Source organism: Nyctibius grandis, chromosome 4 (assembly GCF_013368605.1).
Source record: "Nyctibius grandis isolate bNycGra1 chromosome 4, bNycGra1.pri, whole genome shotgun sequence".
Lineage (NCBI taxonomy): Eukaryota > Metazoa > Chordata > Aves > Nyctibiiformes > Nyctibiidae > Nyctibius > Nyctibius grandis.
The window spans coordinates 89,321,471-89,461,067 of NC_090661.1; the positions used below are offsets into that span (position 1 = coordinate 89,321,471).

The 139,597-nt window shown below is 54.2% G+C and overlaps 4 protein-coding genes across 4 annotated transcripts in view; 2 read left to right on the top strand and 2 right to left on the bottom strand.

Annotated features, from left to right (window-relative positions):
- The first annotated feature begins 12,242 nt into the window (after window positions 1-12,242).
- Window positions 12,243-26,867, top strand: ARHGAP19 (Rho GTPase activating protein 19). The gene is made up of 13 exons (XM_068397446.1): window positions 12,243-12,304; window positions 13,085-13,350; window positions 17,734-17,814; window positions 18,162-18,371; window positions 18,965-19,191; window positions 19,733-19,819; window positions 20,774-20,839; window positions 21,572-21,760; window positions 22,481-22,579; window positions 23,162-23,254; window positions 23,746-23,814; window positions 26,262-26,343; window positions 26,851-26,867. The coding sequence occupies exons 1-13, from the start codon at window positions 12,243-12,245 to the stop codon at window positions 26,865-26,867; spliced, it is 1,548 nt and encodes a 515-aa protein (XP_068253547.1).
- Window positions 26,868-34,848: 7,981 nt separating this feature from the next.
- Window positions 34,849-98,344, top strand: SLIT1 (slit guidance ligand 1). The gene is given in 40 exon segments (XM_068397479.1): window positions 34,849-35,054; window positions 47,837-47,908; window positions 48,223-48,294; window positions 48,944-49,015; window positions 80,770-80,841; window positions 80,978-81,049; window positions 81,476-81,547; window positions 81,870-81,939; window positions 81,941-82,038; window positions 82,437-82,580; window positions 83,081-83,152; window positions 83,430-83,501; window positions 83,613-83,684; window positions 83,809-83,952; window positions 84,068-84,231; window positions 84,324-84,347; window positions 84,796-84,940; window positions 85,080-85,154; window positions 85,363-85,506; window positions 85,804-85,947; window positions 86,070-86,236; window positions 87,302-87,324; window positions 87,327-87,377; window positions 87,379-87,437; window positions 88,501-88,569; window positions 88,955-89,026; window positions 89,223-89,294; window positions 89,579-89,650; window positions 91,230-91,393; window positions 91,708-91,832; window positions 92,029-92,126; window positions 92,882-93,021; window positions 93,384-93,477; window positions 93,659-93,796; window positions 94,149-94,386; window positions 94,477-94,607; window positions 94,698-94,852; window positions 94,927-95,215; window positions 95,960-96,171; window positions 96,249-98,344. Coding segments are annotated over 40 exon segments (4,620 nt in total). The 3' UTR covers window positions 96,494-98,344.
- An 8,263-nt stretch (window positions 98,345-106,607) lies between these two features.
- Window positions 106,608-113,007, bottom strand: LOC137661817 (uro-adherence factor A-like). Its single transcript, XM_068397447.1, has 2 exons — window positions 112,796-113,007; window positions 106,608-111,631 (listed from the first exon to the last, which is right to left on the bottom strand). Exons 1-2 carry the CDS (start codon window positions 113,005-113,007, stop codon window positions 107,128-107,130), a joined length of 4,716 nt encoding a protein of 1,571 aa, XP_068253548.1. The 3' UTR covers window positions 106,608-107,127.
- A 21,911-nt stretch (window positions 113,008-134,918) lies between these two features.
- LOC137662945 (ligand-dependent corepressor) overlaps window positions 134,919-139,597 on the bottom strand; it is a 23,721-nt gene continuing 19,042 nt past the window's right edge. The window contains exons 6-7 of the mRNA XM_068399707.1: window positions 138,702-138,795; window positions 134,919-135,944 (exon numbers count right to left, since the gene is read on the bottom strand). Of these exons, the coding sequence (XP_068255808.1) occupies window positions 134,975-135,944; window positions 138,702-138,795 (1,064 nt within the window). The 3' untranslated portion in view covers window positions 134,919-134,974. The remainder of the gene's footprint in view (window positions 135,945-138,701; window positions 138,796-139,597) is intronic.

A 139,597-nucleotide genomic window follows, 5' to 3' on the forward strand; every position in this document is an offset into this window, starting at 1 on the left:
GTGGTGCGGCGGGCCAATGGGGAGGCGGGGCGGCAGGTATGAGATGGCGGCGGGAGCGCCGGCGCCCGGTGGCAGGTAGGAGCGGTCCCCCCCACCGGTGACCGGCACCACTTCGCCCCCTCCCCGGGGTGGCGGGGCGCCCTCGCCGCGTTACGGGGTGCGGCTCGGCCCGCTGCGGGCACCCTGCACCGGTCCGTAGCGCGCTGCTGGCGGGCAGGCGCCGGCCGGCGCACCTCAGCCCCGGCCCGCCCATTGCGGCGCTTCCCCTGCGAGCCGGGCTCTCGCCGTCCCTGCTGCGGCGGGCAGCCGCTCCCCGGCCGGCGTCCCCGACACGCAGGCAGTCCCCGGCGCTCGGCCGGGCGGCCCCGCTCGCCCCGCGGGACGGCCGGCCGGCGGGAGGTGGAGGTGGCGCCCTGCCGTCCCCCCGCGTCCCCGTGGGTTCAGCTTCCGCGGCTGGGGAGCGCTCCCTGCAGCGTCCCCGTGCTGCATTGCAGGGGCGATACCGCCCGCTCCTCCCGCACCTCCCTTCCTCCCGCTCTTAAGCCGCCTGCCCTCGGGCGGGGGGGCTGCTCCCGAGGGAAGAGTGTCCCTGCACTCGAGTTAGCAGAGAGAAGCGCCCGCCTGGCAGCTCTGCCCCTGCTCTGGCGCAGCCGCCCGCTGCCCGCAGCGGTGCGGGCCGTGCTGTGCCTGGGCTGGCTCCTTTCCTGCAGCCGCAGAGACCCAATACCGAGCCCTCGGCAGTTGCAGGGTTTGGTAGGGTGATGGCACTATATAGACTTGCTTTGCATCCAACCCTTTCTCCCTTGTTTTGTCCACTCTACATGCGTTATTCTGGCTTTCTAAATATGCGTACGCTCTAAGTGTCGCATAATTAATCTTTAGCGCGTACTTTTATATGCATAACCGTTCTGTGACTGCTGCCAATAAAATAGCGGAGACTGTACGAGCACCTCCCTGGAACAGTGTTTTGGATTACTGCTAAAAAGCTGTAATATCTCTTCTTTTTCCTTTTTTTCCCCCCTGCATGTGTGGTGTGGAGCTGCAGACTGAGTATCCTTTGAGTGGTGATTCTTGGGGACTTGCAAAATAAATACAGTTGAGGGCTGATGCCTCATACCCAGCCTGATTCACAGTGGTGCTGTCCGTTCTCTGCTGAGTGGGACCCGTCCTGATGGCACTTGCTGTGCTTATCTGGGGGAACTGCTGTGGTGCCTGGCTTGGGGTAGAGCATTGCTCTGGAAGGAGGGAAGACGAGATGGTGCTTAGTGTGGCACGTTTGAGCAGGGAGTGCCTAAAATGCAGGACCTGGTAAAGTGATGAGTATGCTCTGTGCAGCTGATACTTAAAACACTCTTGGATAAAGCATTTTAAACGTGGCCTGGATCAGTCCAAATGACTGAATTTATTTGTCAGTTGTCCTTAGGATGTAATGTCCCAGCGCTTTACCCTCCCCCTGCCCCCAAATGATTGTGTTAAAGCAAAGCCTGGGGTGTAAGTTTTACTCCAACACTTTCTGTCATCCACAGGTAGAGCTAGCAAATCAATCTCTTGCTTTGCAGGTCTATCACCACAAAGACTACAAAGCTTGCTTTTTTTTTTTTTTTTTTTTAAAGTATACTGCATGACTGTGCTTTTGCCCCTATTTCCTCTCATCTGGAGAGAACTGCAAATTAGCTAGCAAAGCTTGCATGTTGCGCGTGTGGTCTTACTTATAGCATGGTGACTTAAAGATTGGAAATGAAAGCTGGTTGTCTTAACCTCCTTACCAAATGTTACTGAACATGACAAAAGATGATTTGTGTGGGTCTCTCTTCTGTTTGTGGGCTCTCTAACCTCTGCCTGGCTCTTCATAACTGAGAATGATGATTGCAGTGTGCCCGAGTGCTCAATTTCAAAAGAGAAACATCTGTCTGTTTAATGAATGCATTTAATGTTTGATTCAAGCAGCATGTAAACGCTTTGCCAGGCACTCAGTGTTCACGTTGACCATTTGATATGGCAGGGGTGGGATGAGTGGAAGGGACAAAGCCATGGGCCTGGAAGGCAGGATGTGCTGCAAAAAAGCATAAGGCATCTTGCTAAAATGTCTTGATAAAGTGTCACTGCACAACTGGACATCATGTCATAAACAGGCGAGGAGAGGAGACACAATTGCTGTCTATGTTTTACTGCAAATAGGAAAATGTTCACTGTAAACATGAGTTAGTGGCAAAAAGTCAAAGTGACTTGCTGAGGGTCATGCAGAAAAAATGGTTGATTTCGGAGTTAAAGCCAAGCCTGAACACATGGCTACTTTTCTCTGAAGATAGCCTGGAGCAGGGGACAATCTTATTCAAACATTCCCTTCCCTTCTCCACAGCTCTCACTAAAATCTTTGAGACCTACACTTGTGTTTAACCCCCTACTCAGTCTGAGCCCTGCCAGGCGCACATCCGGACCCGAACTCAAGGCTGTGTTGCATTTGCAGTATTTTTGTATGTTTGCACGGTAACACTCTGTCCTGTTCTCATCCAGGGCCTGGGATGGACAACATCCCATACTTGGACAACAGGATCCTTGTTCTGCTACGCTTCAGTTTATTGTCTGTTTGCATGAAGGGGGAGCATTGCTTGCCCACATAGCCCAAAGCAGCGTCTGGGTCTCCTTGCCAGCCTAGTCATTGCCTTGTTGCTGTGTGCACATTTACATGCATATGAAAATGTCACCGGGCTTTGTTAGTGCTCCTTTAAAGGTGCCTGGGCACTCGGTTCAATCTGAAATTGAAGCGCTGAGTGCTGGACGCCGTGCTGGGAAATCAGATTCCTTGTCCTAAAGGTTAACAGTCTTTAGTGTGTGTTGGTTTAATAAGTGGCATGAACAGATGGGAAGGAGGCAGGGCAGCATGGAAATGTTGGCTAATATCTAATGGTTGCACTGAAGTCAAGTTCCTCTTGGAAATACTGTCCCTCTGTAAGCTCGATTAGGCTCCTGGTCACAGCTGAGGCGTTGTATTTTCCACTTGTTTCAGAGTTGGCTCTTTTTGTAGGATCTCCTTGTCACTTGTTCCCCAGCTGGAGGCAACAACAGGGAGCTGAGACCCTTTCTTTAGCCTGTGCTCTGCTGGGTCCAGGCAGGGTCCTGCGGTGCTGCTTTTGTGCAGAAGTAGCAGGCTCTCACCAAACCTGTGCCGTGATCCTGGGGACTGGCCCTCTGGGTTCCTGCGGTCCCAAGTCACAGGGCTCTTGGAGCCAGCTTGGGGAGAGAAATGGGAGGAACTGTGGCGTGGCCCCATGGTGTGATAAATTTGGCTGACTCTTTGTTTCAGAGCTTCACAGGTCTGGCGTGTTCCTGGCCTCCCATCCCGGTAATGCATTACACTTACCGTTGTGTCTGACCAGAGCACTGAGCCCTTTTCTCTGAAGTGCAACAGCCTTGCTCCCTGGCTCTTGGCCTTCCTCACCTCTACACTAGGTAATTGCTATTAAGCTGTCTAGAGTTTCCTCATAAATTTTTTCAGAAAATGTAGATAGTGGGGAATGTGATAAGCTGCTTAAATAATTGCCTGCCAGCTGGCTTACGAGAACTTTTAATGTGTTTGCTTTTGGCCTATAAAGCTCTAATAATTTGGAGTCCAGCCAAAACATCCTTTCTTCTTGAGTGGTAACGTGGCAGCTCTGATTTTCAGAGGCAGGCAGTTCTCGGGGGAGCTGGCATTAGTTTCCCTTTTTGTTTTGCTGGAGTTCAGACTGAATGTTGAAATGTAGCTTTATGGTTTGGGAGTCCCATATGGGCATTCCTACAGCCCTGCTTGCGAGCTGTCATAGAGCAGGAGACAAGTGTGCTACGGCTGGCCGTGCCTTGGAGGGTGGGAAGCCTTTTAGGGAATATCCTTCACAAGCTCTCAGGGGTGCCTGGAGCTCTCCTCTCAAGTACGTGCCACTCCGCATCCCCCTGAGCGGCCCTGGGAGCAGCACGTAAAAGTCTCGCTGCTCCCTGGGCTCTGCAGAGAAACCAGGTGAATCCAGACAGAGATGATCTGTCGGGCACTATGGGAAGGGAAGCAGTTTCTGATCAGTATGGAAGAGTTGCATAAAGTGACAGTATGGGTTATTGTCATATGAATTCTGGTATCTGCACACAATATTCCAGTTTTTGACATCCCAGCTTGCCCAAATCCCCTTCAAAAGCAGTAAGCCCCTATTCTGTTCAATTTGGTGAGTTAATTGAGCTGCTTTGTGCATCTCCGTCTCTCTGGTGCTGCATGCTGTGCTGCTCTGTGGCTGGCCTAGCCTGTTTATCTGTGTGCCTTGGCAGCCCTGACCAGATGTCACCAGCTTATTTAAATGCTGGCGTGCTTCCAGGTGTGCCTCATCGCAATTCCAGCTTGTGAGAGTTTACACATCTGGAACATGGGATGTGGCCTCTGACATACTCAGTGGTGCCTGCAGAGGATTGCTGATGAGAAGGGATTTGATGTTCTCTCATCGTTTGCAGACACCACCGTGATACAAAATGCAGATGGAAGCACATGGCTTGCCCGCTGCACCTCCAGAGCTAAGAAGCGTTGTGGAGTTACAAAAGTGTAACGAACAAAAACAAGAGCTGTGACTTCCCGAGTACCTTTGTTATCTTTATTTGCCAGGCTGCAACGACAAAATCTCACCCAATAGCACTGTTGGGAGCTGACTGTGAGTCCTGACACAGGTCTCGGTATCCCCTTGGTCCAGAAAAACCAGCGGCAGTCAAGTGAACCTGTGAGTGCTACAGCACACTCTACTCAAATTGTGATACTTTGCTCGAGCGCTGACAGTTGATGGTGGGATGGGATCCCCACATGTTGGTGCTACCAATTTTTGGTGATTATCATCATGTGGTAGGACTGGAGGAAAACATCATTCCTTCATTGCTGGGTTGCTCTGAGTTCCCAGACTAGTTGCTACAATAGCTTGTTAATTTTGCTGTACTGTTTTTGTGTGATTGCTTGATTTTTTCATGTCAGAAGTAAACCTGATTGTTGTCTGGTTTAAGAAGGGGCTCCTCTTCATAAATGGCAATTCTGCTCTGACCTGAACACTGGCTTCGAGCTACTGGACTGAGAAGCATCTACATGGTGTATCTTTGCTAGTCTCTGGATTGCATTTTTCCCTGCCTCTGAAGGATGTCCTAGGGCTCTTATCTTCAAGTGTAAGGGTAACAATCAGAGGTGCATGCAGGAATTTCTGAGTGCCAGAGGCCAAGGAGGTAAAGGCAGGACTGGGCCATGCCTCTTATTGACTTTCAGTACACTCAAAATAGAGAAGTAAAGAAGTTAAAGACATTTTAAAATGAGGAGATCAAGGGAATGCTATCATTGCTGGCAACTGGAAAGTACCCATGCACACTTTGAGGATACAATGGACACACGTGGACCTTGCAGTCCACCCAGATAAGGACCAAACAGACAAAAGGGGGAAGAAATGTCCTGCCTGGGATATGAACGAAGTTGAAGAGCAGTCATTTGGCGTGAGTCCATGGACAGACGTTCAGTAAAGAGTTTTAGATTACACAGGAAAGGTGTTAGGGTTCATGAAGAGGAGATGTCCTTGCAGTTTGTTAGTTTGACTTGTAGTCAAAGGTTGTGGTGGGTAATTCTGCAAGGCATGGGGAGAAAAGGCCCAAAATCCCTGTCTTAGACATGAGACGCAGCATTTAGGGCAGATAACCTGGCCCCACAGGGTATCTCAGATCTATGGTACATTATTCACAAAGCAAATGGCTTAAATGAGTAAAATAAAGCAAAAAGACACCTTGTTTTGTCATGACTAAACCTATATGACTGGGGCAGGGAAAACTACATCAATACAGTTTCTACACAGACTAGCCCCAGGCCCTGGTGACCTTCTCCCAAGGGAGGCAGCATGCCTGCCCAGCATGTTCTGGGTGGTGGGAAGTGGCTGCAGGGCTCCCTCAGGCTGTGACCCTCCCACCCTGCTGCGGGGGTCTGGATGTGGCCACGCAGTGCCCTGCGGTGCTGCCTGGCTGCTCCGGCTCCCCGGTGCTACTGGCCTCTTGTCTCTGCCCTGCCAGCAGTTCCTGGCCAGTGCCTGGAGCTCAGCTCTTGCCTCCTCAGCCCCAAGTCTCAGCCATCTCTGCCTGATAGCTTTCAAACCAGCTCCTTTGTACTCAGTCCCATGTCGCACCTCGCAGAGAAGCTGGATTTCTTCTAAATGTCTGCAGTGTGACCTGATTATTTTCCCTGTCCTTCCTCACTCTCCTTTTTAACAGTGTCTACAGAAAAGCTGGCAGAGTTCAGTTATATCAGTCATACTGACTGATATTGCTGCTTCTTTTCTTGGGATTCCTCCTCTTTTCTGTCCCTCCAGCATTCATTTCAGATTTAGCTATCAGCCCTCTAAAGACAGGGTATTGCCTTTGTTCTGTGTTTGTACAGCATGGAGCACAGTGGAGTCCCCAGCTGTGACCACTGTTCCCAATGCCACAGTGATAAAAATGAATAGATCAGTAATGAGAAGAGGCAGCTGCTGCCATCTGAAAAGATTCAGTTTTGGTGCTGGTTTCAGTGAAATCAGGATTGGATGTAAGGCTTCTCATCTATTGCTGCTCCCTGTAGGGGTTTACATTAAAATAAAGACATAAACTTTATACTGCATTGAAAGTCATGAAAATCAGAGCAGCATTGCTATTTAATGCTGTTAGACTGTGTTACTCTGATGTTAAGGCAGACATATGAGCTTGCAGATCTTTAATGTAGAATTACTGTGTTTCTGGCATTAGCTGTGTTTCTGCATTTTTTACAGAGCCTTGGGTAGGAGGCTGAGGCGTCGCACAGGGTGGGATCATCCAGAGCTGAGGTGGTGGCGCTGGGAAGGAGACTGAGTGAGGAGCACCGCAGTGAACATGCGGTTCCTCTCTAAGATGCCTCTTAGTTCTTTTCCTCCTTCTAGCACTAGAAGGCATGTGGATACTCTGATGATTGAAGTACTGCTTTGTTGACTTTAAAATATTCCAGTGGCTATTATTAAAGATATCACAAAAGAATTCACTAAGGTCAAACTTGAGAAATTTCATGCTGAAATGCAAATTTCTTGATGTTTCATACGTATCAAGCTGTCTTGATACTGCAGTTTTCTTTGACACTGGTAATACGTTGCATTTTCAGTTTCTTCCAAAGCACACTTCCCTCCCCTGGCCCCTTCCAACCCTCTTATCTTCCCACATAGGTCCGTCTCCAGGTTCACATCTCAGATGTGTAGCTGATGTTGCTGAGGTCTGCTTTGAGTCCTTTACTGAGACAGAATTTGAATTCATAGACTGTAGCAGTGACTTGGATATTCAATTTACCCGATGTCCAAAAGGTGGCCAGGTGTTACACTAGTTCCAGATTGTCCAGCACAGGCTGCCGTCACATAATAGCAGCTTTCTTCCCCAGCTCCTTGCTGTTTAAATTGTATATTATTACTTGGTTCCCATAGCCAAAAGGCTGAATCACTCCATGTTAGCAGTTTAAATGTGAAGAAAACAGCAAAAATTAAAAAGGCAGCGTTTTCTAGTATGGGTTACTTGTGTTAAGTCTAGAGACACTGGTCAAGGATCGGCACCCACTGTGCTATGCACTATGTACTCGTCACAAAAGGACTCTGCCCCTAAAGACCTTATGAGTATAACCCCAGGCAAAAATTGCTGCATGTTTTTCTTGACATTTTTCAGAGGCAAGTCAGTCATCCTACGAAGAGTTACTGTGCCAAATCTGAGGCCTGAATGTGGTCTTTGTTACGCCGTCTTACAAGAATGTCAGTCTGAAGTACAGTCCTCAAAGCAACCTTAACTGCGAAGTCACTTCTAATGTTTCTACAGTCCATTCCCATTAGAATTCTGTTAAATCCCCTTTTTTTTTAATCTAGGAAATAATTTGTCTTCTAGTCCTTTTGTACTTAAAATGATCCCACATAATTCCACTATGGTTCTTTCATCTCTTTGCAAAAGCTGGGATGGCTCCTATCTGGCTCTGGAAATACTGTCTTCAGACATCCTCATTAATTGATTCCTTACTCTGGCACAACATAGGAAACGATGCTGCTTCTCTCTCCCTGGGGAAATGTGAGCCTGTGCACATCTGTCCCGTCTCCCTTTGTGCTTAGCCAGGCAAAGAATCGCTCACGTTTTGTGTTCTTTAGCACTGCCTGCTTATCGCCCTGCTCTTGGTATTTGGTAGTAGCCTGGCTGTTTCTCACAGTCTAAAGAGTTTGTTATTATAGAGGGACATTTTCTTCCATTATCTGCCTTGTTTTCAAAACCTCTTTAATCCTTTTACTCCTGTACGGTAAGACTCATCTACTGTGGTGTGTCTGAAGTGTTTGCTCTTTAGTGACAACATACAAAGTGCGCAAAATGGCATCAGGGATGGATTTTGCCCACTGAATTATATACGGGCTCCTCTGAAATCTGCAGCTTCCAGCTTTTTCACTTTCCCAGCTTGACAAACACAGCTAATGCCTTGCCCCAAAGGTACCTCTTCCATCTCTTTCTTGGCTTACTGCTGTTCTCCTTATGCTCTATTTCATGTTGCTTGAAACTGTTTCTGCCTTCACATGGATGGAGGTCAGAACAATATAAAATCTGTAAAAGCCACTAAAATAGTTAGGTCTCACCGACCTGAATGCAAGCTTGCTGCCACATGAGCTAATCTGCCTGCTTGCACAGCTCTTGCACCACAGGTTCAATCACCAGCTTTTGCCAGTTAAAGTCTCATTTTTGCCCTCGTTTCCAAGGCATTTCCCTGGCCTGGATCTAGTTACCTTAGGGATTAATTGATCCATCATGATTTTGACCTCCTGCACCATCCACTCCCCATGAAATGATGGGGCTGTCATGCCTGAAGCAAGAACGTTGTGTGTGACAGACAGCTTTCTTTGTGACTTGGCTGGGATCACAGGCTTCGCTCCTAAAAGATACTAGAATGGCAAGAATCTCAGCACAATATAAGACCCATTTTTTTAAAATCTGCTGTCTTAATCACAATCCTATTAGTACAAGGTTTTATTATTCATTGGGATTTGATTTTATTCATGGGATTGGAGAGGAAGCTATTTATTCCTTTATTTTATCGTCTTCTGATGTGCCGTAAAGCAATCTGAGATCACAGCATATAGAAAATATAACTCTGTAATTGCAAGCAAAGCAAAAAAGAAAAGCAATAAACTCCCTGAATGCATGTTTGTCTCCCCTTTGCTGCTGTTACATAAGCTGTGAGCGTAGGTAGAGTACATCCATCTTCCTTTTTTAACATGAAAACAGCAGATGGGGCACATGGCTTTTTCTGAAGGTTATAGTGTGTGCAGCAGTGAGGACTGGCAGGGTTATTGTGTGTAAAGCCAGTGGGGGCTTTATCTTTGCTCAGAAATAGGGGTTTGCTTCACATTTCCATTTTGATTAGCAATAATGATACAAAGGCAAATTTTCTGTGCGAGGAAGAGCTGCTAATAAAGTGACCTTTCAAAATTAAGTAGCTCATTGAAGTGCCATACCACAATAAGGGTATACAAGGCTGGTCCCAGCTGCGGCTCACAGGGAAACTGGATGGGAATCCAGAGAAACGTGGAACGGGAAACCTGAAGTGGATGAATGGCACACGGTGGCACAGTATTGGTAGCAAAGAGCAACGTCCAGGTGCCGTTTCCAGCTCTGAGGAGGCTGATCTGTGTGCTTTGTCTTTGAAAGGATCTAAAAGTGTGAAAGGCAGGGGCAGAGAGTGTTTCTAGCAAGGTTTCTGGGCACGGGGTTGTGCAGTTAAGGGACTCGGTTATTGTCCTGCCAGCGCTGTAACATCGGTCGTGCTTGGATGCTGTTGGGAATGTGGTTGCATGGCTTTACTCATGGTAAACACAGGGCAGATTTGGGGCTATTTTGTGGATTCCTCTTGGATGCAGGTGGAGAGCACTTAATACCACGCTGGTCCTAATTCAAAACCCTGGTTTCTATGTAGGAATTATTTGCTGTTAAACTCCAGCTACGCAGCCTTTGGCAAGAGACATGATTCAATTTGTCCAGCTTTTCTTTTCTGTTTTGTCTCTGTGTGAAGGCTGATGCCCAGTGTGTGCCAAGGGGGCCTTTCAGACCCAATAATGCGCCCTTGTGTCTCATAGCATGCGTGGAATTTGCATAGGCTGTGCTGGGACAGGCAGGTTTCTTTTGTTGCTGGAAACAAGGAGCAAGTTCTTTTCCCTGTCTCTGCTTCCTAATGCCTCTCCAAAAGCTCTCAGCACTCATGTAAGAAATTTACTTTTTTCTATTTATTTTTGCATTAAATGTTGTTAAACTTTGTGCAACTTGTGACGCCGGCCGTGTGGAGAAGTTGTGTCAGTCAGTTCTAGTTGACAAAATTGTTTAATTTTCTTTCTCTGAATCTAGATATCTAATTGTCAGAGGGAGCAGATAATCTGTGATGCTTGATGTAACTGCTGCAAAGTATTTGCATATCTTCTCTGTAGGGAAACAAAACTGCTGGTGAGTGAATAACAGTGCACGGATCATTGCAGGCAGGGTCACTGGGCCTATACACTGGCTATTAACCCTTCTCAGGATCTGTATTGCCACAGAATGAGTTGTCATGGGTTTCAGGCAAAGGGCTTGCTCCACATTATGGGCAGAGCTGGCACTTGTTTGTGCATTGTAGCCCAGTGTGATGAAATGGGAATATGATCAGATCGATTGGCAGTTGCTTTTTGGCAGCTGATACCAAGTTGTTGCGTTTTGGTCTGGATTTATTGCAGATAACGAACTGCTGAAAAACGGACTGGGAGGTACTCAGAAAAATATGGCCCCCATTTGGAGTTGGCAGCATGCTTCCTAGGCCACTCTGAGACGTGCAGCTGGAGCCTTTAAGAGCTTTCTAAAATTTTAGATGACCTGGCAGATTGCCTTGCAGTCTGCCTTGCAGACCTTCCTCCTCTCCGTCCTCTTGAAGGAGTCTTTGACATCTGTGGAGAGCAGTGGCAAGGGGAGAGGGTTTCGTGTGGATTCTCACGATGCAAGTGCTGCTGAGAGCCTTGTTTCCTCTGATTTCAGCAAGTATCTTTCTCCTTGTGTAGCCTGAGTCCCAGCTTTTATTCTCTTACTCTGATCATGCATCCTGGAAATCACGCCAAGATGGTCTTTCAGGTCAAAGATGTACAGCAGTAGCTCAGATAACTGTTGGCTTCACAGATACTGCGTGGAGGCGGGCTGGAGTTAGGTGACTTGCCAGCATGTGCTTTGATGTCCTCCCCTTTGCTAGCTACTGTCGATTTACATCAGAACAATAAGTTGCTGAGATCTCTGGACTAGTATCTGAAGTGCGCTGTTGCTTGGACCAACGGATATAAGGTCCAAGGCATCGCAAACGCCCTCCCTTTCGGTGGCAGGCATGCTGAGCAGTGAGCACAGAGGCCCAGCGTGGTCCGAACACAGTGACGTGGCCTCCACCCCTCAGCAGGGAGGAGAGGAAGGTCAAGGTGCTCTGGTCTTCTGTGGGAAAGCCTGCTTTGGAGGGAAAGCCTTTGGTGGCCCCGGGGGTGATCGGCAGAGCACACGTTTCCCCCCAGGTGCCACACCACACCGGAGGGACTGACGTGATCCCTGATGCATGAACACAGCATTCCTGTTACCTGTGCACTTGGCAGCTGCTGTTGGACAATGGTGCTCGGTGGGAGCTCACAGCTGAGGAGGGATGTTGAAACAGTGGAAAGTATTATGTGAGAGCCCAAGAATGATTAAAGGATTGGGGAATGTCATGCAGTGAAAGCACGCAGTGTGTGCAAGTTGGGTGGGTAGGCAGCCTCCACCCAGAGCCCTGGAAGAACTGGCAAACCAACTCGCAGGGCCAGACCAGCACTTTATAGCAGAGTATGACATCGAGCAGTAGCTTGTGACTGGAGAATAATGACACTAATCCTCACATTTAAGTAAAAGAGGAGCAGGAGAAGCAAGCTAGGCAACTGTAGCCTGTGGGCTTGACTTCAGAAGTGTGCAAGTGTTTAAAACAGTGGTGGGAAGATGGTAATGGAAGACCTAGAGGTAGATGGAAATTGGGATGAGCTTTAAGTGCGAGCATTAAGAGTGCTGATTAACCTGAGACTCTCTCTTGATAACTCCTTTATTTTGATTTTAAACATGGTAAATGTAGCTTACCTAACCTCTGGTGAGACTAAGTATCTGTTACAGATAACCCTTAACAGAGCAGTGTCTCAGATGCATCCCTTTTCCCATGCCACATGAGAAGCTAGGAAATGGAGAAAGTAGGCGTCAGTAGAGAAGAGGGAGATTGGATGAAGGACAGCCTGAAGAAGAGGCAAGAACTGGATGAGCCAAAAAGATATGTACTAGGAGGAAGGTTACTAAAGGTTCCTCAAGGACTGATCTTCCGTAGCTTGTGCTAATAGTGATGAGTTCCCACTCGCTCCAGTCTTGGAGTGCATAATTGGGCAGTTGTCGTAGCTGGCAGAGAGCAGTAACCAGGAGTTGGCAGCTTGTTACCTGGGAGCATTTGACTGCATCCTTAGCAGAACTGCGGGTCGGTGTTGTTGCATGCTTATGATCTTAAAAACAAAGTCCCAGGGCATGGGACTTTCTGTTTCTTGATAGGAAGGCAGTGATGATGGCACAGCAATGGGAACCAACGAGTATAAGCTGGCCATGAAAAAAGATTGGGATTTAGACTTTCAGGCCACGAGGAGTGAATTTCTGGGGAGGAAAGGAGACAGAACCAAGCTTATTTATGACTGAGAGTGGTAAGTTAATGTACAATATCGGATGTCATGGTTGCCTAGGCTAGTAGGATGTAGATACAGTGAAAGTTTTAGTTGGGTGTTGTCATGTGTTGCATATGTTATCATCACGTTATGGAGTGCTAGTCTGGGGCTGTGTGGTACAAACAGGCCAGAAGTGTTTTCACCTCAAAGGGAAATGTAACCGCACTGTGCTGAACGCTCACCGAAGACAGACAGTGCTGATGGTGTAGACTGGTAGCTCCTGTGTCATCAGATGTCTTCTTCAGGGCAGACCAGCTGGCTGTAAAAAAACAAAGCAATGAGGAGTTACTGTGTTTTTTTTCTCTTCCCCTTTTTTCCAGTGATGCCATCTGCAATTTTGTCATTTGCAATGACTCTTCCCTCCGCAGCCAGCCCATCATCTTCAATCCTGACTTCTTTGTGGAAAAGCTGCGCCATGAAAAACCAGAAGTGTTCACAGAGCTCGTAGTCAGCAACATTACCAGGCTCATTGACTTGCCTGGGGCAGAGCTGGCCCAGCTCATGGGAGAGGAGGACCCAAAGCTGCCAGGGGCAAACAGTACAGCCTCTGGATTTTTTCGTTCTCTGATGTCTCTGAAGCGCAAGGGTGAGTATGGCATGATGTCTGGTGCCCACCTCTACAGTGGTGCTGACCGTCATCATCTGTTAGACGTAGTTTACAAAACTTTCAGCGTAGGCCTGTTTTGAGCTTGTGCGGATTGCTTAATACTGTGGGTTTGTAATCTCTGGGGATTACTTTAGAAAGGAGCAAAACAGAGGCCAGGAGGTTCATCCTGGAAATGCCCTGCCACTTCTAGAGCACCCTTCTTCTGGGGATTATTGCTGCGCTTTATGTCAGGTTGGCCTCGGTGGGTCAGCTGCTCACTGTGCTCAGTGCAGCACAAACTGCAGAGATGCTGCATCGGTCCCCAGGTGTGTCTCGTCTGGCCCTGTGGATAGCGCTGAGCTGGAGAGGGGTGCCTGAACAAGCTGTGGGTTCTCCCAATACACACCAAGGTGTCCTTGTCTCTCTGCTTGTTTGTGTCCATGGTAGTCCATGCTCTGTTTTCCTTAGCTCATTAGATTTCCTGATTAGTGATGGAATATCAGTAAAGGCTGAGAGCATCAGGTTCCATAAAGAACAATAATGCCCAGGTTTTCCAGGCCACTGACTTCACTGAGGGCCCAGTGTCTCCTTCGGTTGCTGTCCCAGCTCTCTGGAAGGTCTTGTCTGCGCAGCTCAGAAATCTGTAAGCATCTCCCGTCGAAATGCCAGTGCTGCTCTGAGCCACATCCCAATCCAGTGAGTCAGTGACAAAGCTCTGCAGACTGACTCTGCTCAAGCGCAGATTCAACCCCAGGAGATGACATATTTCTCTTTCTCTCTGAGACAAGCAATCAGCTGGAGTTTTCTTCTGGTAAACTGACTATTCTTATCTTCTCTTTCAAGTTCATCTGTCTTGGTTATAAAACATTAGCCCCAGGCCCCTTCTCAGAAGTCTGAGATTGGCTTTTGAGCACAGTTGTGTTCAGATCCCGTCTTCTTCACTGCTTGGCATTTACCACTCTTTTATTGTAACTAAAAGGGTGTTCTAGGTGTGTTTGTGCCTTCTCCCACCTCTGCCCACACTCAAGGGGAGCCTGGTTCTCCTGATAAGTTCAGTTAAACCTTCTCACTCATCTAGACAGAGACTGCCTCCATCTGGGTACCTCTCACATCCTTCAGCAGCTCTGGTTTCCTAGCTAGACTGACTATGTGCTGGCAGAGAAGCTGTGGGTAGCTGCCTTCAGATGTTGGCAGCCTGAGGTTGAACACTTCTAATTAGCTTTCCCCTTCCTTTGAGCAATTTTGCTATTGTGAGTACCTCTGAGAAGGGAGCTATCACTATGTCTGAGTATGGCTTTTTTTTTTCTGTCAACCTTCTCTAAGTGTTTTTCATTCTACCAAGCCTATTCCTTCATTGTGTTTCATAAGGACAAGCCTTGCAGCCCTACTGCTCAGGCTGAATTTTCTGGTACTGGCTTCAGCCAGCGGGAACCCTGGTAGATGCACTCACCCTGGGCTGGACAGCACTGCAGGGGAAAACCAAGTACTGCAAATCAAATCCTTTAGCATCCTTAGGTGAGAATTATTCAATATTGCTATGACTTACCTTGCTGCTCCATAATAACAGGTCTTCACACTGCCCCCAAACTGCAGTTAGACTGTGCTCGTTCCTGTCATTGCTCCTGCCTCTGTTCCGGGAGAGTAGCAGGACACCTTAAATTCAGACACTTGCCATTTAACAAACAGAAGCAAGTGAGTAACCAAGCTGAAAGTGTTTTCTTAGCATGTATAGAAACTTCCCTGTTCTTGTCAAAACTTTCTAGCAGGGGTTTGTGAGCCCTCTCTAGCTCGTTTTTTAAATTATCTGTACTCTGCTGGAGCACTGTGCTTATCAGACCTGACATCTCCCGCTAGCTCTCTTCCCCAAGAGCTCCTCCTTCCCCCCTTCAGACGTCTCCATGGCCATGTGTCTCACTACAACTACAGCTAGCAGATGTTTCCGAGTCTGCTGGCTGCACTCCCGGGCTGCAATGGCAGTGTCTCCCTGCATTGACAGGCACTGTCTGTGAACTCCTTGGCCAAACCCTGAGAAAAAGTAGTTTGTGCCTACAGAGAAAATGAGTTTCGTGTACTGCATGTTTCATCTTGGAGCCATCATTTGTTTTTCTTCATGTTATAGACCAGCTAAAACAAACAGATTTTATTTCTTCAAAGCCAGAGGCCAAGGACCATAGAGCTCAGAGCTGATCAAACTGCAAATACTTGCAACTCCTTTGAGCGTTAGGAAACTCAATCTCATGCTGCTTCTTAGTTTCAGAAGCAATCGTACAATAAGATTCAAGCCTTCGTAACTCGGCATCCATTCTCCAGACACTTGGATTTCAAGTTTCTTTGAGAATCAAATTCTCATTCAGATATCAACTTGTGACTTCAGAAGTAAATCAAATTTGTCAGGCCCTGCATGTCTCTAGAAGATGTATTTTCCTCTTCCCTTCCTGGCCGCTATTGATTCTATCTGTTGAATGTCTAATGAGTTTAGTTTTCTTCAAGGACAAGAATCTTTTGCCAACTGTTCTCTCCCTTTGCACTCGAGCCTTTCAGATCTCACATGCGGATCAAGAGGTCACATTGCCCACCTTTCTCCTGAAAGGCTGAAGCATGCGCTTCATCAGAGGGAGGTCAGAAAGTTCTTAATTTAAGGGGAGGCTGGAGTTCCTGGTGGCTTACCATGTATTTCAGAAGTCCTGGAAGAAAGTGAAACATTCTTCAGGCAGAATATATTTGGTTGCACAGGAAGGCTGCTAGAGAAGTGCACTGGGTTAACCAGGTCTTTCCCACATGCTGTGAACATCAACACCACAGAACAGTAAGATCTGTAAGTACAACAGACCAAAAGCTAGTAAAATCAAAATGCGCTATGAGGGAAAAAAAAAAAAGAAAAAGCAAGAGAAAGCTGGTGGGGGAGATAACTTTTATCAGACCAACCAATGCACTGCTTGGATTGCTGGGCTATCAGCTGTAACAGGAAGGAGGGAAATCTTCAGCCACAGACAGCTGGAGTGCAAATGCCTTCCTTCCCCTCAGAAGTGGCCCATGCTCACAGCAGTCTGGTCATGGAGAAGGGAGGAATATTCTGTTCTTAAGTCTGTTGGCTCTTTGAAGCCTAAGGGCAAGGGTGGGACAAACCAGCTCTGTACCTGCTTCCAGTTCTTAGTCCCAGTCAGCATGTTGCAATATGGTCTATCCAGCATCTTGTCTCTAGCTGCAGTCAAAACCTACATGCATCTGAGGGAAGAAGTGGTGCTCAGGGCTCTGATTGCTGCCAGTGAAGTTCCTGGGAGTTGCCTTAGCTTTCTGAGGGACAGAGCTTGCTGGCTGTGCATGTCTGATGGAAAAAGCCACTCACTAGCAAGACTCCGTTTATTAGAAAATACTGTCCTGCTGGATAACCATTCTCTTACCTGGGAAGTCCCTCTCTGGACAAGAACAAGCTTTCTGCACTGGTTCAACAAGTTCCTTTCAGTTAAATGGCTTCTCATCTAATGTTTCCTTCCATGCAAGGATCTCCTTCCTTTCAGCTCAGGTGCTTCTGTCTTCTTTTGGGACTGTAGCCTGTGTTGAATGGAGTTCTGGAGCTGGCAACTCATGCCTGATCTGTAACAGCCCCATGAGATGAAAGCAAACTCCATGAGTGAGAGGAGCTGTCATATGGAGAAGGGCCCAGCTCATTGCTTCCCTACTCTCCTTTTTTTCTGGCTCTTCCTTGTTCAGCTTTGTGATACTTCATACTATACTGTATCCGGGCCAAGGCAGCTCACATGGAAGAGATTCACTGGAATTGGGGACTTCCAGGGATTACCCATCCCTGAAAAGGAGGCCAGCATGAGCCAATTGGATCATGTCTGCTCTCCCCACTAGTGCTTGTTTCCCTCTCTCATAGTCTCATAGCTGCACCTCTTCTTTCTGCTCCACTCCATGTCAAGCCACAGTGAGGATTAACCTGGACATTCCTTCCCAGGTGTGGAGTGTGCAAATGTGGCAGGCACCTGAGCGGTCCAGGCTGTCACATCTGCCCTTCCCACTTTGCTGTTTCCATAAGGTCCAGGCTTGCAGATGATATCAACCCTTTAAAACTGAAGCATCTGTTCTGGTTTTGTTTTCTTTTCAGGAGCTAGAGAATGTTTAGTTTAGCTGATAAAAACTGTAATTAAGGTGAGATAAGAAGCAGGATGATGAAGCCCTTGTAAGTACAGCATGGTGAGATGAAGTGACTTCTTTGGGAGTGCTTGTGATATCTCACATCTGTGGGGGTCCTTGTGACCTTCACTCTTAGCATTTTGGGGCCTTGGTCTTTGCATGCTGAGATCCTGTTCTTTGGGGACCACTCATCTCTGTGGCTGTTGGGGTCTGAGCTGCCTGAACACATTATCTTCTGTTCTGCAGAGAAAGGGGTGGTGTTTGGCTCACCGCTGACAGAAGAAGGCATTGCACAGGTCTCCCAGCTAATCGAGTATCTGCACAAAAGTAAGTGACTCTGTGTTGCTGTCTTTCTATCCCAAGGGGTATCTGTCTGGCCCACCTCAGGTCTCTGGTGCAGACAGAATGAAAAGCTCTGAGGTTTCCAGCAGCAGGAGTTTGGGGCTGGACTTAGACGACTGTTCCCCAGAATTGCCTAGCCAGATATGTTAATCTCTTTCCTTCTGTGCATAGGCTTTTTCTACTGATGGGAGACAGCTTGACGTCATGTCTCTGAATGCAGCTCACTGAGGTCTGCTGTCAAGCTCTGGAAAGGGGAAGGACCTGCTTTAGTAAGAAGATGGGAATCAGCCTCTGATTAATTAGTGGCCTTTTTTCTCCCCTCTGCTGAGCAGATCTGAGAGCAGAAGGTTTGTTTCGGGTGCCAGGCAACAGCATCAGGCAACAGATCCTAAAGGATGCTCTGAACAGTGGTACAGATATTGACCTGGACTCTGGGGAGTTTCATTCCAACGATGTGGCCACCCTGCTTAAGATGTTCCTGGGTGAATTACCAGAGCCGCTGCTGACACACAAGCACTTCCATGCCCATCTCAAAATTGCAGGTGAGTAAGCAACAAGAGGCAGTGATGAGCAGAGGGAATGGAGCCAGCCTTCTAGAAAGCTGGTAATGCTGCAGACCTGCACACTAGGCTGTGGAAGTGTAATCCTTAAAGGCAGGGTAAGAAGGAATCTTCCTGTCATCTCAGCCTAACGGTGGAAAGACTGGAAGTGAAAATCCTAAGGAATCAGATCAAGTCTGTCTAGCCCGGTCTTCTCTCTCCAGCAATAAAAAGATACCTGCAGGAGTAGAGCCCACATTGGTAACCTGGGTGTCGATCTGTTTTAAATCTAGGGGTCTCCTGAGTGAGGTGTGGTTTCTGTGTACTTAATAACTGTTATTGAAATACCGTGTATGAACTTCCTCCATCTTGCCTTCAACCCATCACACCTCTTAGCCACTGTGTTGTCCTGTGGGAGGAGTACCACAGATTAACGCATCAGGTGGGGAGCTGGGGGGAGAGAGACGGAGGGCCAAGAACTGTGCAGGAGTTTGGAGGAGATCTGCATGGAAAGAGGAAAGGGTAACTGGTTGCAATAAGCCTGCTATTAGGGAAGGTAAGGTATGTCCTTCATGTTGTGCCTTGTGATTTGGCAGACTTGACGCTGTTTGATGAGAAGGGCAATAAGACCAGCACTCCAGACAAAGAGCGCCAAATTGAAGCCCTCCAGCTGCTGTTTTTGATCCTTCCTGCACCCAACCGCAGTCTGCTCAAACTACTGCTGGACTTGCTCTACCAGACCGCCAAGAAGCAGGACAAGAACAAGATGTCTGCCCACAATCTTGCCCTCATGTTTGCGCCCCACATCCTATGGCCCAGAAATGTGAGCAGTGCCTTGGCGTCTGTGGGTGGGATATTGCAAGGTAGAAAGCAGAGGTTTGGCAGGCCTACAGGGGAAGAACCAAGATGGGAAGATTAAGTATTGATACAGCAATGTGAGGGTTGGAGGCTGGGATGGTGAGGTGGAGCTTCCTGGCAGGACTCAGTCCTAGAGTTCAGTCCAGACCTGCCGTAGGTCTCATTTGCAACTGATGCTTCATCTTTTTCAGTAAAACTGAAAGCACAGCACAGTCCTGCTTTTTAAGAATGAGAAATCCAGACAAACCTTGCAGATCTCTCTGCAAGGTTTCTTGTGCTGCTGGTGAACTGTGTGGCTCCAGAGTTGTCTAGTTCTCCTCTCAGAGCAGCGTTGTCTCTGTGAGTTCTGCTTGTTGGTGTGCTGTGAGCCCTGCCTGCCTATCTCCTCAGAGCAGGTCTCCTGCTGAGGCACTGTGTGTGTCTGTATCCCAGAGACAGCAAGGGCAGCAGAGACCCTTCCTCCTCCCCTTCTAACTGCTGCGCCTTTGGCTGTGTCCCCTTGCCAGGTGACAGCAAATGACCTTCAGGAGAATATAACGAAGCTAAACAATGGAGTGACCTTCATGATCAAACACTCTCAGAAACTCTTCAAGGTAAGTGTGCTTTGGGGTCTTGCTCTCCCTGGCCCTTCAGCAAGAGACTGAATGCCCTTTGCCCAGACAGATCCCAGGTGTCACGTGTATATTCTGAGTGCTCTCTTCTGCAATAGGAGAAGGAGGATTTCTACAAGAAACTGTTCCTTTAGTGACTAGGGAGGAGATGTTTGCTGGGCAGGCAGCCCAGGAGGAGGACAGTCCCGGAGGTGGCTTTGCCTGGGCAGGTCAGAAGCACGGTGCAGTGTACTACCACCCTCTGCTGGGCACCCAGCACCCGCTGCCCAGCTGGGAAACCTGGCTCTTGGGGGCAGGTAGTGACCAGCCTCCCCTCAGGTTCTGGCACAGTAAGGAAACTGAAGGGGCTTGTCCTGGGTGAGTACTGCCAAGAGCCGAATCCCGAATACAGTCGGTCATTTTGTTGTGAACTTCTCTGCAAGTGGTAGTCAACCCGCTGCTGTTAAAAGCACAGCCTGCAGTCTTGGGCCTCTGTCTAGCTCAGAGCGAAGTGCTGTCAGGATTGTGGGGCTGTCTGCAGGTTCCCCCAAGGAAGTGTTTCTGCAACAGGCAGTCTCTTGACTTCTCAGGATCTTCCTGGTCACTGTAGGCATCTGCTCTCTGCAAAGAGTCCTCCCACAGAAAGTTCCCCTTCTGCCCTCTTAGTCAGGCCACTGTTTTGCCAGCTCAGAGCTGGGGGAATTGCTTGGAAAAAGTTCCTGTGGAGCCCTGCTCTTACTGTGTTCCACTTGTGCTGGCTGCCTGTATGAAAAGGGAACTGTGAACAGGGACTGCACTGGGGATGTGAAATCCCATTGCTTTGTCTGCCTGAATCTGAATCTTGATGGAAGTGTCTTGTGTGGTATGATTGAAAAACAACTCTTGCTGGGGCAACTCTTGCCCCAGGGCCAAACATACTAAACATATGTTTGGCCTTTTCTCTGCTCATTGTCACAGGCCCCAGCATACATCCGGGAGTGTGCCAGGCTGCACTATCTGGGATCCAGAGCCCACACATCGAAGGTAAGGCCAGCAAATGCAGTGCCTGCCCTCCATGAAAGGGCAGAGGCTCTGATACTATGCAAGGATCCTTGTGAGTGAAAGAAGCTGAAAGCAAACTAAGTTACGAAAGAGGATCTGTCAGAGAGCAGGAGTGAGGGAACCATATGGTGTGGTGGTGCAGGTGACTGCATTAGGGAAATTGGGCAGAGTTGAAGCATCTGTTAATCAAAAGCTCAGGGAAAGCTACCAGCCCCTGTTTAGCAGCAAACCTGCTCCCTGTGCCCAGTACATGCAGCACCTGCTCCTTCATGGGGTTGTGCCTTCCAAGCAGATAGACGCACCTGCTGCTGCGGCCAGGCTGCTTGGAAGAGGGGCTGGGATAAAAGCTACTTGCTGCCACTGGGACAAGATTGGTCTGTGTCTTGCCAGCAAATGCTTCCCTGCCTCATATAGCTGCAGAAGGGAGAAGATGCATTGCAAGGAGCTTCACTGACCCTTCTCAAGCCTGGAAGGGCTTCTGCAGCTGGCATCCGGGAGGGGAGGGAAGAAGCAGTGGGGTCACCTTTGTATTGCTGTCACCTCTTCCTGGCACAGGGCCTGCTGGTGCAGTGCTGCTGCAAAGGGGTAGGGAAAACACAGCCCTGTGCATTCACTGGGGTTGCGGCAGCTCATGAGGCTCTTCCCAGCCTGGCTAAGATGGGTGGCTCGTTTGGATTAAAGCATGGCAAGCGACTGCTGTCTCCGCTTTCCCAGGACGACCTGGATTTGCTGACGTCTCCTGGCTCCAAGGAGCTGCAACCCCTCAAGTCTCAGAAGCGAAGCCGGCTGGACACTTGCCATCAGGAGGAGACCCAGCAGCGCACAGAGGAGGCACTAAAGGAGCTCTTCCGCCACGTCCACAATATGCCTGACTCTGCAAAGAAGAAAAAGCTCATCCGACAGGTAGTGTGGGGAGGAAAGGTATCTTCGGGGTGTGCTTGTCAGCACAATCCTGGGCACACGGCTAAAGGCAGGGCCTGCTTGAGAGCTGTTCCTAGTCCTGGGCAGGCTGGGGAGAGTGGGCTTTGGGCTGTGTAAGGGGCAGAGTTGTAAGAAGGCAGTGGAGGAGGAGGCCTATCCTGGATGTGGCTGATGGTGGAGCTTGCTGCACCAAGCTGTGCTTCGAGCTCTCTGTTTCCCAAGCCAGGGACTTGCTATTCAGCAGTTCCCCAAGTCCTGATCATGGCCTTGTTGAGCTTCCTCCCTCAGAAAGGGAAAAGTCCTGTTCCCTCCTGCCTGCGGGAGTGGACAAACTGGTCTCCTCTCAGTCTGGCGAGCATTCCCAGCCAACCAGCTGCTCCAGAGAGACTGGTCGATATGGTCAGCACCAGTCCTGGCTGCCAGCTTCCAGCTCCTGCCCAAACCCCTTTCTGCTCTAACAGCTGCTGCTTTTGGCTAACCCAGTAGCCAGCACAAAGCAGCCTCACGCCCAAGCTCCCTGTAATCCTGAGTGGGAGTGGCCTTCCTCTGCTTTCTTATCCCTTCAGCTCTGAGCTGCTTTTCCATTTAGCGGTGTGAAAGAGCCAAACTGAGATATAGACAAAGGGCAGCAGGTAGAGCAGCACGCAGCAGCAAGGGACTGGAGTAACTGTGCTAACATACTGCCCTCATGTTTCCTCCTAGTTTAATAAGCATCCTACAGCTCTCACTCCTGGTTCTGATGTACCTGCATCCCCAGCACCGCGACGCACCCGCTCACGCTCCTTCAGTGGCCTCATTAAGGTAAAGGCAGCCTCTGACCCATGCTCTCTGCTGTGAGTTTCTGACGTTGCTCTCTGCTTCTGCCTTGCCCTGGCTTGAATGAGGCCCTCAAAGGTAGGTCCTATTCAAAGTATTGGCTGCTAAAGCACACAGATCCACTGGGGACAGAAAAAGCAGCACAGTGAGAATAAGCCTTGTTAGTATAAAGTGTAATTATCTATGAAAGGCGTGTCTGTAGGATCTATGCATCTTTCTGAAGGACTGGTTGCTTCCCGAGATGAGAAGAGGACTGACAGGGAGCTGGTCATGTAGTCCAGCCTGTTAGACAGGTGTTAGCACACTGTAGGCTGCCCTACACCTGCTTCTGACAGGCTGGGCTCCTGGACAGGCCTCAGGTCAGCTCCCAAACCCTTTACCATCAGGCAGGCTCAGCCTAGTGACGTGGTGTTTCAGGTGGTTCTGCTTTGCAATCTTTTTCCCAGCTTGGCTTCCCTTTTTCTTTCCCAGCATCCAACTGCTTACCAGCAATGCATCCTGCTCCTTCCCTTTCTTTTTCACTTTGCACTCTAAGCACTAGCCAACAGCCCTCTCTTCTTACGGCAGCGGAAAGTTTTGGGAACTCCGGTCATCCTGGAGAGGAAGAGCAGGGATGCCACACCGGAGCCCGAGCGAGTCAGCAAAGAGAACGTCCACCTGGTAAGAGCTGCTCCCAGCACTGCTGAAGCTGCTGATGGGGGAGCATGTGAGGGGAGTTTGAGTGCAACTTGGGCATTCATTTCAGTGATCCTTGGGGGGCTGCTTGCTGTCTCTTCCCAAGAGAAGGTTTCCAAGTTTCTTCTGTGTGATCAAATAAGGTCTTAGGAAGCTGCTGTGAGGAGAGCAGAGCAGATGGCAAGGGCATCATCGTGACAGGGGTGACAGCGCTGGGCCTCCACTCCAGTCTAGTTCCTCTGGCTGTGTTCCTGCCCTGGGGCATTGGCTTGTACCCCCTTTTCTCTCTCCCATCATCCTCCACAAGTTGTACAGAGCCTGCTGCCTGTGGGTAGTCAGGCTGTCCTGTGGCCCAGACAAACCAGGAGTGGATTTGGGTGGTAGCTGCTCTCTGGTGGTACAGGCTGCTCCCAGGGAAGGCTGTGGATGCCACTTCATCCCCCAGCTCTCTATTCCTATTCCCCTCTCTTGTCCAGTTACAGAAATGTGGATCTCCAGCTCACATGTCCCAAGCAAAGCTGAAATCTTTGGAGGGCCAGAAAGAGGTGAGACACACACATGCCCATTCTCCTTCCTGTGGGGAACCTGCCCTGCTGGGCTCTGACACCTGCAGAGGTGATGACATGCACACAAGGCTCTGTGACAGCTGTGGTCCCCTGGCTTGTAACAGTCTGCTCCATGCCGAGCTGCAGGCAATTGGCATGCTGGAAACCCCAGGCCTTGAAGGGCTTCACCCAAGCAGGTGTGTCCAGCCCTTCTACCTGTGAGCTGGCAGGCTGGCTGTCACAGGAAGCAGAGGGAAGCTGGCAGCACAGGGTAGTGCTAACAGCCTGTCAGGGTGGCAGTGGAACAAGAGGTTGGTACAGCCCAAGACCAATTGCTGTGTTTGTCCCTGTCTGCTCAGTGCCGCTTGTCTAGTGCTCTGCTTTGATAAAAGGTGGGGGGACAGACTCCAGGGGGTAGTCCTTGCAGGGAGAGGACAGCACATCAACCTTTTCTCGCGTGGCATTCTGTGTCTCAAGCATTCAGTTACTCTAATTCTCTGCTCCAGGAATCCTGTAGACGCATGCGAACCCGCCTGCTTTCCAAGGATTCATCATCCCTCTGAATCGCCTTGCACCATCACACGGGTGGGGAGTGCCCAGCCTCTCAAGCTGTGAATAATGTGCTGCACTGAAAGGGGAGTGCTGCAGGCTCACGGCAACTCTCACCAACATGGCAGCGCTTTTGAAACTGGACCTTTGCAAAGACTGCGGGGACTTGTTTCTTTCTGTACATAAATTATATTTCATTCTACTATGGGGCAAACCACTATCTAACCAAACGTGTGCAGCATGTCTGACCTTCTGGCTCTGGGAAGAGCTGGAGCACTTGCTTACAAGGAGAGCCTTGTGCATTGTGGGGCCATTTGGACTCCCAGCTTTCTCTGCAATGTTGCTAGGCTGCGTTCTTTGGCTTTTCTGCTCTGAGGTTTTCACACATTGGCTTGTTTTTCCTCCCTCCCCTCTGTTAGCAGTGAGAACAGTGGACTCCAACCTTCACCCTCATCCTGACAGCTAACCTTACCTCCAGGCCTCCTCTGGAGCCATGCCTTCCTCTGCTCCCTCTGGGCTCTGTTTTGCCCTGCTGTCCCCAAAGGGCTGGAGTGCGCAAACAGTACGGAGCACAGGATGGGCCTGGGAGAAGAGGAGAGGTTTTGGGTGCCATCATTTCAAGTGGGGCCAGGGGAAAGCAGCTTCCCCAATAAACTCATCACTCTTGTTTCAGCTTGAGCTGGAGGCAGCCCTTGCTCACTGCTTTCATGTTTCCATGGCATGGCTCTGCCTGGTGAGCAAGGAGTGTGTCTCTGCTTTGTGTTTGCTCAGGGAGGCTAAGCTGAGCAGGGCAGGAGGCTGCCAAAGGCTGTCTGGGGTAGGACAGACCAGTCTTTGGAAGCTGGGGTGTATGGGGCAGGCAGAGCCTGGCGGCTGTGTGTACAGCATAGGAACAGCATCAGCAGTGTGAAAGGTGAGGGAGGGCTCTGGCCATTTGTGATCCACTGCAAATGGTGCCAAAGGCTTTGGCTCGAGATATCTGGATCGCTGGTCAGGCAACCGGCTGATTAGTCATTAAACTGGCGGAAAGGGCTGAAGCTGGGTTCAGCTCTTTGGCCTGAGCTGCAGAAATGAGATGAAACTGTCTAGATACGGGATAAACCCCCATCACAGACGGCCAGTGTCAGCTGCCTTGTTAAGCTAAAGTGCTCCAATAAGCCAATCTTGCCAAGTACCTGTCTGCAAGCACTCTGGGGTAGGAAACACACAGGGTCACTACTGTGAAATAAAGATTTAATCAGCTAGGGAACCATCTAAACACTTCTCAGCCCTTCTCGGTGAAGCAAATAATCTCTGGAATCCAATTATAATTGTCTTCTAATCTTTAAGAACCAGCAGCCGGCAGGAGTTAGAGCTCTGTCCTTGACAGTTTTCTGAAACGACTTGTGGCAGGAGGTGTGAATATCGGGATGCGAGCAGGGAGTTCAGTCCAACCGGCTAGAGCTGTCAAAACAGGGCATCAGAGCCCTGTGCAGCTTAGCTGGAATTTGTCACTTCTTTTTACTGTGATTTTTTTTTTTTAAGATACAAAGCTATGTGCCTCGTGCTGCTCTGTCTAAAGGGATGTTCCTGGTACTTTACTGGGGGTGCCTGTCCCCAGTCTGACCCCCAATTGGAGGAGGTGCCTTGAAAATGTGGGGGGTAGTGGGACTGTAGATGTGGGAGTTGGGAGTTGCTGGTGTTAGGAGCCTCTGTCACAGCAAAGAAAGAGCTCTGGTTCTTCAGGGACCAGTCAGGCGAGGATGCTGTGAGGAAGGGCAGAGGCTGTTTGCTGTGGTGGTAGTATGTGCTTTTGGATGTGTCTGTAATTGTTGCCTCCGGAGGCTGAAGCTGTCTGTGCTCTTCGAAGAAGAGCACAGACATGTTCTGCTGACCGCACTTCTACCCTGCCCCTGCAGTCCACTGTTAGCAGAGACCTGGGGATCTCGGCTTTGCCTCTAAACAGAGATGAGGCAGAGCTGAAGGTGGAGTGGCAGCAAAGTGAGAGCTGGGTCTGGTCCTGCTACCTCTACTCTTACTTGCATTGGAGGCAGTTGCTGGGTGAAGCATTTGTTCATCCCATCCCTCCTCTCCCCATTGCCCCTTGCTTACTTGGGCATATATCTCTGTATGGGTGTCTGCTTGGCAAGGCAGTTTTGTTCCTAAGACTAAATACACTGCTCCCTTATAAATGAGAGGAACGTAACTCTTCTCTCCACTGTCCCCCCTAACTGATGGCTCTAGCTCAGGGACTCTGTCTGGCTTCTGGCACAGCTGCGATTTGCTTAGCTCTAAGAAAAGTTATCTATGGGGCATCAGCCTGGTGTCCTGCATGTCTCAGATGCCTTCCCTGCCAAAGTGGTGGGTGCAGTCTCCAGGCAGGGCAGTCCCGGGAGGGGTTTGGTGCCCTGGGCTGTCCTCCCTATGCAGAGGATGGTGGTAGCTAACGGATTTGGCCTCTAGGACCCTTGGCTGTTGCAGTCCCAATGTGTTCACGCTGTCTCACAGGCGAGGGGGAGTTTTAGTCATGCTTGGATGTGTCTCATTTGTCTGCCCTGTGCAATGACTCACAAGGATGCTTCCTTCCAGAGCAGCCACTAACTGTTCCCAGAGTCTGTCGTTTCCAAAGTATTTTTAATTTTTGTCCTTATTTATATATGCCATGTATGTACTGTTGCAGACTGTTGCCTTTCTGTGTGTTCATGTGAAAACCTCATATTAAATGCTTTTATTTTTAGTGTTTTTGCTCAGTGACTTAAGCAGTTTCATTGGGACAGCGAGGACTTGGTGGAGCATCCACCTTCAAAAGGAAGGAAACGTCTGCTCAGAACCCCAGAGCTCCTGCCCTTAAGTGCAGGGCTGCTTGGTGAGGCACTGCCCGCCTGCGAGGATGGCACTGGCCTCCCATGGCACTGGGGTTTGTTCCCTCTCTGGGGTCCTGGTGTGATGCAGTGTCCACAGACGGACTGTCATTCCCTCAGGGGTATGACGTTGAACCTCTTTTTTTCCTGTCTTCCCCCTGCTGTCAGACAGGGTGATGGGAAATCAGGTTTACAAAGAGCACTTTATATAAATAATGGATCAAATGAATACATTTTGCTCAGTAGAACCATTCTTCTCTTGCAGCTCTTGGCTGCCGAGGGAGGATGGTTTCTGCTCGCATTTTCTTTTCCTCCTTCTTAATAATGGCGTCTCAGATTTTATGCAGATTATTTCTCTGTGAAGTTCTTCCACGTTTGAAATGCCTTGGGCTTGCCTGCCGTGGCTCAGACACTCATTAACATCCTCTCCATGCAGTTGAAAAACAAGCAGGAGATGCAAGCGGTGTGGTACGTTTGAAACCAGCGCTGCCTTCCTGCAGGGTGAGCTTCAAGCGGGCCCCATTCTCCTCCAGGGCTGCAGTAAGGTGTCATGGGACTGGTGCGCCCCATCTCCCGGGAGGGGATGGGCCTCTGTGCACTTGAAAGTGGGCATGGGAATCCAGAGAGATATTTCTGTTCTTGAAAATGCTGAACAAAGTAATGCAAAAACTCACAATAGCTATTTTGAATACTGCAAACCCAAATATCGCCTCCCTGATAAGCTGTGATTCAAAGTGACAGCTTTCTATGGCTTACATAATTTAAAAAATGAATAGTTTTTAGCCCCTGAAGCAACAACCCAAGCACTTCTGCTTGGCTGCAAGTGAAACGGCAGCAGTCGTTGGGACAAAACACCGGGTGAAGGTACGTATTTACAGGGGGATCGCTCAGCTTTCAGTGTGTTTGCTTTGGCCTGTTGGTATTCCTGCACAGCAGTGGCGTTACAAAGCAAACAAGCAGTGCGCATCCTTCATTTCATTAAACATTTTTTATCTCAAATCACACAGCACAGCCTTGCAAATAAGTTCTGCGGAGTGTCACTACTATCTAAATCAATTTTTGCAAGTTGTCTTGATTTTTTTTTTTTTTTTAAACTATTCTGCCCTTGTTCGGAGTTGAAATAAGATATTTTTTCTCAAATTGTCATGTGTGGCTGGGAGCTGTCATGCTGCTGCTGCATCTCACCACCTAGGGCAACAGTGTAGACAAAAAACATGAGTACTGCTAGGGATAGATGTTGGCACCAGCCAGACCAGTTATCAGGCTTTACAATCTCATTGGCTTGGATTAACTAATATTTTTTCATGGACTGAATAAATTACCATGCTTAGTTCCATTTGCTTATCCCCCCAGCAAGGGTTTCGTGCTGAAGCACATAAATTGTGCAGGTACGTAGATGCCAAGATCTCTATGCTGAGTCCCACACTGGCCTTCTGCTTGTGCTGTGGACCAGGGTGGGATCTCCGCTGGCACCAGCTCTCCAGCCCCATCCTGCTCCAGCCCAGCTTTGCTCCTGGGAAGTGCCCATGCATGAGGAATGTGATGGGGTTGTTTCTGGGCTCTTGTGCCTTGATGCAAGGAGAAGCTGGTCTTTTTGCACCAGAGAGGAGAACTGGGTCTTACTTCATCCTCTCTGCTTCTGGCTGAAGCTCCTGTGCTGCTGGGGCTGAGAAATAGGGATGAATGGAGGTGCAAACCCGCCTTGGCCATCGTGGCTGTGTGTTACTGGGTGCATGCACAGGTCTATGACATGGAGGTGTCTGCGTTGGGCTGAGGTTGTTTTAGAGTTTGTTTCTTCCGATCTTTTCGCTTACAAAGCCTGAGTCTTGCTCCCTTGGGGTGAGAGGACAGGCAGGCAGCCGGGCCGTCCTCCTGCCCCAAGGGAGCAGGATCTCAGCAACCTCTTGCACAAAAGCCTCTGGTTCCATTGTGCCTCGCCAAGGCCGTTCTGCAGCAGCAGCGCAAGAGGGGGCTGGCAGCACATGCCGTGGGATGGGACCCCCTGCCTGCCCCGAAGCACTGGGGGTCCCAGGGCCAGGCTTGGAGATGTCTGGTTCTTCCTCCCTGGCTGCATCTGTGGGATGGAGAGGGTAGGAAGCTGGAGGCTATAAATAAGGCAAACAAGAACATAAAGAACACAGAGAAGGCTGGGGTGGGATGCCCTCTTACAAAGTACAAAAATCAGCTCTGCAGATAGCCCCTAGCATGGTCCTCCAGCTCCAGTGAGAGTCCCTGCCTGCACCTGGGGCTGAGCAGAGCTGTCCCAAGGCAAGCTAAACCTTTTAAGTTATTTTTGGCTACTGGCATCCTCTTGCCATCCTTCAGAGCCCAGACCCTGGTAGCTGGTCAATCAGACTCGTGCCTCTGGGGCTGCTGCTCCTTCCTGCAGCACCTGCATCCTGAAAGTGCCTCTACAGTGTGGGAATTGGGGTGATGGAGGAAAAGTGGGGCTGGCACCAGCTCCCCCGTCCCATGTTGTGCAGGATCTGACTTTCTTCCAGCCTCTAGTAGCTTGTAACTCTGTAAGGGCGGGGGGAGGAGGAGCGAGGATGCAGAGACACATGCTCACAACTGTGGGAGAAGAAAGGCCGCCCACGACTGTGGAAGCACAATGAGCCCAAGCAGACGCGCAGCTTATTGATTACATCCCAGCGTGGGACTGGCTGCCAGCTAGCCATAAATATAGAGCAGAGGCAAGCTCGTCTGCACCCAGGGCATCTTCATTAATAAAATCCAGGACAGAGCCGCTGCCTCCCTCATCCATCAGGCTGAGACACTCTTTATTTCTCAGGTTAGATGGTTTCCCAGCTCAGGGATGTCAGTCCAATGGGGATGGCAATAAGGGGTCAGTGGGAACAAGCCCTGTCCCTCCAAAAACAAAGCCTAGTGTCTCTGCTCACCCCATGGCCAAGGTCATCAGCTGAATCCTGGAAACCCACCTGCTCCTACTGGGAGGCAGGATTTTATGGCAGAGGAGCTGCAGTTTACGGCACCATGGAGAAATATGTTGGATGCACTTGGCAACAGCAAATGGAAAGTTAGTCTATTAAACAGTAAATTATCCCTCCAATGCATCTTCATTGAGAAGGGTTAACGAGTGGCTCCAGGCAGAGCGAGCAGGGAAGAGTGTGTGTGTACACATTGTGTGGATGGGGAACGATCACTACATCTGGGGACTCCTGAGTCCCCAGTCCCATGCTGAACCAACAATAGCGTTTCCATGTGTGAGGCGCTTCACAAACACCTCCTCGCGTGTGGTTTATTCAAACCAGCTTGCGCTGCACCACAGAGCTCCCAGGGAGTTGGTGTGTCCAGCCGCACTGGGAACAGCATCTCCCCATCTGCGTCTGGGCTGCTCAGCTCAAATGTTCTCCTTGTGGGCTAGAGCTGGTTTTGGGAACCCAGGGTGCGGGGCTCGGCCCCCCTGCTCAGCTGTGCCACGAAGCAGGGATGCAGTATCTTGCAGACTGTTCCCCTCCTGCTGCTCTGCTATTGCTCAAGGCAGCAGGGCCGACTGGGCTCCCCCCACTTGGATAGTCCCTATTGTGTGAGGCTGGGGCCAAATCTGCCTGCTTGGGAGCCTCGGCATCTCCCATATCATCCTAGAGGACATGATGGATGCTGTTTCCCTCACTCAGTCCCAGTGGCGAGGTCCCCAGGCAGTGGAGCTGCCCCCCTCTCCTGCAGTCAGAGGGGCCACATTTGCAGAGTGATGCTGGCCGTGTTTGCAGGGTGGTGCTGGCACAGGATGGTGCTGGCCATCTTCACAGGGCAATGCTGGCAGCATTTGCAGGGTGATGCTGGCGGTGCTCACCAGCAAGATAGGGTTTGTCCCTGGAGAGGCGCCAGACAGAGCAGCTTCTCAGCACATCCCAGCCTTGCTTGCCGCTGCTGCTACCCAGGCGAGATTTACTGTGATCCCAGCAGCCCCTGGCCACCTGCACCGCTCCATAATAGACCCATCAAGGGCATTGTCGCACTGCACAAGCCCAACAGGTGCCCTAACAGGGCTGACACGCCGGTCCACTCCCGCACAATGCCTCACCCTCTGAAGCCGAGCATGTCCAGCAGGACAAAGGCAGCCTGGCCTCCCAGCACGAGCCGAGCCAACCAGGCATGACAGATGTGGCCCTGGCCGATGGAGGAGCAGCCCAGCAGCCTGCCCTGTGCAGGGTCTCTGGGGGACACCAGGCAGCTGGAGGTCGTGGCCACTCTGCTCCCAGCACGTCTCCAGCTGGGTCTTGCAGCCACCACTGCCAAACCAGGTGTGTTTTAGCAGTGCTGCTGGTCGGAGGAAGGGTTGGAGGCACAGCCCTGGTGCAAGAGGAGCTGGATCCTGCCTCTGGCAATGCCTCCTTGCCAATGGAGTTGGAGCAGGCACCGTACGTGCACTCTATTTCCTGCGTTTTAAACGCTTCTGCTCTGCACCAGTGCCTGGTCCTGGTCCCTGAGAAGGGCTGAGTGCTGCTGTGGACTAGTGACAGCTGTGGCACTGTTCAGAAGTGCAGCATAAATGCCATAGCAAGCACCGGCCGGGACATGCCGCCTTCTCCCTTGTGTGCCGAGGCATGGGGTGCAGCGGTGCAGAGCGGCTGCTCAAAGCCCAGGTGTGCTGGAGGGTGATAATGGCCACCAATGGCTCCAGCGGTGACCCAGCACCAGGCCAGACGGCAGGACAGCTAACGGGGGCAGGCTGCAGCCCGTCTGGGGTGGGTGGAAATGCCTGGATGCTGCCCCGGGGGGCTTGGCGTAGAACTGGCAGCGATTTTTGTTTGAAGCTTTGTAGCTGCTTCGCATCTCTTTGCACGACAGGTCTGGCGCATACCCTGGAATCCTTCCCCAGATCTTCCCATGAAAACTCCTCTCCTGCAAAAAAAGCTTCTGCTTCATTTTAAGCAAACCCAGAGCCCATCAGACGATCCAGATGGTCTCTCTCTCTGTCAAGCAGTTTGGCCCAAATCCCGGTAGCAGACGGCAGGACCAGGCCTCCCCCGAGAAAGAAAAGTTTGGGGTTTATTTTTCTCCCTGCTCCTCATCCATATTCAGAGGCACCGTGGGCCTCTCCGGGGCAGCTGTTGCTCTCCAAGGCCCGCATCACCCCATGCAGCGTGCCTGGGCAATTTGGGATTGCCCAAATGCAGGGCTGAGGTGTGGGAGCGGGGTCTCGGCTCACAGCCCATCCCTCTGCCCTGCTGTCCTGCCTCCCCGGGCTCACTCGGCCCTCGCTGGGTTGGCAGCCCTGGAAGGGGGTTGCTTTTGCAGCCAGAGCCACTGCGGAGTGGTCGGCCACAGCCGGCAGCCCAGCTCCGTGGGATGCTCCGTGGTGCTGGCCGTGCGGCAGGCGGTGGCAAGAAGCTCCCACAGGAGAGCAGGAGTCGAGCTACCCACAGGAGAAAATGTGGATGTTGGCCTGAAATGGGGTTTTCAGCCCCCAGCCCTGTACTCCTGCTGGAGCTGGGGCAGGCGATGGTGGCCTCTGGGCAGGCCCCTGCCAGCTGCTCCCTCTGCACAGACCACAGCCCGGCTGTAAAGCGACTGGGTGTTGCTGCAGCGGGACACAGACACGGAGGGAGCCTATTTATTCTGCAGGTCACGAGGATTTGCCTGGGGCAAGTGCCTGCAAAAGGGAGGAAACAAGATCCCTCCTCCTGCTCCTGCCTTCCCACCAGCATCAGAGGTAAAGGGCAGGTTAGGAAGACCCGGATCTGCTCTGCCGGCCAAGGGGTGAGGGGGAGTTTGGAAGGGAGGGAAGGGGGTCACCAGCATCACACCGGTAGTGGCCAGCTTTGGGCAACGCCGAGATGCTAGGAAACAACCTTCACCCCCAGAAATCCAGCCGAGGTCTTCAACACAGGGCCCCTTAGGGTGCTCCGTGGTGGTGGTGCCACTGCCACCAGGGTCCCCCTGGGAGCCCCAGGGCGGGCTGTGGGGCCACCTCTGCTGAAGCCATGCCAGCGAGGGGTCGGCTCCCAGAGTCCTGGGAAGCTGCTCATCTTCCTCGCTGTCAGGGCTGCTGGGTAGCAACGAGGAACAAACCCTTTTCATCCATCCCAGGCACAGCTTCCTCCTGGGATTGGGGCCAGAGGAAGGAGATGTCACGAAAATGCAGACAGATGATGGGAGCCTGCATTTGGGATGGGAAAGGGCTCCTGATCTGGGCCAAGCTGGTGCAACCCTGTGTGTGTGTGAGGTGGCCCTCACCGCAGCAAGACTCTGTGCAGACACCTCCCTCTCGCCCTGATTAAGGAGCTTGTGGAGCCCCTTACACAGAGGGCATTGATTTAAGAGGCACTCCTGCCCCCAGGACCTGCCGCTATCCCTGCAAATACCCTGCTGGCTGGGGGAACAAGTGTGTGGTGGGGTGTCCATGCTCACACACCTCTCCTCCCGCTGACGGAGAGATGCGACAGGCTCCCACCTCCCCTCCTTCCATGGGTTTCCTCTCTGAGGAGGACATTTGCAGCAGTTGCTGCCAGCAGCCAGGGCTCTGCTGGGCATCTCAACATGCCTATTGTTTTTCTTAAGGACTCAGCTCTTGGAGCCACGGGGTTACAAGTGTTTCAGGTGTTATAAATAAAAGAGGTGACCAGCTCTCCTGGTTACACCCTCCTGCTTTGCATTTGAAGACCTTGGGGAAGAAAATGGAAGGTAATAAAATGAACGTAATGCTCACATTTCTGAGATGTCGACAGTTTGGGTTGACTTCCTGCTCACAGGATTTCTTGGCTTCACTTCTTTTTGCATTGAAATAGGTATATTTTGCCTCATTCTTCCCGGTGGATTAGCCACAACGACATTTTGGTGTCTTTGACATTAAGATGTTCCCCTGGAGTGGGAGAGGACATAGCTCATGCCACAGCCAGGACTTTAGGACTTGCTGGCTGTGTGTGGGGCAAAGAGCAAAGTGGAGATGCATCCCTGAGTGTCCCTTGGTGCTGGGGTGCTTGGCCGCAGGGTTCCCACGAGCAGACGGGTACCATCCTGGCTGACCAGTGCCCGCCTGCTGTGTGGTCCCCGCGGGCTGCTGCGTCCCCACGCCTCGCCTGGGCTCTGGGTGAAGGGGATGGGGCTCCGGGCTGCCGGGTGGCAGACAGGCCAGGGGTGCCTGGAGCGAACTGGGGGATGCGGAACCTTTTGGCACCCGGTGAGGAGCTGTGGGAGCGCTCTGCCTGCCGCCGCTCGCGTCTCAGGCTGTTTCTCCGGTCTCTGCCAGTCCCCGGGGTGCCTCTGCCCACTCGCCTTGCTGCACCCCGACATCCCGCAGCCATCTCACGGCGTGGGGGGTGTCGGCTGCCCCGCAGGCCAATCCTACTGTCCCGGGTCGGGGGGACCGAGCCGGAGCCCACCTTGCTGCAGTTGCTCCGGGTGCCGGTGCCCTGCCCAGCCGGGACCGCTCCTACCCCCGCAGCCGCCGGTGCCAGGGGCGGGGGGAGGGGCGCCGGTGGCGGCGGCGGGGAGGCCCGTCGGGGCGGGCAGGGCGGGAGGGAGGAGCCAGCGCGGAGGCTGTGCCGGGGCTGCGGGACGGGGCGGCAGTGCGGGCGGGCGGGTGTGCGCCGGCGGGGCTCTCGCCCCGGAGCCAAGCCGTACCGAGCCCAGCCGCGCTCTCCGGTGATGCGCAGCGGTCCCGCCGCCTAACCCCGCTGCCATGGCGGTCCCGACCCCCGGGGGGGCGGCGGCGGGGGTCCCGGCGGGGCTGCGGGCCGTCGCCTGGCTGCTGGTGTGCGCCGCGCTGTGCCGGGGCCGCGCCGCCGCCTGCCCGCCGCTCTGCGCCTGCAGCGGCACCACGGTGGACTGTCACGGCACGGCCCTGCGCGCCGTGCCCAGGAGCATCCCCCGCGGCACCGAGCGCCTGTGAGTACCGGCGGGCTTTGTCCGGCCCGGCGGGGCTGGGAGCGGCGGGGGCGGGTGTGCCAGGGGTGTGCGAGGCAGGGTGCTGGGGCGAGGGCTTGTCCTGGGGCGTGCGTGTGCAAGAGCCCAGCCGGGGGGCACATGTTTAAGGGCCTGTCCGGAGTGTGGGCAGGAGCCCCTCGGGGGATGCATGTGCAAGGGTCTGCCCGTGGGGTGTGCGTGCGACAGCCTGTCTGGGTGTGCAAGTGCCCACCCAAGGGGGATGCATACGGCCGTTCAGGGGGGTACTTGTGCAAATGTCGGGGGGGGGCACATGCAAAAGCCTGCCCAAAAGGCGTGTGTGCAAGAACCTGGCGGGGTGGGCGCGGGTGCAGCGTCCCGTTCAGCGGGGGGGGGGGGTTGTGTGTGTGTGTGTAAAAGTGCCTGACCAGGGGATGCGTGTGCAAGAGCCCGTCGGGTGAGTGCATGTGCACCATCCCCTCCGTGAGGGGTGTGCAATAGCCCCTTGGGGTGGGGAACGGTGTGTGTGCAAGAGCCGCTGGGGCAGGGTGTGTGTGCACCCCTTCGTGTGTGGAAGGGATGTGCAAGGGGTCCTGCATGTGCAAGGGCCCGTGTGTGCCAGTGTGTGTGCAAGCACGGGGAGCAGGGTTGGGATTAGAGCTGTGCCTGGGGGGTGGGTCGCTCCGGGGGAGCATTTGCACTGAGGCAGCCTGGAAGTGGGCTGCATGTGTGGGGCTGCACGCCCCGTGGCACCCACACGCAGGTGTGTGGCCGCTCCTGCTGTGACTTGTCACGGGGCACCCACACAGCCGGAGCGGTTGCCTGCAGGTCCCCGCCACCCCAAGTCGCTACTCGTGCTGGGACCCCTTTGTCCCTGGGGAGCCCTCCTGGGGACGTTGTGCTGGGGATCAGGCCTCATTCCCCTGATCTCCCCTTGGGACCCTGCAGTGTGACCAGCCTACAGCCGCGCCACAGCTCACCCAGTCAGTCCCCTGTGCCCACATCTCCCTGCTCATCAAAGCCCCTGCCACATCCCCGGGGTTCCAGGGACAGTCCCTGGGTCTCCCGGGTGGATCCCATAAGGAAAGCTTTCCTCCCAGGGAGCATAGTCATGGTCCAGCTGGCTGCGGGGGTCCTGCAGCGCCCGCTGAGCTCCCTGGGCAGGGTGTCCCTTTGCCACTGCACCTGGCTGGGCAGGTCTCTGTGCTCGGGGGCCCTGCGGCTGCAGCGGGTCCCTGATCCGGGGAGAGGGGCATGAGCTGAATATATCCAACCCGCTGCTGGTGGCAGGTTCCCAGCATGCAGGTGGCCCCAATCTCAGCAGGAGATCAGGGCTGTCCCCAACCTCTCCCCTCCACTCAGGGACAGCGGGTGCCCTATCCCAGGGGCTTGCGGTGGAGCTTGGTGGCACAGTATCCCCCCTTCAGCTCCAGCTGTGGGGCCAGGCTGCCCCAACATCCCACTTGCAGCACAGGGACACGTCGGGCTGCTACCTCCTCAGGGCAGGATGCGTCCCGGGACAGCCTGTCCCTGTGCTGCGCTGCCTCCGGTTACCAGAGTGTGAATGTGCCCTTTGCCTGCAGCTGGGGAGAGACCCCGCAGGCAGGGACTGCAGGCAGCCGCTGCCAGGGCTGCAGCCGGCGTGCAGCGCTGGGAGCTCTGCGGGACACTGCTTTACTGGAGTTTTCTCTTCTCCTGCCATAATTACCCCATGCAAATGATCATTACCCAGCACAGCAACCAGGCTGCTGCGAGCTGCAGTCCCATAGAGCTGGTTTGTGAGCTCCGAGACAGGATCCCCCTTTCCTCTGTGCCCAGGGCTGGGGGAAAGGTTTGTGCACAGATGCTCTTGCCTGCACCAGCCCTTTCCACCCCTCAGGGAGCTCGGTGGGCTCCGCAGCATCTGCTCTCCACACAGCTGGGTGCAGGGTGCTGAGGGAACGTGGGTGGTGAGCCCCCGCCTCTGCCTGCTGGGCAGGTGCTCAGCACTGCTCAGATGGGACAATGCTGGAGTGGGTCGATGGAGGATGCCCTTGGGTGGGTGTCTTGCTCCTGCCCCGCAGGGCATCTCTACCCCTCTGGCAGTGGGTCCTGCTTGCTGCCTCCTGTTCTGCCTCCACTGACCCGGTCCTCCGTGGCCGTCAGTGCTTGGTGACATTGGGTTTTCTGTATACTCGTGCAGCTGCTGCTGTGGGATCTGCTGGCTGGGTTGAGCTAGACATGCTGCACTCTCGCGGGTGTTGTCTGCTGGATAACTACTTCCTGCTATGTTGCACGCCCTTGCAGGTGCTCGAGGGTGTCTGTGCAGAGCAGGTCTATCTCCGAGCAGTGAATTCCTGCTATAACAGATCGGAAGTGAGTTTGAGTTCCCTGTAAAGAGGCTGCAACCTTGCAGACTCCAGCTTCTCACCACTTGATGGAGTGGGGTCAGCTAGCAACTGCAGGGGAGCCTGTGGCAGGGTCTGTGCTTGGGACTCCCTGTCTCCAGGGGCTGGTTTTCTTTGGGAAGCCAGCAACCCCTTACCAGTGCCCTCCGCTGCCTGCCTCTTTTCCCAAGCCCCGGGATGCGCAGCATGAGCAGTGCCAACCTCGTCAGGCGTCCCACAGTGCCCGTAGGCAGTGGTGTCCCCGCTGCCGTGTTGCCTGCCTGTTGCATGCCCACAGCCTTGCACGGCAGCCTGACGTGGTGTTTGGAGGCTCCAGGCTTTCTCCAGCCTCCCAGCTGGCTAAGCCCCATGGTGGCATGGGTCAAACCCCTGGACAGGGCAGTGCTGCCACTGCAGCCTTGTGTGCTGGCACAGCCAAAGCCATCACGGGGACTGAGACAGCAGCGTCCTGTGGTGAGGTCTGAGCTCCATCGCTTTTGAAACACACCCTTTTCCTTTGAAGAAGAGGGAATTATTTGCCTTGCAGAGTCACTGCAACTTTGGGGAGTCACAGGCTGGGGAGAAATTGTCTTGTCTGCTGCTTGAAGGTTTCCCATGATGTCTGCCCGGTGGCAGTGCCATGCTGTTGGTGCAGGGTAAGGGCTGGAGACGTGTCCAGGAAGGAGCATGAGTGGTGGCTGTGTGGGGGGACAGGGGACCCCTCTTTCCTTGCACCAGGGCAGAGCACATTGCTCCCTAAGTGCCTTCTAGTCTGCAACCTGACGTAACTGCCAAGTGGTGCCTTCCCCCACCCCGCCTGGATCAGGCACCAAGTAAGAGACTTATGCTGCAGCAAGGGGGAAAGCAGCAAAATCTCTGGGCGCTTCACACGGCTGCCTCTGCTCCTGCCTACGCCTCTGGCAAGCACGATAGAGCAGGTCCTGGGGGCACTGTAGGCAGGACGGGATGATAATCCTCCAGCCCTACCGTGTTATCTACTCCCAGGAGTCCATCGGGTCTGAGCTGTGGGAGAAGGGCACAGTTCCCTTCCCCATTTGCTTGCTTTTCTTTCTTTCTTTCATTGAAAGCACCTCTGAAGAGCAGGCTGCCCTGTTGGGGAGCTGGGTCACTCTCCCCGTGCCAGCAGGATCAGTGCAAATTCGCCACCGTCAAATGGCTGCTTCCAGCCCAGCTCTTTGCTTGTGGGGGTTGAATTGAGCCTCGCGGCGTTGCGCTCTCTCCGGCTTTTGAAGTTTTCAGCTGACAGCTGAGAATTGCCCCACTCACCCCTTTTGCCTCCTCTCTGCTGGGCTGAACACTCCCCATCTCACTGTTGGCTGTGCCGTGCCCCTTTCCCCCCCTCATGGAGGGCAGCAGAGCTGGGTTTGGGGGTCCCCATCACTGCATCCCCCTTGGCTCCCTCTTCTCCCTCCCGGGGTCCCTGGCCTCAGCATTGCATGGGGCTCCCATTTGCCTCGTTCCCCCAACTTGGGATTTGCCTGTGCTGAAATGGGACCCATCCAGACTGCAGCCAGCTCTGCTGTCTCCCCTGTCTGCCTGCTCTTCCACCCAGCTCGCTGGCGGAGGGGAAGGGTGCTGAGCTCCAGCCCTTGGCTACGGGACCTCAGTGCCCAGGCGGCCACACCCGAGGCACGCTCGTGCGCTGCCTAACCGTCCCCTGCCGAAATTACAGCAGCGAGCTCTCGTTCAGCGTGTGTTTAATCCATGCACACACGTCTCCCTCTAGCCGGTTAATAAAAATGTCTTGCGGTGGCAAGGCCGGCGTATCTCAGCAGCGCTCGTGTGTTCGACACCAGCCGTTGCGCGGTGTCTCCTCGGGGTGCTTTGGGGAACGTTAATTCTTAGGAAGCACCTTGTGGGGGGTCAACCTCTCCCTTTCCTGGGGTGCCTGGACAAGTGTTTGGTGTTGCAGCTGAGCAGGCTGGTTACAGGAGCGCGCAGCTCTGCAGAGCTCTGGGGCGGGATGCAGGACTGATTTCCATCCAGGGCAGTGCTCGGCCGGCCCCGCTGCCCTCGGCTCTCGGCAGAGCCAGTGCTGGGCACTGGGAGGTCGCGGGCTGGCTGGGGAAGGCAGCCTGCTCAGCCCGCTGCGCTGGCTTCTTTGGGAGCCTTCCCGGACAGAGGAAATTTGCAATTCTATTCCAATTTCTCCCTTCAGCTACGTCCAAGGCAGATGCTGTCTATATATCGCCATGGTAACGCTGCGTTCTCGCTCTCCATGGAATTGCATGCTGGAAAAATATTAGTTTAAAAAACTATGTCATGTTTGTATTGACTGGAGCTGAGGCTGATAGCGGAGGATCTATTGTCCCCTGGTTGGGAGAAGTCACCGGTAACAGGCAATAAAGCCAGGCGGATTGGCCTCTGGTGACCACTTTTCACCCCGCACAGCAATTGCTTCCCTATAAACCCTTCCCTGGCTCTGTTTTATTGCATGCTTTAAAATAGATATTTTTGCCTTAAATGTGCTGCCACTTTGCTTCTCCGGGGTGATGCATTGTGCCGCTGGCAATTCCTCACCGCCGAGATGGGAGGGAAGAGGGGGAATTGTTCCTGGCTTTAATTGTGGGTCTCTCGTGTGCACCTGCAAACGCTGTCACTGCTGCTGCTGTGTGCTGGGCATGGTGGCAGCAGTGCCGAGGCAGGATAGCACCCTGTGCACACGCATGCACAGAAACCATCCAGCTGGCTCATTACGGGATGTGCATTTGCTTTGAGTTTCATGCTCCCCAACTTCATTGTTTCCTACCAAACCTCTGGCCACCAGAAGAGTGAGGCAGCTATAAAATGCAAAGGATGCTCGAGAGACCCCTGTGAGGGAGCAGAGCCCACAGCCCGGGGGAAGAGAGGGGACTCGGGGTGCCACCGAGGTGCTGCTGGCAGGGAAAGGGTGTCCCATCTGGGGAAAGGTGCATGAGCCCGTGACCCCGCGTTGAGAGGGGCTTTTCCTCCATCCTTGCTCTGGTTTGCTGCCCAGGGAGCCAGCGCGGGTAGGCGAGGCGGGAGCTGGAGCAGGATGTGTGCATGCACAGGAAGGTGAGGTGGGCAACCAAGGAGCCTGTCTTTGTCTCACATCTGAGTCCTTCATGGTTCCCTGCCCGCTCCAGAGGTACTTAGCGCTGCGGACGCATCTCCTGTATCTTTATTGCTAGCGAAATAACCTTTCATAAAAGCTGAAAGGCAAAGTGATGTTTCTGTGCGTGTTTTTCTGAAATGCAATAAAAACCAGTTGTGCGTTAGCGAATGGCCCCATCCCGGGGGATGTCAGACCCAGATCTCTGCTCCTCGGCAGGCTCCAGCACGAGTAGCTCCATGGCCAGCTCCGGTAGCTGGCCCCTGTCCTGTGTCCCCGCTCAGGGGACAGCCAGGGACGGCTGTAGTGGCAGCAGCAGCAAGTGGAGGTTTCCCTGCTGTCCAGCACCAGGCTGCAATTAGCAATGTGGGCAGCAAGAGGGGATGATTTGCAGCCTGGTCATTAGGGTTGTGGCGCTGCTGGAAGCAGGAGGGGAATGAGGTGCGATGGAGGGAACCTCTCTGTGGTGTTGGTGCAGGGTCGGTCCCAGGCTGTCCCCTCCAGGACTGTCTCAGGTCCACATACAGGCTCTGAAACTGTGCTGAGTGTCTGCGTTCCTGGCATGCATTTTGGATGCACTCGCTACTCAAAATAGCAGAGGCAAGTGTCCTATGGGGAAGAGAGGCTGCTAGAAGAGGAAGATCAGAAAAAAGAGAAGATTAATTTTTCAAGCGATGCAGCCGAGGAGCAGCCCTGGGCACCAAGAGTGGAGAGAGGCAAGCTCCTGGCCCTGGATATTTCTTGGCAGGAGGAAGCCTCAGCTCCAAAATGGGATGCTCCAGGAGACCCAGCTGGTGTGGGGTTGGGCAGGCACCCATAACTGAGCAGTTCAGGCGCACTTGTTCTCCTGTCCCTGCTGTGAGCTGCTGCAGGAGGGGTGAGCAAAGGGGGGTTTGCTGAGGAAGATGCAGGGTGGATTGGAGCTTGATCTGCTGGGTGGCAGGACGAAGCCTGAGGGCTGAGCTGCCTGCCCTGCCCTGGGAAGCAGTGGAGCCACAGGAGCAGCGATACTCCTTGCCAGGCTAGTCAGCACAGCACAAAAAGCTCAATTTTGAGCGTATCCAGATAAATCTGAGCCTCAGTTTCCCCGTTTATGAAACAGAAACAACCTGCTGCCTTTTCTCTCTCGCACCGGGGTTGAGCGAGGTTATTTATTTATTTTTAACCTGAAGGTGACGTACCACGATGCTGTGTGAGTGTAAAGCACTCCCTGACTGCGAGTGGCTAATGGCTGTGGCATGAAAACCCCAGAGAGAAGTTAGGAAGAGCAGAAAGCATTTGGGATCCTCACTGTTACTTGCACAACCGGTGCTGTTTGTAACACTTAAAAATTTATTGTGATGCTGACCTGCTTTAGTACCTCCTAAAGCATCCTGGGCTCTGGGGTCCAATGCTGTGCTTGGGGCTGGGTTCCCCTTGGGCTGAGGGCAGTTATTCTGAGATGAGCCCAAATAGCACATAGCTCCTTTTGGAGCTCTCCTCTTCGGACACATCACCCTGCAGGCATCTGGTGGGGTGCATGCTGGCAAGGTGTTTGCCCTGGGATGTATGGCACCCTCAGAAGGATTTTGATGAACCCTGTGGGCACCCTCGCTCTTCCTTGAGCGGTCTGATCAGGGCAGGGATGGGAAGGAAAAGGAGCAGAAGGTGCTGAGCCCCTTGTGCAGCTGTGTCAGCCCAGAGCATAGGTGCCCAGTGCCCCCTCCCTGAGCAGCGGGCAGCAGCACCCTGTACCCCCCATGCACCGTGGAGACGATGGGGTTAGCACCCAGCCATGCCCCCATGGGCTGCAGGGAGCTGGTGGATGCAGTGACATCCCTCTGTGCTGGCGCTGGAGGGGACCAGCTCTTCTGGGAAGGGCTCTGCCCTTCATTTCACTGTTTGGGCAGCTCAGCGAGCCTGTGTTGGGACTCGGTTACATACAAGCAGCTGGGTGAAATCTCGAGAAGACTTGAAAAATGCAATAAAAGTATGGGATGAAAGGATGCAGCTGCTCTGTCCCCCAGTGCTGTGCGCAGGGGTCAGTCCAGGGTCTGAGCCTGGTTCGTGTTTACATTAGCAGTCTGCGTGATGGGACATGAGCTACTTATGACATTTGAAGATGCCACCAAGTTGGGAGAGATGCAGGCGGGCTGGAGGGCAGGCTGAGATTTCAGAGTGGGCTTGGCAAACAGGAGGAATGGACTGAAAAAAAGGATGCTGCTGCCTGGGGACCTGAGGAAGGTGTTTGGTGGGAAGGAATCACCAACCGCACAGACGTGGGCTGGGAGCACGAGCTGAGCATGTCCTGCCCCTGCAAGGCAGAGAAGCCCTGAGGGAGGGTTGCACCCCTGGGGCTGGGGGCTTGTTGGGGGGAACAGGACTGGAAGAGGGGACCAGCGTGGGCAAGGGAGCAGCCTTGTCTCTGCACCGTGGTGGCTGGGACAGGCAAGGATGGGGTTCGTCGAGAGGGGTTCAGGTCAGAGTTTTGGAAATGGTCCTTCAGGCAGGAGCAGTGACTTGCTGGAATAGGGCACAGGGGAGTGTCGGTCCCCATCCCTGAAGGAGCTGCATACGTGTCTGTCAGGATTGATGGAGGGCTGCAGAGATACTGCTGTGGGGTGTGTGACCTTGCAGCCTTCATCTCTGTGCTTCCCCGATTGTTATCTGTCACTGCTGGCTCCAGCTGGGGTCAGGGCTCTGGGATGAGGGCTGTGGAGCTGCTGGGAGGGGAGCCGTGCCCCTGAGGGCCCGTGCTCTAAGACAAGGGCAGGAGCAGCAGGGCGATGGGGACCACAGAGGGAGGGATGCATTGCACGAACGATGCAGCTGCCGGCCTCGCCGGGCACCGGCACAGCGTCGGCCCTCAGAGAAGGGACCGTGGGAGCAGAGCTGGCTGCAGGCGTTGCTGGCACGGACCCTTCTCTGCCAGCCCCTGCAGCCAGTGCTCGGGCGCTGTGCACACCCCCTCTGCGCTGGCGGTGATGGGGCCGGGACGCAATTTTTCACTTGTGGGCACAAATGCAGGGTTTCATGTCGCAGACTTTCCCTGTGCCTTCTGAAAAGCAGGAGTCCGGGGAGCACAGCGGTTAGGATTTCTGCCTCAGTGGGAGAGCAGTGCTGAGCTGAGCACAAGGACAGGCGGCACGTGCGTGCCAAAAGCTGATGCTTTGCAACGGAGTACGGATAGTGGGATTGCGCTGTCTGCTCCATCCCCTTCCTGCTCCTGATAAGTCAGTGCCCAGGGAAATATCACTCATGTTGGCTGTATTTAATAAATTACCCCTCAGCATTTGCACTCTCTGCAGTTGTTACTGAGTTAGCGTAGCTCCAAACCCTGCAAAGGGAAAAGACGCGTCAGACCCCTTGGGAGTGGAATGAGCCATCCAAAGCTAGAAACCAAATATAAACCCAGACTATGCAAATCCAGTCTAACAAACCCTGCTGCAACGCAGACATCCCATCTGGGAGCGGGATGATCCACAAGCAACGTAGCAAAGGGACTGCTTGTTTTAATGATTTTCCTCTTCCCAGGGAGAAATGGGAGGGGGGTTCTGAAACTTGAAGGTTGGAAATGAAAATTCGCTGCCTTTACAGCGGCAATGTGAGATTTGGGGTGCTGGGGGGCGGAGGAGGGCAGCCTGGATGAGCGTGAGGATGCTTTCTGGCGTTAAACCCTATGGATTTGTGGGGAAAGAGCACGGCCTGCATCTCTGGTTTCAAATCACAGTCCAGAAATGCAGCCAATCTGCCAGGCAGCTTCCCAGACACATCAGTCCTTATCGAAGCTCTGCTGCGCGGGGCAGGGCAGGGTGTTTCGCTTCACTAGGAAAGGGCACGGAGGCAGCGGGTGAGCAGCTGAGCAGCGGGGATCTGGCTTTCTGGGCACAGCAGACTGTAATTTATCTCCGAGGAACTGAAGGGGATTTAGAGGGGAAAATATGGCATGAAGTTAAATAGCAGTGTTGCCTCGGCATCCTTACAAATAAGCTTACCTGCTGTTCGTTCCCATCTTGGTTGCAAAGGCCATCATTTACCCGAACAAAAGCAAGGGGGGATGCTGAGAGCAGTTGTCAGGGAGCATGCAGGGCCAGTCCCTGAGGGAGCGGAGCTGCGAAGGGGCCCTGGGGCACTGCGCCGCTCGGTGACCACCATGAGCTCGGGTCCCGGAGCACCCTGAGGATGCTCAGCGAGCACGCAGGGAGCGGAGGCTGGTGTGGGCTGGGTGGGCAGCACAGTTGCCCCCAGGGTGGCATGTTCTGGGGCACTGCCCCACATCAGTGCATCCTGCCTGTGCCTCCTTGTGCTGAAAAGACTTAGGGTTCAGGCTGCACTGTCCCAGAAGGTGCCTGGGAGAGAGGGCAGAGCCTGGCTTTGGCGTGTGGAGGGACTGGCCGTGTCCACTCCGTGGCTGTTTTGGTGTTTCTGCATGTGCCTGCTCTGCTTTGCCTATGCTCTGCCTCTGGCTGAGGCTCTGGGGTGCCAGTGCTTGGAGGACCCCAGAGGTGTCCAAGCCCCCCCTGGGCTTTGCAGGCTGGGGTGTAAGTCCTGGCTTTCAGACTGAGCAGATTTTAAATCAAGCCTCTCTGCTCTGTCTGCAGTACTGGAGATTTCCCAACTTCCACTTACACATTGCAGCCGGTGTAATGTTATGTACGTTTAAAAGAAGGTGACATGGGAGTCCTGCTAGGGACCCTCCCTCGCCAGGAGCTCGGACGGGCGCCGTTACCTCCAGCTCAGCCTCCAGCCCGGCCCTGGGGAGCTTCCCAGGCAACCTGCTTTGGCAAGGACCCTTTGGGACATTTGGAGAAAATCACTCCTGAAGCCAGGGTTTCTCCCTGCCCTGAGCTGGCCCCAAAGCTGTGGTCCATCAGGAGGCGGGTACACACATCTGGATGTACCGAGCCAACCCTTCTGCGGTCACAGATGTCCCTAAAACGCACAGAATCACAGAATCACAGAATGTTAGGGATTGGAAGGGACCTCGAAAGATCATCTAGTCCAATCCCCCTGCTGGAGCAAGATTACCTAGACCATATCACACAGGAACGCGTCCAGGAGGGTTTTGAACGTCTCCAGAGAAGGAGACTCCACAACCTCTCTGGGCAGCCTGTTCCAGTGTTCGGTCACCCTCACCGTAAAGAAGTTTTTCCTCATATTTATGCGGAACCTCCTGTGTTCCGGCTTGCACCCATTGCCCCTTGTCCTGTCAAGGGATGTCACTGAGAAGAGCCTGGCTCCATCCTCATGACACTTGCCCTTTACATATTTATAAACATTAATGAGGTCACCCCTCAGTCTCCTCTTCTCTAAGCTAAAGAGACCCAGCTCCCTCAGCCTCTCCTCATAAGGGAGATGTTCCACCCCCTTAGCACAACCCACCCCAGCGCCTCGTGCCTGGGACTTACAGTCTGGCCGTGGGTTTTGCTCGCCGGGAGAGGGGCAGGGCTGAGCCCCATAGGGTGCAACCTTGGAGCCCCATCTCCGGGATCCAGACGTGCAGGCTGTGCGCTGGCTGTATGGGGAGCCAGGCGAGCCGGGGGGCTGCAGAGTCTGAGTGTGGGTTTCAGTTTAATCGCTGGGGCTGGGAACCTCTATTCATTCCCTCTTGCATTCATCTGTGTCCTAGTAACGTGCTCTCCCAGCTCCTTCCCAACACAGGCACACACGGCAGGATAATGGCAGGAGCCGGGCAATCTCGGGCGCTGAATAGCGGTGTAATTACGGGGCTGTAATGGCGAGCTGGAACTCATTAGCCATTATCTGCCGTTTCAGCAGGACAATGGCAGCACCCCGGGGTGCGCGGCTGCGCTGGCTGTATCCGGCAGCCCTACACGCTGCTCCGTGGCTCCAAGGGCAGCCACTGCTGACCTTGGCCCCTCGCATGGCCGCAGAGCCCGCTGGAGGGAGGCTTTGGCTCTGGATGGAAACGATGGGCTTTGCGTTCAGCCCCTTGTGTGATGTGGGGCATCCCTGCTCCCCAGTCCCGCTGCCGGGGCTGGGGGGTTGTAGAGCCCTGGGTGCTGGGGTCCTGCCCGGGCACCGCAACCTGCCCCAGGCTGGCACCCTCCTGCCTCTCTCCTGCGCTGGCTCCAGCAGCTCATCCTTCCCTTGACTGCCTCCACCTCCTGCAGGTTATTTGTTTCCTCTTGATTTCTGCGTCTGCATTCAATGCAGGCAGCTGGGTCTCCAGGGTGGGAGCCCTCCCCGGGCAGTGCGTTTGCGTGGGCATCCTTCATCCCCAGCACATACCGTGGGCAGGTGGGGCTCGTGGTGAGGGGTGCATGCTGCTGTGGGGTGCTGCACAGGGACCGCCAGCTCTGCAGGCTGTAAGTCTGTGGGCTGACCATCCCTGTCTGTCCCTGCAGTGCTCACAGCCCCTAATGCAGAAAGGCACTGCAAAGCTGAGGCTGTGAGGTGAAAATCTCTGCAGTTCCCGGCTCGATATGTTTTAAAGCAGGATAATCCTAGCAGGGACACGCTGGAGAGCGTGGCGGGGGGAGGCGGGGAGGCGTAGCCAATCAGGCTGGGAAGCAGAGCCCCTGCCACCTGTGGGTCCGGCAGCAGGGCACACCTTGCCCTGGTGCTGAGCAGAGCATGGGCTGGACAGGAGCCATGGGGTGGGTGTACGCACAGCACGGGCAACCCCCCCACCTTATTTCCACCAGCAGGGCGAGCAAGCTGGGACGGCACCTCCCTTCTGGCTGAGGTGCCTGTCCCTGTGCACGCCCAGGGCTTTCGCATGTGGAAGCAAAGCCAGGAGAAACAGACGGTCCCGTGCAAGAGTCTCTTGAATTGTGGCTTGTTCTCCAGGCAGATGTTTCAGAGGTGGCACAGGGCAGAGGAAGGTGTGAGGTGTTGAGGACTGAATCAGTCGTTATCCCTGTGGGTGACCTGCAGCTGGGTCCTACTTTTCTGGGGGACAGTTGTTCCCTTTCTCATTACCCCTGCCCTCTGTAAGCGGCTCTGTGTGTTTGGGATGACCCTGCTGCATTTCCAGAGTGGAGCAATGTGCATCCAGACAGGTGGCTGCTGGTGTCACTGGGCTGCATATTGCATTGCTGAAGGCTCTGGGGCTTCTGTCCCAAGGGGGACATGAAAGATGCCAGCTTACACACTCCTGGCCAGGCAGACTTCTGCGTGCCCAGCGCTGCTGGCCATGAGGATGAGGATCCTCTTTGGAGCCAGCGGCCAGCTCTGCCGTTCCCAGCAAGGGGCACAGAAACACAGTAGCCACTGCTGTCCTTTGGGCCCTGTCTGCCCTTTTTGGGGAGCTACTGGGGAGCCCCAGTGCCTGGCTACCTCCTGAATGCTTCCTTGCTGATCTCAGCCTCTTCTCTCCGCAGGGAGCTCAATGGCAACAACATCACACGGATCAACAAGAATGACTTCACCGGGCTGAAGCAGCTCCGCGTCCTGTGAGTTTGCAGCAAGGGGCCAGCTGCCCCAACCTTGGCGGGCGCCATGCTTGGCTTGTGGCCCCTCCTGGGACTGGTAGAGATGATGCTGAGCCCTTTGCTGGGCATCTGCTGGCGGGTCTGGAGGGCAACCGCGTTGAGCTGAGGATGGTGGGCTTCCAGCCGAGAGGGAGCGGGGAGAAAGAGGCTGGGTTGTGTTGAGGGGCTGGTGTGGGCGTGGTGGCCCTGGGTCTGGAGGAGCATCAGGGACCCTGCCAGTGATATGGGGGCACTGGGGACCACCTTTCCGGAAAGCTGACCCATTCTCTCCACAGGCAGCTGATGGAAAACCAGATCAGCACGGTGGAGCGTGGGGCGTTTGATGACATGAAGGAGCTGGAGCGGCTGTGAGTGCCTGGGCGTGGAGGCGGGTCGGTGAGGGGCTGCCAGATTTAGTTGCAGAGAGCGTCCTTTCCTTTTTGCCTTAAACCATAATGTATCGGTGCCGCCTGACTTCAAACAGCTTCTCTGCTGCGCGGCAGCAGTATGTTACGGTGTGGGAAGCAAACCTATTTCTGTTTCTATAGATCTTAAAGTCCTTTCTGATGCTTTTGAGGTGAGGGGCAGGTTAAACACAAATCACTCGCACTGTTATCAGCTGTGTCCCATATGTTAGTGAGGGAGCCATAAGTTCCAGTCCAGTACTCAGTAAAATAGCTCAGCAGTTTAAAAATCCCGAGCTGCTCGAGCAAATAGGAGGAGCTGAGTGAGCAGCAGGTTACCAGTGCAGTTAAGCAGCAATCAGCAGTTAGCAGCTTGGAGTCCTGTCTGCTTGTAATTACAATATTGTGTGTAAGTCCATTAATGCCCCGTTGGTTGCCCTTGCCTAGGAGAGCCTCGAGCGGGACAGGGGTGTCCTCACCAGGTGGGATGCTCTGCTCTAATGGCCCCTCTGAGTGAGCCAGCACCCCAGCTGTGCCCAGAGCTGCCAGCTGGGTTGCAGGCAGAGTGATTTCTTTGCCCCCAAAACCCTGACCCTTTTCTCCTTCCCTGCAGACGGCTGAACCGCAATCAGCTGCACACTCTGCCTGAGCTCCTCTTCCAGAACAACCAGGCGCTGTCACGGCTGTAAGTACCCTCTGTGCCGGTGGGGCTCACTTGTGGGGCTGCTTGCGACTGCCATGGGGTTTGGAGGGGCACTGACATCCTGCTAGGGTGCTGCTTCTGGGAGGTTGTGCTGGTGGTTACTGGTGTCTTGTCCCAGTGAGGGCCTGGCATGCGCCTGGCACCCTGTTTCTGAGCAACCTGAGCATGCAGCGTGGCAGGGAATCAGCTTTGCCTTGCAGAAGACCTGAGACCAGTGCTGTTAAAGACTGTGTTAAATGTCCTTGCAGTGCATGGGGATGGAGAAGGAGGTGCTGGCAGTTTGGGCTGGGGCTAGTGTCGCTGAGCTGGGCTGTGCCTGCACAGTGCCAGCTGCAGAGGTGCTACGTGCCCTGCTGCCTCCTCTCTGGGTGTGGGTCACAGGCTGTGGAGCGGGGTGCCCTTATGCCCTAGACCAGCTTGTTGTGACGGGAGGATGAAAGAGGATGTCCTCAAGGGGGTCACGTCCTGCCCAGAGACCTCTGTGGGGGCTCAGAGAGACCCACGGCCCTGCTCAAGAGCCACCTTTCTGCTGGTGTCTGGAGCAGCCTGGGGAAGGAGGGGAAAGCCCTGCCCAGGGCAGATCCAGCCCCGCGTGCCTGCTGCCCCATCCCTGCATAGCCCTGCCTGCCCCTGTCCCTGCCTGTCTCTCTGCACCCACCGAAACAACCCCAGGGACTGTCTCTTGTCATGCAAGCCCCAGCTCTGCAGACCCCTCTGCTCCTTCTCCCTGCGTGCAGCAGCAGGCTGCCTGGGGAGGGCTGCTGGGGTTTGGATAAATATTCTCTTTTCCATGTTGGCTTTCCCTTGACTGGGGCTGCTTTGCTCGGGCAATGGTGCTGTTGGTGGTGCCAGCATTGTTCAAACTTCAGGAAATCCTCTTAACAAAGCATTTACGAGCTCTCAGCTATGTCAGGCACCATGAACATTGGGAAGGGGGCTGTGAGGAGGAGAGGGTGCATGCCAAACTGGGCCTGGATGCTCTCCATCGCTCAGAGAAGATCCTTACACCCTGTGGCTGATTTGCAGTGCGCAAGAGCAGGGCAGTTGTGGCTGGGACATGAGCTCTCTGCTTACTGCACCTTGTATCTCCATTTCTCATCTGTGAAATGAGGATGCCACGTCCCTGCTGGGGCAGGGGAGGAGTGGATGAAATAACTGAATGGGCTGAGATGTTGCCAGGACAAGCATGGCCATGTCGGGGCCAGGCAGCCCTGCCCGTGCAGGCAGGCTGTGGCTGAGCTGTTTTGCTCAGCGGCGATGCCTGTTTCTCCCAGCACGGCCAGGGAGTCAGTCCCAGAGTCCAGCCACAGGCGGTGTAATGAAGGGTTAAAATGCTGTGTGGGTTGCCAGCGTGGGTTGTGTGAAATGGTGGACCGGTGCCAAAGATGGGCCTAGGTAATGGCAGCTGATAGCACAGGCGTTCAATTAATTATCAAATGGCATTTGTTGAGCTCAGCTGTTCTGTGTTGTGGTGCCAGCAAGGGCCCATCCTCCTCCAGCCGCCCATTGCATAACAAAAACACGGTTGAGAGAATTATTTTACAAACATTAATGTTTCCCTTTTAATCTTCTCCAGAAGATTTTTAATAACAGGCTCTCTCAAAAAAGCAAACCCCAACAATTCACTGGGGAGGTGCAGAGGGGCAGCCTCCCGTGTGGGCTGTGCGGTGTGCCCTGCCACGGCCCCTGGGCTCACGTGGAGCTGGGCCTGTGCCACAGCGTGCCCGGGGCTGTACGTACCTTCGCACGATGTGCACGGGGCTGTACATACTGCCGTGGGTGAGGAGGGATGTGCAAGATGCTCCTCGCAGCCATGCTGTGTGCAGGTGCATTTCAGCCTCTGCCCGTTGCTTTACTGTTGCTTCCCACGACGTGGTGGTTGCTTCAAACCTGTTCCCTCCCGCCCTGCCTTGAAGCTGTTTTCTGACCGTCTCTGCTGTGACAAGCACCGCCTGGACACCAGCACCCAGAGCTTTTCTTGTGCAATCTGGGGCTGTGTGAGCAGGCTTAGATTTTTGCAGCCCCTCAGCTATAGGTGGTGCCATGTCTGGGAGAGCTTTGATGCACGTCTGGAGCAGAGGGTCCCTGTGCCGTGCTGTGGGATCGGGGAGGGAGGGGACATGTGGAGCCGCCTGCCGTCCTTCTCTGCAGCATGTTACCCCCCACGCTGGCTGTGTTGGTGAGGGCAGGGATGCAGTGCTGAGGTCTGCCCGGGGAGCGCATCAGAGCCGCTGCCCTGCAAGAGCCTTGGGTGCTGCATTTGGGCAGCAAAGCCCCGCATGCTGCAGGACCTGCCACTCCCTTTCCTTGTGGCTGCCCATTGCTGAGACGCCCAAGGATGGTTTGGGGGAACAGCAGAACAGGGGGTGCCCAGGCAGAGCTTGCCTAGACACACCGTCATGCTGGCTTAGCAGGAGGTAGGATATGGACTGGTGCTAGTCCAGCCAGTGCGGGAGGTCATAAGGACTCTTAAATTGCTGCAAATCTGGCTCAGGCTACAGGGATATGAGTCAGTGGGAAGCAGGTTTGGTCTAAATTGAAATCAGATCGCCTTGAACTGAAATCGGAGCCTCTCTGCCAGGATTTGTGCTTATTTAACTGCTGAAATGGATCTGGGGTGGCCCCGAGGCTCGGTGACCCCTCCCTGCCCTGGAGGCAGGCTGGGACCTGTGCTGGTCAGGATGGGATGGGACAGGACAGGAAGAGAGGGCTCTTACCAGCACCATGCTCTTGCAGATCCTGGTCTTCAGACTATTTCCAGCAAGCAGTGCCTGCAAAGGCTTGCTTCCCCATGCCCTGCCCACTGCGGCCACCCACGACGTGCTCCTCGACCTCCCAGGGTACCTGCTAGGTCCTCATGTCCTCGAACCTTGATACTGGGAGGTCTTGAATTAGCAGAAACTGGCTGAACGAGTTGGGCTGAGATCTGTTTAGCTGGGAAAGGAGGCTGCCAGGTCTGCTGGGTGGGTGGCAGCTGAGGCAGAAAGCTGGGGTGGATGCAGGAACCAGTGGGGGTTGCTTAGATGGGTACCTGGGTGCTGGCTTGGATTGTCCAACCTCTTCTAGCCTTCGTCTTGATGCATCTTCAGCAGCACATCAGTAACACGGCAGCAGGTTAAAGCAAGTCTGTTGAATGTGGGGTATGTGATACCCATAGAGCAGTTTTCCACTGTACCTCGAGCCTCATGGAAATACCTCACAAGCGCAGAGAGGAGGACCTCGGGCTCGGGTCGGGATGGAGAGCTGCTTGTCTGCCTCCTGGGTCTGAGTGTCAAAGCCTGATCCACGTTGGTGGTGCTTTGTGGTCTCCCAGCCCGGCTCAAGCTGCAATTAGTTACTTGGAGCTGGGCTATAAAGAGCATTTGTGCATTGGGATAATGGAAGGGGTTGGAGTTAAACCTGATCCGTCGGGGGCTTAAATAAACTGGGGAATAGCAGGAAAGGGCCAGCGGAAAGCAAAGCTCAAATGAGGGCGTGGGGGAGGTGAGATGCCTGGAGAGGAACGTTTTCCCCTCGGTATTTGGGAATATTGAGCTGACGCCTGCCTGGAGCACGTCTTGGTTTGAGATGGTGGGGTGGGGGGGCTGGCAGCAGGACTGGAAGGCAGGAGGACTCTCCGCATGGCCTCCCTTATTTCTATCCGCTGCAACAAGCAGATAACTCATTAAGCAGTCCCGGTGGCTGGAAATGGTGCTGATCTAAGGTTTCGCTGGAGAGCGCCTGACCCTGGCGACCCCATCTCAAACCGGGTTTAATTAAACTGTCAGCACTGGACGGAAGAATAAAGCATCATTGGCTTGGGGGGGAGCCAGAGTCCCTCCGGCAGCTCGCTGGGGAAGAGCACGTCTCCTGTGAGGTGGAGAGCTGATAAAAAATGGATCTTTCCTTCCATTGAGGATTACCCAGGCAAGAAGGTGATCTCTGCTATTGCACTGCCCAGCGCTGGTTCCCAGTGCCTCACAGCCGTGCGCATCTTGGCTCAGCACCGGTGCCATGGTGCAGCCCTGAGGCACACCAGGAGCCAGGGTGCTGCTGGCAAACCTCGCTTCAGCATCTGTCCCGAGCTGGCAGGAGTTGTGTTTTTCCTTGGGAGGGGGGACCCAAGCCCTTGAGTTTCTCTCTGCTCCCTTGGGGGGGAAGGGAGAGGAGTTTAGTAGCCCTGTCTCTCCTTTCTCCTCACCTTCCTTTAAAACCTCCTTCTGAAGCCATTTATAAGCCCCTTTGGGAGTGCTGGGTGGGGGATGCGAGGAGGCAAGAGGAGGCTGGGATGGCCGCAGCAGCAGGGTGAGAACAGAAACACTGCAGGCGCATCTTCAGGGAGGCAAAGACGTGGGCTGTCGAAATGTGCTAAAGGCAGCCCGGACAGCTATAAATAAATGGTTTTCTCCAAGGGAAAGCCGAGCTGGTGCGAGGGAAGAGAGGAGCGGTGGGTGCTCGGCTGTGGGGAGCTCTGGGGAGATGCTCCCACAGGGGAGAAGTGGTCCTGGCTGGATGTATCCCCCCGGGAGCGGCTGCCTAGGGGTTTTCCTCACCGAAAGCTGCAGCAGCCGCTCTGTGCTTGGCAGAGTGGGAGCCGAGAGAGGATGAGCAGAGAGTAGGGGAAAATTGTCCTGTCTCCAGAAGGAGGAAGATTTAGGACATGGGCCACGACCCGTTGGTTCCTGTCGGACCTGTGCCAGCAAAAATGGTGGAGGAGTCGATGCGTGTTGGAGCTGGCAGCCAAGCCCAGGGGGAAGGGCAGGTGATGCTGTTCTCCCCTCTGTAAGGGCAGGGGCTCCCTGGAAACAGCATTAACATCTCAATCAGGACAGTTGGCTTTCTGAGACAGAGCCTGGGACACAGGAGATGCTGTAAGGGCTGGGGGGAATTGTCATGCTCTTATGAGACGCTCCTGTAGCTGAAGCCTGCAGAGGAGTAGTGATGCTCTACACTTATTTGTGTCTGGGAGCTGAGACAGCGTCCAGGGGCTGATCCAGACCCCTCTGGACCAGAGGTGTTTAAAGATCTGGGTGACGAGGGAGTTTGAGCTGAATCTCAGAGAGCACTGCAGCTGGGTGTGCTGCTTGGGCAGGAGAGGTTATGTTATGGCAAGCCTGGGACAGGTTCCTTGCACTGTCCCTGCATCTGGCTAAACTCAGCCCTAACCGCCTTTAGAAAAGCGGGCAGAGAAAAATGGAGCGCTGCGAGATAACTTGAGAAAATGCGAATGACATCCTTCAAGAAGGAGAGGACCACAGCCACGCAGGAGGAAGCTGTGAGCTGAGTAGTAGCAAAACAGGGTGACAAGTGAAAAAGGAACTGTCGGAGAAAGGAATAACAGAAGGGGCCCCGCTCGGATGGGGCTGGCTGCGCGTGGGAGGTGTTGCTTGCGAGACTGTACCAGTGACCGTTCCTCTTGGCGCTGCACCGGGAAACCCCCCGGATAGGAAAGGGAGAGATGGGGAAACGTTGGGACAGAAACGTGTGCTTGGTGGCTGTGGAGCGGTCCCGTGGCCATGCTGGTGCCAGGTGGGAGGTGTGGGTGCAGGGGGGATGCTTGCAGGGGGATGCGGGTGCCACATGCTGGGAGGACTCGCCTGCCTGAGCCCCAGTTTTGATCTGTCGGGGGATTTTCGGTGCCTGCCTGTGTGTTGGCTCCCTGGAAATCCTGCCGTGGTGGTGGGCTGGCTCTGGCTGTGTGCCGGCTCTCCTGTGCCAGACACCCGCCCCGTCCTCTCACGGCCGCTCCTGTTGGGGTTTGGCTGGGGCTCACTGCCTCCAGCGAGGTTTTGTGCTCGTTCTGCAGCCGGCGAGGTCGGCGTGCGCCCGGGAGGCCGCAGCCGCTGCGTGGGAAGGGGCCTGCAGGCACAGTGTGGTGTTTTCATCTTTCCGTGCTGGAGCAGGCTGGCTTCGGCTCCCCGGGCGCGTGCCACTTTGCTCTTCGCACAGATGAGTATGTGCTGGTGTCCCTGCGCAGAGGTCCGCGGTCCAAGAGCAGAGTGCCAAGGTCAGAGCAGAGAGCAACTCCCCCCGGAGCAAACCCCCCTGCTTCCCCTTCCCCAGCATCCTGCATTTCTGTCCCAGCTCCCCTCTCTGGCAGCATCCCCCGCCCTTGCCAGGCCAAGTGTCCTCACTGTCACCATGCCCACGTTTCGGCCATTGTCCCCTCGACTCCGAGTGCCGTACCCCCTCGTGCTCCCCAACAAAGCCCCTTCTGTCAGGGACAGAGCAGGGCTGGGGGGGCCGGGCTGGGATGTGTCCCCCCGAATACCAATCAGGAGGGGGGAGTGTGTTTACCCCGGTAGCTGGTGGGGGGACTGCAGGGTCTGCATGCTGCAAGACCCCCCCCCACCAGCTGGGGAGGGACGGGGAGGGGGAAGGGAGGCCTTGCCACAGCCCTGGGAACAAAGAGTCAGTGTGGCTGGTGACAGCTCTAAGGAAACGGGGGGAAACAAATGTGGCACTAATAGGTGGGGAGGTTACCTAGGAAAAGATGCTGCCAGGCAGGCGGGCAGCCAGCCCCCTCCCCGCCGGGCTGGGAGGCAGCGAGGGGCTGGGGTTGGCACCCCCAGGCTTGGGGGGGCTCGGGGGGCTGCAGTGGGGCCAAGCCGAGGCAGGTTTACATGCCCTCGTGCTGCCGTCCCCTTGGGGACAGAATCCTTATGGGCACAGTAAGGACATTTCTGGGCGTTTGTGCTGGGTGTCCCCACTGGGAAGTGGCACCGTTGTGCAGGGAGCTGCTCACTGCCTGCTTGCTCTCCCCCTTGTTCCTCCATTGCTAACGTGCCACAGACCTCAGCTTTTTTTGGAGGGCCCAAAAAGACTCCCTGCGGGATCCTGAGTACAGCCAAGCCTCAAAGCCGCACAAATTAAACACTTGTTTAAGACCTTTTTATATTTAAGCGCTTCCATAAGCTTTTTGGGACCTGACTCGCAGCCTCCGGAGGCACAGGAGGGCCAGAGTGAGGGTTGCTGCTGTGCCCCAACCTGCTGCCGAGCAGCCTCCCGCTTCACTGCCCACCAGCCCGTGTCCCCTCCCGCCAGGGTGACAGTGCAGACCCTGCGCGGGGATGCCCCGGCCCCCAGCTCTCTTCTGCGCTGTTATCCCGCCGGGGATGCCAGGAGCGGGCATTGCCAGCTGGCTGCCCGGAGATAATCTGTCCCCTCCCTCCGTGCGCTCCGTTGTGCTCCTGACCCGTGGACGGCTCCAGCTTTCGGGGTGTTGAGCCGCTTCCAAGGTTTCCCTGGCAATGCATGGGATTGAGCCCCACTCCCGGGGCTCCCTCCTCAATCTGCTGGCTCTGGCAGGTGCACCCTTGGTCTTGCTTTGGGTGCAGGCTTGGATTTGGCTTTCTTAACGTTATTTAAAGCAAACGGCTCTGCGTCTGTAGTGAAGTGCAGCTTCCAGCCCCCTGCCCCTTTTGGCAAAGCGACCCCCCCTCCACATGACATCGCCTGTGTGGAGCATCCCTGCCCACCTCTCTGGTGATCCCTACCGCGCTGGCAAATGAGAATTTGCAACCAGCAGGAAAAAATGATGGAAAATCAAATCTTCTTAATGCTGGGCAGCAGTGCTAATTACACAGCTATTAAAACACAGGGGAATTATTTATTCCCTCCCCTTGTCGCAGCTGATCACCTGCATTGTGTCCCATTCACCCCTCGGCCACCTTTGGTCCCCCAAATGAGTTAAAAGAGCGCTCGGAGGAGCTGATCCCTTTGTCTATACATTTTGCGAGCGGAATAAAGGCATTTCCTTCCTCAGCAGAAAGGTTCAAAGTAATTTTAAGGAATCATGAGCAGAATTAGCCTTTGGTAATTTGACTTTCAGGATGTGGAAGCAAAAAGTCTTCTGCAGTGATTTTAGGGTAAGTTATAATTTGGTACCCCTGCACGTGTATCCCACAGACGTGTTAGTGTGCAGAGCCAGATAAGTAAACCTGCTTTTGCTGATTGATTCTCCCAGGGGTGGGTGCTGGAGCCCCTTGTCTCTCCTGCTGGGACTGCCATGAAAACAAGCCATCAGCAGCTTCCAGCACTGCTTCTGACAGCTGCTGGCAAGGGTGCCCGTGCCGCGTCCCTTCTCTGCTGCTCCCGTGGTGCTGTGGGCATCCGTGCTGGGACACACAGCCTGCAGCCCCGACACCAGCAGCTCAGTTTGGTGGGCACTGGCAGTGCCTTCTTGCCCAAGTAAGCCACTTGGGTGATCAGCCACCCAAGTCTGGGGCACCAGGATGCTTTACCCACTGCAGTAGGTGGGTAATTTTCCCCGTGCTAAAGTGCCATAAGGACCACATATGTGAGTGTGAGTGGGGAAGATGCTCCTTCTCATGCAAAGGGGGTTTTGTGGTGTGGCAGGGCTTGCAGGCATTGCTAAGGGGAAGCTGTCCCCTGCCCGTGGGGATGGGCTGGGGGCATCTCAGTTTGGAGAGCCCGTTTCCCAGTGCGTGCCGGTCGGCATCTGGGCACAAGCGCAGGGCAGCTGCCTGCGCAAAGAAACCCATCCGGCAGTGTGTTGGGGGTGGGTTTGGGGAGATGGGGATTCCTCTGCCAGATTCTCATCATCTGTGTTAAATTCATTATCATCCCAGGCTTATCTTCACTTAACCAGCAAGACGCAGATGTCTGTGGTTGAGACCCCCACCGCCCTGCCAGAGCTAAGCAGCATATAGATTAAGGGGTCTTACCAGCTGCCTCCCCCAGCCCCTCTGTGGTCCTTGCACCCCTTTTTGTCCCCAGAATCTTTGGTCCCCATTTGTGTCTGTATTTCCCTTCAGGACAGGAAAAGCTGGATTAATTTTTACTGCTCCTGAGGGAGCTGTTGGTAACCAAAGACGTCTCACTGTCTTGTTTTCTGTAAACAGGGAGGCAGGAAACAGCAGGGATAGTTTAAAACAGTTTCCTCGCCCCCCTCTTCTCCCTGTCTGGCCCTCGCCACCCCTCTGATGGGGGATGGCGTTCGGGGCAGAGCTGCTTGGAGAGAAAAAGTCTCTCAGACTTTTTCCAGGCCCTGGGGCTGGAGGAGAGAGGTTTTTCTGGAAGGTGCAGGTGGGAAAAGCTTGAGTGTTGAGTGTTTGGGAAACGATAATTTTGGGATCCTACGGAGGAGGAGTGGGGGGCATTAGCCCCATTGCAGGGACAGAGTATGAAATGTGGAAAGCACAGGAAAAGCTCCCCAAAAGTGCCTCTCACCCTGGAGCTGCGAAGTCCTCCATTCCCAGACCCCTCCTATGGCAGAACTGCGAAGGGGACCCGGGAGTCCTGGCCCTGCATCCCCACCACCTTCCCATCCCTGGTGCAGTGCACAAAGGGGTTTTTGTCCAACTCTGAGCCCCACAGGTGGGTGGGTGCTTCCTCCCCCCCGCCTTTACCCCTGGGCTGGGATGCTTTTTCCCAGGGGCCACTGTTGGTCCATTGCGGGCTTGCAGGTTGGCTTGGCAACAAGGGCCTGGGGATGTGGGTTTGGGGTTGAACCCATCACAGGACCCTTTTTGGGATATTTGCCTGGGGGCTGGTGATCCTGCTTGCCGCGGGCTGGCACGTACCCAGCAAAACGCATGGCCGTGCGTTTTGCTGGGTATGTGCCAGGCCGTGGCAAGCGTGATGGAAGTGCAAAGTCACTGCATGCCATGTGGGTGCACCAATGGCACAGGGTGTAGGGTCAGGGTTCAGGTACCTGGCTTCGGGGTTTCACCCCAGGGATGCTCCATTGCAGCTCCTCTCCGTTGCACAGCCAGGCAATTACCGCTGGTGCTATTAATTACTAATCATGGGGACGAAGTCGGGGCAGTGTAGCAGGGGGGAGTCTGTGCTTTGGGGGGTAAATGAGAGTGAGTAAGCAGGGGGGCTGGCTGCATTCCCGGGGCTCGGTGGTATTTCCAGCTCCTGCTCTCCAACTGGAGGCATTTCCACCTCCCAGCGTTGCCGTCCCGCTTGTTCTCTTCCCTATGGGCGCAGCATGTTGCTCATTCCTGCATCCTACGATTTCACAGCATCCCCGCGGCCGGGTGTTAATGAGATTAGACCCAGGCTTTAAGATGTCTCTCTCTATCCTTTGCCATCCAATTACACAGCCCGCATGGTATCTGATTGCCTGCGAGAGGGGAGGACTGGGGCTGGCTGGGATGGGAGGATGCAGCTGGTCTTTCTGGGTATCAGCCCTGCCGTGCCGAGTGGTTTTCTTTCTTTTCTTCCCCCCCTTGGCTTTGAGCTACTTCGTTTGGCTTTTTCATCGCTTCTCGACGTGGCGGCTGGGCAGAATTTGTTTAAATTAACTGCTTGAATGGCAGTGTTTGTGTGTGTTGGTAGGGGGGAGCTCACACAGTACCAGAATGGATGAGGGGGATTAAAGGAACCTAATTTGTTCCAGATGGGCATCCTGGACTGGGAAACACCCCCACAACCCCAACCCCAGCTGGGGGCCACTGGCAAGGAGCTTGAGGCTGGGATGCTACAGCGGGTGGCTGCCTGGTTTTCCTGCAGCAGGGTGGCTGCTCCGAGTGTGTGCCGTGGGACTGGGGTGCCCTGCATCTCCCAGGGTGCTGGCTGGCTCTGTGCCACCCGGCCGTGCCCAGGGCCAGCAGGCAGATGCACCTTCCCTGGCTGGCATGGAGCGTGGGGTGCAGCAGCCTCCGCTCTCTCCGCTCCAAGCGCCGCGGGCTCTGGGGACACAGGGCTGGGGACAACTGCTGCATGTGAGTTTGGCTTTCGGAGGTGCCTCAGCTCCGGCGTTAGCCGACAGCGCAAACACAGCCTGCCGCGGCAGCACTGCTGGAGCAGCGGTTTCTGCTCAGCAGTCTTGGTTGCAATGTGAGGAATGATAATATTTAGTCTTTGACGCCCTCCCCCTGGGCTCTAGGGTACCTCGCGGCGCTCGATCAGTCCGACATCCCCGCTGCTGCAGACATCAGCATATTTTTTTCTTATTTACAGATGGAAAACTGAGTCCCAGAGACAGGAGCTAAATTGCCTGCATGGCCCTGCCAGTTGCATTTCCCAGACCTGTAGGGATTAGAGACCTGGTGACAACCCTGCCTGCTCTCTCGTGGCTGTGCCTCCCACCAATGGCCAGATTTCTCCTCCAGACCTGCTACATGGTGCCAGGGCTGCGTGTTCGCAGCCCATCCGGTGGCAGTGCCTAGACTGGAAGCGTGTCAGTCCCAAGTGAGATGAAGTGTGCAGGAGCAAAGGGCTGCTGGGGAGGGGTGTTGCTGGTGGGGACTCATTGCTTTTGAGTTTTATTAATGGCTGAGAGCGGGACATAAGCTGCGAGCCAGCCAGCTGCTGGCAATATCACCCGTGCTGTAGGACAGCTCGTTGTTTCACAGGGGATTTAAGCTTCTTAGGGGAATGGGCTGCAGAAGAGCCCATCAGGTTTAATGGGAGCAAGTGTCGAGTGGTACCTTTTGCTACTGAAAGCTGGAAAAGCCCTGTTCTTGGCAGGAATGAGCCCACTCACCCTGCAATGGCCTTTTTGTGAAGGCAGTGGTTTGCTCTGGCCTGTCTGGCTGCACCCAAGCAGATGGCCGAGCCGGGGAACGAGGCAAGGCACAGGAGAGGAGGCCCACGGCAGCCGATTCAGAAGGGCTGCGGTGGGAGGTGGGGGCTGAGGAGGGTCCAGGCAGGGTTGTGGGAGGTGTGTGGGGCAATTGGGAAGTGCTGGCTGGCCTCCCTCACCCCCTGACCCTCGGCCAAGGCTCTGTCTGCCAGCCCTCCTGGGCCATCCTTGGCCCCACATCCCCCCCAGCTCTCGTTTGCTTCCACAAGTATTGAGAAAATAAACAGCGTGGCCGAAAGGGGATGTCCCTGTGTCCCTCCACACACAACCGCCTCCCCAGGGAGCCACGCAGGTGGTGACCCTGCATTCCTCAGCCCGAGGGTTAACCAGAGGGAAAGCAAATATTGGCTTCTCTGGGGGCTGCACATGGCCAGGGCTGCCTCTTGCCCAAGGAAAGGGGCTCACAGGACAGGCAGGTCCTCATCCCTGGCAGGGGTCGTTGCACAAACCCAGCTCTTCTCCCAGGTAGCACAAGGTCCCCACTGTGGTCTGACTCCACTCCCCGGGGCAGGATCTGACCCCAGGGGAGTCCAGCACTGCACATCCTCCCTCTCCCCCATCCTTCTTCACACCCTCCATCCCAATCTTGTCTCTTAGGAACTGCCCCTGGCCAAGACCTGAGCTTCATAGGGAGGGATGTGGCACTTTCTATGCATCAGTCCCTTTGCCACCTCGAGAGTGATGGCGAGGTTGTTAACCCCCACGGCACTGGTTGGGCCGAGGCACGGCGAGCAATGATAGAGCATCCCTGCAATGCCTCCACCCCGGTAGCAGCCGGCTGCTCTGCCTCCAGCTTGACACCGATCCCCACTACAATAATGATACGGGCGGCAATCAGGGAGGAATTAAAGGATAATTAATGCCAATCCACATGGAAAATTGCTCTCGTCAAACAAACCTGATATCATTTTTTTTGATGAGCTGACAAATTGGGTTGATAAGTAGTGGCTGTGCTGACATGATATACTGAGACTTCTGCAAGTTGTTTTACTCTTGCCTGGAGGATATTGCGATGAAAACATTAATATTCTGCAAAAATTAGTGTAGCATTTCTGACAATGTGCTTCACTGGGAGGTTTCCCCGGGGAATTGCAGCGGTCACCTTTCTGGCAGGGTGCAGCAGGGGTCTAATGATGATGAACTGATGTTCTCTGCAGAGCCACGGTGGTCTTGGCACCTTCAGTGGCAATATTGACTTTTGCCAACCACACCCAAGTCTCCCGGCCTCTCGTTGCCTCCTCCTTCTGCCCTGCGCCAGCTGAGGGTGTGCAGTGCGCTGGGTGGTGTAAGTGATGTAGCTGGGGACAAAACCACCTGCACCATCATGGAGCTTGGTTTGGGAGGAAACAAGAATCAATAGGTGAAAGGAGCGGGGCTGGTGCTGCCGGTGGGATGCTGGTCCAGCAGGATGTTCCTCCTGAAACACCTGCGCTAGGAAACATCCTCCTGCAAGGTCACACAACGGGGGGGAAAAAAAAAATGTAGGTCACAGCTATAAGACATAGAACAGCGTCTGGGGACACAGTTACACTGAAAAGGACTTAGCAGCCGTCGCAGCAACACGCTTTGGGAAGCAGGCTTCCAGCGCTGCAGCTCGAGGATGAGGGATGAGCAGAGCAGCTCTGGGTACCAGGGACTGGGGGGCAGTCACCGTTTTGGGGGGCAACAGGGAGGCCTCCGCTGAGCATCGTTTCTGCTTCAGGGCCCACGGTTTAGAGAGATGTTGGGAAATTAGAAAGTGCGCAGAGAGGAGGTGCAGGATAATTGGAGGTCTGGAAAACCTGCCTTCCAGTGGAGAGAATTAAAAAGCTCAGCCTATTTAGCGTATGCAAGGGGAGGTTAGGAGGGGATTTGATCCCCGTCTCTGCATATCTGCATGGGGAGAAGCCTGATTGTAGGCACCTCATTAATTCTGTAAAGAAAGAAAAAGAGAAAAAGCATAAAATCATTCAATAGCTGGAGGCTGAAACCAGACAAATTCAGACTAGAAATAAATTTTGTTTTTTCACCATGAAGAGCAGTTAACCATTGAACGCTCAGCTGGGAAGAGGTGGATTGAATGTCCTTTGAAGTTGTGAAGGAGATCATACTTCTCTCCCTGATGGTGCAAACGGGAAGGGACAGGGTGGGAGCAGGAATCCCAGGGAGGGCTCTGTGTGTGCGCAGGGGCATCCCAGTGATAAAGTGTCCCGTTCTGGGTGATGGATGACACCCCATCCGCTGTCCCTCTCTGTGCACCGGGGACATCAATCCAGCACCTCCGTCCCAGGCCAGGACCTTAGTTGCTTTCAAACTCCCCGAGCATCCCTGCACTGCGAGGCTGGCTGAGCAAAGCTGGCTGTGGAGGCTCCTCTCCATCCGGGATGATGTGAGGCGATGTCTGAGCGGGCACATCTGCTGGTGGGGATGGGGCTGCCGCAGCCGGGGGGGGGGTCCCAGGCTGCCCCCGATGCTCTCAGCTGGGGTGGGGGGGATCGGCTGGCGCCGGTCTTCCCATGCTTTCCCTGGGGGATGCTCAGCCATGGCCTTCCCGACCCCTGCACTGCAATCCTGTCTGAGCATCTTAGGCAGAGTTATGTTTTACTAGCGTGGTAAAAGGGAAAGACGGCTTCACTTTAATTTTATGAGCTACAAAGTACCTTGCCTGGTTAGGTGCTGGCTGAGCTTTGCAAGGGCTCTGGCTCGGAGTTCATGGGGCAAATGGCGGTGGTTGAAGATGCTGTCTCTCCCCTATGCTGCTCCCTTGCCCATCACAACTGCTCTTCCTCCAGCGCCCCTATCTCCGCAGAGCTGGGCAGGAGCTGCTCCTCTTGTGGTCCCATCCCTTTGCAGAGAGATGCCAGCAGTGACCATGACAGTGAGGCCAAAACGGAGCGCTCCCGGGTTGTCCGGCTGCAGGGTTTTCCTGGCTGCTGGTCCCTGAAAATTGTGCCTGGGATGGTGAGAAGGTGAAAGGTGGCTATAGCTGGGGACGTGGCTCTGGGAAAGCCCCACCCTGGCTGCACGTCTGGGGACAATGCGTGCAGGGCGGCGGGATGCTGCGGGGAGCCATCGGTGCCCCCCGTGAGCGGGGCGGCGTGTGCGAACTCCCACGTGTCCTCGCAGCCTGCCGACCCCTGATCCCCTGGTTGTAGGAATGCCTTTACATGCTCTGGGAATCTTTGTGCTCCTGTCCTCGCAGCCTGCCGCTGCCGGGCCTGGGTTTTGTGCTTTGGCTTCTTTTTTCTTTCCCTCTTTTTTTCTTTTTTTTTTTTTTCCAGCCTCTTTCACAAAGACACCTATTCTCCCCGCCGCGCCCCGGGGATTTACACAGAAAGCTCACCCTCAACACAGCCAAAGAAAGGCCGGGGCGGCTGGGGAGAGGAAGCTCACACAAAATGCGGTGTGTGGCTCTTTGTGTCCCCTTTGTAATTCCCTGCACAATGAACTGCCCTGGCCACCCACAAGCCCTGGGATACCCCCAGGTGCCCCATCCACCCTGCCACCCCAACGCGGCAGCGGGCAGAGCTGGGGATGCTCCTTGCCAGGTGGCCGAGAGCGCAGCCTTTGTGCTCGGGAAAAGGGGAAATTTGGGCAGGATGGAGATCGCCATGTTCCTGCAGCAGCAAAAAGCTCCCTCATATCCCTGCTGGCCCCGGGCAGAGCACTGGGGGCGTCCCTCGGGCAGAGCCCTTCCATCAGCCCCACTCTGACAGCTTTTAACATGCTAATTACCCTCTCAAGGGCAGGAGCAGCTCGGTGTAAAACCCATGTTCAGCCCTCGGTCATGGACATTTGCTTGGAGAAGCAGTGTTAAATATTTATCCTCCCCGCCTCTCCCCTGACTCTGCAGGCATTAACAATAGCGATCCAACCTGCCCCTTCCCCCTTACCGGGGACATGTGGCTCCCGGGCCATGACAGCGAACGTTATCGTTTGTACCTGTGAATTATTGATAAGGTATAAGGTAGTTCTTGCGGTGAAAAAATAATGAGGGACAGAGGCTGTTTGCAGCCTGGCAAGGCAGACGCTGCTGCTTCAAACCCTCTTCTCCAGGGGCAAAAGGGGCGGTGGGACCCCGTTCCTGCCGGGCCCCGTCCACCAGCTGACCATGCCAGCCCTTAGCAGCGTGCGGCCAGCACCGGGCTGCCTCTGTGCACGGCAGCGCCTCTTGGCATGGGTCTGGCTGGCGCCTGTCCCCTCCCGGCTGCCCGCTGCCTTCCCCAGGGGAGGTGGGCAGCTGCCCTCCCTCCCCAGCCCCACGCTGCCTGCAGCTCCCACGAGCTGGGGGATGCTCGCTCAGGCAGCTGCCTGCGGGTCGCGGAGGTGAGCGGCGATGTCCCTGCTCTGCAGGTTGGCTGCCCACCCCGCGGTGCTGTGGCAGGGAAGGGGCAGGTATCGCCTGGCCCCGCAGACGCCGTGGCTCCAGCGAGCAGATGGGGTTTAGCCGGGGAGAGCCTTTCAGCTGACAGGGCTGGGGGGCTCGGGAGGTCTCCAGGGGCTGGAGGAGGGAGAGCCGTCTTTGGTCTCTGGTTTTGTAGCCACTGATGCCCTAATCTGTCCCTGGAAAAAGGGGGATGAAGCTGCTGAGTCCATGGAAAGCAGGTGGCAGCCCTGGAAGGGGGTCTGTTCCCAGCTTAGGGCTGTCCTTTGGCTGGGAGCTGAACTCAGCGCATCCATCCCCTGAGCTATGGAGGCAAGAGACTGTCCCAGAGAGCCTCTGGGTCCTCCAGCTCTGGCAGGTCTGGGCTTCGGCCGCACTTTGCGAGGCTCCGGGATACCAGGCAGGAGGGTCAGATGGCTCGGGGGGATCTTGTCATTGATGGTGTGAGCAGTCCGATTAAAATCAGGGTGCCTCTTTAAGCCGGTTCAAAGCCTGGCTTTGATGTACTTAGACCCTCAACCCCGCTGTGCTTTGTGGGGTGAGCATTAGTAGGAGAGCCAGGGCATTAACGTGCGGAGCCTGGCCCAACCTGGAGTTGCACATCTGCGTCCCTGGGCTGGGCAATGGGGTGCCAGGGTGCTGCACCTGCCCCAGGAACAGCGGGAGGAGCTGGGATGAGCCACCCTCCTCCCTTGCACAGAGCCCCCCACCATGCTTTGGCAGCATCACCCCTGCCTGAGAAGGGGCTGCCCAGACCTGCTGTGCCCCGACATCAGGTGTTTCTTTCCTAAAAATGTGTCTGAACCCGGCGTCCCGGACTCCAGGGATGTAGGATGTGCTGTTATTTCTGAAGATGCAGGAGTGCCCGGGAGGCAGAGCAGCCCCTGCCCATCCCCTGCCACAGCTGGGGGCCACCTGGGCAGCACTGCTCCCCACCTCCTGCCCCACTTGTGGCTCCCAGTAGTGGCTGTGGGGCTGAGAGGATTCCCATGAGCTGCCCGCCTCCATGCCTCCCTCGCTGGGTCTCCTGGGGGAAGGTGGAAGCGTGGGGTGCTTGTGAGCAGTGCGGGGGGAGGTGGATGTCTTGTGTTGTTCCTCGGCATTGGCACTGCCCGTGCCCCTTTCGGCCTGGCCTGAATGGTTTGGGTGCTGATTTTAATTGCATACTGTAGTAGCAGAGTTGCTCACAGCCTTCGGTTTCTGTCTTTCTCTGTGCCTAACCTCCCCAGAGTGCTCCCTGGGTTGTGTGCCTGAGGAAGCATTTCTGGGTGAGGAGCATTGCACTGGTCTTTCCACCAGCCTCAAAAGATGGGCTGGACTCCTGGCGGGGCCGTGTCCCCCCTCTCTGCTGCTCCCCAGGGCTCTGCTTTTCCAGGTGTGCTGGTGCTAGGGTGGATGAAGAATGACACTGCTGGGGCAAAGGCTTGAAAGTGAGAATTGAGGAGCGATTAAGAGAGCGCGCATGTGTGCAGTGTGTCTGCACGCTGGTGGGTGTGTGGATGTGATGTGGTGGGCGATGGGTTGCAGCACGTGTGCTGCAGTGTGTCTGGGCGCAATGGGAGATGCTCCCAGGCAGTGTGTGGAGGGCCCCTGGTCCGAGGGTGCTCCAGCATCAGGCAGCATTACCGCCGGAGTACAAGCTGCAGCATGGGAGCTGTAGTGATGCAGGGGCCGAGTACAGCTCCTCGCTCCGGCTGCAGCAGAGCATCCCTGAGTGGGTGATTGATTCCAGCATTAAAGGCTCTGGGAGTGTGAGCCCTCGTCTCCCCGCTCACCCTCCTGCTGCCTGACTTGCCTCCAGTCGTGCAGCACACACAGGCCAGGCCACTTGGATATCAACTTTGAAGTGTGAATTTCAAACACTCCCTCTGTCCTCATCCCCTCTCCTGTGTCTGATGGGAGGTGCGGGGAGCCACAGGAGCACCAGGCACATGAAACAGCCCCGTTCAAAGCCTGGCATTGCGGCTCCCACTTGCAAGCCGATTTAAGTTTGCAGGCAATTACCTGGTGGTGTTCCCTGCCTTCGCTCCCGGCCTTTTCCCTTGCAAACCACCTGCTCCCTGCTTTGCTTTTAGGGGAAGAGCCTGGCACCAGGGCAGGTACGAGGTGCATTGGGCTGGGCTCCTGCCTGCAAGTCACGGTGAGGGATGCTGCAGCCCTCCTGTGCCCCATCCCGTGGTCCCCGTGGCTCTACCTCAGCGCTGCCTTGCTTTGGCCCCATTCAGAGCTGACACATAAGGGTGAGACCAAACCCAAGCCCTTTTCCCTCCAGCTGCTTTCTGGTTAGTGGGGTGCAATGGGGATGGCTCGTCCCGCACTGGATCCTGGGGTGCAATGGAGATGGCTCGTCCCGCGCTGTATCCCAGGGCACTGTGGGATGCTCTAGTGCTTGGCTGGAGCTGGGGCTGTGTGCGTGCGGGGAGGACCCGGCCCCTTCCCCGTGCGAGGTAAAGGTGAGACTGTGCGTGTGAACTTGATTTCACAAGACATCAGTTACGCTGCAGTCATGTGGAAATTGGCTCTCGGAGCTCCTTCCTTCTGGCACCGAGCAGCTCCCTGCGCCTACTCCCCCCTTGGCAAGTGGATGGGCTGATAATATGAGGAAGCACCTGCTCCCCTCCAAGCCGTGTCTGGGATCTCATCTCCAGGCTCGCTGACAATTTGCATTAATGTGCACTTAACTAACCAGGAGCCCTCTTACATCCCGACTGCCTTTGCTGGGGGGCTGGCATGGCTTGTGAGGATGGTGGGACCGGCAGAGGCGTTTCTGGGCTGCTTCCTTTGTGCTCTGGAAATCTCCAACCCTCAGAAAAAAAAACCCTCTTTGCTGGAAGAATGGGTCCTTCTCCCAAAGTACTTGAAAAGATGTCCCGGATTTCTGCCCAGCCAGGACCCTGCATTGTTCCTGGGCAGGATTTTAGTGGGGCAGCCAGCTAATTTGCGGTATTTTACATATCTAATACGTTGTCAGAAATGCTTTTAAATCCCTATAATATTTAATTAGGAGGCAGCTTTTGGCGTATTAGGCAGGAATGGGGCTGTCTGATTAGTTATTGGCGATTTCATACCCGTGAAGGTAACTAAATTAAGTAAAAGCTGGAGGCAAGTTCCCATGCACGCATCCGCCCTGTTTTGGAGCTGCTGTGGGACACAGCAGGGTCGATGCTGGTTGTCTGGCCTTGGAGCAGCATGTACCCATCCAGGGCTGCTCCTGGGCTTTCCCCCTCTGTGGGGCGAGGGACAGACGTTCCCCATGGCAGGGACCATCCCAGCCTGTGGTACCAGCTGGAGCAGGACATCTTCCACCACGGTCGGGGCTCCAGCCACCTCCCGCGGGACTCTGACACCTTCCTGGGCCCGTGATGTGCTTGTCTCCCAAACCTGGTATTTTTAATCTCAAAACTGAGCTGGGATCTGACAAAATATGAATCATCCAAGAGATGTAAGAGCAGGCAGAGTCCCTGGCAGACTGGGCTGTATTTTTAGCCTGCACGTGTTGGAATTTGACTGTTTCTTAGGAAAAAAAAAAGAGGTTTTCAGATCTGAGTGCCTAGCTCTGGCCAGGCTGGGAGCCCTGCTACTGGCTCCGCGTTGCATTGCCTGCCTTGAACATAAAGGTTTATGGCAGTGTGGGAAGGAGGACGAGGTCCAGGCTGTGCTGCACAGCCCCTGCTCGGCTCTCCCATTGCAGAGGACCACGCTGGGGGTCTGAGCCCTGCCGTGCGCCCATTGCCAGGAGCTCAGTGGTGCGGGCATGGGCACATGCATGTGACCAGGGGTTGTCTGCTCACCCTTCTGCTGGCCCAGGCCAGCAGCCGTGGCTCGGAGTAGCCACACCTGGAGCTGGTCACAGATGAGGCACTCCCAGGAGTGTGGGTGTCTCTGGGGGCACCAGCACCCAAAGTTGCCCAGCCATGCTGCCATGTCCTTGCACACATGCCAGTGATGGACGGCACGTATTCCTCCCCAGGCTGCCCTGAGGTGGCTCCCGCTGCATCCCGTGGTGGGGTCCCAGCCCACAATGCCCTCGCTGTGAGATGGGGCTCCATGGCCACCCCACTCCCTCCAAGGGGGCTGATATCTGCCCGGCTGCGCTGGTGTGAGTCTCTCCCCCTCTGCGGGATTTGCAGACAGGACCGCACTGTTCGGGAGATTTCATCCCCCCTTTAATCTTGGTGGCTGGAAGCCAGGGAGCCGATAATGATGAAGGAGTGTAAATGTCAGCAGGAAACCAGCTTCAATCAGAACTGTTAAAAATAAACCTGCCAGGCTTGCTCTGGGAGGGGGAATCAGCCCCGGCGGCTCCTCTCCCCAGGTCCTAGAGCACGAGTCGCGCCTGTGCCGAGCAATGCCAGCCCACCCGAGCAGCTGCGCTGGAGGGTGGCTGCAACCTTGGCAGATCCAGCCCTGGCCAGCAGCTCCCTTGGAGTTGGGAGGAGCAACGCCCCGGAGCCAGCTGGGGTGCAGGGTCCCATCCCCTCTCCCCAGATGCACCCTGGCTCTCCCCTTAGTGGGAATCCCCACTGTAATCCTGGCTGGGCTTGAGCTAAGTTTTAAATGGCAGAGTGTAGCGTTGGAGAGGGGCGTGGAGGTGAGCTGCTTCTGGCATGTGTTTTTTCTTGGGGATCCCTACGAGCTGCGTGCTCTGGCGTAGCGTGTGTGATGGCGGTGAGGTGCTCAACCTTTGTGAAAACACCCGTGACTGTAGTTACCTCCTGGGAAACGCACAGCTCAGTCGGTCTGTGGCAAGGATGGGGACACGAAGGTAACACTGCACCCGGCTATTCAGGCACATCCGCAGGGCAGTCTGCTGCGGGCTCCTGGGGTCACAGAGCCGGTGTCCCCACCTGAAGCGAGATGCGCTTGGAGCAGAGACAGGAGGTGCGTTGTTAACCTCAAAGATGATTAACCTCAGGGCAGCTGGCAAAGGGACGTGGGGCTGCTCCATCGCTGCAGCTTTAATATGGAGGCTGAAGGTCTGTGCGAGACCCCCAGGAGCCCGTGGGCTCGGGGCCGGGGCGCCCTGGTCTGTGCCTTGCAGTCAGGCGCTGCTGCCAGGCTCGCTGCTCCTCTGAGGCTCCACGCATGCGTGGGCTGGGGAAAGGCAGGAGGAGCACCAAGATGTGCCTCCGGCCACCCATTTCTGCCTCCCCAAAACAAGGTGGAGCTGTTGATCCCCAGCACAGGTGGGTCCGTGGGCCGCGGGGTTTTACAGGGCTGCAGCTGTACTAACTGCCTGCAGGCACAGGCTTCCCCAGCCTCACGGTGTGGTTTTGTGCCGGGGGCTCTTCAAAGAGCTGCTCTATGGAGGGATGCCCCCGTGGGCTGGGGTGCAGCTCCCTGTCCCCCCTGGCATGGCTGTGACTGGGTGCTGCTCTCCCAAACCCTCTTGGGAGCAACGTTACTGGGGCAAGGGCAGCCTCAGCTCAGGCCCAGCCCTGTGGCAAGGCTTTGCTGCCCTGCCAGCAGTTTTTATCCTGGCTTTGATGTGTGCAACACAGGATGGAGTCTCTTTATCTGCCTGTTGGGTTTCCCCTGCCGTGCGCCCCTGCGCTCGGTTCCCATGCTCGGGCGCTCTTGCAGCCTCGCGCTCGACCTGCCCCCTTTCCCACCCTCTTTTCCCATCGGACCCTTCTCTTGTCAGGGCTGTTTCCTCCCAGCCCTGTGTAAAATCACATCTCTTTTTCCAACTGATGGGCTGGATTTAAGATGTCTCGCTGGCTCCACCCTGACTGCCAACGGGGGCTGATGCTTTTCACCCCATCATGCATCTCCCACCTTGCATCCCACTGCTGGCTCTGTGGTCGCTCCCAGGTGCTTTCAGGGAGCCAGGCTATGAGATGCAGCTGCTGCTGGGACAAGAGTTTTGCCTGTCTTAGTGCTAGAGCTGAGCATGAGGAGCCTGAAGGACCCTTGGTCGTGCCAGGGCATCTCTCCAAGTAACTGCAGCTGGGTCTTGCAAGGTTCAGCATCGGTTTCAGAGCATCCTCCAGGCCAGAAGGAGTTTGCTTTAGCCCTTCCCAAAGCTGGGACCAGGGTTTAGAGTTGCTATCCCAGGACTTGCTAAGCTGAGGAGCAGCATCATTCCTTGGCTCGCCAGCCTGCACCAGATCTGGGACAGCCGGGACACAATTCTCAGCTTGGCTCAGCCTCATTCACACCTCGGAGGAATCCAAGAGGGCTGGCAGGGCTGGCTTCACACTTATTAGCAATTAAAAGCCTCGAGCCTGGGAGTCAATTAGCTCTGAGCTCAGCAGTGCCGCAAACCCAGGGGATGAGCCTGCTAATGAGAGCTACAGCCAGCTCCCCACAGGGCTCGGGGCTGGCTCGCCAGAAGAGCTGTTTGCTTTTTCATTTACACCTTGGATGAGTGTTGCTGCATGGAGTTCGGGGTGTCTTCTTGGACACAAGCTGCAGGGCAGGGAGCACACGCTGGAGCCTGGCACCTCTCCCAGCATGGTACAGCACAGTCACCCAGCAGGGCCCAGCATGGGGTCATGGTGGGGTGAGGGGGCACTGACCTTGTCCTAACCATCACGGGGCTGCGCCGGAGGGTCTCGCTGTGGCACGCTGCCGTCTGATGGAGGTAGAGCCGCGTGGGGTCTAGCAAATCCCCACTGCTACCCCCCAACTCGCTCTGTCCCAAGCTCTGGAGCTGCTGGGCTGCAGTACCCTGATTTGCTGGGCAGCCTGGGACGTGCTGGGTCCGTGAGCACTGGGATGATGCTCTGCCATGGGCAATGGTTTCCCTCTGCAACAGGAGAGCGGTGGGGCGGTGAGCTGAGGGCAGGTTCGGGGGGAGGCTGGTGGGGCCGTGCAGCCCCAGGGAAGGGGACGGCTCTGCGCCTTTGATTTGCAGCGTGTTGGGCGATGCAAACGTGTAGCAGGTAGGCGTGCAGGCTGGAGGGCAGCGTGGGAGCTGGAAAGAAAACACACTTCGGTGGAGGGTTTCGCAGGGATTTCCCACTACCAGAGGGCAAGACAGAAGCAAAAACATGAGAGGAGGGAGGAAAACAAGCTTGCTGAATGCCAGGGCGGAGGTGGTGAAAAGCAGGGATGGAGAGAAGCAGGAGGCCATGCAGTGATGGGGCCACCGGCTGGGTGCCCCGGCTCCCGGTGGCAGTGGGACATGGAGGCTGTGAGCCAGGCAGGTGCAGTTTTAACACCCAGTGTCCAGCCAGACACTTGATGGATGGGACGAGCCCTCATCCAGCGGTCAGTGGGAGCAGGGGGAGACGTGTCAGCCACACAGCAGGTCCCTTTGCAGACCGTGGTGGGTTGGCTGCTCCCGTGTGTGTGCTGCAGGGCACCCCCCTGCCCACCCCGGCCTCTGCCAGACCGCGGGGCGCTGGGCACAGCAGATGCTGTGGCTCTCTTGAGGCACTTCGGGATGCTGGGGAGCTAGTGACGATGCCTTAGCCCGGCGTTGGCTCCCCTTCCCGCAGATAACGAGGCTGCAGGAACAAAGGGACAGTGCAGGGAGGGGGCGGTGACAGGCACGCAGGGTTTGCAGCTTGTTATTTCACTTGTGTTTCCATTAAAGCTGCTGCTTTTAACTTGTTTCAATCTCTGAAGAGGCTCTAGGGTGGGTGGCAGATGCTTTATTCCCCCTCCCTCCCGCCCTCCCCTCTTTTCCTCGGCCAGCTGCCCCTGCTCCCACAGCACCCCACTTCCCGCAGAGGCCGAGTCCCGCGGCTCTGGCTGTGCAGCGCAGCCCACGCGGGAGCCGCTCCCTGCCGGAGCTGGACCGGAGCCACCGCATGGGCACTGCCCTGCACAGGGAGCTGCTCAGCAAAGCCCCGCTCACACAAATGCCAGCCCTGTGCGCATCATCCCGCTCATGACAGATGTTGCGTGTCCCCGACTTCCCCCATGCCCCGACCCGGGGCTGCTGGTGCACCCATGCAGCTTGCCATCCCCTGTGCACACCCTCAGCATACGCAGGCACCGTGGTGACACCACCAGGTGATATCAGCTGGTGTCAGTCGCTGGTGCCCCGATAAGGACAGCAGCCTGGGTCATGGCGTGGGTCAGCAGCGTTCCTTTGAAGCCGCTGAGATTTACGCATGCCCTGAAATGTTTTGCTAAACCAGCAGCACTGTGCTGGGGCTGGAACTCTTCTCACTAACTGTTGCCATGAGCATATGTTGCATCTTACACATGCTCTGCTTGGCTGTCCAAGCAACAGCCCTCTCCAGCTTTAATATTTTGGGAAGCATCTGCATCTCCCAGGAGGGAAGGGGCCGGGGCTGGAGCCTGGGGTCAGCACGGCACTTTGGGAAGCCTTTCCCGGCTGGGGAGCGGCGTGAAGCATCACTCCCCGGTCTGGCAGCGTTCACCTTTACTCTTTGCTGTGTGTACGTGGTGGAGAGGTGGAATTTGTTGATCAGGTTCATGTCACTGTGGTCTGAGATGCTCAGCATGACCTCGTGATGACTAGCAGTGTGTTGTCTTGCTCTGGCAAAGGATTGTTTTGCCCTTATGTATATGGGCCTGGCAAGGATGAGCTCTGATTCATCGCTTTCGCTGGTGCTGAGGTAACAAGAAATATTACTGCAAAAAACCTCACGTGGTGATGGCGGCAGCTCTCCTAAGGGAAGTGGTTATTTATTGCTTCTTGGACCTTGATGGACGTGACCTGGTATGTCATCCTGCTTGCCAAGAGGTGCTGAGGACCCTGGTCCCTTCAGGAGGACCATCCCATGGCTAGGAATCACATAACCCCCCCGACGGGTGCTGTGTGAGCAGGTGATGGGCATGACAGGTATGTGGCCCTTGCACAGGGGAGGGTACCCCCAGGGCCGGGCAGGCCCTGTGACTCAGAGCACAGGGACCCCCCCAACTCGCAGGTGGGGACATGAGCCCCGCTTTCCAGCTGGGCTGGGGTAGAGGCACGCATGAAAGTGCATATAGAGGCCAAACTCCCCATGCCACCCAGGAGTGATGAGCCCTGCACAGGGCAGCAGAGGCCAGCGGTGGCTTTCAGGCTGCTGTGGTGGCTAGAAAAAGGATGCCTTGCCCTGATCATCTCTGGGGCCCCTGTAGGGACACCTCTCTGCCTTTGCACAGCACTTCACTGTGCCACAGAGATGTCTCCTGTGCTGAATACAGGTTGCTGCTTGCCATCCTTGTCCCTCTGGCTGTACCGTCCCTGCTCTGTGCGCCCTGTCCCCAGTGCCCATCAAGGCTGTCTGGGTCAGGAGGCAGTTTCTGTGGCCGCAGGTTGCGGTCTCCGCCAGCCTGCTGTGGGCTGCAGCACCAGGAGCCAGGAGGATAATGAGATCTTAATAGTCCAATTATATCCCATCGATTTACTCAGCACATAACTGTTGGCGGCTGGGGCTGCCTGATGAAGCGCTTGCTCCTGCTGCCAGCGGGAAGGGCTGTGCCGCGCCGCCCAGCCTGGGATGCTCCTCGCAGCAACCAGCTGTTCCTGCTTGAACTGTGTCAGGAGCAGCCCCCCCCGACCCATTGTCCCCCCACAGAAGGCAGACACTGGAGTGGGGGGGACCCTGACACCCTGCCCTGGCTGTGCAGGGGGTGCCAGCATCAGGCTGACCCCAGGCTGACATCCCTCACGCCGCTCTGGGGAGCGGAAGGGTTGTACATCTCCGCCTCCCACTAAAACAGGCTGACAGAAGAGGTGACTCCTGCTGTGTGACAGTCCCTGCTGGGTGACAGTCCCTGCCGGCTGAGCCATCGGCTGTGCCTGGCAGCCTGCACCGGGCAGTGTGGTGGCTACCAGAGGTGTGTCCAGGTGGTCTCCTGGCAGCAGAAGCCAGCTCCTGAGCACCCACCTGCAGGCGCTCCTTGCCGCAGCACGGCGTTGCAGGTGCATCCCTGCGCTTTGCTGCTGTTCATTTCCCTTTTGAGCTGGTTGTGGCCGGGAGTCTCACGGACTAACAATGCCTAATTTGGAGGAGTCACCCTTAGCTGTGATTTTAGGCCTGCCTTTGTCATTGTGCTGGTCACCCCTCATTCTGGTGTTGTGAAAAGCAGGGAATAATGTTCCCTTTCCCCCTTGCCATGCTGCTTTGGACCCTGTCCCATCCCCTCCCCTTTCCCTTTGCCAAGGTGACATTTCCAGAGACCCCACAATCTCTTTTCTGAGTGGCAGGGGCTCACGCTGAGCCCACCATGCTGCTCCCTGACTTGTTTGCACCCATGTGTCAGGCTCTGCCAGCCCACCTCGTCCTGCGCAGACACCATCAGCCCCAGGGGCCAGGGTCGCAGTGGGTTGCAGGCAGCAGCAGACAACGCACAGGCTCCCCGTGACCTTGGGGATGGCGGAGTGAGGCAGGGTTGGAGGGGGTGGGAGGTCTGTCTCATCCCCCTCGGCCAGGATGGAGCGGTGCCAGCAGCTGCGCCAGCGGAGCCCATTAAAAATCAAACAGCCTGATGTAATGCTGGGGGGCACGCTGCGGGAGCCTGAGCCTGAGCCAGGGCTGTGGGGCCCCGCTCACGCCGGTGCTGGGGACCGGGGCAGGTGACATGGTGGACAAAACCCTGCCTTGTTACCCTGGCACCCTGCTAAGGCAGCAGCAGGGCAGCTGCCCCCAGCCTCCGGCAAGCAGCTCCCCTCTGGGACACCCCTGCTTGGGCACTGGGTCCTTGCAGCACTGGGGACTCGTGTCCATCACCTTGAGTGGATTGTGTGGCTGGGACACGTGGGTGACTCTTGTTTCCCCCAGCATGGGGCTGTGGGTGCTGATGCCGGCACAAGCAGTGGGTGCAGCTGCTCCTCCCCTGCAGCGAGAAACAGGAGTGCAAAACCCCCGGGGGGACTCTGGGCTGTCGGCCACTAATGTGAGCGCTTATTAGTTTATTGATCTTGCGTAATGTGGGAGTCTTTCTGTCCCTTCTCACTCGCCCTTGTCACCTGTCAGGCAGTGGAGGTGGTGGCGTGAACAGCCGTGCTGGCGGGGCAGCCCAGGCTCTGCCCATCCCTCTGCCCTGGGCAGGCTGTGCTGGGACAAACAGCACGTGTGGGGTGGCCTGAGGGACACCGGGCTGCTTAACAGGTGCTGGTGCCGTGGTCCTTGCTGATTAGTCCCTGGTTAGTCCCTTTGGCTTGGGGAGATGCCGGTTGCACCCTGGCACAGCCTGCACTGGCATAGCGCCGGTGAGGCAAGGCTGGGATCCGGACAGCACCTGTCCCAGCCCGAAACGCTGGTACTGCCCAGGGCTGTGTGGCTTTGGTGGCGAGGGCAGCTGCCTTGTCTGCCCGGGGCTTGGTGGACGGTTGCTGTGGCCGAGCTGGTGCCTGCAGTGGCTGGTCCCAGCGCTGGTGGAGCGGAGCTGCTGGGGGGAGCGCGGGGACCTGTCATGCATTTTCATCGTGGGAGCAGCGGCCCTGGCAGCAGCTGAAGGGGTTAATGCCTTTGATCTGCCCCAGTGAGCAGAGAGGGTCTGGGAGACCACTGCAGGATGCTGACAAGCTTCCAGCATGGAAGCTGGGGAGGAAACAAATGGGAGGAAAGCAGCCCCCTGTGCTTCACCTGGCTGGAGCCGGCAGCCGGTCTGGGGCGTGAGGGTGCTGCTGGGGTGGAAAACTGCTCACCTGCCGCAGCACATCTCCGCAGCCCTCGCCAGCAGCGGACATGACGTGGCTGCGACGTGACACGGGCTGCAACTTTCTCCTGGACGGAGGTGCCCGGGTGGCTGCTGCCGCTGGGTGAGCCGGACTTCTGCGCGGCCGGCAGAGCCAGCCCTGATGGCCGTGGCCAAGCCGGGCTGCCTGGCGAGGGGAGCGCCGTGCCGGAGGGCTGCCAGGCCGCCCCGGTGCTCTTGGCAGGCGGCGGGGGGCTCGGAGGACAAGGGGCCAGCGCCGCTGGGAAGCAATTACCTCCCCGCTGCGTCCGGCCCTAATCCCCTCACATGGCGTGCGAGGAGCCGGCTCGCCAAACAAGGCTCAATCAGGTTAAAGTGTGAAGTCAGGATTAGCCAAAAGAATGAAGAGTGTGGTAATAGCCTCGGCCTCCCCAGCCCCGCTGGGCCCCCTCCCTGCCGCCCGCCCTGCATCCCGCCGCGCTCTTGCCGAGGAGATTAAGGCTGCCGGGGTTTGTTTGCCTGAGTGGGCTCCCCACTGGGAAGCGATGTCGAACAGTTTTGCTCGGGTGCCCCTCTAAGTGCGGGGCAGGGCGGCGCGCTGGGGGGTTGGCTTCCGCTGCCGAGCCCCTGACAGCCCCGAGGGAGCCGTGCCACCCGCGCCTGGCTCCTCGCCGAGGCTCTCCGGGGATTGGCGGCGGTGGGGCAGGGGCTGTGGGCTGCCAGGAGAGCCAGCGCCGGGGGCACCTTCTGACCCGCCGCAGATATGGCACCAACAACCATCATGCACGCAGTGGGGCAGGGCAGCGGGGTATAAGATCCAAGCAGGAAGTCTCCAAAATCCCAGTCCCTGACTGCTGCCATCCCCCATGCTGCCCGGGCAGGGGGGGAACCGTGTGGACATAGCCTGGCCATAAGGCTTTCAGGGGACATGGAAAGAAAGGGGCACCCTCCTCCTCCCCATTGCACAGCCCTGGGCTGGAGCTGGCTGCTGGTAATTAACAGGCATCTGCTGGGTCAGAAAACCCTGTGGGGTGTGAGCCTGGGGACAGACAGGGTCTGGGATGGGGCTGGGCCAGGAAGGGGTGGAAATGCAGTGGGTTCCTGGGGAGCAAGCGGGGTCCTGCTTTGCAGACAGGCTGCTGAGAGCTTCCCATTTGGGCATGTACGTGTGCTACAGCCTCCACAGAGGGTCTACCCAAGCGCAGATGTCTGGCTCTGTCCTCTGGCACTTGCAGGGCGGAGGCTGTGTGTCCCCCATCTCCTGCTCACCCCTCAGCATCCTTCCCCCTTTGCACCCCTGGGACTACCGGAGCCCTCTGCACCCTGTGCTGTGCGGGGGGATCCTCCAGCTGCGTGGTCCCTGCGGCGCGGGGATGGGAGGATGGTGGTGTGGTGGGTGGGACGGCTGCTTGGGCATCCCCTAGATTCAATGACCAGGAACTATTAAACTTGAAGCTTTAGGAAAATATCTGGAAGTGAAACCAGAAAAGTCAGAAAGGGCGGCTGTGACAACAGGGCAGGGGCTGCTTTCTTTCCCCCTCCTCTCTGTTCCCGTGTGCTGGCTGGTCCTCAGCAGGGCTGTCAGATCTGTCAGTGTTTGTGGTCACCGCTGCAAGCTGGCACTCCACATGCGATGGCAGCAACACGCTTGTGTTTGGCAGCGTGCAAGGTGGCACCGGCACAGCCGCTGAGCGTGCCGCAAGCCGCGCGGCGGAGCGAGGAGAAGCCGTGCCATCTGCTCTTTCTTCGGTGCCAAAGTGTAAAGCAAACATAGCTGGGGGTGATGAAACACCAGGAGGGAAGGGGCCGTGCCTTGTTCCAGCGCCGGGTCCCGAGGATCCCGCAGGCAAAGCATGTGCTTGTCCTGGTGTCATCAGCTGTGTAACCTTGCTGGCAATGTGAGCCCAGCGCCGGGGCCTCGCTGAAACCCTTGCATCCAGCGTCTGTCCCTCTTGGCTTCGGTACCTCCAACGGCAGCACTTCATCGGTGACTGTCACAAAAAGCTGTGAAGGGGAGAAGCCTCGCAAAGTCGGTTGCAACCTTCTAGCAGCGTTTCCCTCGCGAGCTGTAAGAGAGCAGCTTGCAGACAGACGCCTGGGTACTCCCCGGGCGCGCTGGGACTCCCGTGTGCTGCGAGCGGGGAAACACGAGCAAGGTTTGCATGGGGGAAACAAGGTGCAGGCAGGGGCTGCCCAGGCAGGCAGTGCCGGAGCTGGGAGGGGGGTGCAGAGCACTGAAGTGTGGTGGTGCTCCCATGCTTGGCCCCACTGCGACCATTTGATGTTGGAGGACAGGCAGCTGCCAAGATGGGAGCGTGATGCATTGAATGCACCGCTAGGAAGAGCGGTGAACCTACTTCTGGGGGTTCCTGGAGGGTTTTCTAGGGGATTCTTCTTCTAGGAGCCAAAAGGGAAAAGGGGGTTTGGGGCGATGCTGCATTTTCTGCAAGGTCAGTGCAATTCCTGGGAGTCCCCAGGCTCATCACATCCCCAGCAGAGGATGGGGAGGGGGCGTTTGCATCTGAAGGGGTGCTGAGGTGTCGGGAATTGCTACAGGTGGTGGGGTCCTTCCCCTTTGGAGAATGCGAGGTGATCCCCATCCTTTTGCGGGGGTTCGGCTCAGAGACCTGGGAAGGGCTGGAGCAGGCAGCGCAGGCAGCCCGAGCCGGGCAGCCTGGCAGTGCCGCCGCGCGGGTAGCAGTGAAACTGCGCCTGGGAAACTCCTCTCTGTGAGCCTGGACCCTTACAGGGGTGGCACCTCCCTTCCTCTGCCCCAGCAATGGTGCTTTGGCCGGCTGGGTTTGGTTCCCCAGGAACGACCCCAGAACGATGCACCAGCCCCTGCTCCCTGTGTATGGTGCCGGAGCAATGCACCGGCCCCTGCCCCCTGCACACCCTGTGGGGGAGCAGGGGCCGGTGCATCGCTCCGGCACCATATGGCAGCTCCTTGGTGGCTGGGCATTCCCACTGGAGGGCTGGGCAAGCCACCATCCTTGTGTTTTCCTTCTCCTCCTGCATCTGTGCAAGTGATGCTGGTGCTTCCCTCCGGGAACATTTCCCCTGTTGTGGCAGTGAAGCTTTTGGCTGGGGTTAAAGTCCCGATTTGGAAGCCTCCAGGTCTTTTGCAAGCAGCTTGTGGCCACGCTGAGCCCATTTTCTGGAGGAAATGGGGGCACGGGGAGGAGTGTGGATGCTGTACCTCCATCCTGACCCAGCCCAAGTGCCCTGGGATATCAGTAGTGAACAGGCTTCGTTGTATGGAAGCAGAGCTGTTGATCACTGAGTGTGAAATACTGGCATCCAGGGTCACCCCAAACCACCTCTCAAGGCTGGGACGGGGGTGTCTGCATGGCCTGTGTAATGCTGGGGGTGCATAATCCACACAGGTTGCCCTGATCCTGCTTCCTTACTCACCTGTGGACTTGCTGCATGGGACAAATGCTGTGCCATGCCTCAGTTTCCCTGTGCAGGAGGGAGCTGGGGACTTGGCCTCACTGCCCCATGGGTGGCTGGAGCAGGGGCTGTGCTGACGTGGGGTTGGGGGCAGGCAATGCAGGCGCCTGCCCAGCTCGGAGGAGCTCCTGGCCCTTGGGGTGGGAGAGGGAACAGCAGCACAGGAGCTGTGAGGCACAAAACCAGTAAGTAGGTCCCCTGAGGATGGGGTGGGCTGAGCTGGTCCACCCTGATCCTACTTTGTGGTGAGATTTTTGGTCTTCATGGTTGTTAAAAGCTAGCCCAGGCGTGGCGGGGGATCTGACCCACTGCCAGCCCTGCAAACACAGAGCCCGTGCCAGCCCGGCACATCCTGGCATTGCAGAGTGAGTGATTACACGGATGGTGCCGTGTAGTGATGAAGTAATTAATGACCCGATTATTTGTGCCCTCTAAAGCGCGGGGCAGGCTCCATGGGAATGCCTGCTGGAGCCACTAAGTGTAATTACCAGTTAATCAGCAGGGACCTGTAATTATAGCAGTCACAGGGTATTTAAGTACGGAGGGTTTTCCCAGAGCTGTGACCTGCTGCTCTGCTTATCAGAGCCAGGGGCAGCTGTGCCTGGGGACACCCGGCCACTAGCAGCCACCATGGATGGAGCCGGACTCACCTGGGGACAGACAGCAGGGCAATGGGGGGGCAACCAAGGACCTGAAGCCAAGTTACAGTTTCCCAGAGCCCCTTGGGGATCACTGGGTGCTGGGGCATGCCCCTGCCTGTGAATGCCCTGGTCCCACCGGGCATCGTGCTTTGCAGGCACTGCTCATTTTCCTTCCTGCCTCTTTCTTCTGCAGGGACCTGAGCGAGAACTTCATCCAGGCCATCCCCAGGAAAGCTTTCCGCGGGGCCACTGACCTCAAGAACCTGTGAGTCCTGGCAGGGACGGGCATGGGTGGCACGGGGGAGTTTGGGGTCAGGTCTGGCGGCAGGAGGCATCAGGAGTCACAGGTCGCTCTCCACCTGGGCTGTCCCTGCAACGCTCCCTCCATCTTTCTCCCGCAGGCAACTGGACAAGAACCAGATCAGCTGCATCGAGGATGGAGCTTTCCGTGCCCTGCGGGGGCTGGAGGTCCTGTAAGTGGCCAAGGGCTGGCTGGAGCCTCCAGCCCACAAGCCCCGTGCAGGCTGAGGGTGTCCCTGGGTGCTCCCTGCTCACCAAGGTGCTGCAGGGACATTCCCAGTGTGCTGTCTCTCCCTGGCCCCATGGAGGGGCTGAGCAGGAGTCTGGTACCACTCCTGCAGAGCTGTGCTCCAGGGCCTGATCCTGCCCCAGGGGGTCCACCTGCCTGCAGCTGGCTGTGGTGGGGACAAGCCTGGAAAGGGCAGCAAGCCCTGCCCTGGGGGTTTGGGCTGTCCCCATCCCTTGCCTCTCTGTCCATCCACCCTGCACCAGGGGTGAGTGGGTGCTGTTCCTCTCAGGGGTTTGGTGCCACCTGGACCATCTCAATCTCCCATTTATGCCCCAGCCACCCTCACCTGCCCCCCTCTGCCTTCCTGCAGGACCCTGAATAACAACAATATCACTTCCATCCCCGTGTCCAGCTTCAACCACATGCCCAAGCTGCGGACGTTGTGAGTGCTGGGGCCGTGGGGGTGGGAGGGACACCCTGGGCTGGAGCGGGATGTCCCTGGCTCTGCTGCTGGTGCTGGCAGCTCAGCAGTGCCAGGACAGCACTGTGGGGAGGGGATGGAGGGGACACCCCTGCAGTGTGTCCCCAAGCACCGCCAAGCAAGGTGGCTTTGGCAACTGGTGCAGATGCTCCTTGTCCCCCTCTGTACGCCCCCGGCCTTTGGGATGAGCCATATGGGGCAGCCAGAGGGCAGGAGGGTGGTGGGCAGGAGGGTGGTGGGCAGGAGCCGTCCCGTGGCCACTGACTGCCCTGTCTGCCCGCAGCCGCCTGCACTCCAACCACCTCTTCTGCGACTGCCACCTGGCCTGGCTCTCGCAGTGGCTGCGCCAGCGCCCCAACCATCGGGCTCTTCACCCAGTGCACCGCTCCAGCCCAGCTTCGCGGCCTCAATGTGGCCGAGATCCAGAAGAACGAGTTCAGCTGCTCTGGTGAGGGGGACAGGGGAGGTGGCAGGTGCCAGGGCAGGGACACCGGTGAGGGGAACAAAGGCTGTCCCATCGATACAGCCCACCTCCACTCCCTGCCACGTGCCCCAGCTCAGAGCCTGGATGCACGCTGTGGGCTCGGCTCAGGTCAGCATCATCCCTGGTGTGGGGACAACATGGGGACACCACATTGTGACAAAGAGTGCACCAGTCTGTGCCCTTGGAGCTGTGTGCCTTTTGCACAGGGTTGGGGCACACCAGGACCCTTGTGCACCCATTCACGGGTGCCACAAGCTGTCCCAGCATGCCGAGATGTCACCAGGGTCCCTTCCTGGGAGTGCTGCCACCCACCTGCCTGGCCCAGCTCTTTTGCGATTCCCATGTTCACTGCTTTTCCCGGCAGACAAACGACCCGGCACGTGCCCAGCTCTGCAGCTTATCCTCTGGCTCCTGCCCGGCCATGTGCACTTGCAGCAACGGCATCGTGGACTGTCGGGGCAAGGGGCTGACGGCCATCCCCGCCAACCTGCCCGAGACCATGACGGAGATGTGAGTATGGCCCCACGCTGTCACCGCCGGGCTCTGGGTGGCTTGAGGCAGTGGGGACATGGCGCCAAGCCCCATGGCTCAGCCACCCCATGAGGAGGCAGGCCTTCCTTGTCCTTCTCCCATGGTGCCCAGATTTAGCCCTGGATTTAGCTGCATTAAAAATGTAAATAGATAAATAATCTCCTTAGGGGAATCTAATTATGGTGCAAAGCCCCCGCTGGGATGGCACACAAAGCACGTGGGACGCAGCAGGCGTCCCCAGGCCCAGGGTGCTGGGGGGTAGGAGGTGCTCCCCCCCACCCCAGCCAGCATGGTGCCCCTACCCATGGCACTCCTCCCTGATGGAGAAAGCCCCAACCACAGGCTGCAAGTTGTCCCTGGGGTGAATGGTGTGGTAATTTACTGCATGACTGGGGGTCTTGCAGCCCCCCAGCCCTGTCAACGGGGTACTGGGGCTTGACCAGCCTGATGGCCCTCATCTCTCCACCTTCTCTTTGCAGACGCCTGGAGCTCAACGGCATCAAGTCCATCCCCCCAGGTGCCTTCTCCCCCTACAAGAAGCTGCGAAGGATGTAAGTACGAAGCCCCCTCCAGCCCACCCTGTGCAGCACCCCACCCCAGCACCCTTCACCCTGCAAGCCACTGCCGTGAGCCCGCAGACCCCCACTCCGACAGGCATGGGGCACTTCCTGTGACACGGGTGCCCCACATGCCAGCACTGGGACAGGGTCTCGGGTACCCACAGCTCTGTATATAGGGTGCTGGGGTGGTCCCCTGGACCCAGCTGGAGAATGGGAGCACGGGGTAAGAGAAGAGGGATCCAGGCCACCATCTCCCTTTGGGTTTCAGAGACCTGAGCAACAACCAGATCTCAGAGATCGCCCCTGACGCCTTCCAGGGGCTGCGCTCACTGAACTCGCTGTAAGTGCCCGCACCGGGGTGTGTGGGGTGAGGTGGCGTGGGCATTGTGCCCGCTGAACCGTGCCCCACACCGCTCCCCCCATCCCTCTCACACTGGCCTTTCTCTGCCAGGGTGCTGTACGGCAACAAGATCACGGACCTCCCCAAGAGCGTCTTCGGGGGACTTTTCTCCCTGCAGCTGCTGTAAGGCACTGGTGGCTGGGTGGGATGCTCTGTGGGGACACTGGGAAGTGGGGCTGTGGTCTCCAGTGCCCATGGTGCAGTGGAGGGGGTCCCCATCCTCATCTCCTCCATCCCTCCCTGCCAGGCTCCTCAACGCCAACAAGATCAACTGCGTGCGGGCAGATGCCTTCCAGGACCTGCAGAACCTCTCACTGCTCTCGCTGTACGACAACAAGATCCAGAGCCTGGCCAGGGCAACCTTCACCTCCCTGAGGGCCATCCAGACCCTGTGAGTGCCCACACTGGCTCCAACGCCCGGGTGGGCAGGCGCCTGGGGGGAAGCATCTCGGCAGGTGGCTGGGACTGGGGCTGGAGTTGGTGGTCACCCACTGTCCCTGGTGCAGGCACCTGGCCCAGAACCCCTTCGTCTGCGACTGCAACCTGAAGTGGCTGGCAGACTTCCTCCGTGCCAACCCCATCGAGACCAGCGGCGCCCGCTGCGCCAGCCCCCGGCGCCTGGCCAACAAGCGCATCGGCCAGATCAAGAGCAAGAAGTTTCGCTGCTCGGGTGAGAGCTGTCCCCTTCCCTGTACCCACCACAGGTGCCCTGTGGCCTGGTGCTGGTGTGCTCAGGGTGCTGATGTGCTTTTTTCTCCGCAGCCAAAGAGCAGTATTTCATCCCAGGTAAGAGGAGGAGCCACAGATGTGGGTGCACGTGTGGGTGCAGGCTGCCTGTGGGGGTGGTTATGCCAGGACCACGCTGCATTTCCCATCGTTTCTGGTTGCTGAGTTTCCCCAGGTGCTGCAGTAACAAAAGCGCTGGGTACTGGTGATGTGTCAGCATCTCCCATCGTGCTGTTATCTGGATGGGCACGGAAGTGTCCCTGGGGTCCGGCTCTGGTTGCAGGAGGGGTGAGGGTGGTGGGCAGTGCAGTGCCCCGCGTACCCAGGACAAATATCTCTGTGGATAAGCTGCTTTGGGCACACAGAGGGGTAACGCGGCTGGGATGGGGGTAGCTGAGAAGGAGACGGAGAGTGGCTGGGGGTGTGGGAGGATCAGAGGAGGGGAGGGCAGGCACAGCCCCCCATGCCTCTGCCCGTGGGAGCCCATGCTGCCCTCGCCGGCGCGCAGGGACGGAGGATTACCAGCTGAACAGCGAGTGCAACAGTGACATGATCTGCCCCCCGAAGTGCCGCTGCGAATCCAACGTGGTCGAGTGCTCCAACATGAAGCTCACCAAGATCCCAGAGCGCATCCCACAGTCCACGGCTGAGCTGTAAGAGCCTCTTCCCTCCCAGCCCGCCTTCCCTCCTGCAACCGAAGCATTGCCAGCACTGGGGTTTGGCTCAGGGTTTGGTCTGTGCCAGGCCCTTCACAGCCATCTCCTGAGCTCTTTTCCCTGCCGCCCACCCCAGGCGCCTGAACAACAATGAAATCTCTGTCCTGGAGGCCACCGGCATCTTCAAGAAACTCCCACATCTGAAGAAAATGTGAGTATCAGGCAGGCATAGCCCCATCAGGAGCGCCCAGGGGCTGGGAAGGCACACGGGGTTCTGGGGAATGAAATGGGGGGCATGTCCCAACCCGAGGGTCCCACGAGGGACCGGGCATCACAAGGTGCTCGGTGGGACGTGGGGGAGGCAGCGTTCAGGATGAGGCCGGGACAGTCCCCCATCCCAGCCTGCTTTCTCTTCACAGCAACCTCAGCAACAACAAGGTGTCGGAGATAGAGGACGGGGCGTTCGAGGGGGCATCTTCTGTCAGCGAGCTGCACCTCACCGTCAATCAGCTGGAGTCAGTGCGGAGCGGCATGTTCAGGGGCCTGGACGGGCTGAGGACCCTGTGAGTCTCCACTCCACCATGGGGACGAGGATGTCCCTGCTTCTTGCTCCCCTGCCCTGCCCGCGCTGCTGGGCTGGTGCTGTCAGCATCGCTGTGGGCCCAGCTCAGGAGTGCCTTACCCACCCGCTGGCCATATCCAGAGCCGGGGCAGGGCTGGCTTTTGCTGCTCAGGAATGGGCTCAGGCTCATCCTGCTGCCCAGCAGCGAGGTGGGCACAGCTCTGGCACTGCTGAGGCAGGTTCCCCCCATGGCTCCCACCCGGGGTCATTAGGTGCCCTCATCCCCTTCCCTCTGCAGGATGCTGAGGAACAACCGCATCAGCTGCATCCACAACGACAGCTTCACGGGTCTGCGCAACGTCCGCCTGCTCTCGCTGTACGACAACCAGATCAGCACCATCACACCGGGCGCCTTCGATACGCTGCAGTCCCTCTCCACGCTGTACGTCTCGGGCCCTGGGGGTGAATGCTCCCAGGCTGTCCCCATTGTGGCAGGGGGGTGCAGGGAGTCCCCTTGCCCGGCAACTGCTCAGGTGATGCCCTCACTCTCCTTTCCGTGTGCAGGAACCTGCTCGCCAACCCCTTCAACTGCAACTGCCAGCTGGCCTGGCTGGGGGACTGGCTGCGCAAGAGGAAGATCGTTACAGGGAACCCACGGTGCCAAAACCCCGACTTCCTCCGGCAGATCCCGCTCCAGGACGTGGCTTTCCCCGACTTCAGGTGTGAGGAAGGTAACTCACGGGCCCCACGGCGCCGGGGGCGAGGGGGTACTGGGTTGCTCTTCCCAAGCTGGCACCTCGCTCCCTCAGCCCATTAATGGTCCCTCAGCCCATTAATGCCCTCCCCTAACGATGCATGAGTTTCCCTTCAGGGCACCCAGCCCTTAGGGCTGCTCTCAAATACCCAGGAGGTGCTCTGAGGCCAGGAGAGGAGTTTGCACCCACCGAACCGCCTGGCCCTTGTATGTAGGCAGGTCCGTGCTGGCAAACACTGTGCCCTGGGTGCTGGCAGGAGCAGATGTTCAGGCAAAGCCCACCGGGATTCATCCTGCTCCTTCCTCCTTCCCTTCCCAGCGCCACACACGTGCCGGAGCCGGGCAGACAGAGCCAGCGGGGAGCGCATGTGTTGAGAGAAAAGCCTTTATTTATTTATTTTTTAAATTTAGAACAGCTTTTTGAGCCCTCTGGGAAATATTTACAAACAAATCATCATTTCTTCTGCTTTCCCTCCTCCACCACGTCAAAGACTGAAGGGCTGCATCCTGCGTCTTTCCTAGTGGTGCGAGATAACATACGGTCATCCTGGGGACGCCTCTCCCACAGGAGCCCAGTGCTGCGGCGGGGAAGGGGGAGCAATGCCGGCTCCTCCGGCTCCTTGGCGCAGGCACCTCTCCCTCTAGCCTGGGTCTAGGAGATGGGTGAAGGAGGTTATTTCAGGAGGATTTGCAAGGCTGAGCCCCTTCCTCTGTGTCCTTCTCTCTGCCATCCCTGGGGCTGCCTTTGTGCTTGAAAATGGTGAAAATCAGGAGCAGGCTTGAGCTGTCTGGTTGCAATCCATCCAGTTGGGACAGGCGTTTTCAGGGTGCTGGAGTGTGATTCCTGCACCGCTGGCTGTCAGCCAGGCTGGGGCCCTTCCCCATGGGCAGGCTGCCTGCAGCACCCTGCTTTGGGGGCGAGGGGGGTGATCGGCAAGGGTGCTGCTGCTCGAGGTGAGCAGTCCTGGCACCGAGTCCAGCCTCAATGTGGTGCCCAAGGGCTGGGCCCTGGTGACGTTGAGGCTGTCTGTGCCCGGTGCAGGTCAGGAGGAGACCAGCTGCATCCCCCCGGCCCCAGTGCCCCGCAGGAGTGCACCTGCCTCGACACCGTCGTCCGCATGCAGCAACAAGCACCTCAAGGCCTTGCCCAAGGGGATCCCCAAGAATGTCACGGAGCTGTGAGTGATGGGCAGGTGCCCAGACTCTCCCTCTGATTTCCAGCAAGTTCCTGGCTCTGGGCAGGAAATCTCTGCTGCGGGGCCTGCTGGGTGTTGGGGCAGAGATGCACCTTCCCACACCTCCAATCTCAGCTGGGTAGTGGGACCAGGACCCCCAACGCAGCCAAGGGACCCTGTCCAGCCCCGACCCCAGTGAAGCCATCAGCGAGAGCCTCCCTGCAGACCTCAGGGCTACCAAGGAGGGCTCTTGTCACAGTGGCCAGGTCCTGCTCTTCAGTCCTTTGGAGGGGGCAGTGCAGGACAGTCACCCCCTGCAGCTGCGGTCCTCACGTGGCTGTGCAGCCCAGGGCTCTTGCGGTCCCCAGCGCCTGCCATCAGCAACAGGGATGGGGCCATCCTGCCTCGGCTAGCTCCCCAGCCCCTCTCTTGCCGTGATGCTCCTGGCAGCACCGGCTCTGAGCACACAGGGATGCAGTTTGCCTGGCGTCAGCCACCCATCAGCGTGGGTGTCGGGGACATACCAAGCAGCTGTGCTGGGTCTGGATGTGCAGGGACCATGACGCTCGTTGCATCTGGGCTCTGCACCCGTCTGGGATGCAGCAAGCCCTGTGTGCTGGGGGTGTAGGCACGAGTTGTGCGCATGCATATGTATACCGCCCCCTCACACCCCTGCGCTGTCTCGCACACCCCTCCTCTCTCCGTATCCTCTGCTCTCTCTCACACATGCCTTGGGAATGGTTCCGGCCGGCCCACGCTCACATGGGATGTGTAAATGCAGCACATGGCTGGCTGCGCTCGCACACACAGGCTGCTGAGAGACTGCTACCCGGGGACCCAGACACGCAGAGCCCCCGGGCGTGCTAATGCACTCACACGCCAACTCCTTGCCAGCCCAGGGGTCCCCCAAGAGCCCCGCAGGCCCTGGGGTGCCAGGAGGAAGGTGATGCTGGAGAATGCTCCTTGCAGCCCAAAGTCCGTGGGGGTGCATAGGAGAAACGGGAGGGCAGCGGGAGGGACCTCCTGCTTCTCAGCCACCCCGAGGTGCTTTCATTCTCCCTTGCAGCTACCTGGATGGAAACCAGTTCACTCAGGTCCCAGGGCAGCTCTCCACCTTCAAGTACCTGCAGCTTGTGTAAGTAGCTGGGAGGCAGGAGCCCAGGCAGCTGGTCCCACTGCTGGGACCTGCGGGCAAGGACAGGGGCTGTCCCTGTGGTGCATGATCCTGAGGAGGGGCCTGGCCGTGTGCAGGGACCCCCGACATCCCTCTGTGTCCCTCCTCCGCACCTGGACGCAGCTGGCTGGCAGCGATGCTCAGTCCTGGGGTGTTCACAGCCTCTGCTGGGGCTGGGCACGGGGCAGAGCAGGGGACAGTGGTGTTGCTGCCATCACCCTGTGACAGCCCCGCTGCTCCCTTGGAGGCCATGCCATGCTGCTGTTTGCACCCCATTGCAGCTGGGGGAGCAGTGAGGGGGGACAGGGCCCAGCTGGCTCCAACCCCTGGGGTTTCTGTTTTCCAGCGACCTGAGCAACAACAAGATCAGCTCCCTGAGCAACTCCTCCTTCGCCAACATGAGCCAGCTCACCACCCTGTAAGTGCGGTCCCTGACGCATTGTTCCTAGGGAACCCCGAAGATGGGGGGTGCTGGGGACGCCAGGGTCTCCCCACTCTGCCTGGGTGAAGCTGTGGTTTTAGCTGGAGCTGATGTGGGGTGGCTGGGGGGAGCACACAGCGATGCCCACGGCAGTGCCCCCAGCGCTGTGTTGCCTCCTCCTTCCCTTCCACAGGATCCTCAGCTACAACTCCCTGCAGTGCATCCCTCCACTGGCCTTCGAGGGCCTCCGCTCCCTCCGGCTGCTGTGAGTACCTGCCCGTAGCCCCGCTCCCAGCCCCGCTCAGCCCCTTCTCTGCTGCTGCCTGCGTCCCTGTGTCCCCTTAGAGCTGGGTGCCAGCAGGCGGGCAGGGTACAGGCTGCAGGAGGAGCAAGGGGAGATGGATCTGCCCCTCAGAGCAGATGGGGCATTTGCAACAGTGACAGTGTGGTGGGGTCCAGCTCTGCCACCCACGCCTGGACCCAGCTGTCTGTGGTCCTTGCTGCCCACCCTGGACCCGCAGGGATCGCAGGACCCTCTGTTCTCTGCAGGTCTCTCCACGGCAACGACATCTCCAGTCTCCCCGAGGGCATCTTCGCAGACGTCACCTCCCTGTCCCACCTGTGAGTATCTCCAGCTCTGCAGGGCTCAGGGCTGGACACAGGCTTAGGAGACCTTTAAAAACCACGGGGCTGAGCCCAGCTTCTCTGGTGGCTGAGCTGCCTCCTCTCCTCTTCTCTGGGGCAGTGTTTGTGGGGCAGTGCAGTGCTGTGCCTGCCCTCCCCTCGCTCAGCCCCCAGGTCTAGGCGTGCAGCTGAGCCTCCCAGTGCTGCCGGGATGGCCCTATGGTCCTTGCTGGAGGTGGCACGGGGTCCCTCCAACCCTGCCAGGTCCGCAGGGTGCTGTAACATGCAGGTCAAGCCATGCAACGTGCTGGCATGGCCATGGGTTGGCAGAGGCTGCTCTGACCCATGTCAGCATGTCGTTAGCCTCCTGCCAGGGCGCTTCCCTGCAGCAGCCCCCCAGGTCTGTCACAAACATCCTCCTGCCGGTGCCAGTGTTTCAGCCCCTCTTTGAGGGAACCTGTACCCCAGGAGCACAGCCCCATACCCACCACCCTGGGCCAGGGGTTTAGCTTTGCTCATGGTGACTTTCTGGTCCTTTTCCTTTCCCTGCTAAGCCGTCCCACCCACCTGCCGGTGGCCGGTCCTGCTCCTGGCATCCTGGAGTCTCAGGCTGTTCCTCCAGCCTGCAGAAAGCATCTTGATTCCTGATCCTGACCTCCCCGCATTTTTCGGAAGCAGCAGCTAAACTGCTCAGTCTGGTCTTCCCTGTCTCTTCACCGACCGTCCTTTCCAAAGCGCGGTGCTGCCTTTGCTGCTGCTGGATCCCGCAGGGCTGAGCTGTGTCACCAGCCGGTGCTGTCGATGCTGTAGGACCAGGCTGGTCAGCCCCAGCGGATCTGCTGTCCCTACCGCCTGCCTTCTGGGCTGCCATCTCCTTCCTTCCTCACAGGTGTCGGTCACACCAGCCCTCTCTCACAGCTAACCTTTGCAGTGAGGGAGGGTGCAAAGAGGCATCCAGCCCCTCAGCCTCCCACGTCATCCGCAGCTCCCTGCCCTGCTCTGCTGCGGAGCAGAGCAACCCTCCCTCCTCCTCCTTCTCCTCCTCCTCTCTGGGAGCAATTCCTTGCTCTTCCCCAGTGCCGTCCCGATGAGCTCTGGCCGTGACCTGCTGCTTGTCCCCAGCAGCCTGCTCCCGTGTCCCTGCCCTGCAGGCTTGTGTGGCAGAGCCCAGGCTGGCCCCCAGCTCCCGTGCAATGGTCCTGTTGTTTCTGCACAGCCTCAAGGTGCTTTGCCCAGTTTGTGCTGGGCCCAGGTAGCTTTGTCCAAGTGCTGGAGAGGGACTCGAGAGGATTTCTGTGTGGGCAGATGGAGGAGAGCCCCAGCACGAGCTGTGGGGCACTGCACGGGCTGGGAGGTGGGCAGGAAGGTGGTCTAACTGGGCAGCAATGTGGGGCTGTGTGCCCAAGTCCTTCCGCTGTGGGCAGCACCTCTGGTCAGTCCAGAAATGGAGGAGCACTGGGTACCCCATCATGTGGCAGCCCAGCCAAGAGACTGAGTCCTGTCCCATCCCAAGGTCTTCGAGCCCGGTTCCCTCCGCGGGGCAGTGGGTGCAGTTTTGCCCTTCCTCCCCCTGCAGAGCCATCGGGGCCAACCCCCTGTACTGCAGCTGCAACCTGCGCTGGCTCTCCAGCTGGGTCAAGACAGGGTACAAGGAGCCAGGCATCGCCCGCTGCGCTGGGCCCCCTGACATGGAAGGCAAGCTGCTGCTCACCACCCCTGCCAAGAAGTTCGAGTGCCAAGGTGAGAGGTGCCCGCGCTGTCCATCTGTCCATACGTGCCTGCCTCAGTCTGGGGGACTCCAGCATTTCATCCATTGAGCTGCCTTGTGGAGGAGGGGGACAGGGATGCTTCTGTACCCTTACCTGGCTGGTGGCACGTCCCTGGTGACCGAGCAAGCACGTGGCTGTCCCATTGCCTGGTGCACAACCCCTTGGCAGGGCAGGCTCTGCTCCCAGCCATGGCTGGGGCTCTGCCCCACATGTTGGTGCCCACACACTGACCCCTCCCCATCACTCCCCGCACTGATGGTCATCTCTGCAACTCCCATCCTGCAGGCCCACCCGCCCTGAGCGTCCAGGCCAAGTGCAACCCGTGCCTCTCCAGCCCCTGCCAGAACCAGGGCACCTGCCACAACGACCCCCTCGGCTTCTACCGCTGTGCCTGCCCCAATGGCTACAAGGTACCCTGGTCCTGGGGGCCCCCAGCCCGGGGGGACCCATCCCTGCAGAGGGGAAGGGGGCAGCCTGGCGGCTCACTGCCTGCAGGACTGTCCCCCATCCCTGCATGCTGCAGTGCCCTGCTGAGTGGGACAGGGAAGGAAGCGGGACACGGTGCTGTGGCACCCTCCTTGCTCCCACCTCTCCCCCTTTGCCCAGGGCAGGGACTGTGAGGTGGCACTCGGCGGCTGCTCCTCCAACCCCTGCGCCAACGGGGGGACCTGCCAGCCCCAGGAGGGGGAAGGAGCCGGGTTCAGGTGAGTGTCGGACAGGGACCCATGCAAAGATGGGTGGTCAGGCAGCAGTGTGGAGCCCTGACATCCCACAGAGATAAAGTCTGGTGCTTCCTTCCCCTCCTGCGTGCTCCCTGGGGCGTATAGCTGGGATATTGCATCCAGCTGGCAGCTCCAGCCCATGCTGCCTGCTCTCTGCAGCCCTGCCTGAGCCTCCTGCCAGCACAGCGCCAGGATCCTGGGGCTTGAGGGCATGTGAGGGGAGAGGGGGTCCTGCTACCACGGGAGGTATGGGGAGGCAAAGGGCAACGGGATTTGGGGCTGGGATCCAGCTGTGGCAGCAGAGCTGACTGTGGGATGGGGCAGGATGCGACCCTGGGGTCGCTGCCGCTCCCTGCAGTGCTGCTGTGCCCCGGCACAACCCTCACTACCCCAAACGCTTCAGGCCATTCCAGGAACCCGGGTGTGATTAGCGGCTGAAAACAGACGGCAGGCTGGGGGCGAGGGGGTGGGCTGTGCAGCCGCCCGGCCCCCCGGCTCTGAGCAGCCTCTCAGCCTGTTGTCAAGGCAACTCAGCATCCTTGCTGGGTGCTCTGCGTGGGGCTGTGTGCTGCCGCCCTCCCCTGCGCCCGGTGTTTGGCACGGGGGCACCGAACCCCGCTCCTCTCTCTGCGTGCATGCGTGCTCCGCGACCAAGATCCTGTGCTGGCGTTTTTGGGGGAACCACCCCGAAACGCTCTGTTTCCCAACCCCTGATGCTGCCCCATGCCCCACGGCAGGTGCCTGTGCCCGGTGGGCTTTGAGGGCCCGAGCTGCCGCGCTGCCAGTGACCCCTGCAAGGAGCACAGCTGCGAGAACGGGGGCTCCTGTGTGCCCGGCGCCACCAACTACACCTGCCTGTGCCCTGCCCGCTACACAGGTACCCAGAATGAGGGCTGGCTGGCCCCAAAGCTTGCAAGCCTGACAGAGGGGTGTGCCCAGTGCTTCTTCCTTCCCACCAATGAGGGGTAATAGCTTCTCTGCCTGCTGTCGCAGTGCCTATCACCGTGGCCTCTGGGGTCCTCTGGGCACAGCCGCCTTGAGTTTGGGTGCACCCAGCTGAGCCCCCATGCCCTGGGGTGCCCTTGCTACCTGGCTGGGGCAAGAGGTACCTCCGGCAGAGCAGAGGCCTGCCTTGAGCTGAGCCTCCCATGGGCTCCCCCTGCCCCACGGGGTCCAGAGCTGCCCTTCCAGTCCCAGAGCTGCTGGGTACCCACTGGCACCCCTTCTTCTGCCCTGCAGGGGATTTCTGTGAGCAGCCACCAGATTTCTGCTTAGCCGAGCTCAGCCCATGCCAGCATGGCTCCACCTGCATCTCCACCAGCCAGGGGCCCAGGTGAGCCCCCCCCTTCCCCAAACAGCTTTCTCTCGGCTGCCTGGTGGGGGAGATTTGCTTTTGGGGGGCTGCAGCTCATGGGCTGGCGAGGGGGCATGGGGAGGGGGATGCCAGGAGTAGCAGGCACCCACCAGCACAGGGGGGAAGGAAGGGGCAGCCGTGAGCCCCCCGCCTGCCCCAGGTGCGAGTGCGTGCCCGGCTACATGGGGAGCAACTGCAGCGAGGACTTCGACGACTGCCAGGACCACCGGTGCCAGAATAATGCCCGCTGCCTGGATGAGGTGAACGGCTACTCCTGCCTCTGCACCAAGGGCTACAGGTACCGCCGGGGAGACGGTGAGGCACCAAGGATAGTGGGGACGGTTACATGTCACCGTGGAGGAGGGACCAGTCCTGGCTACCACATCCATCCATCCATCCATCCCCCCCCAGTGCAAGCAGAAGGAGTGGGGCTGGGGGTGTGGGTCCCCAGGGATGGAGGCTGAAGGGAGCCAGCATCCCTGGGCAAGGACCCCAGGAGGGGACTCAGCATCCAGGCATCCCTCTGATGCCGGTGGCTGGAGAGCCTCCTCAGGTCCCCAGAACAGAGGGGTGCTGTCAGAGCCCAGGGTGGTGGGCAGGGGACAGGGTCCTTTCCCAGCCCTGTGCCCAGCAGCACCTCGGCCCCGCAGTGGCCAGCTCTGCGAGATGCCGCCCCACCCCGCCGGCCAGCCCGGCCCCTGTGAGCGAACCGAGTGCCAGAACGGGGCCCCGTGTGTGGAGCGGGGCGCCCGCGCCCTCTGTCAGTGCCTGCCCGGCTTCGGCGGCCCCAAGTGCGAGAAACTGCTGAGCGTCAACTTTGTGGACCGTGACACGTACCTGCAGTTCACTGACCTGCAGGACTGGCCCCGGGCCAACATCACCCTGCAGGTGAGGGGTGGGACGGGGTGTGGGGGCATCGGGGGGTGGCATCGGGGGTGCTGGCCCGGGAATGTGGGCTCCCACCTTTCCCCCTTCCAGGTCTCCACGGCTGAAGGCAACGGCATCCTGTTGTACAATGGCGACAGCGACCACATGGCCGTGGAGCTGTACCAGGGCCACGTGAGGGTCAGCTACGACCCCGGCACCCACCCCAGTTCGGCCATCTACAGGTACCTGCCACCCCTTCCCTGCTTGCTGGGGACCGCCACCCCCATTGCATGGGCTTGGGGTGTCCCCGGTGACCCAGCCCTCCCTGCCAGCGCTGAGACCATCAACGACGGGCAGTTCCACACCGTGGAGCTGGTGACCTTTGATCAGATGGTGAACCTTTCCATCGACGGTGGCAGCCCCATGACCATGGACAACTCCGGCAAGCACTATACGCTGAACAGCGAGGCCCCGCTTTATGTGGGAGGTAGGATGGGGGCTGGGGGAGCAATGGGGGGCACGGGAGGCATCCGGGCATGCTGATGGTCCTGCTCTCCCCAGGGATGCCCGTGGACGTCAACTCAGCCGCCTTCCGCCTCTGGCAGCTCCTCAACGGCACCAGCTTCCATGGGTGCATCCGCAACCTCTACATCAACAACGAGCTGCAGGACTTCACCAAGACGCGGATGACGCCGGGGGTGGTGCCGGGCTGCGAGCCCTGCCGCAAGCTCTACTGCCTGCATGGCATCTGCCAGCCCACCAGCGCCCAGGGCCCCGTCTGCCACTGCGAGCCCGGCTGGGATGGGCCCCACTGCGACCAGCCCCGCGGCGGCCCCTGCCAGGGGCACAAGTGAGTGGCCTCTTCCTGTTGGCTGCCCTGCAGCAGCGGTCTTGCTCCGTTGGCTGCCGCACAGCTATGGCCCTGACCCATTGGCTGCCCTGTAGGGACCAGTCTGCCTGATTGGCTGCCCTGCAGCAACGGCGCTGCCCCATTGGCTGCCCTACAGCCATGGTCCTGACCCACTGGCTGCCCCACAGTGATCCATCTGCCCCATTGGGTCTTTGGCCACCCCACTTCGTTGGCTGCCCCGCCACAACTGCCCCACTCCATTGGCTCATTGGCTGCCCCTTCCTCACTGGCCTGCCTTGTCATTGGCTGCCCCTCCACGGCCACCCCGCTCACTCCTGCCCTCTCCACTGGCTGTCCCTCCTCACTGCCTGCCCTGCCCGCCCTCCCACCATTGGTTGCCAGTTGCCCTCCTCCGGGACTGTGTCATGCGGGTGGTGCCAGGCCGTGGCAGTGCTGTGCCGTGGCAGTGCTGTGCCGTGCCACCGAGTCACACCAGGGCTGTACCGTGTGGGTGGTGCTGAGCCAGAGCCACACCAGTACTGTGGTGGTGCCATGCCACAACGGCCGTGCCATACCAGTGCCATGCCGTGGCAGGGCCATGTTGTTCCCCATGCAACACTGTCCCAGTGCTGGAGCCACACTGGTGCTGAGCCATGCCATGCTCCGTGCTGTGGGCCGTGCATGCTGTTGCTGTGCCGTGCCATGCCGTGCTGGTGAGTGCCTGACAGCGCTGGGTGCCCGCAGGTGCGTGCATGGGCTGTGCCTGCCCCTCGACGCCCTCTCCTACAGCTGCCAGTGCCACGAGGGCTACCAAGGTGCCCTCTGCAACCAGCCTGCCGAGCCGCCCGACCCCTGCCACCACCAGCCCTGCGTCCACGGCCACTGCCGCCTCGCCCCGGGCGGCCAGCCCACCTGCGAGTGCCACAGTGGCTATGCTGGAGCCCTCTGTGACCAAGGTAGGCACCGAGGAGGTGGGTGCCTGGGGCGGGCAGCCCCACGCCAGGACACCGGGCTGAGCTTCGCTGTCCTGCAGAGCTGGAGTGCCACGGGGAGCCGGTGCGGGACTACCACCAGGTGCAGCGGGGCTACGCCATCTGCCAGACGACACGGCCGGTGGCCTGGGTGGAGTGCCGGGGGGCCTGCAGTGGCCCCGACGGTGGCTGCTGCACCGGGCTGCGGCTCAGGCGCAGGAAATACGCCTTCGAGTGCAGCAACGGAGCAACCTTCGTGGAGGAGGTGGAGAAGCCCAGCAAGTGCGGCTGCAGCCAGTGCCTGTGAGCGGCCACCGGCCCCGGAGAGGCGGGGGGCCGGCGGGGAACCCCCCCAGAGCCAAGGACCTTTGCCCTGCGGCCACGGTGCTGCTGTCAGGGTGTTCCTGAACCGCCGCTGCATCAGAGGAGCCCAGCGGAGGGTAGAGCTGTTGCATCTAGAGGGTTGGGGGGGAAAAAAAAGAAAAAAAAAAAAAAACAAAAAAACCAAACCCCACAAACAAAGCAAATGTGTAGATAGAGAATTTTTTAAGAACTGCAGCTACACAGGTGTGCGGATACGGGGCGGGCGCTCTGCCCGGCTGCTCCTTGCGGCACTCTGCCTTCCTGGCAGTGCAGCTGGCATCCTGTGGTCCCGGTGAGCCCAGAGCCTGGCTCCCTGTCCTCTCCTCGGCAGCCCTGGCCTCCCTCCTGAGGACCTGCCATCGCCCTGATGGCACCTGTGCGAGCGGCTCCCTGGTGCCGTGGCTGGGGTGCTGGAGCCCAGAGCGCCCCAAATAATGTCACCATCTCCGTGGCCACAGCCTGACCCACCAGCGGCACCCCTGGGCTGTGCTTGCCAGCTGGGCTCTGGGATGCACAGGGCATGGCTCCAGCCCAGTGCGGCAGTGGTGGGGCCATGCTGGGTGGAGCAGGACCAGGGCAGTCCCAGGAGCACTGAGTGGGACACAAGCAGCGGGGCGCAGATGTCCATGGGGATACCAGTACCCCGTGCCGTGGGGTCCAGCACTGTGCCATTTAATGCAGAGGGGTCCCAAATGACCCCAGCCCAGCCAGGCGGCTCGGCTCAGAGGTGGGAGCCGTACGGGACAGCACAGGAACCCCTCTCCTCTAGGCTCAGCCCTGGGAAGGGGCTCTGCAGGTGAGCAGAGATGCCCCGTGTCCCACTGGCCCAGTAAGCCAGGGCAGGAGGTTGCTGGGATAGCCAGGGTGTGGGTTTGCTGTGCCCAGTGCTGGCCCTTGAGCCTTGTGGGTGCTGGGGCTGGCTGAAGAGGCTGAAGATGCCCAAGCCTGGAGCTGACACTGCTTCCAGGGCCGGTCCCTCCAGCTCGGGGCTCAGGTGCGGGTGCCCAGGCTGCACCCCTCAAAGCCTGCAGTGGATGTGGGGCTGGCGTGGGAGCAGGGGCTGCGCCGCTGCCGGCGCAGCACGGGGAGCCTGTGCCGGGGTACCGCATGCGCCCGACCTCTGCAGCATTGCTACTATGCCCATGGGGACCAAGAATGGAGGGGGCCTGACCTGGGACACAGCACATGGCTGGACAGTGCGTCACCACGTCACCTGGGCAGACAAACTCACCCCAGGGCTGCAGCCCCGGGTCCCTCCATCTCACCACTCCAGCACAACAGCTTCAGGTCCACGCCGCTGGCTGCGGCCGGGCTCCAGGCATCTCCGCCGGGTGCAGCCAGCTCCATGGGTGCCGTCACCACCCCTGCTCACCACCGGCATCCAGGACGGTCCCACCACCACAGGGACGTGTGTCTGCCACGAACGCCCTCTCCACGGGAGCCCCCTCTGCCGCACAGAGGAGCCGGGATGCGTCTCATTTTGCCCATGGCCCAGCCAGGGCTTGGTTTGTGTTGTGTTTCTGTCCTTGCTGTAAGCTAACTGCTAAAGTATCTCTTTATACAGAATACTTACAGATTCTAATATATATTTGTATTTCATTTTGTTATAGTATTTTTGTATGTTCGGGGTCAACAAATGATGTTTTCTTTTTGTTTACAGATGCTACTGGGCAGGAAAATGACGGTGGCTTTGTTTGGCCCGTGGGGTTTGTGTGTGTCACTGTTGAAGATGCTGGTTTGTACTAGGCTGGTGAGGGAGGCGCGGAGCATCCTTCCGCTGGCAGAGGCTGTATTGTTTTAGGAGGTGTTTGGTATTGTCTATGTTGTCTTCCATGTGAACATGACATTTATTCATTCAGAGGCTTGGCCTCTTCTTTCCTGGAGGGGAGAAGTGGGCAGCTGGTGCTCGGGAGCTGCTGGGCAGCGTGAGAAGCTGAAGGGCCGAGTGCCTGTGGCGAGGATGGAGCAGCTGAGGGGGACACTGGGCACCTGTGACTCTTTGGGGAAGGGGGGAGGGGGCCTGGGAAACACCGAGGGGTTACACTCTTCATGCCACAAACACAAACCTGCTGCAGAAAGTGGCACCAGCAGCTCAGACACCGGTGTGGGAGCGCTCCAGTCCCACTGGGCATTTATAGCCCCATTCCGGGGGGGGGTCCCCACCCGGAGGGTGCCAGCCTGCTGCCCCTCCTCATGCACTCACTCACCTTCACCCTTCCCCAGGTATCACACCGAACAAACGTTGATATCAAAGAAACGTTTAATAAGCTGCAATAAAATACGGACCTTTAGAAAGCTCATAGGGTGAATATTGACAGTGGAGGAAGAAAAGAAAACAAGGTGGTGGGAATCCTTGAGGAGTTCAGATCTGAGTCAGGGACCTTTTACCTGGAACAAGAACACAACTTCCATAGGCTAGGACAAAATAAAAGACAGGAGCACAGAGTTCACAAAATGTCAACATTTAGAGAGTCGATACATATTCAAAGTTCAAATGACCCAGCTCTCACAGCTATACATATTGATTTAAAGCAACTTAATATAATTTTATTTTCTTTTTTTTTTTTTAATATATACACTTTCAAAGGTTCGTCAGGTGAGGTATGTAAACATTATCTAATGGAAACCCCTCTCCACATTTCCAACCAAGAATTCACAGCAGACAGTTCATTTTCCCAACGCACGCCGCAGCACTCCCCGCTCCCCACAGCACCCGCGAACGCCGGCCCAAGCCACGGCTCTCCCCGGCGCAGCCACCGGCTCCCATTTCCCACCGCTGGTCTGTACAGTTCACATTGCTTAGGCTCAAACATACAGTACCGGACAGGAGGACATTTCAGCTCAGTGTCTAAAATTCATACAGAAACAAACAGAGAAACAAAACTCTCCCACGGAAGCAGACACAGATGAAGGAAAAACATTTGCCATCAGGGTGGAGATAATATTTAAATGTTGAGCATCTTAAGAAAAAAATTACTGTGTTGCTGTTGCCTTTTTTTTCCTTTTATTTCCTTTTTCTTTTTTTTTTTTTTTAACACACCTGTTCCAAGGGCGAAGGAAGCATGGGGCTGGTGAGGGGTCCTGCAGGGCCAGGGCCCAGCAGCACTCCCTGCTCCACCCTCCAAAATCAGGGACCCATCACCATAAAAGCAGCAACAATCCTGCTGATGCTGCCGGGCTGGGGTGGGTGAAGCCAGCAAACACTTTCGGGCAAAAAGAGATTTAAAAAAAAAAAAAAAAAAAAAGATGAAAAATCCAAACACACTTAGGAAAACACAACAAAATGACCTCGACCCCCCCCCCAGAAGGAGAATAAAAATTGCAGAACACCAAGCAAACCAGCAAGTGACCTTCTGTAGCCGGCACTGGGATTTTTTAGGGTGACAGCGGTGGGCTCCCTTAGGGCACCCATACCCGCAGGAAGTGCAGGAGCCCCCAGGGCAGCTGCTCACTGCAGTGATTTGCCAGCGGGAGTTTGCTATCTGTAACTACCGACCCTACCCCGGCCGCTTTGGGGGGGGTTCCCTGGGGGTGATGGCAGCCCCCACCTCCCACATCCCTGGAGGTGCCTCCTTGGGCATCCCCAGGCCAAGAGACCCCCCCCCATCCTGTGCTGGACTGAGCGGGGTTATTCCCACCCGGCCCTGAGCCCCGAGAGCCCCTGCCATCGAAGCAGACATTATTACTACAAATCTTATTGCTTGCAGTGCCCCCCGCCCTGGGGAACAGCCATCCCAGCCACGGGAGCCCACTACCCCCCCAGGGACCGTGGCCATCGACCAGGTCTGACAACATCAAAATGAGATGAAGAGAAAGAGTTAATGCTTCAACTTTGATGTGACATTAAAAAAAATCAAACCAAACACCACCACCGCCCCCCCACCCCATCCCATCCCATCCCGTCCCCCCACACAATAACCAGCCCTTTGGTTGCGGCACGCTGGGCAATACAGCCCCACCAACCGACACACCAGTCAGAACAAGAACCTGTGGAAAGCCCGTGAAATAAATATTTTAAAAAAAGAAACTATTTACAATATTAGATCTGTGAGCATGAAGTGAGAGAAAAATGCTTTTTCCTGCCCCAAAAAAGCTTAAAAAGTAGGTTAGCATCCTGCTGCCTAGCACAACACTATATCTTACATGGCACCTACACATAATATATATTCACATTTCATTTTAAAATTAGGTACTCTTACAAAACAGAAAACATTGGCTAGCAACGCAGCCCGAGGGACCACACGTCCTCCGGACTCACGCCGTGACCGCCGGCCGGCTGCATCCCAGCTCCTCCGGCTGCCCCCAAGCTGCCAACGTGCCCTGAATCAAAACCACCAGCTGCCCCCGACCCTGCACTTTGGGGAGGGGGTGGAAGTGCTCGTGAAAGAGAGGGCTTGTTCACGGAGAGGGAGGAGGAAGGATGGGGACCGTGATTTCTGCTAAGCCTAGGGGTGAGCTTAATACAAACAAGAACTCCTGAGAACATCTTAGAACAGATGGATTCATTTCACAACCACCAAGCTAAAGGAAGGGCCGAACGGACGCTACGACACACAGGGTGTGGGGGGACGCACGCGATGAGGGGACATCGTAGCCTCGTGGTTTGCTCAAAAAAAACCTACCGCTACAAGAAAAGCTGCAGTGGCATTCCCAGGCCGGGGGGGGAGCCTACCCTCACCCTTGCTCCCGAGCCGTCCAAGTGTACAGCCCGAGGATGCGGACCTGAGGACACCTTGGCTGGGGCTCAGCTCACATCCCCCGGCACGACTGTCAGCGGTGGAAAGGCGAGAGCCCCAGCCCACGCCTGCAGGAGGCTGGGAACCGCGGCTTTCCCAGTCACCTTCAACTGGGAATGCAGTCGTCAGGCTGAAAGAATACAAGCTGGAGAGAGAAACTGTCCATCAGCGAGTCTTAAAACCAAGGCAGCGGTACCTCCGTGTCCTTCTGAGATTGCATCTCTGCTTCCCGGGAGGTTACTGGGGGCTGGCAGAGCTTTCGGAAACACCAGCATTTCCAGAGGTGCCATGCGAGCAGCTGGGACGCGGGCTGGGCTGCAGCTTCGCTCGCCCACACGCCAGCAAAATGCGGCTCGGGCAGCCTGCCAGCCCGCTCGGTCCAGCGCTGCACGGCTCCCCCCAGCACGGGAGGGACGGGGACACGGGCAGCAGCGGGGACAAGCCCATCCCGCTCTCCCGGCTTGTGCAGGATGCTCAGCAACACAGCGGGAAGTCTGCTGAAAGCATTGGCACCAGCCAGCTCTTGGGAGAAGGGCTGCTGCACACGCGTCTTGCTGACGTGTTGGCAGGTGAACACAGAAACACCACCGCGAGCAGCAAACGCGAGCAAAGAGGACCTCATTAGTGATGAATTAGTGATGAATATAGACACGTGCACACCTTGGATATACTGCATGCGCCCCGTCAGCAGAGAAACCCATTCCAGGGCTAGGCATTGCTAGTCAAGAACCTAAAGCTACAGACAAGAGCCATCCTGGGCTCAAATTGCCCTTGCTGCAGCCCTCAAACCCCGACAGATAAATTTTGAATCGGCAAACCCAGCCCCTCCCGGAGGTTGGGTAAAACAGATGGTTCCTGACCACGTGAAGTGTGAAGACCTGGAGCTGCCAACGACAAGGTGAGAGAGGAACTGGTAACGATGCAAATGAGAGAAGGGGACTGGCAGCAAAGGGGCAATAAGGACATCCGTGGAGGTGCAGAGCTAAGAAGATGCTGCTCCTGGTACACGGACCGGGGAGCTGGGATAGAGACTAGTTTCAAGAATAGGATGAGAAAGCGAGGAGGAGCGCAATGAGGCTGCGGAGCTGAGGATGGCACTGTGGTCGTGCCCGTGGGCAGCTCTGCACCACAGCAAACCGAAACGCACTCAATGCCTGCGTGGAATAAAGTGATAAATCGTGTTGCTTATTTCCTTCCCCTCATTAAGATGTTCTGCAGCTCCCTGTGCATCCCTTGCGTTGTGCAGAAGCTGCATTTATTGGGAACAGGCTGCTCTGAAGCAGGGGCCATGCCACAGCAGCACACCTCCCCGCTGCCCGGCTGCAGAACAAACAGAAAGAGGCACCGCATGTCCCAAGTCATTAACAAAGAGCAACGGGTTAGAGATATGGTATTAACTCTGCCTATTTTTGTCTCTTGTGCGCTGTTCTAGCTGGAACGTGGCTGTGTGGGGTGAGGAAACTGGGAGGTAAATTGGGAAGAGAGTAATGCAACACAAGGACTGACTGGGGAAAAAAGAGAAGAAGAAAAATTTCAAATATCTGAGCACTGATAAAGAAAATGGAGCTACCCCAGCAATGCCACCCTGCCAGGCAGTCACCTCAGATGCAGACCCTTTAATTTGCTAGCAAATTAAATTGAAATTTAATTTTCTAGCAAATTACAAAATTCCTCCTTCCTGCCCCAAAATAGAGCACTGACAAAAGAGAGTGCAAAGCACATTAAAAGCAGGTCTTGTAGTCTGCAAGACCTGGCAGCTACTACTGGTGTCAAGTGGAGAACGCACACAGGAGAGGTAGAGGGGCCAAAGACGGCATCTCCAGGAGCAGTGACAGCAAGGAAAGGAGCCTGGCAAGGAGCTGGGGCTTTCCTCAGAGCAGAAAGCCTCAATGCTTTTCTAGAGATGACGCCCTCCCCTGGTCCACCCCGGGGCCACCCTCCCCTGGGGTAACCTACAGGATTGCATAAATCTGTAATTCAGAGAACTTGAACTAAAGCACCAGTATTCCCACCTCGAGGTGGGCTGGGGAGGTCCTGCCCCAAGTGCTTGCTGCAGTAACTCAGCCACAGGCAATGGCTTCACTCTCTCCATCCCTTTGCAAACAAGCCTGCTCTCCAGGAAAACTACGTGCACAAGTTAAACCCACCACCCAGTGCAGCAGCTGCGGGAGGAAACGTTCCTGCCAGCTCCTCACAAACAGCACGATGTAGAGAAAAATCACTCCAGTTTCCCTCAAAATTGTAATTTTTAAATAAGGGGGAGTTGTCGGGAGGAAAGGAGTAGGCTCTGAGCAGGGTTCACGTGCCCAGCTGGGATCCCTGTTGACAAGACCCCAGACTATCTCACCCCCGCCCCGGGACAGCCTGGCTCAGCATCTCCTGCAAACCCCCTGCTCCCTGTCCCTGAAGATGCCCCAGGTGCTGCTCCGCCGTCTGCCCATCCAAGCCAGGCACCACGAGGGCCATGCAGCACATGCCTGGCCTGGGCTGGTCCCAGGCAGCAGTCCAGGGCAAGTGTATTTAAAAGTGGTTTTCTTTGAGAAAACCCTCAGAATTATTTGCTTTCCGAAGACAAGCATAAAAATCCACAGCCCAGCCCAAACCTTCTTTTCAGCCCCATCCTGACAAAAACCACACCCTCTGCCTTTCCTCATTAAAAGTGAGTGCAGAAACTCAGATTTACACCTGCGAGGCACAGCCCAGCTCCTGATGAAAGTCAGCAGGCTCTTTGCACAGATTTTGAGTGTTGCTTTCTGCAGAGGATGTGCTGGAACTAACGTGGGAAAGCCAGGGCTTGCTGAACGCCTCCTGGCATCCCCCAGGAAGAGACAGAGCTGCTGGTTGAAGGCAATCGGAGCCTGGGACAAGCTGTAGGTGCTTTGGGTCTCAGGCCATGTTGCCTGCACACTGTCCAGCATGGCCAATGCCACCTCACTCCCTCCCAGAGCCCTGTGACTCCTACAGCCTCTGCTGACAGCGCTTTGTCCCATGGGGACCTGCCTTCAGCACAGGAAACCTCTGTCCCACTAAGCTGAAACACAGCAGTATGACAGAGAACTACAGACCGAGACTGGAAATTCAAAGGGGTGGAAGGAATATGGTTGTCCTTTTAGCATCTCTGATTTCTCCCCGTGACAGGTCCTGGCCATTCCCCTCCGGAGCTGACACTTGGCAGGGACACTGCTGGGAACCTCGGTGCGCTGATCCCACCATCGCCTAAGCCAAGCAGAACACACTGAACTGGGACAGACGCCCAGATGCTGCTCCGCTCCCGCACCAGTGTGATGCCTGCCATCTCCCGCCCTTGCCATGCCAAGCCAACCGGTGCCTGTGGGGCCCCCGGGTGCGGGAAGGCAGCCGGGAGGCTGGAGCAGCAGCACCCCATCCAGAAAGCCTCAAGGTTTTTATCCTAATAAGTTCCCACTCCCAGAAGCACGGAAGATGGAGAGCAGAGCAGCCTGCATTTACCAGTGGCTAAAAAATCAGAGCAAGAGACAGAGAAAGCCCCAAGGAGCGCTCGGTGCGCGGTGCCCTGCATGGCTCCTCAGGAGCCATGGTGAAGGATGGAGAAAGAAGAAGAAGGGGAAAGCCCAGGTCACTGTGCCTGCAGAGAGGCTGCCCCAGCCAAAGGTTAGAGGAGGACTATGAGTATGGATGGAGAAGCAAGAGGGAAAGACAACCTGTAAGAAAGGTACAGATCAGTCATTTAACTGCCATCAGTGCCCTCCTGCCTCACACCTCTCCCTGAAAAGCTTTTAAATCTTTTCTGATGGAACGTTTGACATACTTAATGCATGCACTAAAAATTAAAGTGATAGATAACTTCATATTATTCTGTACAGGGACTGACAGGCTAGATTTAATCACTTCCTAGCTGTTCGGAGAGTTAACTTATTCTAGCATGATTCAAAGGAAAGGTAAAGGATTTTCTTTTTTTTAAATCAGCCATTCCATAGTAAGAGAAAACTGTGCCGCAGCCTCGTGTGCATCAGCGCTGGGGGAAGGGAATACCTGCAAGAGAGCCAGAGGTGCTCTGCGAAGGGCGTGCGAATCTCAAATGCCTTGTTTCATCCTCTGCACTAAACGGGTACGATGAAAGACTTAAAGACTATTATCTGCTTTCCACCTCCAGTCCATGGGCTTTGGGATCTGGGGTTCAAGGCCACCCACGAAAAGCAATTCCCGTCACAGCCAAGCCCTCTCTAGCCTCTGCTCCCAGGGCAGGCGCCTCTCGAATGCATTGCCTGCCCCAGAGCCTTGCTCTGAGCAGGGACAAGGAGCTGAGCAAGGACCAGCAAGCAGCTGTTAAAGGCCGGGCGACCCTGGAGCGCACGCAAGGCCCTCTCGGGCACCGCTGCTTTCTGCCCGGGAGGAGGCTTGCATCGGGGTTCACGCAAGCAGACTTTGTGCAGCAACGCAAAAGTAAAGCCATGGAGATGCAATGGCTGCGCAGGGTCCTCTCCCCGAGTGCAGGCCGCAGTGGTCCCTTCTCAGCCACTGAGCATCTCTGCCCGGCACAGCCACGCACTCTGTGCGCTTCTAACAGGTTTTTCTCAGAGGGGCTCGGCACCGTGACCCTGTTCTGCCACGGCAGACCCCCAGCTGGCTTTTAAACGTGCTGCACAGGCATGCGGAGGAGCCCTGCGAAGGTATCGTGCAGGACAGGGCAGAGGCTTGGCCGCTTTCAGACTTCACAGCACCAGACACAAGCAAGGACAAACCAACTGCACCTTGCTAGTAAAAGGGTGAAAGGCAAATCACGGTAGAAAATGAACTTAAGTCAGTCCCTTATCCCAACCCTATTCCAAGTGCAAATCCTGGCTTAGGACGGCGCTAGGCAAGACGTGCACAAGAGCACAGGGCGAGGGCCAGGGCCCCCACTTCTGCAGAGCACCAGCATCAGGAGGAGCTCAAGCCTGTAAAGAGGGAGAGACTCAACCTTCAGCAAAGCGCTGCGGAAACTGCTTTGCTGTCAGAGACCACAGAAATCACCACGAGCACAGCAAAATGGGAGAAGGAGGTCTGGCCAAAAGCAGGGCACGGCAGGACTGATTCATCCCTGAAGCCAGCAAGAAATAAAGACGGATACAGCCCAGCGCGCCCGGCCGGCAGCAGCGGATGCGGCAGCCTGGTACCCGCAGCATCTCCTCTGCCACTTCGGCCTGAGCGGGACCTCCCCACCCCACGGGCTGTGCAATGGGGGAGCGAGGCGGCCATCAGCAGTACACACACCAGTAGCTAATTAATACTCTCACGCAGGTAACAGTATGGGACACCAGCAGCCGGTACTAACGAACTGACAAAGGACAGATTCGCCTTCCTCTCCCTCACTGATGGGAAATGGTTTTGGTTTTGCTTTAAATGCCACTAAGAAGACAGACAGAAGGAGGACTCCAAAGGAAAGGGAAATGTTTGCGTGCACCCAAAGGCTGCTGAAAGCTACTTCATGTGCACGAAGGTGGTTTTCTTTCTGCTACAGTACAAGTGCTTGTGCCTCAAGTATAAAACGCAAGCCTCCAAATCACACAGACGAGCTTCTTATTTTTATTTTTAAAGTGATAAATAAGGCACTGTACTTTTAACTAAAACTGCCTGGTTCCAAGTTTAAAAAAAAAAACCCAAGGAACGTTCAAACTGCAGAAACTTCCATCCGAACAGCACGGCCAGACAGGCCGACCTCTTCTCTGTCCGGGACACATCTGCCGATGCCTAAAATCACGGGCGTTACCCTTTAACTGCGGATTTTTAAAGGCTTGCTACAGCTTATAAAAGCAGCTTTAGTTAATGCATGGTAACGGGTTACTACTATACATCAGTTTTGTACACGGCTACCGGTTCGTCGCTATTTCGGGTCCAGTCGCGAGCGCTTGCTGTGAGAACAGTCCACTTTTGCCCTCAGCTTCCTCTTGCCCTGCGACCCGCTGCTCTCCTGCATCTTCTTCATGGACCTTGTCAGGGTCTTCCCACCGCTGGGCTTCTTGTTGGCCATCTTCTGTGACCTCGTGGAGGACTCCCCCAGGGGCTTCTGCTTCGGGGACTTGGCCAGCTCCTCGTGGCCGGGTGGCAGCACAGCCCGTCTGCTCGTGTTCTCCTTGCCCTTCCGCATGGGGAGCCGCACCTTCTCCAGCTGCCTCTTCGGGGCTCTCTTCTCTTTCAAAGACATTTTTCTAGCCAGTTTATTGCTCCTCTCCATGGCCGCCTGCTTTCGGGTAGCGGGAGCTTTCACGCCAACCTCCGAATGCTTTATTTTACTGGCCTTCTTGGCAGGCAGCTTGTCCTTGGTGGAGGAGCCAGACCGCTCCTGGGTGCTCCCACTCTCCTTCAGCGTCCTCTTCTTCCTGCTGAGCTGGAGGTCGGCTTTGGGCGAGGGGTCCTCCGGGGACCTGCTCTTCCCCTTCCGCCCCTTCCCTGTCCCATCCACCGATGGAGATTTAGCAGGGAAGGCATCTGCTTTGATCTGCAAGGCCAACTTTGGAGACATCAGCGGGTTGATGCACACGCTCTTCCGGCTCTGCTTGCTCTCCAGGGACGGGTGGTCCCCTGGGCCATCGGTCTTCTTCTCTGCCTTCAATGCGCGCTGCTGGGCTCGCAGCTTGCCCCGGAGGTTGGAGTACTTGCGCAGGATCCTGGTGCTCGCCTGCGTGGGCAAGCTGGGGGCAGGCTGGATGGTTTTGTCTTCGCTTAGGTGCTCGGTACCGGCGTCGGTGGGAGACGTCTGGCTGGGAGCGGTGGCTTCTTCAGCGTCCGCTTTATCAGTATTCTCTCGAATTTTGGCCCAAAGCTTTTGGTTCTTCAGGTTATTCCGAGCCGGGGTAGTGGCGGCGAACTTCTTGAGGTGTTTTTTCAAACGTTCGGCTTGCAGTGAGCTGGGGTAGAGACCGGAGGAGGAATATTTCTGCATGGGGACTTTGATGGGGGGGATCTCCCCTGGGAGACGGGTGTTGAGTTTCTTCACGATCACTAGAGACCTGGTTTCAGTCGTCTCCAGAAACCACTGGCAGATGTCAGACAGCTTAAAGGCCTTCATAAACAGCATCTGGACAGGAGAAAGCTTCTGCACTTCCAGCGAGCCTCTACTTTTCCGCGTCCTTTTCTTGCTTTTCCAAATCTCTTTCAGTTTGTCGGCTCTGTTCTTTACCTTGGGGGTTGACTGCACCTCCTTCTCCAGCTGAATCCAGCCTTTCTGAACTTTCATGTACTGGGTGTTGAACTCAGCAATGAGCTCCTGGTTCTCCTCTTCAGCACACCACTCCATGAACTTTGGTTTGCTGTCAGCTGTGTCTATGTCCTCCAACGCCGGGGAGTCGTCATTCCCTGAACTGCTTTCGTCCCTCGGTTTGGGGATCGCTTGCGTAGACTCCTTCCCTGGTGTGCTCTTTTTTGCAGTGTCTACAGGTGTGGGTGTGTGTCTTAAGTTATAAAACTGCAGGGCGACCTTTTTATGCTTTGCAGCCTTTGCTGGAAGATGCTTGCTTCCACTTCTGCTGCTGGGAGACAGAGGCGAACTGGCCACTGGCTCACAGTTCTCCAGCTTGCCTGTGTCCATGGCACTGTCGGAGCTCTCCTCGTCCTTTGCGCTGGCATCACCTGGTTTCACATCCACTTGCTCAGCGTCGTTTGCAGGAACGCTGCTCTCCGGAGGGAGGAGAATGCTTTTCTTCTCAGAATCAGCCTGGACGCTGATTTCCAGCATCTCACCCGGTTGACTTTGGCTGCCGTTAGCAGGGGGGTCGTCTTCAGAGGAATTTTCTCCCTCTGCTGCAGTCTCTTTAGCTAAGATGCTTTTATAGGTTTGTCTGGTAGTGACACCATTCTCCTCGCCTGGCCGCTGCTCAGCGATGCTCTCTGGAGCCTGGCCGGTGCCTGACCCCTCGCTGGTTTTGAGCAGCACATCGGGCAAGCAGTCGTTTGGGAAGTGCATGGATGCTGCCCCATCCAGGAGCACTTCTCTCTTGAACCGCTTAGCGCCAGAGCTCTTGGAGAGTTTGATCTGAAGGCAAGGAAGCTGCACAGAGCTGGAAGAACCCGCGTTGTCAGCACTGCCCTCGGCGGGTGACTGGGACTGCTGGCTTCGGAGACGCCGGTCCGACGCCATGAGCACTCTCCTGCCTTTCTTTCGCTTCTTGTCTAGACTGTCTTTGGAGGAGACAGAGTCTTTCCCTGCACTGTCTGAGCTGTCGGGTTCAGGCGGTGTTTCCCCTTCAATAAGCTCTTTTTCACCTGCTGGGCTTTTATTCTGCACTGCCTCCCCTTCTGAGATTTCAGGGAGGGCTGTGCTGGCCGGCACAGCCTCCTCTTGCTCCAGGGAGCCGTCACACGCCATGCCCGGTAATTCGGCTTCTGGTTCAGCATTGATGCTGTTGTTCACATCCATGCACTGCAAGGTGGCAGGGGGCTCCGAGGGGCTTTCCCCATCCACGGCGGCAGGGGGCTCGTCAGGAGCCTGCCAGCCTGGAGAGTGCTGGGAGGGCTCTGCCGGACACAGCCCGCAGGGATCCGTGTCTCCCGTGCCTGGAAGCTGGGCAGGATCCCTGGCACCATCACGGGCCAGGGGTGCTGTGTCCGCAGCGGCGGAGGGCTGCGAGGGGGACTTTGGCTCCGGGCTGGCGGGGAGGTCTGGATCAGTTTGTACATAAGAGCCTGAGCACCCTTCCTCCCCACCAGGTGCTTCTGAGACGGGAAGGGCAGCAAAATCAGCAGCCTGCCTGCCGCCGCTGCCATCCCCTGAGGAGCCCAGGCTGCTGCCAGCCTCCCAGGGGACAGTGCCTCCCGCTCTCGTCCCCTCTCCTTTGGCAGGAGGGGAGCCAGGGGGTGGCGAGCCGGCCGCGCTGTCCTCTTTCTGGGGGCTGGGTGGAGCAGAGAGAGAGAAGAAGGGCATGGCCATGGTGGCTTCCCTCGACCGCAGCGCCCGGGTATCCCAAGGCTGCACGGAGCCCAGCTCAGCTCTCTCTTTTGTTTCTTGGCTGGTTGGTGCCCCTTTAGCCAGGAGCCTCAAGGAAACCCTTTTCTCGCCTTCCCGTCCTGTCCCCGCAGACCCCCCCGCCGAGAGCACCAGGGGCGGCTTAGCACTTATGAGGGTCTCTGTTCGCAGTGCCGGGCTGCTCCCCCTCTCCTCCGCCCGGGAGCTCTTAACCAGCGTGCGGACGGTCGGCAGCTCGCAGCACTCCCCATTGAAGTAGTACCCCCGCGTGCTTTTCCTCGCTGTCTTGCGGGATGACACCGACCGCTGGCTCTCGAAATGGCACTCCGTGATGGGCTGGCTGATGTAGACCACGTCGCACTGGTTGTCATAGTCATTGATCCTCAGTCCCGACGCCTTCTTGCTCTTCCGAGAGGATCTGAGGGAGGCTGCCTTGGCGCGGGGGTGCCCGCCGGGGGTCCGGTGCACGGCTGGCGCGGCGCCGGCGGGCAGCCAGCCCTCTTTGGACTTGTCGAGTGGGCCCTTGTCGGCCAGGTGCAGGTGGCAGCCTGCCTTGCCCTTGGCCATGGCGTGCAGGTGGTTTTCTTGCTTTGGTCTCGCATCTTGTTCTTTTGCGTCTAAGTCCTGGTGCAAAGATGCTTTCGAGCTGCATTGCAAAGTGTTCTCTTTGTCGGCTCTGCGAGGGGGGGTCACCGCAAAGCCGGGATCCCAGGACTCTTCTGGCAGAGCTCTGAAAGAGCTCTTTTGGGACCCCAGACAGCCGTCTAAGCTGTCCTCGCTGCCGTTCACATTTGCCACTTTGACCGAGATATAACCTTCCATGAGAGTCTTACCTGCTAGCTGCTCTTTATTGTCCTCACACTTTCTGACACCGGCTTCTTGCTCGTGTCCAGCAGCTTGCTGCCCTTCCAGGCTCTTTGCGGCATGATAGAAGTTCAAAGAGGAAGAGTTCAACGTGCTGAGGTATCCTTGGGTGGAGCTATCCTTTGGACTAGCAGAACGAAGCCTGGTGACAGGGAGCTCGGAGAAGTCCCTTCTCAAAGCAGGACTGGAGCTCTCTGCTCTGTCCAGAGACTTCAGCTCCGACGGCTGCTTCGGGGCTTGTCCTGTAACATGCAGGGGGCTGTCAAACCCCGACTGTCCCAGGTCCGAGGAAGAAGGGGGCTTTGATTCAGTACAAGTAGCACCCTTATCCTGATTTTCAGTGCTTCGCTGGCTACAACCAGAGCCACAAGTAGAGGCCTCCATGCTCTCGGATTCAGACAACTGCTGGCTTTCAGAGTCTGGTTGCACTTCAGTGTATATGTCGTTTAGCACACGAATGAATTGCTTCTGGTGATGTGTACACAGTCTGACCATAAACTTTTCCAGTGGAGACTTCGGCTGATTGTTAGAGTCTATTGCTATCGTCTCTGCTGCATCCTCACTAGAGAGACAAAGAGAGAAGCAATCAGTAACATGTCCCAGGGAATCAAAGTTTGTGCTGCAAATCTGGAACAACCCTTCTCCTCCCACTCAAGCAAACCGCTTGCCTGACCTCCAGGTGAGATCAAGCATCCTGTTGTCATGGGGCTGGCAGGTATCCCTTCAGTCCCCAGCACGCACACATATGTATGCATACTGCTGGGGGGACACAGACTGGCACTTTTGTTTGTCTCCCACTGCCAGAGCAGTGGCCATCACGCTTCTGCCTAGGACATCCTTGTGCGTAGGCACCATCTGCCATGTTCAAAGCAAACCTATGTTTCCCAGGGAGTATCAGATTTAGTCGTCTCTGCACAGTGCCCAGTGTAGAAGGCCCAGCACTTTGGGGACCCACCAGGATGACTGCACACCTCTGCATGCTCGACCTCCACAGCCAGGCTGGGTGGGAGCAGAGCAGCATCCCAGACAGGCAGCCAGAGGCCAGAAATCTTGAACTGCTCTAAGTCCTCAAATTCTGCTTATGTCTCGGTGGCAGAAGAGGATGGGTCTAGGGCAAACTGAGCAGATCTGAGCCTCCTCTGTAATTGGTACAGCAATTTTTGGCGAGTCCCCAGCCTGCAGGACGTGCAGGCAGCAGCACACCCTTGCACGGTGCAGTGCCTTGCTGTTTGCACCGACCTTTGATTTACTGCCATTTAATAAAGTGGCTCTGCAGCTGATGGGCTGACCACAGGCAGCGGTCCCCCAGAAAGCTGTGCTTCTGCAGCACCCTTGGCTACAGGATCACTGCCACTGGCTGGCTCTCAAACCGGGGTGATTATCCTTTACCCGCTCAGCAGAGGCTTTAGGACTTAATGGCGGAGAGGTTAAGGGATGATTACACAGTGTTGGCATGAACTTGTCAGAAGTGCCATGCCAGGTGCCGTTATCGGGACCGCATCTGTTCCCAGCGGCAGCGCAGGCGATTCCCACCCAGTCCCCCCCACACCAAGGGGGCTGCGCGCCTTGGCACCCACGCTGCCTGGCACAGGATCTTTGCCAGCAACGCCGGGTTGCTTTGCAGTAACACTTGCACTTTGCACCTCCTGGCCTTGTACTGGAGGAGTGAAAGTAATTTGCCCCCCTTCTACAGCCTTGCTCTCCCTCCCCAGCATTGGACACTGACCTCGCTTGCTCGGCTGGGTCGAGGGGGGCAACGCTAATCACAGGGTTCGGGGCCAGGGTGGGGAAAAGCAGCTTTATCTGGAGCGGGTTTTCCCTCTCCACGCTGCCAGGCGCAGGGCTCAACAGGCGGACAGGGAGGAAGAGCCCCAGCTCAGAGGAGCTGGTGGCGGAGAGGAGGAGGAGGAAGGAAAGCCAGGGACCAGAGCCGGCCATGCTGGGTGGCAGCCAGCGTGCCGGAGGCAGCCTGGGGCAGCCCTCACCTCCTCCTTACTCGCTGCTTGACCGCTGCTTTCTTTGAACTGACAAGCACCGAGGAGGGACCTCTAGCAACCTGCTTCCCCCAGCTCATGGGGTCTGCTCCCAATCTCGGCAACGGGCAGGGAAAGGTGCCCAGGGGCTGCTTCGGGCTCTGGGCTGGCCAGGTGGCACCTGGTCTCCTCTTCACCCAAAAATGCCAGGGTGCAGCCAAGCCTGCCCCGAGCATCTGCTAGCAAGCCCTTTGCTTTCCAGTTTGCCCAATTTTTTAAGTGTAACGAGGCTTTGCCTCTCAATCACGGCCACTCAGTTTCCTTAAAGGCTTCTTGGGCAGGGTTTTCCCAAAGCCGCCTGGAAAGGCTGAGCGAGCTCAGCTCGCCGAATGTGCTCCAGCACCTCCAGAACTTACTCTCAGGGTTAGCGATAACGTACCTCGAGACTGCTCTACTACACCCGGGCGAGAAAAACGCCCTCCAGCAACCATCTCAACTGGTTCTACCTGGCACTGCGATGACTTTCAATTTGCAATGCCTGGGATTAGTTTAAATAAAAATGCTCAGGTACAACCTGGCCCCTCTCCAGAGCCCTGCATGGGAAGGGTTATGTCAGCCAGGATCTCTTACACAGCCCAGCTCCTCCCCTTGCCCCACTGAATAACAAAGGGGATAAAAAACCTTTTGCCATAAAAAAACCTTTCGCCCCCCACCCCTGCAAGAGGAGGGCTCGGAGCAGGGGGCTTTGCGAAGAGGCAGAGCTCAGCACAACTTTTCTTCCACCTTTGCAAAGAGGGCGGTTGCTTTCTCCTTACCTTCTCGCAAGCCCAGCTCCTAAGAGCGGCAGCCATCTTCCTCCCCCCCCCCCGCGAGCCTGAATTTATAGCAGCGGCAGCAGAGGTGTGGCCCTGCCCCGGCTCACCCCACCGCCACGCTCCCCTGGCAGCCTTGGGAGGGCTACGGTGGCAAAACAGCCAACCTCCTCCTTGCCAGGGCGCCTTCGGGTGCTACACGCAAAAAATGGCTGCAAAGGAAGAGCCCGTGGCACAGGCAAAGGGGTTGCCTGGACGGGTGGCGAGGAGCAAAAGGCGAGCTGCAGGCTGGGCGAGGGAGGAGATGGCGGGTCTGTGTACCGAGTCCCTAGTCTGGGAGAAGGGACCAAAGTGGCCAGGCACGGTCCTTTCTCGCCTTGCAGTCGCTCAGCACGATGCCAAACGCAGTCGGTTGCAGGTGATGCCTGCTTTGCACGGGCTGGAAAAGACCCATGTCCTGCTTGTATGGCGGAGGGGACCTGGGCTCCCTGGTCCTAAAGGCTCCAGGGGTGCACTCCTGCCTTGCCTTCACCTAGTTTCTTCCTCTGAAGCGTGACTGAGGCCATGGTGCTCATTTTCACCTTATTTGCCCCACTGTACTCCAAGGAGCCAATCTGAGATATACACACACAGCTTGTCAAGCTGTAAATTTAAAAAACAGAGATAAATATTTTTTCTGCTTGATAAAGGAAATAAATCCATTCAGTCTCGATGCCCTTTGTCCTTAGAAGACCCATCTCACACTCAGCAACACAGTTCACCTCTGCAGACATGTCTCGTTCAGGGTCCTCTGCTTTCACATCACTTTGGTTCAAAGATGGGCTGCAACTTCTCACCTTGAGCTCATCTGCTCCTTCCCCAGCCCACCCCTGTTTGGGTGCTGCAGGCAGCATCTCATTTTTCTCAGATTCAGAGGATAATGTTGAGGCAGAGCTCTCCCCACCACCCGCAGCCGGGCTCTGAGCACAGCTGGATCCCACCCACCTCGGTCCTTCCTCTCCCCGTTCCCCCGGGGTGCTGAGCCACAGCCTGGGCATCTCCATCCCCAGATCTCACAGACACAGCTCTGTGCTCCTCAGGACCTGTTAATCTGCCCAGCATTTCCCACCATTCCTGTCTGTTCTGGCTATTACTACTCAATAAAACATGCCCATGGCCATTCTCTTGCCTGGCAGCCGATGGACACAGGGTTGCCCCCATCCTCGCTACTTAAGGCAGTTTCAGAGAAGAGCTCGTTTCATGCTCAGGTGTAACAAAAGAGTTTATTTCAAGTGCCCCACTGCTTCAGGCAGGGTTGCTTACGGACTGTGTAAACTGTTGGAGAGAAACTATTTATTTAGGCGGCTTGTCAGAGAGGAGAGGAGAGGGGAGGTGAGCTGACTGCAGAGCTGAAGTGTCTTCCCGGGGGAAGATGCCAGGTACTAACGGGTTCCTCAGCCCTACTGGCAAAGGCGCAGTGGGAGCTGAAGACCGACTGGTGAATGAAGAGGATGGGAATTGGGAACATGGTTTTAAACAGGAGGAAAAATAGTTCTCGGGAGGCAGCTAGCCCTGTCTCTGAAGAGCCTGCCTCTCAGGAGGCACAGGTCAGAAGCTGCTGGGCTCAGCAGACAAGCGAGGAGCCCGGGGCTGTCTGTACTATCTGCAGCCTTCTCCTTGGTGCCTGTGCTCACCCTTTCCCACGGGGCTTGGTCTGAGGGTCTCTTAGCTTTGCGTGTGCACGAGGAATGTGTCATCTCTCTCAAGGGCTGGCGAAGCCACAAGCCTCGTGCAGCTCCATGGCTGGGGTGAGGCAACTTACTGGGGACCCTCTGTGCCTGCAGCCAAGGTGCAAGCGCAGTCACAAACCCGTATGGGGTACCCAGAAAGATCCACTGCGATGGGAGAGACAACCCACCTGCCAGTGAGCTTTCCTGCAGAACCTAGGAGATGGCAGCAGGGCCACCCTTTCTGGCTGCCAGCCTTGAAAGCTGCCAACACAAGGCTGGGGCTGCCGGGGGCTCCTCTGCTCCTGCACCGCAACACCCCGCTTCCAGCCCCGCTGCACGTGTCGCCCCGTGCCAGCAGCAGACACCCCGTCATCCCAAGCAAATCTTATCACCTGAGCCCCTCGCTACCTCCTGGCCCTTCTAGCTTTCCCAGGGCAGCCCTGTCCTCTCCTCCTTCCCTGCCTGCCACAGAAGGTGTCAGAGGCATCAAGGGGCAGGAGCTGTCAGAGACACAAGCGGAGCTGTTGCTACGCAACCCCGGCGGTGCAGCAATTAACGCTGGGGAAAACGTGCTGTGCTCCAAAGCTATTTGCATAGCTGCGTGCTGCAATACATCTGTTTGCATTGTGGCTCTACTGTTCAGCGGAGTTTGAAGTCAACCCTTCCCCCAGCTCTTGCTGTGGGGTACCTAGGGCTTCCAACAAAGGCCATGCAGTTGGGGATGATGGGGCTGGGGGAAGGCAGGGGTTTGTCTGTCCCTAACACCTACAGACTGCACAGGAATAGGATTTACAGTATGGGGAGGAAAGGCCAAGCTATCCAGATTTCACCCCGTGCAGCCCGAGGAGCTTTGCCCCCCCCTGCAGAGCCAGCTCCTGCCGTGCCCCTTACCCGCTGGCGGGGTTGCCACATCTCACCTTTTCCGGGTGCACCAGGGTGACACTGCGCTTGTTCTGCTTGTGAATGCCAGAAATGGAGCTTTAGGGGCAGCCCAGCCTGCCTGTGGTTCAAGAGTGTATTTTGGGGGGGGAGCGAAGGGAAGAAGAAAGAGAGGGAGAAAGAAATCAATTGGTTCATACCAACCTACCTGGGATGCTGGTCTCCGAAAACCTGCTGATTGCCAACTGCAATCTTCTGGTTTGCCCACCCCAAGTTCCTCACTATTGAACATGAAGCCTGTGCCCTTTTTGGGTTTCTTTTTTTAGCCCTCGAACATTGGTTTGATTGATTATAAGTTTACAGGTATGTTTTGTACCTCAGAGGCACAAGAAGCAGCAGCAGAACAAAAGTTCAAGGCTAAGTGTTTCTGTTCCTTTCAGACCACTCTTAAGCACCAGGATTATGGTTCTGTAAAAGAAACAAAACATAACTATAAACTTATAAAATCCAATTTAGTGTTTTTATGGGGATGACCTCTCCCCTCCCTCTCCTGCTGCAACACAGCTGACTCTGTGCCAGTCGGCGGAGCGCTGCCTCACACCACCCAAAACCAGAGGTACCGCTGGAGCACCCCACCAAGCCGAAGGGTGCCTTGGAAACCTGGCTAAAAGCAGAGATTTGAGAAATGTGTATGACTAAGAAGAAAGCCTAACTTGCCAGCGATGCTCTCCATCAGCTGAACTCAAAGCACTGCCCATGCCCTCTCTGACCCCAAGGCTCCAGCCCTGCTGCTTTCAGCCACTTCATTTATTTCTCAGGGCGAGTGCAAATGCCGTTTCAAGGGATTGCAAAGGAGGAACAGCCTCCTAAAAGGAGCTGTCTCCCCGCTGGCAGTCAGGTGAGCTGACCCCAGCCCCAGGGGCCTTGTGAATCCTGTGTGCTGAACGTGCGCTTGAAAGCGGTTGTGGCTGTGGGTTGCCAAAGGTGGGCTCGCTTCCCCCCGTGCCAGAGGGGCTTCATGCAGAGCCACGTGAGGGTCTCGCCCAGCGGAAGGGGAAGTGAGTTCTCTGCCAGCCCTGGTTCAGCTTGCTGGAGCGGCTGTGCGAAAGAAAACGCCAGCAGAGAAAGGCACTGGACCAAGGCAGGAGGTGGCATCGCGTCTTTCAGCTGCAGCCCACACCAATGCCACCGCAGTGGACACCGAGCCATGGCTACTGCCAGCTATCTGCCTGAAATCATTATCCCAGGGCAGCAAAAGGCAACCCACGTTGCATCTTCCCTGTTCCAGCTGACAGGCGGTATCGTGCTCAAACCCATCTTCACTCACAGCTGCAGCAAAGACCTTGTGCTTTGAGAGGTGGAGGTGAGGGGACACGTTTCCTTCTGCTGGCACCACTCTGGGATGCGGCAATCCCTTACAGGGGATGGGCAAAACAGCCATGTAAACCACTGCAGCCAGATTTTCTGGAGCTCACGTCTCCAAGCCCCAGTTAAAGGCTGACACTGGATGTACCAGTTTAAATGCCTGTATTTCAATCCTCAGAAATATGCCTGGCACCTAACACTCCCCACACAGATGAATGAGTCCCTTCACACCTCTGTGGGTGCTACAGTAATACTCTCTCGCTGCACTGAAAAAAAAAGTAGAAAAGCAGCACAGAAAGAGCTGAGGCTCCACACAACAGCTAGCAAGGAGAAAAAGCGTTTTTCTTCTCTAAATTAAAAGCCGAAGTTGTGCAAAGCACAGCCAAAATAACTATGGAAATACTGCTGCGGCGTTCTCAAGGCCCCTGAATTTACGCCGTCCTTGGTGACGTGCGTGGGGATGGATTGAGCTCGCATTTCAACTGAAAAGCAGGAAGAAACAAGTTATAGATGGGTTTTGTTTGGTTGGGGTTTTTGTCAGCCGCACATATTTGTCAAGGTACCCAGGTTGTACAATAAGCCAACTGACTGGATAAACAACAGACATCCATTACAGATCCAGACTTTTAACCCTTCAGAGTAGTGTCTTCTAGTTGTCTATTTACATTTAAAGTAGTTAAACATTAAAACCCACCTTCTCCCCACCTGTAGCCAAATAAAAATCAAACAAACCAAAGCTGGTTTTACATTTAAAACAACAACGGAAACCTCAAATAAGTTTATCTTTTTTATATTCCTGTCATAGCTTCCTCCACTCCCACCTTCCCCAAGTAACTAACCCAACCATATTCTATAGTCGTTTATCATCACTTGTGATTGATACTTCTAATACAATATTTAATGACTAATTAAAAACCTTACCACTGAGCTATTGCTTTAAAACCAAGGGAAATTTATCATGTTGGAAACATTATTCTACATACCAGCTTTCAAAGCCTTTCCAGAATTGTCCTTGCTAATTTTTCTAATTTTCAAGGACATCTGGGATATTCCCTTTAAGGAAAAAAAAAAAATATTACCCTGAGTGTTTCTCTCGGAGGCAGTACTTGGCATCTTCCCTGAGCTAGGTGTTCCAAAAGAATAGATAGCACCAGAAGACCAGAATAGATAGAAAAACAGACAGCACCAGAAGACAGATACAAAAGCGTGCAGGGTGAAAAAAAAAAAGTTCTTACGGGAATTTTCACAGCTTTGCACATGTTTTAAAAAAAGCAGCACCCAGTTAAGGCAAGGGAGAATGAACCACAGGGACCAGCCCTACGGAGTAAGGAGGGATGCCCTGAGTATCTTTAACAGTCCCGGGTATGAGTTGGGAACGCACGCTGGCTCCAGACCCGAGGTGAGGCAGCGGTATGGCCTCTTCCCCGCTCCTGAGCCCATCACTGTCAGCTCCCCGTCTCTGTCCTGCAGTAAATCAGGGACAAAGCTCTCCCTACCCATCCCTCTGGCATGCACCCACAGGTCAGCTGGAGCCACTGCAACCGCAGAGGTTCAGCACCAGGTGAACCCCCACCGAAGGTGCACTCATCTGCAGTAAACTAAGGCCTGTGGGCAGGATGTGCTGTGCTGTGCTAAATCCCACCTTCCCCTCCTAGGCTGCACCTACACTGCAGGGCTGCACCTCTGGGGTGGAAGAAAACCCGAACGCAGCTGGTGCCCCCTCTGCAGACGTTGCTGGTCCCAGCTCCACATCACCACACACAGCCACTGTCTACTACTTCTAGAAGTCTTCAAGGATTTTAAAGTCTGCAAATATCCAGGATATTATATTTTTTCCAACACGGATACAAAAAAGCAAATGCAGCAACTAGTTAGAGCGCTCGCTAGAGCTAAAAACCCTCAGCACAACCTGGTAGCCAAAGCTTGGGAGGGGCAGTGGAAGATATTTGGAGAGCAGAGGGTACCTTGGGTGTAATTAACAGACGTTGGGGGATATGACCCCATTTCAGATAACCTGGAGATTCACATAATTGGGCCTCAGATAATCAAGGCCAGGCTGTTAATAGAAACAGTATCCCTGCTCCTAACTGCAGCATTCCCCACAAGCCGATGCCATACCACCTTGCACAAAAACGCCTGGTGAAATATGAATTAGCGGTTTGATCCGTGTGCGTGTTCTGTGTCAGCTGCCGGGCTGAGCAGCAAACCCTGTTTCTGCTGCACCGCTTCGGCAGGCTGCTTGGGAAATAGGTTAGGGCAGAGGAGTGGATTGCAGCCCCGGATGCCTGGGGACGAGGCTGTCTCAGAGCTGACGGGCTAGGTAAGCTTTATTTTGAAAGTGGGTTAATTTAACTGTCATTCAACTACCACTAAATGATGTAGGTTGATTTTATAGTCAGATAACTATTAAGGAACCAAAACATAAGGCAGGAAATGTCTCTATGCATTGCAGTGGAGGGAGGTTTCCCCTGCGCTAATGCACACCCCTCCCCTTCAGCTCAAACCTCTCATCCTTCCATTTCTGCACATCCCTCACATCATCTTTTTTCTTTTAAACACTTGTCATTACACGCTATTGTCCTTCCTCCCCCTCTTAAGAGAGTCTATTCTCCTCTCAAAAATGCACCTTGGTATCCTGGCCCACAATTATTTTTCTCCTTCATTTACATCATCACACATGTCAATGCTGAAGGAAGACTGACAAATATAAACCTTGTCTGACCATGGCTGATGTCCACCAAAAAAGGTCCCATCTCCCCCATGCCTCCGATGTTTATCCAGCTAGACGGCAAACTGAAGCAGGGAACAACACTTTGCTTAGCACGTTACACGCCATCACCACTAATACACCCGGTTTTCTTTTGGGTTATTTACCGTATTTAAAGCATCCTCGATTTTTGGCAGTTTACCCTTTATAACTGGATGCCGCAGTTAAAATGTACTTTATCTCTGTACAGTTTTCCTTCCCGCAGCATAATGATAGGTATTGTTTGTTTCTTTACACTGGGGACAAAACCCATCAATTGCTGGTTTGCCATAAAGAGAAAAATAAGAGGAAAAAAATAATCAGCAACAGCTTATGCCTGCAAAGGAACAGATCCCCTGGAAAAAGCAGAAGTGACTCATCGCTCCTCAGGCGCAGCGAGGAAGGAGCGAGAACCGCAGCCGGGCAGATCCCCCCGGAGATGCCTTCACAGATTGCCTCCCTCTGACTTCTGCACCTCCCTGGTCCCACTGCTCCCGCCAGCAGGAAAATGAATCCCTAACCTTCGCAGAGGGAACTACAGTGATGATGGCCCATTAGCACGTGCTGCCCATCAAGCACTCACGGATCTCCTCTATCGCAGACGTTTTTTATCGTATTAACAGTAAGTGCACTACGCAAACGCTGAAAGCCCAGAGAAATGAGCTCACGCTTAGCCACGCCATGGTAACGAGACCACAGCACTAACGGGATGTTGGCATTTTTACTATGCTTTGTATGACCCCAGAGAAATACAGAACGGTACCATCCCCAGAAATCGCACCAAAACCACCTCTGAAAAACCCTCCTCACAGCGACTTGTGCATTCAGATGGCAACACCAGAGCCCCAACCACGCATGCCGTGGGGACTTCTGACCCACGAAAGGCTGAGTGCCAGACTCCCTGTTGTCCTGCTGAGGCCTCGCTATTCCTATTAATCTCACAAGGAAAATATATTTTCTTTTTTTCCTCAGAAGTTATAAAAGAACAGATGAAAGAGCCAAAACCCAAACCCCATCAACCTGCTCTTTGCCAGCACTAAGCCACTACATTTGTCTCTTTGTGCTAGGTTACATTGATTTTAAGCGTTATTACTAATTATTATTCCTAATTTAATAACAAGCTCATTAAAGGAGCCACAAGGCATATTTCTTTTAAATCCAGAGTTACGTTATTTTTGCTTTTATTAAGTAGCAATCGAATCTATACTCAATAAGTAAAGGCACCAACACGAGGACAGGCTAGAATTAAAGAGCAGTCACCCTTACCGTACTCACTTGTGCCTGTCTATTAGAGAAAAGCCAATACAGGTCCTGAAACAAGAGCAAAAATCTGCTTTTTTTTATGCATCAGCAGAAAAGCTCAGTGAATTACAGCTATGCAAGCGTCTAGCAAGCAGTGAAGTCATGTAGCTGTCACCATGGTCCAACGAGAACTTTGTTATTAGCAAACGCACTTCGGGTACAGAGCAAGCTGGTTTGGTGTTCACATCTCGGGCTGTTTGGTGGCTAGAAATCAGAAGAAAACTTGTATTTCCATACAAGCAGAGTACATTTGATAGGAAAGCTTCTTACGCAAAACCAGCATCCTACAGTGTCTTTTTTTACAGTCTCCTTTCAAAGTCAGATAGTTTGTTTTAAACCATTGCTAACACCTCACACGCAGCTACTTGCTGTAAAGACCTTGAAAGGAATCCAAGGCAGATGCCACGTGCGACCACAGCACATCTGAAAACGTGAAAAAAATATACTATCATTAATCACCTTCCCCTAAAAGAGGAACATGGTGGAATCTACTGGAGTCTCCAAGCAAGCACCTCAGGCTTAGATGACAGCAAGGGTCCCAGCACACCTATCAGTTGCGTGTATGGAAACCACTTCACGTGCGTGGGGAAGCTGTTCAGCTTCTCCTAGTGTCAGTTCTTCCCCTGCAGAGCCAGAGTAACTTTTAACAATTAGTGTCAAAGCCTTCCTCTAAAGCTCAGTGAGAAGAAAAGCACAAAGGCTTGGCTTTAAGAAAGGAAACCCGTAAAAGCCCCTTTCAAAGTTAGGAATGTCATTCCAAAACGAGTTAAGCAAGCCCTACACTTTATTAGCTGGGCAGGAGGGACTGGGGACACGTGATGACGGGATCTGGGCGCACGTCAGCAAAAAAAAAAAACCCACACCTTAGCAGGTGTAACAAAACTGCCTATTATAATTTTTACAGGCAGTTTGCTGATAACCCCGTAGAGACAAACCACTCCTCCTCTTGGCACAAGGCTGGCTGATCCGCACCTAGAGGCAGGAGTCCAGCAAAGGCAGGCATGCAAGCCGTGATCCAGCCAGCCCAGGTAACAGCAGCAAGGGGGAGAAGGCAGGAGGTGCCGCAGGGGCTGGGAGAAGTGTGTCGCTGGATCCACGGCATGCTCACACAGGCTGCAGCTGAAGTCTCTGCCCTGTCCTTCACTATGTTACCGTGGGCGCTTGATAGGTTACAGCCCGAGACTCTGGTCGGTCCCTTGGGGAGATGGAGCTGTATTTTCATACAGGCAACCTTTGTGTTTTTAAGCAGCACTGTTTGTATTTCTACCTTAAGCGTTCCTAATTTTAGCTGAGCTTTTAAACAATTCATGGAGATTTGAGCTGTAGCCATCTCGTACATAAATCTGCCTTTTAGTCAAGTGTGCACTCAGTAGACACCTGCAGAGAAGGAGGCATGAGAAGACTTCAGAAGTTTTCTTTCAAACATAACCAGTAAATTCTGATACTTTGAAAGTGACCTGTAAAAATAAGATGCAATTGTTTTGTGCTCCCTCTTCATGATACTAAGAGAGCTTTCAAAGGTTGTGTTGTCTGGGTTTTTTGGGAAGGCGGGCAAGAAGGAACTTAATTAATATATAATTCACAAGTGTGAAGTCATTCAGATTTCTTCTGAATTTCCTACTTGACAACTGAGAACATCTTGGATTTTCAGTCACAGAGGCTGCATCAAAGGTACCAGATCAGGGGAAACAGTACGCCCGCAAACAGTGTTATTTGGGATCCTTCCAGCAGTGTAACATCTATTGAAGTGTCTTGAGAATAACTATATGAAAAACATCAACTGTTGTTTTAATCTCTTTGCCATTTTCAATGTATCAAACTCCATATTCCTGGATTTGCCCCTACCACTTCAAGCTCTGTTTTTGCAATTGCTTTTGGTCTGTACCTCTGTTCCTCTGCACAGGAATCACATTCCTAAACAGGTCCAAGAACCTGCTACTCACTCCTAGTTAAAACCACAGTGCAGCAAGTACCCATCGCCAGGCATCTGCCAGAGCACATGAAGCAGTTTGCAGATCAAGAAATCAGTATCCTGCTTAATCGGGATTTAAATCCTCCCCCTCCCGCCAGACCCACTTTTGTCAGGCCCCTAGGAAATGAGAGAGCTCAGCACGCTCCCCCAGGAGAGCCACGGGTGATCCGCCTTACCGAGGATGCCAGAGCAAGCTGTGCATTGCTGCTGTTTGACTCTGGGCAGCCACGACATGAGGGCTCGGGTTTGGTTGCACAAGAAGATGAAATTGTGATGCTCAGGAATCTCCTTAATTAAATCAGCTTCATTCACAAAACTTAAGTTGATTTCCAACACAAGAGTGTTTCAGATCCTTCCCGCTGAGGTCAGGGAGTTGCCTACTTTCAGGTCTGGTATTAATCCCAACACTTGCAGGCAGTAACCTGAAGCTTTCTGCTCTTCCCTTCACAGAAGCACCAGTTTTCACAGTCAGCAGAGCCTCTCCTTTCACATCTGCTAGAGTACCTGGATTGTAGAAAGTGACCCAGGTGTCTGTGGGGGTACAGTCCACTGCTGCTCCATGAAGGACCTGTTACACTTCAGAAGGTGACCAGATATGCTCCTGCGGGTCCAGAAGAGGCAGCTGCCTCTTCCAGTGACAAATGGAGCAGCTCAAAACCCATCCTGAGTCAAAACGAGCTGAGGCAAATTAGCAGAAGACTTTTTAATCTGCCTAACAGGGCTAATGATGTTTCTTTTCTACTTCTATGACAACAGCATGGATGCTTCTTTTTGGGTCTGGATGCACCATCTTGTGCACTCTTGTCACGACACATACTTGTATTACAGAAAACAGCTTTAAAAGAAGAATTTGAGACTCTGTTCCTTTAAGTCTGAACAACTTCAGCTTAACAGTGCAAGACCATCAGCAAGTCCTCCAGGAAAAACAGAAAAACTTGGTATTTCTGATAATTGCAGGACTAAAAGTGTTGATTAAAAATGTTCTGGGAAAAGCTTGCAGAGTGTAATACATCCTAAAGAATAGCAGATGGGAATATGGTTTCATCACTTTCAAAGGCTATTTTCATAGATTTGACAGATGTATTCAGACATACAGAAAAAAATATGATAAATGCTAGTTTACAGCACAAGGCTTTCAAGCTATTTACACACAAAGATTCACTGTTCCTGAAAAAGTGTGAGATGCAGTCTCTAGTCAAACCAAGTTTTTTATTTAAAAGAGATTTGCCCAGTGAAGCTAAACCAATGACAACACCCAGCTACCTTACCATTTTGCTTTTTGTTTTTAATACTGATATTAGTATACAAGGAATACAATAATTAGCTTGTAATAACAGTTATTTAAGGATCTTGGGAAAAAAAAAAAAAAGGAAAAAGGCACTGAAAAGCCACGTTAGCATATGCAAACCCTAAATTACCTACTTTTCAATAGCACAGGCTGAGAAGGGCAATTTCTCAGGAGAAAAGAAACCTGGGCTAGACAATGTGCAGCATTATAAATTTTCCTAAAGCTAGGAAATCCCTGTGCATCACTCAAAATCATCCTAGGACTCAACACAGAGGTTAGCAGAAATGCCTAAACTCACATGGGTTCCATTATACACCACTTACTGTAACCTACTTTTTAGTATTCAGCATCTCGGTATCAATAATGCATAACGTCGAAAGTAGTTCAACCCGAAGTATGGTTGCAAGAAAGCAAACATGGGTCTCAAGCAAGGGCCAGCCGAAGCAGGTGTCACTGCAGTGTTCACCTCGTGCCCCTGTGCAGGACAGCAGGACAGTCACTGGAGCTTTCCGTATGTTAATCAGGAGCTGGGGACCTGCCCCCTCTGCCAAGGGAGAGCTGGTGGCCATAGAGAGAGTAAAAGGAACACCAGTGCCTCTGGGTGCGAGCGAGCAGCTAAGCAACCTCCTTCAGCCAGGTTCCGTCTCCTCTGTATGCAACCCAGCTGCTCGAAGAGGCACACTGCCCCGCTCCCGGACCCAACGCACGCACCGGACTGCGCACACAAGCCACGCTGAACCGCACAAGGCCACTGCCGAGGCTCCCACATAGGCTTTTGTTACCACCATTCCTACCTTGACTCATAACTAAGTGCTCAACGAACAAGCCTACATCACTTACCCCTCCCCGAGAGACTGTTCGTTCTTCACCAGATAAATTATTTACCATTAAAGAAATTAAGGTGGTCAGTAGGGAAGAGCAAATTAGAGTATGGGAGTTCATGAGACCGGGCTGCTATGAGACAGCGTTTCAGCTTTCACATGTATTCCCTACCAGCTGCTAAAGCAGCTTTAGCAACAATCCTAGTTAGGACAAGAAACAAAGGGAGTATGGAGACTCCAAAGCTCGATCCTTCAGCCAGACTTTGCTTTACCTTCTGTTTTCACTTCCTCCCCTGCTCCTCTCGATTTGTGATAGTTTAGTTTGCATTTCACAGCCTCGGGTGGTTAATGTGGGCATTTAGAAAGCACACTAGAAACAACAGAATTGGAACCCCTTAAAGTTTTTCACAACAAAATTTATTAGAAGAATAGTGGTTTTGAAAAGTCTAGCATCCAGTGAAAACTACCATACACAACGTTACAGCTGGGAATGTGTTTCCAAAATGACATGGTCAAATAATACAATGGAGCCATTAAATCTTACACATGCACAACAAGAGAATTAGCGCTTTGACATACAATGCAAAAAATAAATGGACCACATGAAATAAAAATTTAAAAGTACTTATCACATACATTAAGACACAGCTTATTTAGTCCAGTCAAAAAATCAGAACTGCATTAAAAAAATTAATATAGTGCAATCAAACCAAAAACCTTAATTTGTGATCATAAGTGCTCTACTACATAAAACATTGATCATAGCAAGGAACAAAAAATTCAAATCACACAGTACAAAAAAAATCTGTAAATAAATATAAACTACAGTACAAGAGAAATATTAAATTATACAATTCCGTCAAACTGTAAACAGTATATTGAAATGAGGTCCATAAGAGTAAAGGGGGGGGTTCCTGTTTTTTTTTTTTTTCCCATGACGCTTGAACTTCTAGAGGTCAGAGAGAAATGCCATTTTCCATACTCTTCAAAGACTATGGGTTACATAAATAGAAAGAGAAGACTTTTTAGATGTAAAGTGTCAAATAATAAAGCAGAGGTGTTGCTGACTTGTGACTGCCAACAGATCGCTGCAAGAGTGGAACAGCAGATTTTACTTTAAAGTTTCGCCTCCTCGCGAGCGCAGCACGGAGACCCGTCACTACAGATGTTAAGTGCCAACACGTTCCAATTTCATGCTCAGCATTGGAGAGCCGACACCTGCTGAGGGTCTGGTCCTCCCAACTAGGTGGAAGCGATTACGTACACCGTTACCAATCTCTCTGCTGATTATCTGACAGGTTTACATGCTTGTCATACAAACACCAACTTTGGCAGAACAATTACTAATAAACTCAAAGCACTCCTGGCCCATTGGTTTCCATCACAGTGGCCAGTGCACAGAATTCTCTAAGGACATTGCATAACTAGAGTGTAGAGGTCAGACAGCCAAGGACCCGTGCTTGAGGTTAGAAGTAGTTATGGTGGGAGAGAAGCAAGAGCCACGTTAAGAAGCTGCCCCTGCGGTGCGCAGAAGCAGTCGGGAATGTATTTCATTTTTAGCTGCGCTGGCTAGTAGTGGCATTTTAAAATATATAAGTTTAAGATAACATATATACTATATATGTATATAATATAATACATATTATATAATATACATAGGAATTTCTTACAATACATACCAGGAACCCCCACGCGATCTGCTCAGTAGTAATAACTGAATATACAGAATGCCACTATAAGTGTCTGAGGCACTGTGTGCTGGAGAGTAAATATGCAGCTTTAAAATCCGTTTGGCTGAGTTATACCTGGATACCTGAACTGAGTTTTAAAGTTGACATTCATCAAGGATGTGCTATCAGCACGTCAAAAGAAAAGCAAAACAAAATACAAGTCACTGCTAGGTTTAAGAAGAGAGTACAAGTACCTGAATTGAGTGAGGATAGTGTGTAAACTGTCCCTGAGGGTTTTTAAACAGTGTGTGTACAAGTTGGATTCCTAAGAACATTAGTTCAAACTTACATTGCGGACTGATAAAATACCAATGTCTGACAATTTAACAAGTGGAGGTTAGAAAGAGTTATGAGCAAACACTCAGAACATATTTTATACATTTTAAAGCAGCAGTAAGCTGCTGTAAGCATACATCCCATCAGTACAAGCAACACATGGGACTCAGATAAAGGTTTCTATTTGCAAAAAGCCCATCATATATCGATAAGTAAAGAATATTCACCTGCTAAATTAGAATGCACCTAATTACAGACTAGCAATTCAAGATTAATTTTTTTTAATCAAATACTTTGCTATACTTTGCTATTACATACTAAAATTCCTTAAGCTCACTAATGCTGGTATTCTAATCTATTTTTTTTAAATGTTCCCCTTTCATTTAAGAAATATACCATTCCACAACTTAAACATTAAGATCCATTTTCAGTCCTCAGATGTAAAAAGCATGTCAATGAGTTTATATTAAAAATTTACATGGTAAAAAGGCTTGAATTTCAGCCAGAGATTCTAAATACTACTCATTCCCTGAAGGCATAAGGGAGAAAAGAATCCCTACCCATTTTTCTTGTGATATAGTTTTCAAACTGAACATTAAACAACGGTCCAAAATGATTTTTCAGTCTGGGAAACTTCCCTTTCCCTAACCATCATCCCAGATTCCAAATGTCAAGCACTGAAATGGCCTATTGAAATGATTAGTTAAAAATATCAGGCATGTATATGTACATCCCCTGCCTGAACTTCAGAATAGTTTGTTGTACTAGTCTTTAAAAGACAGATTAGTATCCCAAGAGACCTTGTAATCTGACCTGAAAAGCCATTAATGATCCTAGATTGTACGTTTCAAATATCTCATTACCTGAAGACCAGATTTAAGTAAGACTCTGGCATTGTAACAGAAAAAGTGCTGCAGTTATTTGTCCCTTTTCTGGTACTTTAGAATAGGTCAGACAAGTGCTTTTTATAGTGACAGTGAAGTTTACATGCTTCCACGCAGGCGTAAAAAATATTATCTGCAAAAATATTTGAGAAATGTAGCACCAAGTAGTTGATAAACTGTGTTAGTAGCTGTAGTATTGTCTTCATTATTTCCGAGTAGGAAAAAACATTGTTAGACTGTACTAGGTGATGACTATGGAAATTGTTTTCTGACATTAACTTTTCCTGCTCCAGTCAGAATGAAGTCTGTGTCCTAATCCCTGCTCCATCAGGTAGAGTTATCATCTTGACTCCTTCAAAATTATACTTACCAATTTGGTAGAGACAAGCACGGGGTCAGAGGTGGGGAGGTTTATTTTTAAGAAGGTGTTCATTTAAGAATGAAATGCCCTGGACAGGCCAAAAAATATCCTTCCTCCTAGTACTTTGCCCAGGAAAATTGATTTTGCAACCAGGCTAAGAGATTTTTGTGAGGATTAAATAAAGTTCTCTTAATATGAAGATTTTCACAACAATACCTGAATATAGGCATAATTTGATAAGACATGAAGTCCAAAACTGCTGCTGTAATACTGGTACACAGACTTGGCCCCAGTCAAAGCAAGAACATGAGAGAGGCAGAGAGATGGACACTGGAATGCTCTAAATACTTACAGTTCTTTCTGGTGTATGTGGAGTGCATCTACAGATCATTTTGAGTCCACAGTATCTCTCTGCTTAGTGATCATCACAGTGCATCGTGTTTATACACTGGATAATTAGAAATGAGTAACTGTAGTGGTTATTGTATTTGCTACATCCAACAGAACTGCATATAACTAGCAGCACAGATCTTCAGGTTTCTGAAGGTTCTAATTACGGAGTTTTTTTATGCAATTCAAGATCAAGTGGAAACCCTTATAACACCAAAACTAGTCTCAATATTTTTTTTTTAGGTACAGCTTTTTAAAGCAGTATTAGTCAACATTATCTACTGGTGCCAAGAAAAAGCAACACTGACCTAGCCTGAGATTACATTTAGTTTCTGAAACATTTGCGGGGAAAACCAGAAGTTTCAGATCCTCGTGAAAATGAGGGAAACAACCCTTCCTGTTCTACCTCTAACATTTGGCAGAGAATTTAAGATATTTAAAATATTGTGACAAAGCTTTCAGTACAGGTTAATAAGTTTGCCTTCGTAAGAGTTTGGACTGCAACAAGCGCATGCATTCTTATACTGAAGAGTTAAAATTTTGTCTTCTCTGAAGAAAGAGCTCTTTGCATTACAGATGCAGCCACACTGTTTTTGAGAAACAAGGGAACAGCACAGTGTTCCCTTCGCTCCTTGGACACCGTGTTCCTCTCCTAAGACTCAAGGACATCTTAAGAGCATTACTTCAAAGTGAACTGGAAAGAAACACATGATAATTCCAGTTTTGCCTGTATAACAATCATTGCGGCTGATATAAAAAGCAATTCAATCAGAACTAAAAAGTTGTTCCAATCTATACAAAGCTTACTCAGCCCTAAAGCCCCTGAACCACTTTGCCAGTTCCTGTGAATTTCCAGGGGAAGGCAATGTACTCTCAGGTTCTCATGAAAGAAATATTTAGACTCAAATGTCTGCCTGCCACAAGACAAAGCACAGAGTATTCTTTGTCTGATCTCAACTGGTCTAAACACATGTGCAGTTGCCTCCCATGTTTAGGAATATCCTTGAGCACTGGAAAGCTCTACAAAAAAGGTGGTATAGGAGTTGCATGAGAACACAGAAGCTGAATGTGTTCCCTTACCAGAGGCACTACCCTACCTGTACATCTGCATTTGCTAAAAATCATTTGTTTTCCAACTGCCATGAAAATTCAGAGTTTGACTTCAGGTCTAGCAAATAGGGTTGGTAACCCAAGCATCAAATTATGAGTTCTGCAACAAGAAGAAAGTAAAGGCATACCTGTATTGCTTATGCAGCAACTTCTCCTGCCTAACAGGGAAAAAAGAGAAATTCTAAAATAAACTGTCTTGAGCCTTTAAAAAAAAAAACAAAACCCACAAAAACAGGGAATGACTGGAAAATAAAATAGCCCTTGACAGAAATAAAAACGAGTCCAGATACATGTCCCTACAATATCTGACTGGAAACGTTCAACTCTATAGCTGTACTCAAGCATTATGGCCACAATAATGCCTACAACACTGTGGAATGAGGATCCAGCTGGCTGAAAGTGAGGTAATAGTTTGTAATAGGTCAGAGTTCTAAAAAAGCACTTTTACATCTTAATAGTCCAAATAAAAAAAAGGACACATTTCATACATGTTGGGCTTTCTCACCAGAACTGTACGATAATTAACTCCACACCAGGACCCCTACCACACTAAGCCTTACTCATCTTCAATTATATGCTGCAGCAAAGATTTACCAAGCGACACCTAAACTTCAGTACAATATGAAACTTGATTCTTAAAACTTTATACACACAAAATATAAAATTACTTTTCTAGGATGGGGTAGGGGGAGAGGGATTCTCCTTCATGATACTTGGACTGAAAAACTAGTTTTCAGAGACTGCCACAAATATTATTCACAGTTTCTTGCTGTCAGGCTTTCTCAGCTACATCAACGTAGTACACAACAATACTGTTAAGTCCAATAACTACATCGGATGGACGTTCTCGGGAATAAGAGAAAACTAGTGACGAAAAATACCCGAAAGGCCGCCTCCTAACGACGTCTCGTTTTTTACAGGGTTGCAGTTTGTCTATGTTACACGTTAATGCGATCTCAAAAGAGCAGCAGGAGAAAGATTTTAAACCTTATCTCCCGTCCAAGTGATCCAAGTAACATAAGTATCCACTTACCAGAAATAACATGAGAAACAAGGCTTTTGTTACAAAGACAGCAGTGAACCACACCTTCCCACACCAAAATATGGTCAACCAGGGATTTTGGCCATGCAAACTGCTGGTCAGCAGAAAATTAAGCATGCTAATGGACAAACATTAATTCCAATCATATATTTAAAATGATCCCAAATACTACTAGTTAGCTACACTGAAAGCGTCTGTAAAAAATATGTAGTGAAAAACAAAATAAAATATTAGTGATCATTGCAGCACTTAGAGTGATACTAGTCTTACGTGATGAATCACCTCAGAGAAAATACATTAGATGGGACTTTGAAACAAAAAGTTAACATTAAAAGGTGCACCTGAATATTACAGACTAAATTTACAAAACCTACAATAAGGTAAAATATATATCTTTTGAATATTCAGCAGCTTTTTTTTAAATTTGTTTTTATTTTTTGAGAGGCTCATGAAATTTTAAAAAGGGACCACTAACTAATCTCAACCATGCTTCACAAAACAATAATGGCTATTTTATATTGCAGTTACCAATGTAATGCAATTAGTGCTTAAAAAATAATCTACACTTTTTTCTTTTTTTTCCTTTTTAAACAGAGACCTTTGGAGGAAATATGGTTGTTCAAAAGCTTCTCGAAAAAGAAAGATTACCTGAATATTAAGTTATCACAGATCAAGTGTTGTGTTTAAAAGCTTTGCAGACATGAGTATTACAATCTTCAGGTCTCAGGACATTTAAACTGAGAAAGTTACGTGTTTGGTTTGTTGTTGGTTTGTTGTTTTTTTGTTTTGTTTTGGTTTTTTTTTGTTTTTTGTTTTTTTTAAAATCCACTTTCTAACCAAAGCAAATAAAGAGTACTCAACTTCTCACTATCTATTTACAATTCTTAGCCTACAGTCTGAAATGACAAGACAAATTCTCTTTTAAAACTGCAGCATTAAAGGGTAGGCACACCATTCTTCTGCTGCACGATTGTCACCCACTTAAACATACAGATACAAAATATTTAGGTGAGTAAAATGAGCACTCCACATACACTACAGTGACAAGTTTTATAAAACTCAACTCATGTTGCTTAAATAAAGACAACTGCAAAAGGTTAAACCTCTCTGAACAGTAAAACTGCGTTACTTTTTTTAAAAAAAAAAACAAACAAACTTGCAGCAAACTTTCTACCATAACCTCCAACAGCAGATGAAACCACACGTTTAACTGCGCCTTTATTGCAATCACCAGCTAAACTGGAACGTATTGCAGAGTTTATATACTGCTACTGAGCTTAAACTGCTTTAAATGCCAAGATGACAACTAGAGAGCTACGAGGAACCAGGATTTTGAGTACTAAAATATATAAAGTAAACAAAACCAAAAGTATACTCCGGGCCAAATGCCCAGTCTGTTTCAAGAATGAGCAGTGCATATTTAGAACGACAGCAATGGTGTGCCTAACCTTTGAAAATATGAAGTTGCTGGGGAGAGGAAGAGGCTAATAGGATCAACTGTTCCAGAAGTCATTCAGCATCCCTAGGGCTATCTAAGCCACCCTCCTATGAACTTTGAGAAACCACTTGCAATCACCGACATCACTTAATGCTTTCACACAAAACTCCAATGCTTCTTTTGGTTGTGCAAGTGGGAAAAAAAATGGTAATTCTATCTACCTTTTGCACAGACTAAGACCAAATTGTTTCTACCTGAAGAACAAGCAATTCCGATTTGGTCATACTGTGGTAAGTCCAGTAAGCTCCACCTAGTCACTGACCACTCCCGCAGAAAGTATCAATGATAAAAGTTCTGTACAAAACTTATCCTGGATCTCCATATAATGATACCGTATCATCATATTGAAAAAACTGGATTTGTGGTTTACGGAGTGCTTTTACGGTGTTTAAATGCTTATTCTAGCATGTGCTAAACCACTATCAAAACAGATTAAATAAAAACAACAACAAAAAAGCAGGACTTAGATTAATTCCTGCTACTGGCAACTGTAATATTTAAAAAGGAAACACCCATTCATTGAGTGTTCGACCCTGACAGTATTACAGATAGATATGATGCTGAGCCTGAATTAGATCAGGCTACCAGTGTTTTACTTCTTCCCTGAACATTAACAAGCTCCTTCACTAATGTGGATATTTGGGCAGACTACTGAGGTTGCAATGTTTGAGATTACTGTTTCGTGGGCTTTTTATTTTTTTTCTTTTTTTTCTTTTTTTTTGCAATATCACAGTAGTTTGTTACACAAATCCCCCTTCCCCAGATTAGAGTCATTTAAACTAGTTGTTGGAACCACATAGTTTAGTAAACTCAGAATCAAGTCTGTAAAAAGCATAAAGGTCACAAAGAACCATAGTTCTGTTATAATGAGGCATACCCTAATACATCATTTAGTGTACCCTGACTGCTCCTAACTGTGAGAAGCTTGTCTTCCGTGAGATAAGGCTACATCCTCGAGCAGGTGAGTCTAAATATCACCCTTCAAAAATATCAAGCAAAATTACAGCGAAGGTAGTGTTACAAATAATTAACTGACATATTCTGAAGGTAGTGTATTTAAGTTTTCCCTCCCCTCCCCTCCGGGTGAGCACTAAGCAGACAGTGAATGGTAAGTATGCTTAATTTAGAAAGAAAATAGTGGACAGCCTAATTAGACCCAATTGATTACTCATCTAACAAACAAATCTGAGTTCAAGAGGTACCATTCCTAAACAACTTGATTTAGTTTAGATCTTTCAATCAACTGGATCAAAGAAAGGGAGGGGAAAAAAGATTTCTGAAACATTTTGAAGAATGACAGTCTGATTCTCATTCAAAAAAAAAAAAAGCCTGGTTTTAAGAGAGTATCAGTTTAGCAAAGTGGACTTATTTCTATCAAGGCAGACATGAAAAATCCAACACCATAAGTTCAGGCAGGCTCTACAGGCAAGATGTCCACTTCCACAGATCTGCATTCTTTGTGAGGTAACTCAACTCTCTATTACAGAGAAACATGCAAAAGAGGGAAAAAAAAAAAAAAAAGGGGGGGGGGGGTAGTGGGCAGGTGAAGGAGGGAAACTGCGCCATACCAGGCTAGAAAAATTTACAAACGTGACATTCAGAGCACACCTTTCACCTATGTCCACACAAGTCTATGCTAAACTGCAAAGGAAAGAGCATTGCAGGAGAATCAGGTGCGCTCAGTGGTGGCTGAACTATGCAGTAGTGCTCACCCAGTTTGCAAAGTAATTGGCACTCTACAACATCCCTACTCGTCTTTCAATTCATTTGCACTTTGTGCTGCTTCTCCCTGGGGATCTAATTCAATCTTTACTGAAACATCCTGCCCCTCCGACCTCATTAATTTCATTTTTTTCTTTGGAGGGTTTTTCAAAGTGCCCAGCCTCTCTTTAACTTTGTACTCCAGTGTACTGTGGGGGATCCCATAAATACTCTGAGCTTTGGAAACGCTCATTTTCCCGCTCATAACCACAGAAATTGCTTCCTCCAGTATCTCGCTGTTGTACTGTCTGTATCTCCCTCTTTTCTTCCTAGGTTGCTTGGAGCCAGGATCTCCCTCTTGATCTGAGGTGGGATATGGCTGTCCAGAGGTAGACTGCTCAGCATCTGAGCCCCAGGAATCTGGTCCAGCATCCAGCAAACTTCTCCTGTTTTGTTTTGGAAGGATAGCCCTTAACTTTTTGCTAAGCGCGCTCTCCGTTTGTGAACCCATTACCAAAGAGCTATAGCTGTACTGGTCACCAGAGCGGGACTCCCATGAAAGGTCCATGCCTCGAACTTGTGGTATCTTTAAATCCACAGGAGACGAATGGCTCACGTCCTTTTTCCCATCCTGTTTAGTTTGAAGTGCCATTTTTTGAAAGGCAGAGTTTTCTGTAAGAAAAGGAAGGTCACTGATGTTGCTGAGTGCACCATTTCCCCTGAATTTCATGCGGCTGAAATTGAATTCGTAGTGTGGTTTTGCCCAAGAAGCCTCCCTGGATAATATTAAGTGCTGTCCATGATTCTGTAGTCCAGATGGCCCATGGCTGGCAGCTGTAGAAAACTGGTTTCTGCTCAGCAGTTCTTCACTAATCTGGAGTGATCGAGCCAGCGGTACTTTAAGAGATGTGGAATGGCCATAACCTTCCCTGGTTCCATCCTGCAAGCTTCTTGGAGGTACCCCATCACCACTCTGTAGTCCCTCCGGATGGTGCTGGCTGGGTCTCCCAGGTCGCCTAATTGGATGGAAGGAAACTGATGTGAGCAGGACTTGCACAGGTAGGGAGGGATGGGTGAGGGGGCCACTCCTTTATTAGAAGGCCTTGCTTGGGTAACATCACTTTTTGTGTTATTTATTTTTCTCTAAATTTTTTTTTTTTAATTTTAAATTTTTTTTTTTTTTTTTAAGTCTCAGCATCAGTCAGTTTTAAAACTTGTTCACAAAAAAAAGAGAAGCTTTTTGGGCAAAGAAAAATGAAACCTGTTGGCTGGTCTCTGGCTGGGTTCACAAATTCTCGGAGTAGAAAAGACTTCGCGCAAGCGTCTGAAAATAGCACCTTAATTACAAAGTAGTAATCAATCTCCATGGATCTACACACAACTGTGTTACTGGTGTGACGTTACCACTAAACAAGTACAGTAATAAAAGAGTAAGCCAAAGTGCAACACATTCAACATGCAAATATGACTGCCACCTGCAGTATCTACACATAGGTGGAAACCTTGGATGATGTTCGCTTACATCGTATTGAACAATTGCTGATCAGGATGAAAAAGAAAAATGCTTAGCAGGCCTCAAAGGTATTTTGCTTGACTTTCATTAAGCACCAAATAGGAAAGCACTGCAGTACACTAGACTTACTAAATTACTCTCGTAACAACTAATTGCATATATACATGTCCCTGATTCTCATTTGACACATAGCATGGCTAGAAGATCTAAGTTCCAACTGTCATTCAGATCAAGGGTTAACAGCAGAAAAAGCGGTATGTATTTTACCATTTTCCTTTCGTCACAAGTGTTCTTTCTATGACACAAAGTACTGCTACTGCAGATAAACACGTGTCTTTCCGTAGTTTGCTTGCTTAGCCCCCTTGAGTAACTAAGTCACACTAGTTTCAAAATCCACCCCCAAAGTTTTCCATGTTCAACATACAGATTAACGAAGAGACTAGTAAGCGATTCTATTTTAATGCTCTGGGACACTATACTGGTGTAAAGCCCTCTAGCTGAGTCAGTGTTATTTAAGGATAGGATACGTACTGCTGAAAAGCTACATTATTCTTTTTAACATCACATTGGGATTAAAAAAAAAAAATCTTTAGAGAAAAGACATCCACTGAAAGGACTTGGCATGTAACATACGCAGTGCTCGATACATACGCTGCTAGCTTCTCTCCAGGATGCAATAGGTTATAGCTCAAGTGGGTAACAAGAGTCAACAAGGATTCAGAACAAAATCCTGAGAAATGAATGAAAGTTTGCTATTCCAGAGAACTCTCTCAAGCAACGTGTTCTCTGCCCCTTCTACAGCATGTATCAGCATCAGAATGCGCACCAGTGATTCTACGCCTAAATAAAGGTCATACTGGCAGCCAACTAGGCCAGAGGGTCACACCTGATTTAACTGATGCTAAACAGACCTCAGTCACCCTCATTTACCACACACCTGTACAAGTAACCACAGGTGCCAGTGTGCTGCATGCTCTCTTGACCACCAGGACAGTGCCAGATGCTGGCCCTGTCATCCCTGTGTGTTGGACTTTGGCCCTCACTCGATACACAAACAAGGGAACAAGCCATACACAGCCTCGGTGGCTTCTGCTGCCTTCCTAGGAAAATAAAGCTGGAAATAATCTGTCCAGAATTGAAAGAGAGGAGCTGGTGGGGAAGGTTTATGCTAAAGAATTGTGAAAAAGTATTAAGACTAATGTAAACAAGGATTGAAGTATTTTATTAATAGGAATATTAAATGGAAAAAGTAATCTTGAAGGGAGAAATCTGAGACAGTAATATTTTTGCAAAGAGAAATACAAAAGTTAAATCAGTTGTTAGCAGTACATGGGATTGGTGGGGGGTTGTTAGTTTAAAATTTCAAGTTTTTCAAAGGCTATTGTATAGCTAAATCCAACAATTTAATAGCAGTTTAAACCATATACTGTTTCTGTACTTACTAAAAAAATTACTTGTTCACAGTAGCTTCACGGTAAAATTCTCCCATCAACACCCAAAAATCCCTCTTACTCCCAGTCAGCCTCTCCAGTAAAATTAGCTCGTTCCTACCTAAGAGTAAAGGGTTTCTAAATGTATGCAAACAGTGACCATTAGAAATACAAAACCTAAAAGGAATTTTTTGATATAACATTCTTTCACACCTTGAACTAATTAAGGCAAGAGTATTACACCACATCTTTTATATTTAAAAAAAAACAAACAAACTTGTTCAGTGCTGCAGTACAATTGCAAATCCAAAAAGCCGTATTTAAAGTCTTCTGAACTACCAGACTCCCCCCTTGCCTTTTCTAAGTTGTGGTTTATGGCAGGAAATATTAACAAAGAGCACGCAGTGACTTCAATCTAATTCAGCTTGGATGATCACCCACATTATTGCTACCTCTAAAATAAACTTTCCTGTTAGCTAACTTTCCCCTAAGTGAAATGAAATCTAAGTTATATTTAACTGAACTTGCATCTCCACGGCCATCACTTATCACTAAAACCAAGAAGCAGGTAATGGAAAGATCTTTGGCTAAGTACTAAATTGGCCAAAATAACAGGTATCAGAGTTCTTAACTGCAAGTTAAACCTGTCTCAGTTTGCAACAACTCTTATCTGGCAGGTGGGGTGAAGGTTATTTGCCAAAGGTACAAGCTGAAAAAACACATTACTCCCAAGGGTTAACACCAGAAGTAAGTTAAAATTAACAGGACATAAGCAGACATTTTTAGTAAAAAACAGGTTTAGAACGTCATAGTAAGTTGCTTTCTCTTACCCATTTCCTGGAGTACTGGAGCACCCTGGAGAATGACTCAGAGAGGTGCTGCCGGCACAAGGACTCTTCTTAGTGGATAAATCAAGCACACCGTCTGTAGAGACAAAAGAATGACTTCAGTGTTTGAAGCAGCAGGATCAGCCACGTTGTCCCTTGACAAAACAAGGCTCTTGGGCTAAAGTCGTATTTAGCACACAGCATTTTCTATTTTATTTTATTTTTAAATAAACTAAGGCTTGGATTTGTTTGCAATTTGTCTTACAAGTTACTTCAACTTAGTCCTCAGCAGTGGCAACAAAATTTGGCAAAATTAAAAGTGCATCTGTCACAAGAGCCAGAGAATAAAAGATGACCTACAAATGACAGTTCAGGATACAACAAAGCCCATTGCATAACTAACTCAGCAGGCCCAAAATGAGACAATCTTCAAATTCCTGAGACATTCCCTCCCTTAAAGGGGGGCTTTAAGCCAGTATTTTAATTTTTTTTTTAAATCCAAATCTCTGTAGGAAAATTCATTGAGAATTTCATACTGGAAACTCACTTTCAAATGAACACAAAGACACAAATGTGAGACTCCTCAACTGGCAGCTAGCTTCACCCTTTTTCCATGTCTCCAATAGGTCCCTACTGGCAAACCTGCTGCCTTTCCCCTCTCTGTTGTGCCGTTTTACTCCCTCTCTTCTTCCATATACCCAATTGTTTTTCCTGATAGACTGCTTCTTCCTTTCTCACTAATGGCACTTCCTCACACTCACCCATGGTCCTCTGCAAGCCCTTACGTAAACTCTGCATTTCTAGGCAACAGAAAAGGGAGCGCTTTTTGCTAGAAAAGCCTTGCTCCCACTGCACTGAAACAACTTGAAATTCTGGTCATTTAATAAGGGCAACATTGT

Bases quoted from the DNA above. Each gene is read 5' to 3' on its own strand.
- ARHGAP19 (XM_068397446.1), top strand. From the start codon at position 12,243: ATGGAGAAAGTAGGCGTCAGTAGAGAAGAGGGAGATTGGATGAAGGAC. The intron at 18,372-18,964 runs GTGAGTAAGCAA...GTGATTTGGCAG, and splicing joins TGCCCATCTCAAAATTGCAG to ACTTGACGCTGTTTGATGAG. The intron at 20,840-21,571 runs GTAAGGCCAGCA...CCGCTTTCCCAG, and splicing joins CCAGAGCCCACACATCGAAG to GACGACCTGGATTTGCTGAC.
- LOC137661817 (XM_068397447.1), bottom strand. From the start codon at position 113,007: ATGGCCGGCTCTGGTCCCTGGCTTTCCTTCCTCCTCCTCCTCTCCGCC. The intron at 111,632-112,795 runs GTCAGTGTCCAA...TTGTCTCTCTAG, and splicing joins GACCCAGCCGAGCAAGCGAG to TGAGGATGCAGCAGAGACGA.